Raw genomic sequence first — 144,179 nt, 5'->3', positions numbered from 1 at the left:
TAAGGTTTTATACATGATAAGTAAGCAGTGTTTGGTTTTGTATTGATGCGTACTCTTTCCACAGTATTCCGGTATTATCAGTGGGGAGATCGCATTGTGCATTCTCGACTTATGGACCGCAGAGACTTCAAGCAACAAAATGTATATAATATGAACAACTGTTAGGATGTTGCATGTGGCGGGAATCTAGGGACCCTCAGTTGTTGGAGGCTGGGTTGTGTCTATTTGAATCAGCCTGTTAAATGCTCTGTAACAGATTTCCCCGATCCCAAAAAGGAACTAGCCAAATGTCAAAGATTTTTGAGGAATTTGGGTAGTTCTCATGAGCCAACTAATAAAGATTGGCGTGTGGTGTTAAGGGCCTGTCTACCACGCAATATCGACGTGACAAAATTTATCACGGATTGTGTACTGGATGGTGATGTTCCCTTAACAGACCAAGTAAACCAAGGCAACATTTCCTGCAGTGTAACTCAATTGGGTATATATTTTCCAGTAGTAGTTAACTGGAACCAAATTTTCACCATAAAGCAAAAGCAGAGTGAATCTGCAGAAGATTATTGTGACCGGGCTCTGCAGGCTATCACCCAGTACACTGGGTTAGAGGATATTAAAGATAGAACTCACCACAGGGGAATGATAGTCATCATACTCATGGATGGTCTTAAAGAGAACCTAAAGACCCGGGTTCAGACCTAGCAGCCTGGCTGGAGGGAAGTCACAATAGATACACTCATAGAATCTGCCATAGAACATGATAAAAACATCTCAAAGAAGAGAGAGACCCAGAGCGAAAAACTAATGGCTGTCAGTATCCAAGCTCTGGTAGGAATGACGGTAACATCACAGCCAACATACACACTTGCAACTACACACACACTTACACCTGAACAGTTATATGCCCTCACTAATCCCACACAACAGCAAACACAGCTCTATTCCACTAACCCTACACAACCACAGGTCCCATACTACTCACAAACTTCATTCCCCCCACAATACCCTTATCCTTCATATCCCTACCCATATCCATCACCTGCTCACACCTCACAACAACCCATGTCTTCATCCGATCCACGAACATGTTTTAATTGTAACCAGCCAGGACATTTAAGTAGAAACTGCAGAGCAAAAAGGGTAGGACCCCCAAATCAGGGAAAACCTGCATATCCCCATAAGGGATATGCACAGAGACCAGCAAATGTCCAACAGGCACCAGCTCCAATAGTAGCCGTTAATGCTTTATTGGAGAATGGAAGCCAACGCTAGGGGTCAGGTCATACCTGTAGTCTACAGATAGTCAGGTTAACGGGAAGTACTAGGGCAGAACCGGTCATGATGGTTGATGTAGCTGGTACTAAATATCCTTTTCTTGTAGACACCAGGTTAGTGATAAAATCTCCCGTTAATTTACAGGTGACCAACGAGACAGTACCAACAATGGGTGTAACAGGTAAAGTGCAACATTATCCTTTAACAAAGTCCACAGAGGCTACTATCGGGCCGTTGCATACCAGGCATTCTTTTTTTCTGGCTGCAGCGGCTCCTACTAACCTGCTGGGTAGAGATTTGTTATGTAAGAATGGATGTGTCATATACTGCACCCCGGATGGTGTATTTCTAGATATCCCAGAGAGAGTTGCGAATGAGGTGCGGGATATGTTGGACACTCCCCAAAGGATAATGTATCATTCTACAAGTTTAAATGAAAATCCATCTCAGGTAGATCAAATGTTGTCCCAAATTCCAGATTCCCTTTGGACTAAGGATGGACAGAACCCTGGATTAATGGCAAACGTAAGCCCCGTAATGGTAAATTTAAAAGGCGGTAGGCAAGCTCCAAAAATTCCCCAGTACCCACTAAAACAGGAGGTAGAATTAGGGGTTTTTCCAATAATTGAGTGATTATTGCAACAGGGAATTTTAGTTCGTACAGCTAGTGTAGCCAACAGTCCCATCTTTCCGGTGAAGAAGAGTGGTGGGAGGGGTTATAGGCTGGTACAGACCTTAGAGGTGTTAATAAGGTAGTAGTGCCAAATCCAGCTGTCATTCTTATGCAGATCCCACCAAATGCAACTCATTTCACTGTCATTGACCTCTGTTCTGCTTTCTTCTCTGTGCCTCTCCACCCTGACTGTCATTATTTATTCGCATTCACATACAGAGGTGTATAATATACATGGACACGATTTCCCCAAGGTTTTATAGACCCTAGTATCTTCTCCCAGGCATTGCACAACTGTTTACAATCTTTTCAACCTACCAATGGATCTGTTCTAATTCAATATGTGGACGATTTATTGCTATGTTCTGATTCATTTATGTCATGTTTGAATGATACTAAACTTTTGTTGCTTCATCTCTCGCATACAGGACAGAAGGTTGCTAAGGACAAACTACAGCTGTGCCAATCCAGAGTAAAATATTTGGGACACTGCCTAACTCAGGGGTTACGACATCTCACAAATGACAGAATACAGGCCATACAGAACATGACACTGCCGTAGAATCAACAGCAAATTTGTACCTTCTTGGGAATGTGTGGATACTGTAGAATGTGGATCCCAGGTTTTTCTATTTTGGCCTTGCCTTTACAGGACTTAGAGCCTGATTCAGACCCGCTCGTGAGCGCAGGACGCTCGCAAGCAGGTCGATGGTGCCCTACTGCACATGCGCACGACGGAGGGAGCTCCTTCGTGCGCATGCGCGAGACCCGGCTAGCGACGGGATAGCCATCGCTCCGCGTCTCACAACCAAAGGGGGCGTGCTGTCGATGTTGATTGACAGCATGCCCCCTTTGGTGGGCGTGCCGGGGGCGTGGCTGCCAGATGGAGGCGTTCCCATGGGAATGCCTACCGTCTGAAGCCGGCCCCACTGACATCAGTAGTGATGTCAGTGGGAGTATTTTGGCTCTGATAGAGCCAAAATCACTCCAGGGCTTGCGGCAGCAAGACCCTACTGCAGGGTCTCTGTCGCAAGCCCGATGGTCGTGATGGTCTTGACCATCACGACCATCATCATGGACCGTCGCTATAGCTGTGGGTGGTCACCCACAGCTATGCGAGCGTCCAAGAGACCGCTCCATTTACATGTAGGAGGGCCCCGATTCAGAGCGAGCGCTCTGGTCAGAGCGTCCAGCTCTAAATCAGGCCCTTAGTCTCTTCCTCAAAGCCGGATCGTGTCATATACACAGAGGAATCAGAGCAGGCTTTCCTTAATCTTAAGGATAGTCTGACAAAAGCACCTGCATTAGGAATACCTGATTATGAAAAACCTTTTGATTTGTATTGTACGGAAGCCGATGGTTGTGCTGCAGGTGTCCTCACACAAAAACATGGTGATGCCAGTAGGCCCGTAGCATACTACAGTGCCCAATTGGCCACCTGTTTGAGAAGTGTAGCAGCTACCGCTCTATTGGTGAGTAAAAGTGAGGACGTAGTATTGGGTCATGATATGATTGTCTACACTCCCCACGCTGTATCTGCTCTGCTGAACTCTGCTCAAACCAGACACGTCTCCTCGGCTAGGTTTACCAAATGGGAACTAGCTCTAATTGCACCTGCAAACATCACTGTTAAACATTGTAGTACGCTGAATCCAGCAACGTATTTACCATATGTACAACATGATGTACAAAGGGTGGAAGGGGACGAGTTGCTGGCGGGAGGTGAGTTCAGCGGACATAATGATGCACATGATTGTATGGAATATCTAAATCAGACCTTTACTGCTAGACCTGACATACGTGACACACCTTTAGAGAGTGTAGATGTGACTTTTTATACGGATGGGAGTTGTCATAGACAAACAGACACAGGTGAGTTATGTACAGGTTATGTTGTTGTAAATGACACAGACATCATGGAAGCTGAACCTCTTGGTCCTCCTCACTCAGCCCAGGTGGCAGAGTTAGTAGCACTAACAAGAGCATGTGAATTGGCAGCAGGCAAGTCTGCTAACATTTACACTGACTCTAGGTATGCGTTCGGGGTGGTGCATGATTTCGGGGCTCTATGGCGTCTGAGAAATTTTATGACAGCGTCAGGCACACTAGTTGCACATTCCCAACACTTAAAACATCTTTTAGAAGCAATCCAACTGCCCAAAGCGGTGGCAGTAAGTAAGTGTAAAACCCATACATGTGAGGATGATCCGGTGTCACAGGGCAACAACAGAGCCAATGAAGCTGCAAAATAGGCAGCAGGGTTAAAAATGTTTTCTCCAACTGAACAAATTATGTCTTTTCAAACAATTGACATGCTGAAATTAATTGAGATGCAAAATTTCTGTTCAACTCAGGAAAAGACCATTTGGAAATCCAAGAGATGTGGGCAAGAGTACTCCGGGCTCTGGAGGGACGGACAAGGTAAGCCAGTAGCCCCCAAAGCACATTACCCCAGCCTGGCTGAGGCAGCCCACGGTCTGACTCATCTGGGAAAAGAAGGTATGTGTAAAGTGGTGAGGGCATACTGGTGCGCACCAGGTTTTTCTTCCCAAGCAGAAAAGAGAGCAATTTCCTGTCTGACCTGCTTGAGGAAGAACATAGGGAAAGTGATCCCTCCCGAACCATCCCACACTCCACCGACTGATGGACCTTTCCAGGTAATACAAATTGATTTCATCCAATTACCACCCTGCAGGAACCTTAAGTATGTGTTAGTGTGCACTGATGTATTTTCCAACTGGGTTGAGGCCTACCCAGCGGCCACTAATACTGCTGCGTTTACTGCCAAGAAAATAGTTCAGGAATTTGTATGCAGGTACGGTATCCCTAAAATCATCGAGAGTGACAGGGGTACTAATTTCACAGGTGATGTTTTTCAAAATATGTGTAAGCTGATGGGTATTAATAGCCGACTTCACACCCCCTACCGACCGCAAGCCAGCGCCAAGGTAGAGAGGATGAACGGGACTATTAAAAATAAGTTAAGTAAAATCATGGCAGAGACTGGACTAGGATGGCCAGAAGCGTTACCATTGGTTCTACATAGTATAAGGACCACTCCTAGACCCCCTCTAAATCTGTCCCCCTTTGAAATACTATTCAGTAGACAACCTCATTTGATTATAAGTCCACAGGAAGACTTGAAGGGTAACAACGAGGTAACTGTAAGGTATCTTATATCAATGAGTAAGCAGTTAAAATAACAGCAGCAGAAACTGAAATTGTTGTCCAATGATATGCCTGAAACTAACTGTCATGATGTTGAACCAGGAGAATATGTTATGATCAGAAATTTCTTGCGTTCAGGTTGTTTAACTGATCGGTGGGAAGGTCCGTACCAGGTGCTGCTGACGAGTACTACATCTTTGAAGGTGGCTGAGAGAGATACCTGGGTCCATTCTACTCATTGCCAAAAGATCAATCAACCGGTGGAGAAACAAGTCGGAGACAAGGCTGATAACGTGGACCTGTCTATCGCGAGCTTGTTCCGGGAGGATTGAAAAGGTTGTAGTGAGATACCTGAACTAAAAGAAATTTGCAGGTGTTTGTTGTGACAATGGACTGGCCTGCTGTGTTCATTTTCATATTCTTTTCCAGAGTTTTCACCATTCTGGTTGGTTCGGGGATATCTGGTTTCTGTGACGGGGGACCAATTGAGGAGATGGGAGCTGATGGCAGTCTGATGGAGTGGAGTCAGGAGGAGTGCAATGCCAATCAGGGGAGTGTCTGACCAATCTTAGTACTGTTATTGTTAAGAGAACTATAATTCCGGATACTCGGGGACGGTGTGGAGGTTTATCTCTGAAGATTCCTGTATTTGTGAGCTTTTTGGGACCCTAGTTGATGAGAACTGTATGCAACGGTGCCAGCCTAAGTATAACCCGTATTGGGGTGAGTATCCTTTAGAGGATTATCATAGCATGGTAGGCAAAGTGTTAAACCAAACTGATTGCTGGGTGTGTTCACATGTGCCACAGGGACAGCATAACATAGGGTTGGTGCAATTTCCGCTGAATATCACGGAAATTTTAGAATTACAAAGAGGGAAAAGATTGGATGGAAAATTCCTCTCTTCCAAACCACCTCATTTCAAACTCTATCAATTCCAAGTAGATAGATCACTTTTGTGTTTAAACATAACCAACCCCAATAAACCCAGGAGTTGGGAAGTGACGGGGAATAATCAGACGATGACCTTCTCACAGAGAGCTGATAATGAGTCCATAAACCATGATATGTTGCACTCAATTAAATCTAGTGGGAAACATTTTAGGTACCGGTACATATTGAGTTTCACCAAATAAATTATTGGTAAGGTACCAGATGGTTATTGTGCTAAAATAATACAACCAGAGACTTGCATGTACCAGATAGAAGACCCTGAGATAGGATTGTTTGCAAGGGAAATGTGTTTACTGATAATGATGCATACTATTCCTTATGTTCTCCCCGATAATGTGTATTTTATATGTGGAAGAAAGGCGTATAAGTGGCTCTCCCCGAGTTCCGAAGGTTTGTACTACCTGGGAAGAGTAGTCCCAGAAGTTATGACCCTCACACATGTTGAAATGCTCGGTATCCATAAAAACACACCATCACCATATCTTCACACGCAGTATGAACACAGAGGCAAAAGAAATATGATACCTGGTGACGTGCATAAAGCCACTCAGTTAATTAGTGAGACAACTGGCTTCCAAGTTTTAGTCACACTAGATCCCACCAGAATCGCTCGGGGTACATTAAATTTTAGATATATTCAGGAACTTGCTAAATTGATAGATAATATCACCGAGATGTATGATGACACATTCAGGTATACAGGGAGATAATTGCAAGCGTACAAGAAAGAACTGGTGCAACACAGACTAGTGTTAAATTATTTAACTGCTGTTACTGGAGGGTATTGCGTAACATTGGCCACCCAATTTGGAGTAAAATGTTGCACCTATGTCACCAATGATACCAGCGACCCCCAAAGAGGTGATAGACCGGAAGATGGACGAAATTCTGCAGCTAAAATGGGAGTTTCGTAAGAACCATAATGCTTCAGTGGCTGAAGTAGGGGAGAAGATAGAAGGATGGGTCTCATGGTTGAACCCAGTGAAATGGTTCTCAGGCCTAGGGGAATGGGTCCAGGAAGTGATCACCAGCATAGGCAAATTCTTGTTCCTTATACTGATTGTCATCATAATAATTGGCATATGTGTCCGGTGTGTTCCTATTGTGTTGAAGTGTGGAAAATGTAAAAATAAAGTAAAATGAAGAACGAAATTATGATGATGGTCAGTAATGACAATATGAATACTGAGGTAAATATAGAACTGCATTACAACCCTGAACTAGGAAATACCATCATTTAATGTATTATATTTAGACATGCATAAAATGTATTATTGAAATGTTATTTTTAAAACACCTCAGATAATGTAAAGTCTCAAATTCCCCTTCAAGACTGCCTTTATAGGACTGGTGTATCCCCACACCTTTCACATGATCTTCCAAGATCCGCGGTGTGCGTATAATAGTAATTTTATGTCCCCACTCAGAGACACATTATTGATGGATTAAGAACCACCTTGTGCCATCCCATAATAACACTAAATAATATATAAATGTAAGCCTAAATTAATTTTTAAAATCAGCTTGTGATAGCATGTTGTTCACTATCAAAGGGTGGACTGTCGAAGCTGGATAATTGGCTGAGACAAGATCAGCTTAAAATTAGATCGTAAAGATGCCATCTTGCGACTGGCCGCAAGACGCCATTTTAGAAAATGAATTCGCAAGACGCCATTTTGCGAATGGCCGCCAAGCACCCTTTTAGGTAAACTCACACTTAAGTACATATGGCGATATTACTATTAGCATCATGCGATTGCATCTTTCACCATTTCTCATACACACATTAATACGCACAATTGTGCTGTTAACTAGTCGCATATTAGCGAATGCGTAAGATCCTGTATGAAAACGCTGTTTATTAGCTTCATGCGCATGCATCTGCCCCAAGTTAACTAGCGTCTTTATATCAAAACCCCAAATACTTACACAGTACATATTCACATAAAAGGTTTCATAAGCTTTAAAGTATAAGATTCAAGTTTGTTCATTTATTATAATTGCTGTGAAATGTAGGTTACTTGGTAGCTAAGGTTTAATACATGATAAGTAAGTCATGTTTGATATTAAACTGATCTGCACTCTTTCAACAGCATTCCGGTATCGTTGGTGTGAAGATCACAACATGCATTCTCAACTTATGGACTGCAGAGACTTAAAGCACCGAAATGTACATTATATGACCAACTGTTAGGATGTGCATGAGGCAGGAAACCAGAGACAACCAGTTGTTAGAGGCTGGACTGTGTCTATTTGACTCAACCTGTTAAATGCTCTGCAACAGATGCATCCTCCTTGGGAACCAATAGCATCAGCGACAAGCATCTCTATTGTGTTGTCTGTTTCTATGAGAGTATAAACGTGTGTGTTGTGACCCCAGTCTGAGTCTTCTTGCTTAATGCTGATTGACGGGGGTTTCTTGCTGATGCCTACATCTAGTCCAGAGTGCTGCGTATGTGTAACTGTACTTGGGACTGTATAATTCTTTGCGCTAAATTGTACTTAGATCATAGCGTGTAACTGACTGTACTTTTACTTGAAATATCACTTTGTGCTTTGGAACCACAGGTTCAAGGTCTGGAGTCTCTATTTACTATATGACTGCGTACGCAAAATAGCATCATCCTCAGAGGTTTATAGGCAGGATATTAGAAGGTATAGGTAGGATATTAGAAGGTATAGGCAGGAGTGTATAGAGGTTCTAAGTCAATATCCTTAATATATATATATATATATATATATATATATATAAAATTTTAAAAACCAACGTAGTATTGGACATTGCAAAAGGTTGCTGTGGACATTTAAGTCTGTGCATTAAAGCATCCCAATGCAAGAAAAAAATACATTGGGGCCTATTTGTCATTAAATATTTGCAGGATATTCCCTGAAAACAGCCATTTTTGGGAGTTACCCATTAATATTAATGATCCCCTAGATGTACTATAGAGGTTATCTGCCTTGGTCCCTCCACTTTCATCTAAAAATGCAGCCCTGATACATAACGGCATCTCCAGATGGGATCATCCTATAGTAGCCTATGGGCAACTGTTTACGATGAAGGATCCTGCAGCTCCCTCTCGGCTGACTCCTGGTGATGCACACGCCAGCTGACAGGCACACATGCCCCGAGATCCCGAGCCAGGAAGCAGTGTGATAGCTATCACATTGCTTCCAGCTCTTCGCTAGGACGGGCTCTTATCGGAGCCAATCTCATGGCAAGAGACAAATAGTAAATGTGCGTGTAAATATTAATTTTCATCTTGTGAATTGACATGAACAACATTTATCACATACGCATTTAAAATGTGGATTGTGATAAATATGCCCCATTGTACAATTGTGTATTCTTGTGTGAGGAGTAGTATTAATCAGATCTTTGATAACAAATGTATAAAACGTTCTGTGTAAATTTGAGTCTGCACATTAAAGCACCACTAAAAAAATATCTATATATTTTTTTAATTCTAATGGTTACATTTGGGTAATACTATGTGAGGGGCAGTACCAACCAGATCATTGACAGCAATAGGCAAAAGGGAGCTGTGTATGTCAGTCTCTGAGCATTAAAACACCCCAGGTAAACTGAAGAAATACAAGGCAATTGGTGTATTTCATTCAAATTAGTTTATACAGTAATATGTCAGACATACACCTTAAAGGAATAGCAGCGTAAGAGTGGTTATGGTAAAAGGGACAAGATACACCAACATGTAAAGACAAATCCCAGAAATTAAATAATTTGGGAAAGTGAATTGGTGACTTTCATGAGTCTCCCATATCCAAATATTACGAAATATGGAATATTCCGAAATACAGAATTTTTTTGGCTTGACTGAGATAATGAAACCTTTGATTTTTGATGGTTAAATGTACACAAACTTTGTCTAAGACACAAATTATTAAAAATATTGTATAAAAATACCTTCAGACTGTGTGTATATGAAACATAACTGCATTTTATGTATGTACACAAACATTGTTTGAGCCACACAATTATTGAAAATATTGGATAAAATGACCTGGAGGCTCTGTGTATAAGGTGTATATAACACATAAATGCATTCTGTGTGTATATTTGGGTCCCATTCCCAAGAGATTTCATTATGATATGCTAATATTCCAAAATACTTAATATTAAGTTATCCAAAATACCCCTGGTCCCAAGCATTTTGGATATCGGAGACTCAATAATTCTGACACACAGACGGTATCATTGTCACAGTGATCATCTAAAGAAATAAGATGCACTACCAAGCATGGCTAGCAAACTCAGAAATGAAATCATTTGAGAAAGTAAAATAAAGGGATTTCAGCATCACAGTGATTATATGAAAAAAAAGAAAACCAACAAGCTTGTCTGCCTGGCAGAGCCCAGATTTGAAAAGGTTTGAGTAAGCCCATTGGTGACTTTGATTTAGACTGTTGATTAGGTACTTTAGGAAGTATCATGTCTGACATGGAGAGGCATAGCAATGGAAGTAATAAATTGTAACTTTATAAAGAATATACCCCCCAGCTGGGCCTAAGCCTGCAGTCAAGTGGTTTGGAAAAATCATTGTATTTCAGTGTCAATGTTGTACATGTGTGACATGGGGAGAGATAGCAGCAGTAATACAACACGGTTATTTTATAAAAGAGGAAACAAGTTGGGCAAATCCCTAAATATAAAATGGTGCAAGATGGAATTGTCCTTGTGTTCTCCTACCCACCCATATGGGTATATACACAGTTCAACAAACCAAGCACTTCAATGACAGAGACTGCCACTTTTGAGGCCTATAGCATACAAAGAGGGTGATTCAGCACAGGACGGAATTGCAGAGCTGCAGGCAAGCAGTTACGTCCTTCAAAATATGCAAATACATTTGCGTTCCCCTCACTTCGACCAAGGTCACAGGCTGGGACAACGATTGGTTGCGGATGCTGGACAGTGCTGGCCAGCTGAGTAAGCCTCAGCTTATGCAACTCCTGTCCTTTCCATTACTGGAAAATGTGGCCTACATGCCCCCGTTTTCTAGGAATGCCAGTTGTCCCCGCCCCTTAAATGCTTCTGCCTATCAAACAGAGGCATAACAGGGGGTATGTGCGATCATGGAGGACCCATTCTGCACATTCGCAGAACGGGATCTGCGCTCAGCATTGTACTGAATTAGTCCCAAAGTGAAGAATTCCACATCGTTACTACTTCTGGTGACTTGGCAGCTGCAATGTTCTGCAAGAGGTCACTGCACCCCGACATTGACCATTGACAGCATCTCCTGCACAGACCTTTCATTTTATATGGAACTCTGAACCACAAAGTTTGTGTGTGCAAAGCAAGTACAGCGTTGATATTTGTCCAGTTGTAATGCAAACACAATGATCACTCCATTTATCATCATTGAGGAATCCTAAGGAGGATTAGTAAAGTGATCCATTTTACTATGGTATTTCTGAGTTTTTCCAACAGTTTGACAACTGTTTCTTAGTAAAGCTATCAATAAAGAGAGTAGCCTGCCTGTGAATGACCTGGTGTTGTGTGCTAGTACTATTATGCTGACAGCAGGAGAATAATGATGTTACAGGCACTGCTGCTGATAGCAAAGCACCTACCTACCCAGTGGGTTTTCATGGTCATGTAGTATATTGATTGACCAGTACTATTTGTTCACATATTAACAGTTAAGTACATAGTCAGCCAAATGGCATTTTCTAGTTATTATTACCACTGGAATGTTTTAAGTGTTGGTTACTTTTTTATTTATTTGCAATTACATTCTTGGTTTGAAATATGCTATATTTTAAAAGTTATTTCTACTTCAGGGTCCATAGGGTATCCACAGGATACCTTGGGTATAGGTGTGACGTCAGTCGCAGGGCACCAAAGAGTTAAGCTTTCAGCCTCCCAGGATGCACTAGGTCCCCCTCCTATACCCCGCCCCCGGGCCAAGGCACCTCAGCTTAGTTTGGTGCCCGGCCGGAGTCGGGTGCACCTGTTGGAGTGGGGGCTAGAAGAGCCCCTGAAGCTTATTCTTCATGCAGCTGTGGCTGCACATCTGGATGAACAGCATGGACAGTCAGTCCTGACGTCCATGCTGTCTTCCCTACACCCCGCCGGTACCAGAACGCCGGTACTGATCCGGGGATGCTGGTGGGCATCTGGGGTCACAGCTAGCGGTGACCCCAGATGCTCCGGACCATGGCCGGATTCAAGGGGGACAGAGGTAAGCAGCGGGGTCCCGCGGTGGGTCCCCGCTGATCACATGGTCCTAAGTCCCCAGGCAGGGGGCTCCCTGGGGACTGGCTGCAGCGTGGAGCCAGGCGACCAACCTGCGCTTCCACTACCCCCTGGGACAGCGGACCGCAGCAGAGCGGTAGCGCTGCGGCGTCCCAGGGGTTAAATGCATGCCAGGGGAGCGCGCCTTCCCTGTCTCACAGCCGGCGCCTCCCCCGCTGCACACAGCCCTCTCTGCATGCTGCCGACTGGTCCTGTGGCAGCGCTCCTCCCCCAGGCCAGCCTCCTCTCTGCTCCTCGGCGGCCATCTTCTCCAGAACGCATGGTGAACGCTGCTGGAAGCGCTGGACGGAAGCATCGTGGTCTGGGTCCCCCCGCATACCTCTCCTCCGCTGTGGTCAGGTCTGTGTATGCAGCGCTGTGTCCTACCAGGCCCTGTGTCTGTGTAGTTGAGTGATCAGCGCTGTTAGTGCAGGAATTGTTATTTCTCTGCATTGTATGTGACTGTGCTAGCGCTGCTGCCTGTAACTTTTCTTCTCTAAACTGTCAGCTTTATTACTGTCCCTGTTCTTCTGCTAAAGCCCTTGCGGTGCGGTGCTGCAGGGTGGTCTCTCGCCTATTTAATACTTAATTGGTGAGAGAGGTCACATACGTGGTGCCATCATGTCTGAAAGTGATTTTCCCCTCCGGCTACAGTGTACCACGTGCAAAGTACCGTTAGCGGAGGGGGAGGGTAGCGCGGAGGGCCTTTGCCGGCAGTGTTTGTCCATGGCGCGGCCTATTACGGTTACAGCACCGGTACAGGAGCCGCCCTGGGCTTGTTTCGCTCAGGCGTTAACAGCTTTAGTGGGCCAGTTAGCTCCGCAGCCCGCGTTTACTCCGATGGGTTTGTCCCAGCAGTCTGTGGTGTCGTCACCCATGCAGGGGTTCCCACGACAATTGGTGGTACCCCACAGTCTCCCTATTTCCCCGCTCCCGGGTTCTCAGGAGCCAGCGTGGGTTAACTCCCTGACGAGTTCTGTACAGCACTTGTCGGATGTGTTGCAAGGGGAGTCTGTGATGCGGCCTCATAAAAGGCCGGTGGCGTCTCTGTCCGCTCCTTATGAGGATGACGAAGGGACGTCTGATGATGGGGAGATTCTTGATCCTTACGATCAGGAACCTCTCCATACTAAGGACGCTGATGCTAAGTCCAAAGTATATATTCCTGGACTTATTCGGGCGGTCCGCACAGCCTTGGTGATTGAGGACGAAGTTCCCCCAGCGGCTAAATCTAAGTATGCCTTTTTCAAAGATGTGAAGGGCGATGCCACAGTCTTTCCTCTTTCGGGTCAGTTGGTGGACCATTTAGAGGAGGCGTGGAAACAACCTGGCAAAAGATACCAGCCGCAGAGACGCCTGGCGGTGGCTTATCCGTTCGCGGATAATTATTTTGCTAAGTGGGAATCCCCTCCACAGGTGGATTCTCACGTGACCCGTCTTGTCCGTAGTGCCACATTGCCGATGCCATCCATGTCCTCCCTTAAGGATGCTACGGACCGCAAGGTAGAAATCTGCCTGAAGTCCGCTTATTCCCTTGCAGGGGGGGCAGCACGGCCGGCTATGGCCATTTGCTGGGTTGCCAGAGCGATGGAGCGCTGGGCGGATTCATTAGAGGCTTCTTTTGAATCCGACTGTCCGGCCGATCAGGCGGAGTTGATTGGCAATCTCCGTGATTCGGCCACCTACATCAACGAGGCGGCTCTAGACATTAGTACTCTGGTGTCTAGAATTTCTTCAGCAGCGGTAGCTGCTCGTCGCACCTTGTGGCTGCGATTCTGGAAGGCGGACGCAGATTCCAAGAAAGGTCTGGAAGCGTTGCCGTTTACCGGAGAAGTTCTCTTCGGTCCGGATCTGGATAAGATTGTGGCCACGCTGGCGGCAGCCAAATCTGCTTGTCTCCCGTCGGCCGCTGCTCCTTCTGGTTCGGGACCATCGTCCTTTCGGTCATCTAGGGCCCAGGGCAGGCCCAAACCACAGTCGTTTCCTCGACAGGCTGGCCCTAAGAAATCGGTCAAGCCCCGGAAGCAGGCATGGAGTACCAGACGTCCGGCCCCCAAGCCAGATGACAAGCCTGCGGCCTGACGGTCCGGGCCTCCCTTTGGGGGATCCCAGGGTGGGAGGCCGCCTGCTACAGTTCGCCCAGTGTTGGTCGACCACTACGACAGACACTTGGGTTCTGGAGGTGGTTTCCCACGGATACGCCCTCTCCTTCCGGCACAGACCCCCGGCTCGCTTCTTCACCACGGGTCTCCCATCAGACCGGAACAAGGCTACGGAGCTGCGGAAGGTATTGCACACTATGCTCCAGGCTGGAGTTATAGTGGCGGTTCCATTCTCCCAGAGGGGCCAGGGTTTCTATTCAAATCTATTTTTGGTACAGAAACCCAATGGGTCATATCGTCCGATTCTCAATCTCAAAGCACTCAACAAGTCTTTGCGGGTCCCGAAGTTTCGGATGGAGACCCTACGGTCCATCATTCTGGCGCTGGAACCTGGGGACTACTTGGTGTCATTGGACATACAGGACGCTTACCTGCATGTCCCTATTCTTTGGCGCCATCAACAGTTCCTCAGGTTTGCAATCAGCAGCGACCACTTCCAGTTTCGGGCGTTACCTTTTGGCCTGGCAACAGCACCACGTGTTTTCACCAAGGTGATGGCGGTCATGGCGGCTTCTCTGCGGCTGCAGGGAGTCCGCATGTTGCCGTATTTGGACGACCTGTTATTGGTGGCAGGATCTCCAGAGCTCCTGTTACGCCACTTGGACCTGACCATTGCACTGCTGCAACGGCACGGCTAGCTAATCAACTGGCAGAAGTCCACTCTAATCCCGTCTCGGAGGATTCTGCATCTTGGAGCCTTATTGGACTCGGGACAGCAAAGGATCTTCGTGACGGAGGACAAGATCTCTGCTTTACAGTCAAGGGTGCGCAGTTGCCTGCACAGCCGCCGGGTGTCCTTACACTCGGCGATGAGGTTACTGGGCTCCATGGTGTCGGTGTTCGACATGGTGGAATACGCCCAGTTTCACTCCAGACCTCTGCAGCACCTGATCCTGTCCAAGTGGAACGGGTTGACTCAGTCTTTGAAGTCCCAGACGATTGTGCTCACCCAGGAGGTTCGCCTGTCCCTTGCGTGGTGGTTACAGATGACCCACCTCAACAAGGGACGTCCGTTCTGGGTTCCAAATTGGGTCCTGTTGACAACGGACGCCAGTCTTCGGGGCTGGGGAGCAGTTTCGGGTCCACACTTGTTCCAGGGCAGGTGGACGCCGACAGAAGCGGAACTTCCAATAAATATCTTGGAACTCCGTGCGGTCTTCAATGCTCTCCAGCAGGCACAGCGGTTTCTCCAGGGTCGCCCGGTGCAGGTCCAGTCGGACAACGCTACCACCGTGGCCTACATAAACAGGCAAGGAGGAACTCGCAGTCGGGCGGCTCTCGTAGAGGTCTCTCGGATCCTGGTTTGGGCGGAGCGCAATCTTCCGGCCATATCAGCGGTCTTCATCCCGGGAGTGCTAAATTGGGAGGCGGACTTTCTAAGTCGCCAGGACGTTCATCCGGGGGAATGGTCCCTGCACCCGGACGTTTTTCAACTACTGGTGGACAGGTGGGGTCTTCCAGAAATCGACCTCATGGCGTCCCGGCACAACAACAAGTTGCCGGTGTACGGGTCTCGCACAAGAGACGAAGGGGCGTCTCTGGTGGATGCTCTGTCTGTCCGGTGGACGTTCCGGTTCGCATACCTGTTCCCTCCAGTCTCCCTTCTTCCACGGGTAATCCGGAAATTCAAACAGGAAGGAGGGACGCTCCTGTTGATAGCTCCCGCGTGGCCCGACGGCACTGGTTCTCAGACCTTCAGGGTCTGTCCGTGGACATTCCTCTGCGGTTGCCGCTACGACCGGACCTTCTGTCTCAGGGTCCTTGCCTTCACCCGGACCTGACTCGGCTGTCTTTGACGGCGTGGCTGTTGAGACGGCCATGCTGAGGTCCCGGGGGTTTTCCAGCTCTGTGGTGTGTACCATGTTACGAGCTCGGAAACCGTCTTCCGCAAGGATATACCATCGCGTGTGGCATACGTTCTTCCAGTGGTGTCGACCGAGAGGTTATGCACCGCGGGAGTTTCGTCTGTCTCGGATTCTCGCCTTCCTGCAAGCAGGACTAGATCATGGGCTTCGCCTTGCTTCTTTGAAGGTACAGGTTTCGGCCCTATCTGTCTGGTTTCACCGTAGGATTGCTACAATCCCGGATGTGCGCACCTTTATGCAGGGTGTTCTCCGCATTCAGCCGCCCTTTGTTCCACCTGTGGCGCCTTGGGATTTGGCTGTGGTCCTGAGGGCTCTCCAAGGACCGCCGTTTGAACCACTGGGCTCAGTGGATCTTAAATGGCTAACAGCTAAGACTGTTTTCCTTCTGGCCATTGCTTCGGCCAGACGTGTTTCTGAGTTAGGGGCTCTTTCTTGTAGACCCCCTTTCTTGGTTTTTTATGGGAACAGGGCAGTGCTCCGCACTCGGCCCGAGTTTCTTCCCAAAGTTGTTTCCCAGTTTCATGTTAACGAGGAAATAGTTGTTCCGGCCTTTAACTCACCGGGTCTTTCCGTGGGTGAGGCCTCTTTGGATGTTGTGCGGGCCTTAAGGACTTATGTTGACCGCACTTCTTCGTTTAGGAAGTCGGACGCTTTGTTTGTCCTCTATGGCTTCCGTAAAAAGGGTTGGCCTGCTTCAAAGCAAACTTTGGCAGCCTGGATCCGTATGGCTATTTCTGAAGCTTATCTTCATGAAGGCCTACCGGTCCCTCCTTCTCTGAAGGCTCATTCCACTAGGTCTGTGGGTCCTTCGTGGGCAGCTCGACGTGGTGCCTCGGCAGTTCAGATCTGCAAGGCTGCTACGTGGTCTTCTGTCCATACCTTCGTGAGGTATTACAGGTTTGACACCTTCGCCTCTCAGGATGCTTCCTTCGGGCGGCGGATTCTCCTTTCTGCACAGGAGCGTCCCCACCCTTAAAGGATACTGCTTTGGGACATCCCCAAGGTATCCTGTGGATACCCTATGGACCCTGAAGTAGAAAATATGAGATATGGTAAGAACTTACCCTTGTTATCTCTATTTCTACGAAGTCCATAGGGTTCCACAGGACTCCCGCCCTGTCGCACCTGTGCTGCAGATGGGCTTTGCTCTGGTCACCGGTTTTCCGTCTCCCTCTGGTGAGAATGTGATTCTTGTATGTGTCCAGATCTTTGTTCTCTCTCTTCCTTCTCCTCCTCCGGCCTATGGCTTGGTAACTAACTGAGGTGCCTTGGCCCGGGAGCGGGGTATAGGAGGGGGACCTAGTGCATCCTGGGAGGCTGAAAGCTTAACTCTTTGGTGCCCTGCGACTGACGTCACACCTATACCCAAGGTATCCTGTGGAACCCTATGGACTTCGTAGAAATAGAGATAACAAGGGTAAGTTCTTACCATATCTCATATTTTTCACACAAGAAAACATTAGATCTATTAACCTAACTGCCCATTTTGATTGACAGGAGGGTGGAACAATTCAAGCACCCATGTTTTTGAGTGCCTGGAACAGAACCTGACATTAGAGAAGGGGGTGGGGCAAGGGCTAAGAGCTCTTATGGACCCTGGTACTGGGGGGGCATGGGCAAATCCAGAAGAAGTGATCACGCCCCCTCCCCAAAAACCTGTAACCAAATAGTATGTGCGGTGCCAGCAGAGGGGTGGCTCCAAGGTGGAAGGGTGGTCCATTCTTCTCTCTGCCCACTATCGCTGTGGTTGCGTCTGTATAGCAGCACAGTTGCAGTGGCACATCAAGCAGTGAAAGAGAGGAGACTGCTCCAGCTCAGCGGCAGCAGTCTCCTTTCTCTGTCACTGCCAAATGTGCCACTGCACTGCTATACAGATGTGGCTGCAACTGTAGTGGGCAGAGAAGAGAATTTTTCACATGGGGCAGTTGCTCCAACCATCCCAGGCCCTCCTCTGGTTGGGGCGCTCAGGCAATGACGCCCCCCCCCGGGGACCTCCCCTGTACCCCATGGGACAGTCCGAGTCTGCTGGGAAAAGTGGTTGAGCAGCTATACATGGATACAATATACACAAAAAATGAGCACAGCAGAGGTTTGTCATTTGTCATGGTTATAAATACAAAACTCTACCTGATTACACCGTATGTAACAAAAAATTTGTAGTTGTAGGGTTTGAAGATGGATGAAAATATCTATATATGTGATGATAGATCATAATGGGCTAAATCCCATGAATATACTCCAGAAAAATAATTCTAATCAAAAACAGAACAGCTACTTGATGTTCCCCTATATAATCAAAAGTAATGTCTGCAACTAAGCCCAGAACTGCTAGCATGATGTTTTTGAACCTCTGTTACTAGCTACTTCCCTCTGTGCCAGTGTGCATGTGTGCTCACAGGGGTGTATCTAGGGATCCAAGCGCCCCTGGCAATGTAATGTACTGGAGCCCCCTACCCCCCTTATGCAGTGCCCCCAGTAGTAATCCCCCAGTAGTAATCCCCCCTATGCTGCATTGCCCCCAGTAGTACCCCCCCTATACAGTGCCCCCAGTAATCCGCCCTATGCTGCATTGCCCCCAGTAGTAGCCCCCCTATACACTGCACGCAGTAGTAATCCCCCTATGCTGCATTGCCCCCAGTAGTAGCCCCCCCTATACAGTGCCCCCAGTAGTAATCCCCCCTATGCTGCATTGCCCCAAGTAGTAGTCCCCCCTATACAGAACCAACAGTAGTAGACCCCAGTAGTAGGTCCCTATACAGTGCCCCCAGTAATAGTACCCAGTAGTAGTCCCCCCTATACAATGCCCCCAGTAATAGTACCCAGTAGTAGTCCCCCCTATACAGTGCCCCCAGTAGTAGTCCCCCCTATACCTTGCCCCCAGTAGTAGCCCCCCCTAAACAGTGCCCCCAGTTGTAGACCCCCTATACAGTGCTCCCAGTAGTGGCCACCCCTATACAGTGCTCCCAGTAGTGGCCACCCCAATACAGCAGCGGGCACCCCCCCCATAAAGTGCCCCTGTAGCGGCCACCCCCTATTTCAGTGCCCCCCCCCCCCCCCCGTAGTGCCAGGCTTATCCACACACACAGAACAAAAAAAAAATTCTACTTACCTGGTCCCCGCTCCTGACACGACCGCCGCTGTCCGAGTCTCGGCCCGCTCTTCTCCTGGATGGGAGAGACGTCATGACGTATGACGTCTCTCCCGTCACATGTTGCGGGGGGAGCCGGAACATGGAGCTCATGAGTGAGCTCCAGCCGGCTCCCTCCGCGGACGATGCAGCAGCTAATGAGAGTCTGTCTGACTCTCATTAGCTGGCTGCTATTACAAACACACAGCCGCCGCTGGTGGCTGCATGTTTGTAAACTGTGTAGGGCAGACCGCTATCACTGCAGTCTGCCCTACACTTGTTGGGCCGAGGGACTTGTCCACCCCTTGGCTACTGGTGGCACTGACGGGCGGCGCCCCCCCTTTGGTCGGCGCCCCTGGTGAGTGCCATCCTGGCCAATGGGTAGATACGCCCCTGTGTGCTCAGTTTATATTGGTCTTATGGCTGTAATTTTGTTATAATTGTACTTTATTCCAAATTATACAAGGCTAATTAATTTTTGGCACACATAAAATAAGATCCAGATCAGATAAAAAAAGAGCAGAAAACAAAATGCAGTTACACTTATATAGTAGCCAATACTTTGGCGCACAACCCAAGAATATGGAAAATACTGTAGCTTGTTGCAGACTCATGAAAAGTTGTGACCTCGAACATTAAGCTGTAATTTTAGATAAAGAACTTTAATCCTTAGGTTATACAAACACAGCCCCTGCTATCAGAGTTGCAGAAAGCTGAGCTACACTGACCTTGTCTGTCTGGAATGTCCTTACTGAGAAAGACTAGTTGACGTATAACAGATATTACATGCTGTTTGCTAAGACACTTTATATAAGCATCACAAATCTTTTTAACTTAAGGACTAAGCATGGATAATTCAATAAATCTAGACTCAGATTCCTCGTCATAACTACTAGATCTTATGACACATTCGATTGCACACGTCAAATCAGTTTACTGGGCTGATTTGCATTATAGTTAAAGGGAAAAGGGGGAATTAGGAGGCCTCAGCACAGGTGGATTAAAGATAAATGTAAACAATCAAATTAATACAGAACAGTGATACAGCCTACCATTAGGAAATGACTTATATCATTGGAAAAAAGTCACTCATGTGGGGGTGCTCCCAGGGCCGGTGCAAGGTTTCTCAGCACCCTAGGCAAAACTTATGCCTACTGCCCCCCCCCCGCCCCACCACCAATACCCACTTTTTAGCCCCTCGGGTGAAAATGTGGAGGTGGCATCTTAGAAGTTCTGCAGCCGCTACTGTCAATTAAAGAAATGCCTCTCCAAAAAAATATGTAAGAAACCACTATGCGCCACTTTTGTGGGGACCCTGTAGTGTAGGGGAAACACAGGAAGGATGGATAGATAGATGTATAATATTAGTCGTGGAGGTGGGGTACTGTGCTGCCTAAATATTGACGGCTCTCTCTGGTCGTCAAGTTTGTAGAATAAGCTAAAATGTATTGTATCTGGTGCAAACAAGGACCAGCCTCTTTCTGTATCAGCAGTATGCAAAATATAAAAAAAAAATTGTAAACCGTAATATAATAAATTAGTTATAGCATGCTATATGCATCAATAATATTTTATTTATAAAGGTTCAAGAGTTTTACATAAAACAGCACATTAAACACACACACACACATATATATATATATATATATATATAAAATAAAAATTCATTTAAATTCGCATATACAGTATGCAAAAAATTATCCTCTCATATCATAAGTTGACAACCAACAGAATTGGAGATGGGAGCAAAGAAACATGGGGAGAGGAGCAGAGGCACATATGGGGCAGGAGAGGCGCATACAGTATAGGGCAGGAGAAGCACATAGGGGAGGGAGGCACATGCTGCGAGGGAGGCAGAGGCACAAATTGGGCGGAAGAGACGCATACAGTATGGGGCAGGAGAGGCAGATGATTAAATGGAGCAGGTGCATGAAGGGGCAGAGTGCAGATTATAAAGAGGCAGAGGCACATATGGGGAATGGGCAGAGGCACTGATGTGGGGCGGGGGCAGTAAAGGGGAGGTACAAAGGGCACAGATAGTAAAATGGAGGAAAGAGTAAAAGTGTAAAGGGGTATCTCTGTGTGATATAGTACATCGCAGTTACTGCTCCATGTGCTGCACAGCCACAGTGCCTAGCTAATGTAAGTAGGTAGAAGAAGAGAAGAGAGAGTAGGGGAGTACTAGGTGCGGTACAGCTGTGGTTGCTTAGTTTGTATTAGAAAGGATTATTGCTCTGGAAGGGGCCTGTACAAGAAAGGGGGGCATGGGGCGGGTGAGCGCCATCATGCACCTGTCTGGCCCTAAAAGTGCAGATGATCCTCGTGGGTCAGGCTGCGTACTGTAGGGCGGTCGGTCAGAATCATCAGTATCGCAGCCACGGCCCGGGGCCCCCAGTCTGCCTGTAATGACAGTGTCGGTCACACGCCACTGGCGCTGGTCGGCCATGTAACTGCTGTGTGATGAGTCATCACTCATTCACATCTCTCCGGCCACTGGCCAGTGCTAGCGGCTTGCGCTGACCGGTGTGGTAATTCTTTGCCGGCAGCCGGGCCCCCTCGGTGGTCCGGGAGTACTGGCTGTACCCCCATAATGTGGCCCTGGTAGATAGCAAACAGCTTTCTTAGAAAGCCTACCTTATGCCGCTGTAAAGATGCAGCTCCTGCTGTGTTGGTGTCTTCACAAGTGCAGGGAGGCTGCCGCTGCTGTTGTGGTTGCCCAGTGTGTCATGCCGTGCCGTGCTCCGCGCGGTGCCTCTTTTCTGCTGCAGTTCTCGTTCTGTGTTTATGTCTACTCGGGGGGGCGGGTGTGAATGGACTTCCACCGCTGGGGTAACCAGGGTCTCCTCATTTATGCTGACTGAGCTCAGCTCAATGCTGGCAGGAGAGAGGCTTCTGGGAGAGGCAAGACCATGCCCTCTCTCCAAGGAAGCATCAGCCCCTCAGGTCCCGATGCCCTTAGGCAGCTGCCTAAAGCTGCCTAATGGAAGCGCCAGCCCTGGGTGCTCCCCTGAGAGTACATATAGTTAAATCAAACAGTGGGAAGAAAGAAAGAGAACTCTTTTTTGGGGGGGGGGGCACACTTAGTGCAAATGTACTAAAATGTAACTTTTATTTATCAATTAAAAATAATAATTACTTAGACAAACAACATAGAGCATGAAATATATATGAACAATGGTACAGCAAAAATATCAGTAATCTTAAACATTATAATAATCTGAGTATCAGTATTCATTAAATTGTGGCAGTTAAATAAAATGATATATTTAGTGTCAACACTCAGTAATTACTGGCAGCAATTACAGTCTAATAAACAAGAAATTAAGCTTGTAGCACCAGATAAATACTCAAACAGTAGTAGGGTCAATGTTATGGTAATCCAAAATAATATTCCTGATAATCAATCTCCCAATATCTACTGATACCATTATCACACACTCGGAACCAAAGTTATATCTGGCATGTTCCAACCAACAAAATAGTCATATAGCAGGGTACAACTGCAAGGCAATATCGTTACCCGGCATTTCCTGGTATATTCAAATTTATATTCCAATATACATGGATTGTATATTCAAAATGACAATACGTTCACAGTTTGTTTATACTCATAAGTTTGTAACCCTTCCAAGAATTGTCTTTACAATATATAATGTGATACCGTATGGGTTTCAAGAGAAAGCATATAAAAATAGAAATATATTGTTATGTCTGAAGGATATCAGATATTGAATAGCGTATCAGGAAATATGTAAATATATCTAATTGCTCCCAGGTTGGATAAAAGGTGGGTTACTATATATAATACAGTGTAACTGTATGGATCCTATACTGTGACAGAATCGGTAAGTAAACCTTGGATCAGGTATCGCAGAAATGAAAGCTACTCCCCTGTAAGCATATCAATGGGCAGCTGCTGCTCCTTGTGTGGCATGCATTCATACAAGGAGTGAGCGTACCGCTGGTATGTTCTATGATGTGAATAAGTGTATTGGGCATCTGCTGTTGTCTCGTAGGTTAAGATGAACCCTGTTAGATCAGCGCAGGGATCTCCAGGACCAACGGATCAATGAGAGTACCCAGAGGTATCAGAAATATATATGAATTAGAGTAAATAAAAGAATTTATAGAGGCAAAATTAAAATATGTCACTGCCAATAAGCGGTGTATGCTGCTGCTCTCCACGTGCTAATATGCATAGGTGGAGAGTGAGCGGCACATCGCTGTGGGTGGCATCGCAAAGAAAAGAGTGTAGTGGGGTATAGTACTCCCAGGGTAGTGGGGTGACCCATATATATAAAAATATTGTAGGATCTCAGACTCACACCCCCCGTGGAAAACAACTCACTAGGTGTAAAGCAATACCTGAAATTACACCAGAGTCATTGGTCGGGAGTTCCATACATGAGGGAAAGGTTGGAATGGTGCTATATTGTGCTGCTGCCTTTTCAGGGTCACCCGCTTGTGCACAACCGGTGCCCGTTCCATCAGATGGCCGTTTCACTGAACCACTTCTGCAACACACTGATGAAAAGGCAGCAGCACAATATAGCACCATTGCAACCTTTCCCTCCTCTACCCCTCATGTACGGATGCCACCCACAGCGATGTGCCGCTCACTCCCCACCTATGCATATTAGCACGATTCCATTCAATATTTAAAAAGATAAATTAGAAAGGAATCGGGGAGAAAAACCCAGAGAGGAAGAAAGCAAAGTGGAGTCCACAAACACAACCAGGATTTATAATCGTAGTCAATATGAGCTCAATGAATATGAAACTAAGGTCTTGGAACGAGGGTCTTACGTTTGCACTGTCCAGTCAGACAAATGAATTTGATATTTTTGTGGACTTACAAAGACTAATAAGAAGACTTACTTTAAAGAATTTTTTCAGTGAGATGACAACGGACACTGAGGAAAAACAGGGTACACATATACAGAAGATACCCTCGACCTCGATTTTAAAAAGAAATCCACTTTCTTCCCAGCTCATAAAAAGGGCTGCTTTATTGAATCCTTTGAATGATTAGTCAATGAGGACCTAGAAGGATTAAACTTGAAACCCATCAAATATAGGAATATAACCAAGAATGAGAGGGATGCAATAAAGAGTTTAAGGGATATTAAATTGTAACAAAGCCAGATGATAAGAGGGGTAGTATCATTATTTTGGATGTGGAGGATTAGAATACTGAGATCATTAGACAACTTTCTGATAGATTGACCTATAAAAAATTAAGAGCCGACCCTACACTAAACATCACTAAGAAATTGGAGACTTTTTTTAATTCTATATACCTCCAAGCAAATCATAACAGAATGTACATGATTATATTAAAATAGATCATCCTTCTATACCGGTTATACATATATTGCCGAAGATACACAAGGATAGGATAATAAACCCCGGTCGCCCGATAGTGGCGGGCACAAATTTTATCCTATCAAATCTTTCCCACTATATCGATTATTTGCTACAACCTCTAGTACAGGCAACCCCATCATATCTTAAGGACACCATATCAGTAATTAGGGAATTATTGAATATTGAATGGAAACTCACATATATTTTGGTTACATCTGACGTAACCTCATTATATACTATTATTAATCACGAGGCAGGTCTAGAAGCAGTCAAATTCTTCTTGGAGAGAGAAGGAACTACGGAGGATTATAATAATTTCGTTTTGGAAGACATATTATTGATCTTAAAAAATAATTACTTTTGGCTCAGTGATTTGCAACTAACTGGCACCGCCATGGCCACCAGGCTGGCCCTGAGCTACGCCAATTTATTTATGGTGTGGTGGGAGGCCCACTCCGTATGGAGGTGTCACCAATTCAGGGACAGCCTGGTGACATGGTGTCTGGACATAGATGATGTTCTTTTTGTCTAGAATGGTGATAGGACATCCTTGAATACATTTTGTGAGTACTTGAATTGTAATGAGCTTAATATACAATTAATGTTCAATGTGAGTGAGCATACAATAGACTTTCGAGATCTCACTATATACAGTATGTAGAGAACAATCAGGTCAAAATTAAAAATTTCATTAACAATACAGACTGTAATTCATTTATAGACAATACCAGTAATCACCATTGTAATTGGCTTACCAGCATTCCTAATAGCCAATTTCAATGTATTAGGCATAATTGTACCGATGTGGAAGTCTATGATAAACAAGCACTGACCCACCAGCAACAATTTATGTCTAAAGGGTATAACACTAAGTTGGTTGAGGGGGTGAAAATCAAATGTAGAGACATCGATAGGATGGGGTCTATACTTAAAAAGAAAGATGATAGACCTAAAATGAATGATTTCAGTGTGCCCTTCATTACTCAATATAACAATAACTATAAACAAATAGAAGGGATAATTTACAAACATTGGGGGATCCTAGTGAATGATCCAGTATTGAAACCACACATTGGAGAATGACCAAAATTTGTATATAGGAAGGCCCGTAATGTAAAAGATATGGTGGAAAGGAGTGCCATCTCGGGTCCCTCCAGATTGAGCCGAATTACAGTACATCAAAGGGGTTCTATAGGTGTGGCAATTATGTTATGTGTTTATTGTGTAAGGGTACTAACACTAAAAGATTACCCAATATGTATCCACACAAACGAAAAAAAAAAAAATGAAATTAGGGATTTCATCACATGCAATACTAAGTTTTGTGTTTATTTACTCCAATGTTCTTGCAGTAGTCAATACATGGGTACAACCACGAGAATGCTTAAGGATAGACTTGTTTAACATGCAAGAACCATTAAGAAGGGTTTGGAGACACATAATGTCTCGTTACATTTTAAACAAACCCATAATTGTGATATTAAACATCTAGTATCCTTCTGTGGTATACAAATAGCCCAATCTAACTGGAGAACTAACGATAGAGACGCTGGACTTGCCAAGATGGAGATGAAATCTATATACACACAGCATTAAGTGCTCACGAGCGGGTTGATATTTGGCCACTGCGCATGCCGGAGCCGGCTCCGATGTGCGCATGCGCGAGACACGGCTAGCGACGGGCGCTCCGTCGCTACGGGTCTCGCACCAAAGTGGGACAGCTGTTGATTTTGATTGACAGCTTTCCCCGTTTTGGAGGCGGGCAGGGGGGGTGGCTGGCCAAACGGAGGCGTTCCCGAAGGAACGCCTGCCATTTGGGGGCGGCCCCAATGACATCACGAGTGATGTCAATGGGTGAGCTTCCGGCTCTAGTAGAGCCGAAAGCTCACTGGGGCTTGAGGGAACGAGACCCTAGCACAAGGGTCTCGTCGCAAGCCCCGATGGTTGCGATGGTAGAGACCATCGTGACCATCACCTGGCCACTCGCAATAGCTGTGGGTGACAGGAGGCCGCACAAAAAAAAAAAAAAAACGCCCTGATTCAGAGAGAGCGCTCTTTCAGAGCATCCGGCTCTGAATCAGGCCCTTAGTTCCCTGACCCGTAGGGGTCTGAATGTCAATTTTGAGATTAAATGGTTTCTCCAATGATTTTTAAGGGTTTTTATATTTATTTAATAAATGAATCTTATATCAAGTGGGTTTTACCAGTTTTTTAACTAGTTAATATTTGTGTACTAATCTATATATTTTTTTAATTTTTCAACACATTTGTTTTATGGATACCGGGCTTTACCCTATGAGGGAATATGAATTCTATGAGGTTGAAGTGCCAACCCAAACAAAAGATTCCATAAGAAAAGATTGGGATTGACATCTCCCATACGGACATCAATGACAGCCGAGTCATCTGTTTTGGCTGTGGGTTCCACCGTGGCACCTCTGACTTCCTGCTTGTGTTCCAAAGACAGGAAGTGATCATATGGGTACTTCCAGCAGCTGCGATATTGATGGACTTAGGGGAAAACTATTCACCTTGCTCCCCCTTGTACTTCCGGACTTAGAACCGGCGCCACTACCAGATGGGAACACTGACAGAACTTTGGAAAACACGGACTGCAGATGCAGCACTTATTGTATGTTTTTATAGGATTTTACTTCCCCCACCCATTCCGGAGGAGTTAGGAGTAAGTTTGATCCATATTTAAATACTAAAATATCAAGAAAGATCCTCTCTGGGGACTATCTTTGTAATTTTTTTTTTATATGTTTTTTTGGTTGGATACTTTCCTCCCATTCATTCCTGGACTGTTTTTATGTACATGGAATAAAAACCTTTCAAATCAGTTGAAGTATTGGAGAGCCTTTGTCTTATATGGTGTGGCACTATACCATATCTCTGGAGGATGGATGTCCTGATATAAAGAACCTTTACATAAATGCCTATACCTGGTCCCAGGTGAGTGTTGTCTCTGAGTGGGACTATATTGAGTGACATACGTCTGCTTAGATTCACTAAGAGAATAAAAAAGAGAGTCGAGGATATATATGGTAGCAAAAAGCACTGTTGAATAAGGCATAATCAGTGGGTTTTTTTTTTTTTTTTTTCTGGGAGCATAAAGGTTCCATCCAGGGAAAACAACAGGAATTGAGGAACTATATACTGCTTATCAAGACCACTGCACTTCTATTTGGACCACTCATGGTTTTATTATGTCTATTTAAGGGGTGGTGCTCCTGAGTGTGGACTAAGCTGTAGTGTTGGGATATTAAATTGTAACAAAGCCAGATGATAAGAGGGGTAGTATCATTATTTTGGATGTGGAGGATTAGAATACTGAGATCATTAGACAACTTTCTGATAGATTGACCTATAAAAAATTAAGAGCCGACCCTACACTAAACATCACTAAGAAATTGGAGACTTTTTTTAATTCTATATACCTCCAAGCAAATCATAACAGAATGTACATGATTATATTAAAATAGATCATCCTTCTATACCGGTTATACATATATTGCCGAAGATACACAAGGATAGGATAATAAACCCCGGTCGCCCGATAGTGGCGGGCACAAATTTTATCCTATCAAATCTTTCCCACTATATCGATTATTTGCTACAATCTCTAGTACAGGCAACCCCATCATATCTTAAGGACACCATATCAGTAATTAGGGAATTATTGAATATTGAATGGAAACTCACATATATTTTGGTTACATCTGACGTAACCTCATTATATACTATTATTAATCACGAGGCAGGTCTAGAAGCAGTCAAATTCTTCTTGGAGAGAGAAGGAACTACAGAGGATTATAATAATTTCGTTTTGGAAGACATATTATTGATCTTAAAAAATAATTACTTTTGGCTCAGTGATTTGCAACTAACTGGCACCGCCATGGCCACCAGGCTGGCCCTGAGCTACGCCAATTTATTTATGGTGTGGTGGGAGGCCCACTCCGTATGGAGGTGTCACCAATTCAGGGACAGCCTGGTGACATGGTGTCTGGACATAGATGATGTTCTTTTTGTCTAGAATGGTGATAGGACATCCTTGAATACATTTTGTGAGTACTTGAATTGTAATGAGCTTAATATACAATTAATGTTCAATGTGAGTGAGCATACAATAGACTTTCGAGATCTCACTATATACAGTATGTAGAGAACAATCAGGTCAAAATTAAAAATTTCATTAACAATACAGACTGTAATTCATTTATAGACAATACCAGTAATCACCATTGTAATTGGCTTACCAGCATTCCTAATAGCCAATTTCAATGTATTAGGCATAATTGTACCGATGTGGAAGTCTATGATAAACAAGCACTGACCCACCAGCAACAATTTATGTCTAAAGGGTATAACACTAAGTTGGTTGAGGGGGTGAAAATCAAATGTAGAGACATCGATAGGATGGGGTCTATACTTAAAAAGATGCAGGTTACTGCGATATATTTATTGTTTTTGTCTCTATGACTATTATGTTGGTTGGAAGGAACACGCCAAATTTAACTTCGGTTCCAAGTGTCTGATAATGGTAGCAGTAGATATTAGATTGATTATCAGGAATATTATATTGGTTTACCATAACATTGACCCTACTATTGTTTGAGTATCTATCTGGTGATACAAGCTTAATTTTCTTGTTTATTGGACTGTGACTGCTGCCAGTAATTACTGAGTATTGACGCTAATTATATCATTTTATTTAACTGCTACAATTTAATGAATACTGATGCTCAGATTATTATAATGTTTAAGATTACTGATATTTTTGCTGTACCATTGTTCATATTTATTTCATGCTCTGTGGTGTTTGTCTAAGTAATTATTATTTTTAATGGATAGTGAAAATTTAGTAAAATGTAACTTTTATTTAAGTGTGCCCCCAGAAAAAAAGAGAGTTCTCTTTCTTTCTTCCCACTGTTTGACTGATTTGCATTATGTATGACATCTAAGGCAGAGATAAAAACCACTGCACACAGAGCCAAACACAAGGAGTCAGTCAGGATGACTCCTTGCAATTACTAATATTGTCTCTATTTTCATTTTAAAAGACAATGTGGAAATATGCATATAAAGATAAAGCAATGAAGCAACAAAAAGCCAAGTCCTGCCATTTGTAGGATATTGCATTGAACACTAATGACAACCGAGCCTGTTTTCAGCTCTGTGTCACTCATTTGACAACCCCAGTGGTGTAACTTCCTTCCAGTCATCCGTAGGCAAGATAGATATTGGCTCCCCCCCATGCCGACTCTTCAACTTAATAAAACAAATGAAATGCCCCTGACATCTCTATGAAAATAAGTTGGATGGGAAGTACCGAGTCACATTATACAGTTACAGCCCATTTCCCGCTAACCTGTTACTGCTCATGTTTACAGATTGATGCAGATCCATGTGATTTTGGACTGCTAATCTGTCACATGCGTAGATTAAGATCTCAGAAAATGATACATGTGCAGTAGTGTAAAAATCGCTCATTCCTCCTGCAATTTTTGTGCCTGCCAGATAATACAGAGAGCATTTTAGTGATGCTAGACAATATAGTGACAGTCAGACAATACTCAAAGCATTTTTAATATGAGTACCATACAATACTGATAGCAATTTAGTGACTGCCATACACCACTGAAAGCAATTTTGTGACTGCTAGACAATACAGAGCGCATTTTAGTAACCACCATATAATGCAGAGAACATCACAGCAACCACCATATAATGCAGAGGGCGTAGCAGTGATTGCCATATACTGTAATGCATAGAGCGTCAGTAACCTCCATATAATGCAGAGAGCATCGCAATGCCTGCCATATAATAGAGACCATCAGTGCCCACCATATGCAGAGAGCATTGCAGTGCCCTAAATGTAATTTAGAAAGCGTTGCAGTGCCCACCATACAATGCAGAGTGTCACAGTGCCCACCCTATAATGCCGATTGTCGTGCCATAAAATACAGAGTGTCACAGTGCCTGCCATATAATGTAGAGTTTTACAGTGCCTACCATGTAATGCAGGTAGTTTTGCAGTTACCACCATATAATGTACAGTGTTGCAGTGCCCACCATTTTATGCAGTGTGTTGCAGTGCTTTCCATGTAATGAAGGGAGTGTATAATGCAGAGTGTCGCAGTGCCCCCCATATAATGCAGAGAATGTCGCAGTGCCTAGTATGTAATGCAGAGAGTATCAGAGTGCTTGCCATGTAATGCAGAGTGTGTCGCAGTGACCCCCATATAATGCAGAGTGTTGCAGTACCCATATAATGCAGAGTGTATCACAGTACCCATGTAATGCAGAGAGCGTCGCAGTGTCTGGCATGTAATGCAGATAGTGCCTCAGTGACCCCCATATTTTATCTAGGAGGAGTACAGCTAAGGCTGAAAAAATAATTTTTTATCCTAGTCATCCATGCCACACGCTTTTTACACTGTTGCCCTCCAAGAAACGTTATAGGTGTCTTGGATGCCGAACCAGCAGGATTGCAGAATAGTTTCTTTCATTCTGTATTTGCTAGTCTGAATCTTTAATACTATGTATATTACATTTTATTACGAGAGCCGTAAGTGTATTGTATTGCATTGTAATTTCACTGATACATTTTTTAATGTTGTAGTGACAACAATAGATTATTCCATTCTTCTATAATGTAGAGAACATCACAGCAACCACTATACAATGCAGAGGATGTTGCAGTGACTGCTATATAATGCAGAGGGCATCGCAATGCCTGCCATATAATACAGAGACCATCAGTGCCCACATACACAGTGTTGCAGTGCCCGCCATATGATTCAGAGTGTTGCAGGGCCCGCCATATAATGCAGTGTCGTACCATAAAATACAGAGAGTCACAGTGCCTGCCATATAATGCAGAGTGTTGCAGGGCCTTCCATGTAATGCAGGGAGTGTCCCAGTGACCCCCATATAATGCACAGTGTTGCAGTGCCTTCCTTGTTATGCAGGGAGTGTTGCAGTCCCTGGCATGTAATGCAGAGAGTGTCTCAGTGACCCCCATATAATGCAGAGAGTGTTGCGGTACCCATATAATGCAGAGAGTGTCCAGTGCCTGACATGTAATATAGAGAGTATCACAGTATGCGCCATGTAATGCAGAGTCTGTCTGAGTGACCCCCTTATAATGCAGAGAACATCACAGCAACCACTATACAATGCAGAGGATGTTGCAGTGACTGCAATATAATGTAGAGGACACCAGTGACTGTAATATAATGCAGAGAACATCAGTGCCCACCATATACAGAGAGTGTTGCAGTGCCCGCCATGTCATGCAGAGTGTTGGAGTGCCCACCATAAAATGCAGAGTGTCACAGTGCCTGCCATATAATTCAGAGTGTTGCAGTGCCTTCCATGTAATGCAAGGAGTGTCCCAGTGACCCCCATATAATGCACAGTGTCGCAGTGCCTTCCATGTAATGCAAGGAGTGTCACAGTGCCTGCCATATAATTCAGAGTGTTGCAGTGCCTTCCATGTAATGCAAGGAGTGTCCCAGTGACCCCCATATAATGCACAGTGTCGCAGTGCCTTCCATGTAATGCAAGGAGTGTCACAGTGCCTGCCATATAATTCAGAGTGTTGCAGTGCCTTCCATGTAATGCAAGGAGTGTCCCAGTGACCCCCATATAATGCACAGTGTCGCAGTGCCTTCCATGTAATGCAAGGAGTGTCACAGTGCCTGCCATATAATGCAGAGTGTTGCAGTGCCTTCCATGTAATGCAGGGAGTGTCCCAGTGACTCCCATATAATGCACAGTGTTGCAGTGCCTTCCATGTAATGCAAGGAGTGTCACAGTGCCTGCCATATAATGCGGAGTGTTGCAGTGCCTTCCATGCAATGCAAGGAGTGTCCCAGTGACCCCCATATAATGCACAGTGTCGCAGTGCCTTCCATGTAATGCAAGGAGTGTCGCAGTGCCCGCCATATAATGCAGAGTGTGTATTGCAGTGCCCGCCATGTAATGCAGTGTCGCAGTGCCCGCTATGTAATGTAGAGTGTTGCAGTGATTGCCATATAAATACAGAGGTCATCAGCAGTGACCCACGTCTAACACAGATAATATGAATACTGTATACCACATACACAATATTAATACACCTTCCCCTACACAACATTAATATCTACTCACCACAACAGACAGTATTAAAACACACACTCTCTCTCTCTCTTAGATATATATAACATACCACAATGTAGTTGCTGACGGGTGGGTAGGAAGGAAATGATCCTGCGATTCGTGCGGAAAGTGGCGGCGCTAGCCATATTGGCTCCGTTCCTGCATGCGAGCAGCAAGGGAGGGGGCAGGGTCGCTTGTTAGGGAGCTGTTTGTCTGTGGCTGTGCCTACCTGTTCCTGTAAGGTGCTCTGAGTGCCCTGCAGCAACTTGTCTCCTCCTGGCTCCCCCCGTGAACCAGTGGTGGTGCTGCTGCTGCACACAGCCACACACACACACACACACACACACACACACACACACACACACACAGAGAAGGCCCGCCACCGGCAAGCAGCTGCACTGTGCCTGGCGGGACAGTCCGACCCTGGAGCTGCATGCAAAACTAATAGGGGATGGAGGAAGCTGACTAGGAAAACAAAGGAGAGGTGCCCCATGCAGGGCTGGCGCCAGCGGCGACCGCCTCCACTGTCTTCGGCAGTTCTGCCCTTGGACAGTTCAATGGCCAATCAGTCAGTACTTAAGCTGGGTACACACTAGCAGATAGATTCTGCCAATCCGGTAAGAACTCAGATCCGACAAAGCGATTATTGGATCGGTGTGCACCAGTACACACTGACTAGATCAGTGTGTACTTTCTTAAAATTTTCCTTAAAGGTATTAGGATAAATCACATGTTCTCAAACTCGGTCCTCAGGACCAAAAATAGTGCATGTTTTCCAGATCTCCTCATAGAATCACAAGTGAAATAATTACCTCCACCTGTGGCTCTTTTAAAATGTGATGCGCACAGCGCTTGCGACCGGGTCTGAATCAGGCCCTGAGTTTGATAACCACTGGGATAAATTAGAGATAATAGATAGATAATTATAACCGATAAATTATAGATAGATAAATTCAGCTGATCCTTTAAGCGCTCTTATCTGACAAGTTATTATTAGATCAGTGTGCACGAGTACACACTGACAATTTCAAGCTCAGTGTGTACTTCCTTTATATCTCCTCAAAGGGATTGGGAAGTCAAGAATGAGATAGCGTATTGAGCACATCAGATCTCGACCTCCCGGTCTGACCTGACCACTGTAGGAGCGTTTGAAGACGTTTGTTGATTGTCTCTCATGCAAATGTGGAAGGCTGTGCTGGGATCAAGTGTTTGATCCCAGCATCAGCAGAGTTGCAGGGGCAGGCAGAGGGGCTGTGTCCTCTGCGGGACACATCCGTTGCCGGCGCTGTGACAGTGATGTCCCTAGCGTCGGTGCAGATGCCGCGGGCACCTGGTAAAGGGACCGCCTGGTCCCTTTCATCAGTGCCGGCGGTACTGTGGCGCCGGGAGAAGCTTGGCTCCGGGCACAAGCTCAGCGGAGCTTGGCGTCCGGCAGCCAAGAAGTGGCGGTTTAGCCAGCGCTGGGACAGAGTACCTGTTCCCAGCGCCGGTCAAGCGTTGGGCGCGGCGCTCCGTGTGGCGGGTGTTTGGCTCTGGCCACGAGCCAAACCTGGCTCACAGGCCAGCAGCCAATAGGAGGTGGACGTGACGAGCCAATCGCGGCTCGCCGCGTCATAGCTCTGCCCACTCGCGCCGTCTTGTATTAGACGGCGCCGAGCGGGAGAAGGGAGTTCAGCGGCAGAGAGGGAGGAGAGAAGACCTCCCGTAGAGCGGAAGATCGGCACGTCAACAGGGGAGGCGGCCGCGGAAGAGGCCAGAAGACGCCGCTGTCAAGAGAGAAGACAGGCAGTGCCGACTGGAAGAAGAAAAGAGGCGGCGCCGCTGGCCAGGACGGGCCAGCGGCCAAAGAATGCGGCTGAGGACCGGAGAGGACTGCGGGGGAGGGAAGTAAAAGAGCGTCACGAAGTTCCCCCCCACAGCGTCTTCCAATGTAGCAGCCCCATAAAAAGTGGTCTGGGCATTAGGCCCAGGCCACTACCAGAGCCCACCGTTAGGCAGGCATCTAGGCCTGAGCTACAATATAGAAAAAGGGGACGCTGGGCAGTAGGCCCAAGTCCCTCGCGTACCCTGAAGTAGGCAGGCATAAGCCCTGAGCCGCTGGTAAGACCCTGGGCGTTAGGCCCAGGGCCCTGAGCCCATTAGGTGTGCCACTCATATAGAAAGGTAGCCCGGTATAGATGATTAGAGGTATGAGCAGTGGTGGAGGGCTGTACGGCTCCCACCAATGAGGTAGTGTTTTCCCCAGTCACTGAGAAGAGGAGCTGGCCAGCTCTGGAAAGGTAGGAAGCAGGCATTTAAAGGGACAGCACCGTGTTTTGCTCTTGTATACTTATAGTCTGTGTTTGGTGTTCCGTGCAGGGCAAAAGTTTAGTTATTGTTATATCTGTTGCACTAAACACACTGTAGGTTGAGGGTGAAGCCGTTTTAGTATGTGTAGTTGCGTGACATAGGTTTAGGCCCTGCACGGCTGTGCTGTGTATCTCCTTACAGGGGCCTGTAGGCGAGTGAGCAGACGAAGAGCACGAGTGGACACGGTGAGAAATATCTGTGCGTACTGTCTCTCCCTGTTTGTTTGTCACTACCTATCCTTCCTTCTTTCTGGGTGGACGGTGAACCTTGCAACCCGGTGCAAGGACGGATCTTCACCTGGTGCATGAGTACCGATAGGTGAAAATTCGGGATCTGAGGCCAAAAGTGCCAATGATGATCTTCACTTAAAACCTGAATTTATCCCTCGGTTCGGTAGGGCACGTCGGTCGACGTGAGGAAGGACGGTACTCACCTCGTCTCCTTCCCCCTAGGTCATCGTGCCTGTGTTCTATTTGGAGGTTCCAGGACCGTCTGTTCAACACACGGCCTGAAGGTGAGAGGGTGCGACGCAAGGTAAGGAACAGACGTACACCTGCACGGCCGCAGGCACTGCACCGCACTACCTCTCACACATATACACTATACGATAATCAGGCTGATCGACCCGATAACTGTATAGTGTGTACCCGGCTTTAGTTATACAGCTGGATGCAAGTCTAGTGTAAAAGCATAAAACAACTCATCTGCACTTTTAGATCCCCAGAATAAGCAGAAATATACCAACCTTTTCAAAAATTTTAAGTGGAATTAAATATTCTTCTTGCATGTGCTTTGTATAATTTCACTCCTGAGTTGTGCTACTGTAGTAATCTTATTTTTTTTTTTTTTTTTGGGGGGGGGGGTTTGGAGAGAAATTGTAACATGTAAAATACACTCTAAGAGGTATATTTACTAAAGTGAGAGTTTTTATAAGTTGAGATGTTTCCCATAGCAACCAGAGTCTACTTAACATTTAAAAAGCACTTTCTAGAAGATAATAGCAAGAATCTGATTGGTTGCTATGGGCAACATCTCCAATTCTAAAACACTCACTTTAGTAAATGTACTCCTAAAGGCACACATCTACTAGCAGACCAAAAAATGACTGCATGATTACGACATTGTAATCCTGCAGTCGTTTCACAGTCTGTGCTGTGCCTACACTGAACGATCAGTCATTCAGTGTAGGCACATCAATCATCCCCTAACATGCTCAACCTGACGTTATCGTCAGATTGTACAGTATGTTTGGCCGATGATTGATGTCGGAAATGACCAGAGGGAGCGCGCATCGCTTGTAGTTTCCGACATTAATGTGCCCGATTCATGCGCGATTGAACATTCAATTGCACATAGAAATAGGCAAGTGGATGTGCGCCTTAAGATTGGAATGAACTAGAGATCTTATGGCATCTTGCATAGTAAGTGCACTGCCACATGGACATTTTAAAATGCTTCACTTTTGTTACATTAAAGAAAATGGATTCCCACATCACACCACAGCGATCCACGTGCTGAGACTGTGCGAGATGCAACAGGTTAAAAATTGTGGCTCCTTTCACTTTAAAATAATAATTTGGGAGTACTTTAGTATGCTGCTTTCCTGGATTCTAAAAAGACTCATGTAGCATTGCCCTAAAGGTATACGGTTACTCAAGACACAGATTTAGCAGAATATGAGACCTCAGTCTATCTAACATAGACAATGAAACTAAAGAACACAATTGTAACAATAAGCAAAAATAAAAGCACATAGGTCATTTTGCAATATTTAGGAAAATACCATAATGGGTGAAACAATCATATTATATTGTAGATTTTATTGTTCTGTATCTCTAAGCAGCAAGAGATTAACACTGTTTTTCCCCCTTAACATGTGTCCAAGAATGCTGCTGGGACTGCTTCCACATAGGAGACATAATGCTGTGAATACCCATGACAAGGATAAAATCCAGATGTGTCCCATGCTCCCTCCGCCCCCTTCCCAAATCCTTTTTTCATTTCCTTTTTTGGCTAAAATCACAGAGCTCCCAATCCATTTCAGGAGCACCCTGCAGTCTGTCAGTACTAAGCTCTGCACAGTTACCAACATTTGTTTAACCCATTCCTAGCTGCTTTACAATTATTGTGATAGGAAAAAAATATTTATTTTTTAAGCTATACATCAGATTTATTAATGAGTCCTCTCTATATACATTGGGGTTGATACAAAGTTGAATGCAAGTTAGACGTAATTGCTCCTGTGTGCACGTAAATAAATGCATGTGCATCTATGAGTCTAGATCACCCCATCATTACGTCTAGTATCATTGCCATAATCATAATCAGTGCGCACATGCATCAGCCCTATCCATTGTGCCAAATTTGTCTGGAAACGTAATTATGTGAGCACACACCTACATAACAAGCAATTTCACTGACACACACTCACTCGGGAAGCAATCAGGAAGCCGACTGCCTATATACCGGCAGCCGGCTTCCCGACTGTCTTATCCCGGCATGGGTGAAATGCATTTCCCCGACGCTGGGAGACCGGCGCCCGACATCATGATCGTAGTGATGCTGGGAGCCGCGAGCGGACAGCCGCGGGGTTGAGGGTTAGGTTTAGGGCTCCCGGGGGGGACTTAGGGTTAGGCACCCCCCGGGAGGGTTAGGGTTAGGCTAGGGGGAGGGAGGGTTAGGGTTAGGCACCCCCGGGGGGGACTTAGGGTTAGGCACCCCCCCGGGGGGGACTTAGGGTTAGGCACCCCCCCGGGGGGGACTTAGGGTTAGGCACCCCCCCGGGGGGGACTTAGGGTTAGGCACCCCCCCGGGGGGGACTTAGGGTTAGGCACCCCCCCGGGGGGGACTTAGGGTTAGGCACCCCCCCGGGGGGGACTTAGGGTTAGGCACCCCCCCGGGGGGGACTTAGGGTTAGGCACCCCCCCGGGGGGGACTTAGGGTTAGGTAGCGGGGAAGGGGGTGGTTAGGGTTAAGCACTTAGAGGGGGGATTAAGGTTAGGCACTTGGGGGGGAAGTTAGGGTTAGGCACCCCTAAGGAGGGTTAGGGTTAGGGAGGTTAGTGGATACTTACCTATCCACGATCGGGATTTCCAGCGCTGTCGGGCTTCCGCTGCGTCACACTCTGCTCCTGTCGGGCTGCCGCTGACAGGAATCGAACCGCCAGCCCGGCGGTATATCATACCCATTTCCACTCACTCAACAGGGGTGTAAGCTCATAAGAGGTGCCTCGAGGCAAAATAGTGGTTGATACCCCCACCTACACACACATTCATTACCATGACCCCAGCAGTACCCAGACATATTCACCAACTTCCACCCCCCCTCATTCACCGACAACCCAGCAACACTCAATAACCATCCCACATTCACAACCAACACCCAGCCCCAAAACACTCCTCCTCATTCACTAACACTCCTGCAGCACCCACCCTTATACACTACCAACAGCCTTCAGCTCTCAGACAATCCCCCTTCATTCACTACAACACTCAAGCAGCACCCACCCCCATATACTAGTAATAACTCTGCAGAACCCAGACACCCCCTTTAATTCACCCCTCCTCCAAAAATGTTGGCGCCAGTGGGAGAGTGATCCGTGTGATTACTTCCCCTTCTCCCGACCCTCCTGTATGCAGGGAGAGAGACGAGTTTGCTGCTGCTCAACAGGAAAAAAAAAAAACACACATTGACCCCCACAAGAAAAGTAAAACACATAGGCTCCCAAGGACAAAAAAACACACACATTGGCCCCCACAGAAATTTTTTTAAAAACAAATACAATGGCCCTGACAGGAAAAAAAACCACACACATACAGGGTGGGATCTTTAAACGTGGAAAATGCGGTAAAACCCCCAAAAATGTAGTTTTTTTTGGGGGGGGGTTCCCGCATTTTCCATATGTACACAGTACTAGAAAGTACTGGTGGGTAACGCTCCCCCTTGGGAGGGATCCGATCGGATCCCCCCATTACCCCCTGCATCCCTCGTACTTCTGCGCATGTGTGGAAGGATGCCAGTGGGACTTCTGGGAGAGCTGTCCTTTGCGATATTCTAGGTATATACCGCAGTAATGAATCGCAGTATGTACCCAAGGACAGGCGGGATGTACCACATTGCGGATGCGATTCTTAGTACATCCTGCACATATTGAGTGATGATATGGACATTGTTAAAATGTTGGCAGGCAACATGTCAACATTTTCAGAATGTTGACATCAAGGTTAGGCTGCTGGATAGTACGTTAGTGTTAGGCCTTAGAGGGATTACGGTTTGGATTAGGGAGACTACTTACCAGAACGCTGATGTATCAGATGACTCCACCAGAACTGATGGTCACATGACTACTAGGAAGACTCCGCTGAAGGTGATGCTGGAGCCGCCGCCAGGAACAGGGATATGTCAACATTTCATCAGTGTCTACCTAACCCCTTCCTATAAGTTTTTTTCCTGAATGAAATGTTATTACTCCGTAATTGCACAACTCTAATGTGATTCATTATAAAGAAAGTAACAGAGCGTTGTTGTGAAGTTTAATCCACATTCTTAAATACTATGGAAAGTCTGTATTAAGAATTAAATGCTAGCTAAGCACAATAAAAGTGATATACTAAGCAGAAGTAGATAAAGAATTTCCATTTTAAGAAGCTTTTTATTTTTTATTATACTTTATCAATTGTGTGTTTTTAACAGCTTATCTTAGGCAAATGAGATGTAATGTTCCATGGGATGCTGTGCTAGACAAACAGCACAACTCAGGACTGGTACTGAACCATGCTGTTTAAACTTTCACTATCTCCCATAATACAGTGTTAGGTGTTTTAACTGTGTTTCATAGGGTTTTCCGGCCATGTTTAAGTGGTATTGGAAAATAGAATCACTTGATATATTTCTACTTTGTAATCAATATTTTTGACTGCCTTACTGACTATATCATAACTGTAAATAAGCAATAATTTAGCAAATATCCAGATGTGCTTTCCTTAAGGTATGCTACATGCCACATACAGAGTTGGAGCATACTTGCCTACTCTCACGGGACTGTCGGGAGCCTCCCGAAAATCGGGTGCCGCTCCCGACACCCCGCAAGACTAGACAAGTCCCCCGGCTCCCCGCTAACCCCCGCGCCAGCCGCAAAAGTGGGCGGTGCGAGGGTGTGATGACGCGATTCAGCGCGAATCGCGTCATCGTAGCCCCGCCCCCTGCCTTATAATGCCAGTAATATTGGCATTATAAAGCGGGGGGCGGGGCCACTATGACCCCCATCCTCCCTGCTGGACGGACCTGCCAGCCCCCTCCCGGATTCCCCTGCCGAGATGTCGGCAAGTATGGGTTGGAGCAGTGAACTGTTACTAGACTTGTGAGAAATGTGCAATGCTAATGTTACTGTGATGGGAACAAGAGATGGGAAGGGGGGACATAACAAATGCTGGAGTCAGAAAATACTCACTGGGCATTGTGTTGGCCACACTGTTGAAATTATTTTATTATACATTTAAAAATATTAACAGGAGTTTGTTGAAAACATTATACAAGAGAAACAAAAAGTACCCCACAAACACTTTGAAAATTGATCTCCTCAATACTCTGACATGCCTGCATCAAAGTCTACTACAAATATACAATATGCTAGGAGAAAACAAAATAAACATGCATAGTACTAAGTGTGTGGACGATAATTGCCTGCAGCCCTTGCTGCAAAGAGACCCTAAAAGAATTGCTCTGCAATACTGCTCGTTCTGCTTTTAGAGTGAAAGAGTCAAAACAAGCTATACTGTATATTACTGGAACAGGATGAATAATTTTGTGCAGTATCCGGTCAGCTAGTCGACATGGGCGTTAGGTCAACAACCATTATGTCGACATACAATTAAGTCAACATGGTTAAAATGTCAACACATTCAAAATGACGACATTCAACCTGTCGACGCCAGAATGTCGACATATAATTTTTGGTTGTTAGGGTATAGGCTAAAATAAGTAAAAGCACATGTTGACATTCTGGTTTCGACATTCTGAAAGTGTCGCTATTTTAACCATGTCGACCTAATTGATTGTCAACATATTGGTTGCCAACATAATGTCCATGTTGACATTGAGAACCTGTCTACTAGTCATACCACACCCACAGAAAATGCAGTTATGCAATATATAACTATATTCAATTGTGGACATTCATTTAAGCCAATTAGTGCACAGTATAAAGATTACTGCACATTTCCTGTCCCCCAGTGAATATAGAGATTTGCATACTGGTAAAGAGCATCACTGCCACTGTAATACCATACAGAGTGTAATTGCTGAAGAAATCATCTGCAGTGGTTACATTTTAATACTCGTCCAAACCAAGAACAGTGATGCATTATATGAACAACATTTTTAAATACAGTAAAATGTAAACATGCTGAACTATATAACTTCCATAATATAATGATAGTAAAAACAAAACCAAAAATACACAAATTGAAATAGTATAAAATTTTATATTCTAAACATAATTTTCTCAAAATAAGACGATTGTATTTTGTTTACAAAAAACATTTAATCTTTAACATAGTAACTATATATTTTAGTAGTTGAAACTGCAAAATTATAACAAAAAAGTGCTGCTATTCGAGTGGTTGCCATGCCTTTCTAAACGATTCATCATTGTATGGATGTGTGGGATTCTAAATAATAAACTTAGTGAAGGATATAAATGTATATATAAATTATAAAAGTAGGTAAAGATCAATAAAGTAGAAATATTTATACAGCACTGATTGTTCCTGGAGCAACCCAATCAGGCTAAATGGTGCCTTAGCCTTAAAAAAAAGCCTTTTCATTTATCTTTATAACGGTATAGCAAAAAGCCAGGTGTAAGTACATATTACAGTGTCTCTGCTCCAGTACTAAACTTTACCACCATTTTGTGGCAGTATCTGTGGGTGGCCACTGGCCAGAAGGGAGATGGCTTGGCCAGCACATGGATTAGGTGTAGCCATCATAGACAGGGTGATTTGGAGGGTCGCTAGATGAACTGCCATCATAGTCAGCCTCCGGAAACCCTCCTCTGATGTGTTATATGGCATCAAAATGAAGTACTTCCAACCTGTCAAATTTGGGGGCGTGGAGAATATTGCTAGAAAATCAGGCCACACACTGCACTATACTACACACAGATACTGAAGGGAAGCCGACTCTTGACCACAGTCGCCAGATGTCTTTGCAGTCTAAACTGTTCTTGTATGTTATTTTTCCTTCATACTTGCCTATTGCACTAGACGCTGTGGGGCTGACAGTATTAGGCGCAACTTGGGGTAAATTACTGTAAACAAAATAAAATAAAAAGGAGAGCAATAAATGCATATATCGACTGATATACAGAGCTTAGGATGCCTTATAGCTGGCAAAGGTAGCTTATACATCTGGTTTACACCAGGCACACTTGCGCCCATGTATACTATTTATTTTATGCACAAGAAGCACATTTAATATTAGTAGTGCCAATTCCCTGTCACACATATGCAAAAAATAAATTTGAACACCCTCACAGAAGCAGAGTCTGTGCACGAGTGACAAAGCACAGACCAATCACTCAGTAGAGTGTTTGCAAACAGTCAATCACAATCGATTTGCTGGTGCTGCCGACCATCTGCTATTTCGACCTACCTCTGGCCACTCACAAATAATACATGGTATGCATGTGTTTGCAATTGTGCGAACGCGCCCTTAATTGGCCTATGTCGGAGCAGCCCAATCCCGCCTCACTCTGCTTGTCTTGACAGTGGAAGGTGTAAGTGGTAGAATCTCTGAAATCTGCATGGGTGAATATGCGTGCGCACAGTATTCTGGATATGTGCAGTGTGAATTGACGCAAGATACGCTACGCCATCTGGTGTAGTATTCAATTTGATGCTTACTCAGGAGCTGATGCAGAGTATTACACATTTCCCAAATGTGACAGATTTCACCAATGCATCTAGCTCTAATATCGGCCAAGATAGTTTTTAGGGATCACAATATAAAATTCTTTAAAGTGACACTAGCACTTAAGGTTAAAAAATATATTTAATGAATATAGCATAAGACCAAATTTCCCACATTGCTTAAGGGAAAATGAATAAAAAACAAATAGCAGCAGAGTATACAGTGAATGTACAGTACATGTAGATAAAGCAGCAGATTATGCAATGAATGTTAGGAACGAAGTAGTCCATAAACTTAAGTCCCATATGTGATACAGTCTGCAGGATCACATCCTTTAAGCCTGTGAGTGTCTGGACCAGGGTGCTATCCGGATCCCCTGTTTCCCCACCTAAATAGACACTCACCTACGTCACACGGTATTCATTGTATCACATATGGGACTTAAGTTTATGGACTACTTCGTTCCTAACATTCATTGCATAATCTGCTGCTTTATCTACATGTACTGAACATTCACTGTATACTCTGTTGCTATTTGTTTTTTTTTCATTTTCCCTTAAGCAATGTGGGAAATTTTGTCTTATTCTATATTCATTAAATATATTTTTTAACCTTAAGCACTAGTGTCACTTTAAAGAATTTTATATTGTGTTTTCTATTCCTGGGGAAAGGGATTACCCCATTTTAAAGTGTCTAAGCTGCTGAGGTTTTTTGCGCTAAGAGATCCACCTTTTCATCTATTATAAGTTTTTAGGGATCGTCTATATAAAATCCAAGAAACTAAATTGCTGCTTGTTCACTAGGATGTAGTTCCATAATTAAGGCACTATGTATCTCACTGATGTCAAAAGATACTGGAGAATTGATAGGCTATATTCTCATTAAATAGTGGCTATGCTCCACTTTCTAATTGTAAGCTATCTATGCCAAAGAGGACAGCCTGATTTGAATGTTAAGAGAAAATCTCATCATTTTAACATGACATTGCACAGCATTAATCACAGTCTGTAATTAAGTTTAATGTGCTTAAAGGAATACTAAAAATACAAGTTACTTCAATTTTACTAGACTATTCATAATGCATACAAAAATGTGAGATCTTTTCGATGCATTAAAAATGCTTCCATCACCTACACAAGAGGAGGGAGCCGTTTTGTTAGCTCAACCAGTATCCGTGAGAATGCAGAATATTAACTCACCTAGACTTAATGTTGTCAAAACATAAACATGTATTTGACGGTTATAAAATTATTGTTTGATCTGTATTTAGCTAGTTTTCCATTCATTTAAATTAGCCTCTAATAACATAATAGGCTGAATCATAAAGAATGCATGCTTATTTTTAAACTTTGAATTTAAAGACAATGGACCTGATGCAGAGTTGGCTGCAAATCTATTGCAATATGCGCTTAAAAAGCAACACGTATTTATGCTCATATGGTGAGGTGTATGCATCGCAAGCTACACACAGGTTGGCACTAGTAAGCATATGCACCCAGTTTACGCCAGGCATACCAGTTAGGCGGATGTTATTAAGCATTTGTTTTGCCTGTGATATACAGCATCAATAAAACTTCAAAATACAGTAGAAACAACTTTCTTCCTGTGTATAAAAGAAATCTGCACAGAAAGCATAATGTATGCTGAAGAAGGAAACAAAGTACCTATAAGTGTCAGCTGTGTGCTTGCAAATAGGCCAATCACAAGCGGCTTGCTGGTTCTGGTGACTGTCATCATTACTATCCGATATTTGCGCCTTCCCCTGAATGCCCACTAATAGAACGTCTTTCTTAGGCATAGGTGAGTCTGTGCCCTGGTCTACATCAGTTTACAATTTTGTGAACATATCCTTACTGTACTGTATTTAGAATTCCCCTTCCGACTTCCCTGGCCATGGACAGTCATAAGTGATAGAATTTTGCAAAGTTTCATTGGGTACGGTGGCTATAATGTCCCTTCAATCATGGACACACATGAATTACACAGGTGCCGTGGTTGAGCAAAACCCTAGTTAAACGGAGATTTGAAATAAGTCAGTCTTAGGCCTGTGTAATTCATATGTATTCTTAGACAAAGCGTATAGCAAAACGTTTGTAAAGTAGGGAGACATGAGGACCTCATACTACACTAAGTAGGGAAAACGTTACTTTTTTTGTTGTTATGTAAAATATTATCATTGTGATTTATGCCTTCCATAATAATATGGTGCGTGGATGAGTGACTGCTATATTGCACTGAGCGTATTTACTATGATACAGTGAACTTACCTCCAGGACAGCTTACACTGTTCTTACAGCCACGGCTCAGATTATCGCATAACAGATGGTCTGATCATAATGTTTACTTAGCGGGACATAAGACCGGCACACTACACTATGGGGCAGATGTACTAAGCTCTTGAAAGTGATAAATTGGAGAGTGATAAACTACCAACCAATCAGCTCCCAACTGTCATTTTTCAAACACCTCCTGTAACATGACAGTTAGGAGCTGAGTGGTTGGTAGCACTGGTCAACATGTATTTTTTCCACAAGAAAACTGAATATTTACTTTAGTGCAGTTTTAAACTCTGAATTCAAATATGTGATTCAAGTTTTTCCATCAGGCATAGAGCATTTGTGACCGTTACTTTTCTTTTTTCATATTTTAGTGTTCTTTATGGCTTGTCATACACACATACAATGGCCTAAACTTGAATGTCTTATGCCTGGGCAGAAAAATGTGTTAAATACACTTTTTCTGGATCTACTAAAAGGGTATTTACCTCCACTGCATATTAAACTAGGACTGATGAAACAAGTTGTAAAAGCAATTGATAAAATCTCTGCTATATTTATGCATTTGAAATCTAAATTTCCAAAAAGTAAAGTGATGCAAAACTGATAGAAGGAATTTTTATAGGGCCACCAATGAGATCAGAAATGGAAGAAGAACATTTTCAGGAACAATTAAATCCACTGAAAAAGCAGCCTGATCATCATTCAAAAATATCTGTTCTTGTTTTCTTGGAAATCATAAATCAGAAAACTATCGTGATATAGTGAGTAATCTAGTGAATTCATACAAAGCTATGGGATGCAACATATAAAACTTCACTTCTTGGACTCCCACTTAGATTTCTTCCCATAAAATCTTGGGGCTGTCAGTGAAATCAGCAGATTTCTATGATGAAAAAGAGGTACCAAGGCAAATGGAGTTCCGGTATGCTGGCTTACTATTGCTGGACCATGAAGACCAGTGGCGGGCTGGGCCTGGGGGAAGGGTGCCATGTGCCCTCTGGGCCTCAATATTGCTTAGCCTCGCGGGCCGCCCCCTCAGGCAGCAAAGAGGCCCTTGGTGGTCCAGTGAGTAATGCTGCTGCAGCCGCTGCATGAGACCCTGGCAACAAGCACAAGACCCCTGATAATGAGCATGAGTCCCCTGACAATGAGCATGAGTCCACTGGCAACGAGCATGTAAACCCATAGCATAAAACCCCTGACAATAAGCATGAGAACCCTGGCAACGAGCATGAGAACACTGATAACTAGTATGGAAACCCAGAGCATAAAACCCCTAACAATGAGCAGCTAATTTAAAAGTAATTAGAAGGCTTACTGTGGGGCATAAAATTGTGTCAGGGGCATAACTATCTATGGGGGATGGGGGCGCAATTTTAACTGTTCGCACTGGGAGCCAAATTGCCTAAAAACAGCCCTATATTAGTTTTACCAAAATGCCATGGGGAGGCCAAAAACTTTTTTGGTAGGTAGCAAGCAAAATTTATAGTTATGCCACAGCATGGCTGCGTTCCGACTGACTAGTTACGCCCATCAGTCTGCTGCTCCATTTTCGATATCATCTGACCCGATCGCAACAGCATCATTGTGTGTACACTCAGGGTAACACATTTGCCATGCTGGCTTTCTGAAGTTCTCACACATGCGCAGCTGCTAAAAATCACTCCACTGTGCCTGACATCGGCAATGCGCGCAACTCAGAATCAGGCCCTTATTGTTCAGATACAGCATTTTTATTATTTTATTATTATTTTCATTAATTTTTTGTTAAATTTATCATCCAGTTTTATGTTGTTTTTTTTTTATAAAACCGAAACATACACCCAAGAAATATTTTACCGATACATTTTGGTGGTAAGGGATTTTTAATTTTTTATTTCCACAATACTGTAATTGCCAATATGTTAAAACCACCTTTGTACGGGCTGCTGCCCATGGGCCAGTGCTGTGGGCTTGCCCCCCGGTCTTAAGTTTGCCAGGCAACCCCTCATGAAGACAGACATCCCAAAGGAAAAATATGCCCAAAAATCATCATCTACAAATCTACAAATTTTTAAGTCAGCTGAATGAGATGTATATTTATCACTTACGCAAGTACTAATTTCATAAAACATTACACATATACCACAGATGGGAAGCAATCGGGAAGCCGACTGCCTATATACCGGCAGCCGGCTTCCCGACTGTCTTATCCCGGCAAGGGTGAAATGCCGGGCGTCTACGTCCAGACGCCCGCATTTCCCAGACGCCGGGAGACCGGTGCCCGGCATCACGATCGTAGTGATGCCGGGCGCCGCGAGCGGACAGCCACAGGGGGGGGGGAGGGTTAGGTTTAGGGCTCCCGGGGGTGACTTAGAGTTAGGCACCCGCCCGGGAGGGTTAGGCTAGGGGGAGGGAGGGTTAGGCACCCCCCCAGGGGACTTAGGTTTAGGCAGCGGGGAAGGGGGTGGTTAGGGTTAGGCACTTGGGGGAGAAGTTAGGGTTAGGCACCCCTAAGGAGGGTTAGGGGGGTTAGGTTAGGTTAGTGGATACTTACCTATCCACGATCGGGATTTCCAGCGCTGTCGGGTTTCCGCTGCGTCGCACTCTGCTCCTGTCAGGCTGCCGCTGAAGGGAATCGAACCATACCTATTCCCCACAAAAGACCCTGCCCGATGGAAAAAATCTGAATGCATATTTGAATTCAACACAAAAAATACATTTAGATTCAGTTTATTTAGTTCTTGTGAAAGAAAAGAAGTTTATTTTTATAGACCAGTGTAGTTTATTACTCTCACTGTCATATAGTATCCTTTTTGATATAAACAAACTCACTTGGTCACGCTGTACCTGCAGGGGCAGATGGTGACAGCATTTCACAAGGATGACATTTTACATTCACCCTGCAGCCAAGCACAGAATATCTGCACAGTTGTTAATTCTAGATATAGCCTTAATAGTGTAACCTTGAATGTAGGATTTATGTCAGAATACCAAATAACAGTTGTGCTCATTCACTAACTGCAATATCATTTTTCACCAAATACACGGTCCGGAATTCCCTAAAAAAAAAAAAAAAAGTCTATATTTATATAGTAGCTGTATGTACGTTTTTGAACCAGAGATTTGTAAGAGAAGTCTGTATATATGTTCTGATCATCACACCCTCTAACAATAATTTCCATACTCTACTGAATACTCTGTTTCATATTGTAATGAGATACTATTTGCTACAGGTGTAACAAGTTATCAATGTTCACTAGAAGTGATACTTATTGTAATAGTAAAGACCCCCATACATCAGCAATTGACTGCAGCAATCATGCAATTTGCAATCGATTGTGCATAGAAATCTTTCCCTTTTTCAATCGATTGTGGAAATTCTGCAATTGATTGAAAAAGGGAAAGATTTTTATACACCATCGATTGCAAGTTGCACGATTGCTGGAATCAATTGCTGATGTATGGGGGCCTTTAGTTATCATAGCTACAGCACAAAGTTTCTAAGGAGACAGTCTGATCTAGATAACTATCTTTCTGCTACAGGACTAGCATTTTGATTACATTTAATCTTCAGTTAAATGTTACCTTTCCCTAAATAAAGTGAAATAGGGTAATATACTGGGTACATCCTAACCATATTTGAAATCACTTTTTCTTTTCACTTCCACACTTGTTAATAGTTCTACAGTATATTATGTTTAACAATATTGGTATTGATTTACAACACCAGGGGACAACTACAACAGTTATTTTAATTTTGATATAAATTATGTTTTAATTTTTTTCTTTGAGACTTGAATGCCTCTTTGAATGTATCCCCTTTTCCATTTTTCTTGTTATACTAAACAATTTAGGATATACTAAATATACAGAACCAATATTTACAGGAATTCTCACAATAGCGTTAGCGTTACCACTTATCGCTGTGCGGACAATCTCTCTTTTTGTTTGTTCATAGGTGTCCCTAATTAAAGGGATATTATAGCAACCCTATCATAGGCACATATTCACTCGGCAACTTCCTGTGATTTCACACAAGATACGCTATGCATACACTGCATCAGCCCCAATTGCTCTAAAATGTTAATACAATATTTATGAATATTTAAATTACAAAGCACTTTGGTGACTGCTCAGCAATACAGTATCAATAACTGAAAGATGCAGACTGATTTTACCATGAGCTCCAGTCATTAATAAAATAGATGTTACACAGAAACTTCTGGAGTTTCAAATCCATCAAAAAGTATATGCAAAGTCTAAAAGCATAGTATAGAAAGGATTTTCTGCGGGGCAAATCTAGATCGCATTGCTCCACAGGGTTATGCAGTTTCCTGAAAAATGAAGAGATGCACCCTGGCACAGATTAATGGTGCCTATAGGTCACTGCTACAATCGCGGCACAGAACGTCCTTATCATCTGGAATAAAACCCTTCCCTATCAGGGAACATGAGCAGCGGGAGCAGTTGAAACAGCTTTGATGCCAGTGTCGGTCTTCAAAGGATAAATACTTTCCTCCACCAAAACCTGAAAGGAAATCCGACAGTTAAGGGTTTATAATGTAGAGAAGCATACCATACAATATAGTGTCACTATTCCCTGAACAGTTAAGCAGGGTTATGGATTTACTATTGGTAGATTGTGTCAGAGGAATGACGTGTCAGTTCTTTAACTAGTTGACTAGGTTATTAGTGAATTTTGCTTACTGACATGTTAGCCAAGAAATTCTATACTGTACCACACAATAAAATCACAGAGAAACTACAAGGGATAGTATTTGAATAAACGTTAGTGGAATGGATCAAGGTTTGTCTGAATGAGTGGAGACAATACAGTTAAGCCTAAGAACTGCAAAAGTGTAACACTGTAGCACAAATGTAATTTTGTGATATAACACACATTTGTGCAAATGTACCTTGTTGTATGGGAAAGCACAAAGATTTGGTGGCATCTACAGAAGTAAAAATTATTTTTAATTACCCAGACTATGGGAGAAAATGGGCAGACTGAGAGAATTACATGCTAAGTGTGGCACAGGTGCACAAGTAAAGCCTATTTTTTTGCATGTAAATGCTGATACTAGATGCAAAAGAAATCCCATAAAAAAAGTTATGTGTTAGTTTACCAATGTAAAATTCATACAGTTCTTGCAGACGAGATTCTATGTTAAAGTGCTGCGTATAGCAAATGTAACTGCCATGAACCAAATCAAACTGTGCCAGGCAACTGCACTTAACAGTGGTAGGTTAGTAATAGTCAGGTGGAAAAGTGAACAAAACAAAAGAAAATCAATTTTCTTAAGTTGCTAACTAGGACTAGGACATAGGGCCTGATTCAGACCCGCTCACGAGCGCTGAGTGCTCGCAAGCGGGTCGATGTTGGCCAAATGCGCATGCGTACGAGGGAGCCGGCTCCGTCGTGCGCATGCACGAGACCCGGATAGCAACGGCCAAGCCGCCGCTCCGGGTCTCGCTACAAAGGGGGCGTGCTGTTGAGTGACAGCACGCCCCCTTTGGTGGGCGTGCCGGGTGTGTGGCTGGCCAGACGGAGGCGTTCCCATGGGAACCCCTATCGTCTGGGGCCAGCCCCACTGACATCACAAGTGATGTAAGTGGGAGTGCTCTCGGCTCTTATAGAGCCGAAAGCACTCCAGGGCTTGCGGCAGACAAGACCCTACCGCAAGGGTCTAGTCGCAAGCCCAATGGTCGCGATGGTCTTGACCATCGCGACCATCTTTTTGGCCGCTCGCTATAGTTGTGGGTAGTTACCCACAGCTATGCGAACGGCCAGGAGGCCGCTAAAAAAAAAACCAGAGGGACGGCCCTGATTCAGAGCGAGCGCTCTGTCAGAGCGTCCGGCTCTGAATCAGGGCCATAGTGTGGTTGACACTTAGATAAGCAGTATAAAGTTGGTACTTTGTGGATACCATACATAGGATTTGTTACTGTTGCAATTTAGCAGTGCCAACTAATAGGTGCCTACACACTTAGCGATATTTTACACGATTTGCGCGATTCCGATGCATCGTGATGACAAATCATGTAAAATATGCCCAAATCGTGAGTGCCCACTCACGATCACAATGCTGATGCGCGTCCCCGCAGGTCGTACATCGCATCTTCAGATCTGCCGTGCTGTATGGTAGATCTGACAATCTCAGTCACGATGCACTGGAATAGTTAGGAGGCACGATAGATTGTTTGTCACATTGGACGACTGCTTGGGAGCTTCTGGGGAGAGTTCAAGGGGAAATCGGACACAATGTCAGATCGTGAGCACATCGCCAACTGTATAGGCACCTTAAGAGACAAAATGATTAAACAAAAATTATTGCGCAATAGTTTGTGTTTATTTGTTGTTACAAAGACATTGGTGTGTAATAGATAAGAATAGGATATTACAGTGGGAGGGAGATTTTGATTATAATGACATTACACTATTAAACCAATACAGATTATAAAATAACCATATAGTAAAATACCTGTGATAGGTTTAGTACACCCAAAGCATTTCTTGGCATATAGATTTCCAAAGCATTTTATGCAATATGGCTTTTCATCCTGAGAAGTAAACTGTTGCCCGGCTAGCTGGATCTTACACCCAGTGCATACAAAACATTCCTTGTGCCATGGCTCATCCCGGTAAGTCACCCCTCCTTTGGTCAGCGACTAGAAAGTACATAGAAGACGGAGTTACAGCTGTCTAAAATGTGTATTCCAAAAGTTACAAGCACATTATAATAAACCATTTTTTCGGCCTTATCAATGACCTTGATTCTAGTCTAGGCTATAATGTTCCAAAATAGATGTTCTTTGAAAAGAATTCTATACAGAAATAACATGATTAAAGCATTTATCAAGTTAATGCAAGAACTGTGTAAATTTTATGTAATGTCACATTACCAGATCACAATTCAAGTATGTTTTGACCCAAATGCTCTAAAGTCCACTAGGTGAGGGTCTTGCTACAAGATGTGGGGTGTAATGCTATACATAAATAATGGCTACAGGAAAGGGATATATAATTAAGGGGTACATATTTTATTGCAGGAGAGGATATAGGTATAGGAGTAAAGGGAGGGTTTACATGGGATGAACTGGCGAGGGGAGGTTATTGATACATTGGGAGGTTGAAAGGTTTAAAAGAAGGAATGGAGGGATGAGGGAGGCATACAGATGAGAGAATAGGAAAATACATTGATATAGGGGGAGAGTAGGATGATGCTCAGGGGAAATGATAATTCTAAAGAGGAAGGAGCATGGTGATGGGGGGAAACAGGTTGATGAAGATAGAGAGAGATGCATAATGGTTGATGAAGATGGTGAAAGATTCACACTTTAAGTTCCATTATTAAAAATAACAAAGTATAAGAATTGTCTCAAACAATGTATATATCAGTTACCAAAGCGTCTTTTCGTGCAACGTTTTACAGTCAAATGTGTTTTAATTTGCAGAGCAATGTGAATAAGATGCACAAGCAGCTTCTGCTGATTAAAATGATATGTGGCATGCCTATACTGTGTGTGTGACTGCGGGTGTATCTGCATGCGCAACACTACGTTACAGTGTCAGCGGCTGTGACTAAGACACTTGGCGTGACTAGAAGGGCTGTTTAACACGCAAGGAAGTAAGATGTATGTGGACACATCTGTATAACACATTCAACAGACTTCCACATCAGTCAGGTCTTATTTTATTATCACCTTTAATTCCACTTACTCAACTTGGCTCAGAAAACAAACTGGAGACATGAAGATACCAGCTACAGAGGCTACAGAGGTGACAACATACATCTATCCTCCGTGCGCTACAAGTTGCGCTACACATAACGCGGGAGCTCCATGTGACTTGGTAGCGCCAAATGTCTTCATGTGACTTTTTACCTTCAAATGTGTCTCATTTGCACATTGATGTGAATAAGACACACAAGCAGCTTCTGCTGATTAAAATGAATGATATGTGGTATGTCTGTATTCTGTGTGCAACTGTGGGTATATCTGCATGCGAAATGCTACGTTAGGTCAGTGGCTGTGCGCTGTAACGTAGTGTTTCACATGCAGATACACCCGCAGTGCGCTGTACGAATAAGATGCATATGAAGGTAAAAGGTCACGTGAAGAACCGCTCAGTGCTACAGAGTCACGGCATGGCGAGACTAGAAGGGCTGTTTAACGTGCATGGAGGCTAGATGTACGAGGACACATCTGTACATACCATGCCTGTTATCAATAACATGGTAGTAATACACTACAACAATACAGTATATTATATACAGCACAAAAGAAAGTGAGAAATATTTAAGCTGAAGAAGCAAAAGATGGAACAAATGAAGGTATACCTTTCTTAACCACTTAACTGACGAATTCTTTTTCCAAAAACCGCTCCGAAATTGTCGTTTTTTTTTTATGATTGAATTAGGTCAAGAACAGCTTTTTTAAACTTATCCAACACGATTTTGTAAAAAAAAATAATATTTTTTCTAAATGCTGTATACCATAAAAATGGCAACATCGATTGTGACCACAGCTGCCGATGTTTCCTTAACATCGGTTGGGGCTGCTATCTATATACGTGTGTATATATATATATATATATATATATATATATACACACACACACACACACACATATATATGTGTATATCTATATATATCTGTGTATATATATATATATATCTATGTATGTAGATATATACATATATATATATATATATATGTACGTACGTACGTACGTACGTGTGTGATATATATATATATATATATATATATTCGCTTCATAAGGGGGGTAAGGTGAAATCAGGGTATACTGTGGGGGGTGGAGCTAGCAGGGGGTGTGGGTGCCGCCGGGCTTGCAGGGCAGGGGGCGGTAGCAGGTGACATTGCGACAGCGCTGCGTTACTCTTTATTTTTCCTGTGGCTGCTCTGACCTCTGCAGCCGCTGGGTGTGGATCCCGCCAGACCCCCGCTTGCAGGGTAGTGGGGGTAGAGGTTGACAGGGCTGTGCTGGTCTTTATTTTCCCGGTGGCTGCAGAGGTCAGAGCAGCCGCAAGGAAAATACATACCAGCACAGTGCTGTCGGCGCTTGCAGGGCGAGGAGAGGAGGACGAAGATGACAGCACCAAAGGCGCTCTGCTGGTATGCTTATTCCCGGCGGCTGCTCTGACACTGCAGCCGCCGGGCATGTCCCGCCGGACTGCCGCTTGCAGGGGCGGAAGGGGGGAGATGACAGCGCCAACAGCGTGCTGTAGATTGCTATATTCCTGGTGGCTGTTTTTTGCGCTCTCTGCAACCGCTGGGTGAGGGAAGTGCGGGCGCCGGGCGCACGTAAGAGTGCGGAGGGACCGGGAGGTCCCTCTGAGATTGGCGGCTGCTAGAAGATCATCTCCCAGCAGCCGCCTACTGAGCTTTTATGACTGGTCGTATCAGATACGACCATGTCAGGTAAAGCCCAGTCTGGTATGGTCGTATCTGATACGACTGTGCCAGGCAAGTAGTTAAAGGTATACATCAACATAAATGCTATAGATCTCTGTTTAGCAGTATTGGACCAGACACCACATCAAACTGCATTGCCTTTCTCAGAAATGGGTCTTTAATAGCTCACTATACAACAAATACTTTTAATTTGTTTCCTTTCTAAAAATAGTCATACATTACTAATTTGAGGTCAAGAAAAACTAAAATGATTTCAGAATGTTTTTACTAGCTCTATTTTTTGAGCTACACTACTTGCACTATACTGTATGTACATTAGTAATACAGTCATAGTGAAAAGCTATTTTAAAATAATCGGATATTTTCTTGATTGAAAATAAATAAAAGTTATTTTAATTCAATCACAAATAAGAACACAAAACGAAAGAAACATACAGCATACGAAACAAACATACAGAATACGAAAGTACTATCTTATATAGTGGCCTATTCATGGGGGTGCTTTCTCTTTGCTTGTCGCTTGTACTCCTCTTCTGGGGCATCTCTTGTCACTGTCCAACAGTAGTGATCACCTACCCTGATATCTTTGTTCCGTTGCTGAAATGTCTTGGTGGAATCGCTCACTATGCTTGTCACTCAGTGCACCATAGTTATCTTGTGTGGGTAATCCTGTGAAGTGCATATATTTGAATAGGGGAGGGGACAAATAACTGATTCATTTAATTGGGTCATTAGGCCCCGCCCCCTCTGCGCGGAACGCAGATTGCTGGTAAGATTCTCTCCATTCTGCCCACTTCACTAGGAATACCTCTACATCGTAATAAATGGGCTATTTCTTGGAACTCTGAGCTAATAGAGTTTTAAATGTCATATTCATTCTTTGCATGCTGAAATCAATTAGAAGTAACTATTTTCACATAGGAAACATTTTCATTGTTGTGCAGTGTAGTCAGTCAGCCAATTACCTGCAAATAAATGTATTAAACCAGAAACAGTATCAATTTTGTTTGCCTCCCCTACCTTTTTGCAATGTGTACAGCGTGGAGCTAACTTGCTCTCATAGCATGGGATGCAATAATGGGCCTGGTTATCAGGGATAAATGAACGGGATCCAATGGGTTGCTTGCAGCTATTACAAATGAAGCAATGTTCATGCCAGGTCTGTCCGTTGTATTCCAATTTACGGGAACCTGCAGGAAAAATGCACATCACTCTTAGGAGCAATAAAAACTTGCACCTTACAATTATTTGTTAACTGTATACACACATTAGCCTACTGGACATAACCATTAGACTTTAACGGTTACGTCCAGCAGGATAATGTGCCTTGAGACAAAGCACATCTGCTCATAATGGTCCGATGAATGTGACAAGGAGTTCAGCATAATGGCCTGCAGTCATCACATCTCAATCCAATTGAGTATCAGTGGGAAGTGGTAGAAGAGGATATTTGTTACGATTAGAGGATGGATAAACTGTGGTTCTAAAGGGTTGCACATGGTCACATGCTCAGCAACATAATGGGCCTAAATTGTTCCAAGAAAACAAGCCCCATAACATTACACCGCCACCACCACCACCAGCCTGAATGGGAGTAGTTAATTTGTAGGCATAACCATATGTTTTAAGCATGAACCGCTAACACAACCAAGATGGATCCATCATACAAGGCTTTCCTGCCCATATGTACAGAGCAGTGGCGTAACTAGGGTATTTGGAGCCCAGGTCAAGTTAAAAAACAGTGCCCTCCCAGGTTTGTGTGCGTTGGGAAAGTGGGCGTGGTCACATACCACAAGGGGCATGGCCACTGGAAAATGGGGGAGTGTCAACGTGACACCACCGTTTCTTGTCACTCTGGGAACATTCCTTTCTATTCCATATGCACCTTAATGCCCCAGTAGTAGTGCCCTTCTTGCAATGCCCATTGTAGTAGTGCCCCTTATGCAATGTCCCCAATAGCAGTGCCCCTTATGGAGTAGTAGTGCCCCTTATACAGTGACCCCAGTAGTGTCTTATACAGTGCACCTTATACAGTGCCTCCAGTAGTGCACCCTTATACAGTGCCCACAGTAATGCACCCTTATACAGTGCCCCTTACGGAGTGCCCCCAGTAATGCCACTTATACACTGCCCCTTTATGCAGTTCCCCCAGTAGTGCCCCAGTAATGACCCTTATACAGTGCCGCTAGTAGTGGTCCCCCTATGCAGTGTTCCCCAGTAATGGCCGCCCTATGCAGTGCCCCTTATACAGTGCCCCCCAGTAATGGTCCCCCTGTGCAGTGCCCCTTATACAGTGCCCCCCAGTAATGGTCCCCCTGTGCAGTGCCCCTTATACAGTGCCCCCAGTAGTGGTCCCCCCTATGCTGTGCTCCCAGTAGTGCCCCTTATACAGTGCCCCCAGTAGTGGTCCCCCCTATGCAGTGCCCCTAGTAGTAGTCCACCCTATGCAGTGCCCCCCCCTATATAGTGCCAGAACCCCTTTCATGTATAGGACAAGGACACACACACACACAAAAAACCATGAATCCCCGCTGCTGTCCACTCCTCTGTCCTCCCGGTCTGCTCTGCACCATGGGGGAGACATCATTACGTCTTTCCCATCACCCTCTGCGGGAGCCAGAAGGTGGAGCTCATGAGTGAGCTCCAGCCCGGCTCCGGCCGTGGGTGGGGCAACCAATGAGAGTCTGTCTGACTCTCATTGACTGCCAACAAACACACCGCGGCCATGTAGTACGACTGTACTATCCGGCGCCAGTGGCAGTGTTTGTTACTGTGTAGTGCGGACCACACACTGACTTGAAACCAGTGTCCTGGACAGCGGCCGGTGTCGACCTCCTCCGCGCCACCGGTCCGATGCTTGAACCCCCAAGATATGCCACTGGTAAAAAGCATGCTTATGAAAGAACTTCTGCGCCGAAGACTTTATACTGATTTTCTGTCATTCCTGTGCACAAACAATATGGTTGTGTACTCTGTGCCAAAACTATTTTGACAGTGTGATGGAATTTGACCTTATTTTGTGTCCTAAAGTCCAGCTCATCATTACTATTCAGTAATATTAATCTTGCAGTTATAGAATATGACAGACAAAGGTTTGAATTTTGCTCTTCCAGGAATTCTCTAGTCAGGGAAAAATGTTTGTTTTCTAGGAAAAGCCCTCATGGGCTTAAGTTAATTCAAATATTTATAGCTTGAAGCAGCCTTTAATCCTATTATCTTAGTCCCAAGAAGATTTAGACAATTCTATCATCCCAAGAGCCAAGACAGAAACAGAACAGTGCTATATCTAAAACGACAATAAATAAAGTAACAATTACTCGGAGATATAAAGGAGAGTATAACAACAGAGTGAGACTTAATTATGTCGTGACTTAATTGTAACTGAATCCCCTCTGACATAATTCAAACACTGTCAACGTTTAAATGGCAAAGCCATGACAAAAATGCATTGCCATTGAAACGTTGACCACAGTAGGATATATGTCTCGAGTATTATTGAAGCCTCTGAGTGCCGGGGGCAGGGTCTACTCCATGGGGGGCCCGCACCGCGCACCTTGCACCCATATTATACTTACCTCTCCGAAGTCCCACGTCAGCGCCGGTGTCAGCGCTATAAGACTGCCTGGAAAATCTCCACCACAGACCAGGGAAAATGGCAGAACAGGGAAAATGGCAACACCACGCCCACTTTCCCAGTGTCCTGCGCATGCGTTCTAGACTCTAGTGCCCAGTCTATCAGTGCCACTTTGACACTAGCTCCGTTGTACTGAGCCTCCTGCACAGGAACCACCACTATATACACACACACACACGCGTACACCAATACTCTGTTTCTACATCCCCTTCCAAGCTCTCATTGACTGCCATAACCGATGCCATGACACCCATTCACAAATGAGATATACCTCTCATACTTCTGGACCATTGGACTCTACACCCATTATGTGACACTCACGGACAGCACAGTGACACAGTGGTTAGAATTGCTACTTCATGCCACTTGTGTAATGAGGTTAATTCCCAAACAGGTGGGTTTGCATGTACTCACCATTTTACAAAAACAGGGGGTGGTGGGAGCACAAAAAATAATAATAAAAAAACAAACAGTGGCATATGAGCACACATCTAGGTGGAACAAGGGACATACTGCATACTGCAATGAACATAAAAGGGAATAGGACACCAACTAACTGACATAACCACTGAGCTCCATTATAAAACTATAAACACTGTATTTTAAACAAAATACTTTTAACCATTCAATAAATCTTAGTGCATGCATAACAAGAAATAAGAAAACAGTGGGAACTTCCAGGAAGAAAGTTCTAAACATGACTTTCTGTAGTCACTGTCAGGATTAATGAGGTGATGAATGCCAAGACCAGGGAAATGCTCCTAAATAATGCTCCAAATTCTGCCAAAAAAAACATTGAGCCTGATTAATATTTAAGTAAAACTGTAGACACTAAGGCTGGGTACACATCTAAACGATTGGCAATCATGCCGATGTTCAGAGCGATTTGTCTTCACCCTGGACATCGCATGGTTGCCGGTACACACTTAAAAGATTCAATGAAAGACGGAACAATCACAGTTGCATCCTTCATTAACATGTACAGCCTCACATGCAATATCGTGTGATTGACTGTGCAGAACAGCCAATCGCACGATATCGCATGCGACTGCAGGAACGCGCAAATTGGGCATACACACTGCACGATATATCCGATTTGTCGTTCCGATTTGGATAAATCGTCCAAATTGGGCCGATATCGTTTAGGTGTGTACCCACCCTAACGGGTATATTTACTAAAGTGAGAGTTTTTAAAAGTAGAGATGTTGCACATAGCAACCAATCAGATTCTAGCTATTATCTTCTAGAAGGTGCTAGATAAATGTTGAGCAGAATCTGATGGTTGCTATGGGCAACATCTCCATTTCTAAAAACTCACTTTAGCAAATATACCCAAGTGGGGTATTCAATTAGGTGCGAGAATAGCAAAAAAACTGCACCTTCAGGTTTTTCCCTGCAGGTGCCGGAGTTTTGCTATTCAATTAGGTGCAAGGTTTTAATTTTTTGAGCAGTGGGAGGTTTTCTTTTCTTACAGCCCCAAAGCAAGACCAATTTTTCCCAAAATCCAAATTTTTTGGAAAAATGGTGGGGAATTGCTCTGGGACCCCTTAAAAAATCCATTTTGCTACATTGATTATACACAGTAAATGCTGCCATATTTAAGATTTGAAGTAACTTGCACTTGAAGCCTCTTACACCTCTAGAGCCAGGCTGAAGATGTGCATATAAGTTGCACAACCCAAAAAGATACGGCCTTAAGGTGGGTACACCTTAGATGATGGTCGTGGGTACATCTGTAGATGATGGTCGTTCATATACACTGAACGACCATCATATTTCAGTCAGCCGCGGGTCCCGCTGGCCACACAATCCTGGGCCTTTATCAAGACATCTTATGAATACGAATATATGGTGGACTTAATTATGCATCCCTGGGAAAAGATACCTTTATGTGAAAGAATACATCTAGCAACTTGTGAGTGGGGTACACCTATCCACTAAAGATTGAAGTGATTGTTCCTATAAAGAAACCTTTATATACCTGTCTATATTTTCTTCCATGTGAGTTATATCTATGTATAACAGCTGGGTGATGATACAAGTGCTTCACTAATTGTGGCGGCTAAAAGAAACCTTTACATTCATGTTCATGTATTGTGAGTGAGATACGCCTACACACGCTACATCAGACCAGACCTTATCATATGGAATTTCACTCTATTTACTAAGAAATGACTATACATGGGATCTTCTATTTGTTCCAATTAAGTTAAAATGAAAAAGATAACACAGAGTGGATCATCACTAGCACATGGGAAGGACAACATAAGAACTTTGTTCATTCAATAAGGAATGTATTGATAAACTACAACAACTGTTAGTAGGTCCTTCAACAAGGACAATGTTTCAGAGCTGCAGAAACATGCTTCTAAGAAAGTTTACTTTTAAATGTAATAAAAGTCCTATTTGACTGTTCATATGTAATCTTCAGTTTACCATTAATGGTTATAATCAAATGGGAATTCTATGGAACGCCATAAGAGATTATGCAGTGTCCTGACATTGTCAAATGCTTGCTAGCAATTTGGCTCGCACACTAATACTGTAACAAACGCCAAGGACTTCTGAACACTGATTTATTTACTTTTTTGTGAATTTCCCTAGGGCTATTTAAAGGATTGTGTTTAAGACAGATGTCATGTAGTATTTTTCTCAACAGTAAAGTAATGACGTAGTAAAAGCAATTAAATGGAAAAAAAAATGTCCTGTATACTATTATAAAAGACAATCCATCATACTTAATAAACGTTCTATACAGCGGCGTTATCTATCCTCTTAGATGAGGGGAGCTGCCCCGCTGAAAACGAGAGGGAGCAGGGAGGGTGCAATCACTCACCCTCCTCCAGGCTGGGTCCCGGCACCTGCGCAAACGATCTGTCAGGCGCCGTGAGCGGCGCATGTGCACTAGCGGCGGGGAGCTGCGCATGCCACCGGCGTCCAAAAGGGATGCATCATCTGCAGCCCATAGGAGTCGGTTAGGGCTGGAGAAAAGGCAGAGTAGCGGCTTCCTCGTGGAAGACGCTCTCTGCTAATAGCAGCCCAGACTGGCAGTCCCAGGGGGAGGAGACACCAGTCACATACTGTGACTGGCAGGTAGCGCTTCCAATTGGAATCCACTTCCAGTCACACAGTGAAGCCAGTGCAGTCACAGACTGCACTGACTACACAGAGGTGGTGGATATTACTTGGGGGGGCTGCAGCCTCACAGCTCCTAGGCAAAATCCGCCACTGGATAGTATAAACATAACAACAAACCAATGTACCGTTCAAAGAAACAAGTTGAATTCCAGGAACAGTCAGCTTCAGAATGTATCTAAGTACTTATTTGTTATTATTGCAGCAAGAAGAATTAACTGGGGTTATAATGATGTGAAGGTGCAAAAATGTGCATATATAATTTTTTTTTAATGGATGTACTCGCCAAATTTTATGTGTGTTCCCACATTTGGAGAAAAGGTCCAAAACCGGAAAAAATCTGTTGTGAAAGAGACACGTTCTAAATAATCAAGTTCTCATCAACCATTTTGGAGGTTTTATTGAAGGAGGATTTCACCCAGAGCAGATCAGAAAAGCATACTGTCAAGAAACCTTGATGTACGCATATTTTATTTATCAATTGTAATTGTCTCAATTTACTACACTATAAGCATTCGCTTGGTGTTTGTATTGTATGTGATTAATTTTAGGTCCTAATCTAGCCAGGATAGTTAAAGTTCATAGAAATACCGTATTTATAAATGCTTGGTCTTTGATTGGTTATCATAATAAGCGCATGTGTGTATATGTATGTATAATTTACAGGCTTTCACTGGACGATCCGGGCAGCTCTGCAGTAGCCCTAGTGACTGCAGGGTGCCGTTGCAAGCCACATGCACGTGCAATGGGGGCAGTAGTGGTGCCGTCCACAGTGCCCTGCGCTCTGTGGGACAGCACTGCTCACACACCCCTAGTTCCGGCCGTGGTTGGAACAATACAAAGCAAGTAACCGAGAAACTAGGTAGGAAGCTGATGTGGGTGACTGTTGGGAGTTCTACTATATCCTGACAGCAAAGGACTGAGAGTCACATGGAGTAAAAGGCAGTTCAGCAATCAGTGAGACTGTACAGAATGAAGGGCAAGAACACCGTCAGTGTTTCTGAAGGGGACTAGGAGACGAGCACTGAAAACAAGGATAGTGGGGGTATGAACACAAGGAAGAAGGGCCCTGTCTGTGAGTTTACATGGTAATAGGATGGCTTTATGCAGAGAACAACTTTATTGATCAGTACAAAATAATAACTAAAATATTGAAATATTATCAAGTGTTCTAGAGAGGTCTAGCTGTTCTTATTCTTGAATACCTGGCATGACTGTTTTTTCACAACTGATGCACTTAGAGGAGAATTCACTGCAGTAGCAATCATTACACAGTAGCTCCGCATCTTGGCATGTAAAGGGCTCATCAGCAAGTGACCGCTCACAGCGGAAGCATCGGAAGCAATTCTCATGATAATGACGATCCTCATAATACAGCTCCTATAATGTGCAAATAATACATATGATTAACTTAGGATATATCACATGCAAAAAGAAACATCCTAACAGGTTCCTCACAGAAAACTATGCAAGTGGGACCTTTTTGTTTTTATGAGAGACTATCTTTTGTTTCACTCTACTAAAGCCTTACCTGTTAAGAGGACACCATTCCAATTTTTAAGCATTGAATTAGTAACCTCCTAGGTTGTCCAAACTCACATAACTTAAGACTGGGTTATTTGGTTGTCACCATCTCTATACTGCACTGAATACGAATAATAATAAATGAAGAAAAAGCAGCATGTTGCCCTTCCCCAATTAATCAACCTACAAAGCCTGGGCTGGTTTTATAATAATAGGGAAACAATAGGCATGTTGTTCCCCTGCTAGAACGAAAACCAGCATCAGGTTGGTCAGCACACTGCTTTCCCTCCCCATTCCCAGTGGCTACCAGCCGCTCAGAGCAAAGCACTAGGGCTCATGTTGAGGGCTGGGGTATTTTTTTTTTGCAAGTAAATTTTATTAAAGATATATACAAATATATAGGCACAACAGCATACGATAATATTCAATATCCATGACAGTACACAAAACAAAGTAATCAGAATATTACAATATATATGCCGTATGGACTAAGACAAATAATATAGCCTTATATAAACCAGCACATAATAAAATACAAAATTAAATGACTCATCTAATATAACAAATACAGAATAGTGTAATAGGAAGAAAAAGCAGGTAAGAAAGTAACAGAGAAAGTGTGTGGGGGGAGAGAGGAGGGGTAGGTCAATGGTTTTGCCAATGATGAAGGAGATCCAATGGTTTTCCACCATTGATGGTAGAGAGTGTGGCACCCTTGCCCGATTGACTGCTGCACTAATGGGTGGCCAACATCTATGTAAACCCCTGATGGTAGACCTGTCAAGGACATCCCTAGACAGAAGTATTAGGCAACAGCTCCTGCTCATCAGTGTGGTAGAAAGACTGCTGCATATGCAAGCCAATAGCTGCAGATATCTTCTATTGGTTAAACAGAAGCATATATGCATAATATTGGCAGTATGTGTGAATATAATTAGCCATGTAAGATATGTTGATCTGATTTGTAACTACAGGCTTTCATTTAATTTTTATGGGGCATACACACTAGACCACAGGTTCTCAAACTTGGTCCTCAGGACCCCAAACAGTGCATGCATTTCAGGTCTCCTCACAGAATCACACATGAAATAATTATCTCCACTTGTGAATCTTTTAAAATGTGTCAGTGAGTAATGAATACACCTGTGCACCTGCTGGGGGACCTGGAAAATGTGACCTGTGTGGGGTTCTGATGACCGAGTTTGAGAACCACTGCACTAGACGATAAAAGTGAACGATATGAACTATAACGATATCATTCAATGATATATCGTTCATATCGTCCAGTGAGTATGCACCAAACGACCAACGATGCACGTTCCTGCGGGTCGTTAACGATGTTTGGCGTCGTGCAAACATGCCGGCCAACCTGACAATATCATCATAAAGTGCCTGTTCAGGGATGTGGCAAGATGATGTCACTGAACGATATCGTTAATGATATCGTTCAGTGTACACTCTATATCTTTCACCAATATCGCTCAGCACATCTAGTGTGTATGAGCCTTTAGATACTTCCCATTGACAGCTCCAACATAATCTAAATAGATTGATGTCCCTATTTCAGTAGTTTTGTAATATTTCAGAAAGAAAAGCTTGCTAATAGAATGGGTAGAGAGATAGGCAGCCATACATGTAAAGATAGTTTCAATGTGTCAAGGATACGATGGTGGTTCAATAAGCAAGATAAAAAGACCTCTTATGTGTGTAATGATCTCTATCTCACTCTAATTTCCCACCAGGCCAGAGCAGGTAGACCACTACTTCCCCTCATGGCCATTAGACTGCGCCTCAATATCGGTCATACTGTCCCAACATTAACTGTAAGATGGTGGGGGTTGCGGAAACATTGAGGTGCGTAAGGTGATCATATTTCTGCTTCTAAAGGGCACATCAGCAGCTGAAATTCATCGCCAGGAATGTCTGTGCTGCAATTATCAAAGACAGTGCTCCAAACCCAAACCAGTTTCCATGGCATGACGTTATCACCGTACACCTCGACAAGTTGGTGATGAATTTCAGCTGCTGAGCGGTTAGACATTTTTCTTTAAACTGACATTTATACAGACAGCGCTAGATGGGCTTGGGGTTGAAAAGGTTCAAGGGCCTACACTGAAAGGGGAGGAGCTGTGACTAGTGCTGTGTGGGTATGACCAGAACAGTGTGATGTGCACACTCCCTACACTATCTGCTTCAATGACTTCCAAATATATATATATATATATATATATATATATAAAAAATGTTGTGTGTAAACTAGAAATACAAGTTTAATACTTATGATTTATGTCCCACTGTATGGCCAGCTAGGCAGCTGGTCGTTATCATACTGCCATGATGATGGGCCTACTTTTATGTGGAGGCCTGGAGCTGTCGCTCCATCTGCCCCACTGTTAATCTGGCCCTACATATAGAAAAGCAACAGTTATTGTTGTTTTAAATACTTTTATTTTACATTGGTGTCCTTTTTTACCGTTGAATGTGACCAATTGCAGCAAGTTTGCTGCTAATTAAATTTGTTTATTGACTTTTTTTTATACAGCAATACATAATCTCTGGCCATCTGTAGTTCATAACCAGTTTAAAACTAATGTTCATACTGTCTGCTGCAAATTTAAAACACAATGAAGACCTCAGTTACATGAATAAGATTATCCACCAATATTAATGTCACTTGATCAGTGAGAAACATACCCTTCCTCTTGTTTTTCAACAACCTGATGTTGAATTTCCATTCTTAAAGTACTTTATACAAAAGAGACATATGTCACCTATTTAATCCAGACATGCCTTACCTACCTTACACATCTTTGAACTAAGGCACTGTGATTGGATTATATGAAGACAAACAATTAAACAGCAGTGCAAATACAGCCATGGTGCCGCTGTGTTCCTTGAGTTGCCTAGTTTCCTCCATGGAACATAATTTTGTGGAGTATAATTAAAACATTGCAGAGGAACAGACATTTGCATACTGCAGAATTAAGATTTAATTTTCCGGGTGCAGTTTTTTTCACTCTGTAACTTCTATGTGTTTCTGTAACTTATATACATTCCCATACTTTCATTGAGACAAAAACACAACACAGTGTAGCATGAAACCAAATAATGAAACTAAGAATAATGGACATCTTGCTCCCTCTCTATAAAAAATTGGTAAACCAGCCCCAGGCTCTCTTCCCTACTGCAGAGTCTACCAGCCCACACTGAAAAGCACTTGGGCTCTTCCTGAGTCACCTGGCCTGTGAGAGCAGGTTAGCTAACATGGCTGGGTTACCTGGGGTGCAGCTTTGTCATCCCTGTATAAAGCAAGCTGTATTTTTGGGTACTATCCTCCTCCCCATAAAGACATCAGTCATGCGCTGACCAGACCTAGGCTATAGTTAGGGGTCAGGGACGTGCGGTGAGGTCAATGGCTGAGGAGGCACACATGTATAAAAACGCAGTTTTTATATCAAACTCTAGAGCAGTGATTCCCAACCTCGATCCTCAAGGCACACTAACAGTCCTGGTTTTAGTGATATCCATGCTTAAGCACAGATGGTTAAATCAAAATAACTGAGGTACTAATTAAGTCACCTGTGCTCAAGTATGGCTATCCTTAAAATCTGGACTGTTAGTGTGCCTTGAGGACCGTGGTTGGGAATCCCTGCTCTAGAGCATGACAGGGACTATGATAGGGGAGGGAGTATGACAGGGGAGGCTCTGCCTCCTCAGCCTACCCTGACTGCACATCCCTGTTAGGGGTCCCAAACACATTTTCTCTCTGCTATAGTGTAAATTAACTTGGCTGTCTAGCATGGAGGCTGGTTGCAGACTTGGGGAGAGTGCATGCTGCCATTCATTAACGTGCAGCATCTGATACATCTGAGTGGAGGTGTCAGTCAGTCAATCACTTGCAATTCTCGTGTTTTTAAGAACATGCGTTTTTGCAAATGACTGACTGTTCTCTACTCAGACCGCATATGCTGAGCCACTGATTTTTTTAAACAGGGATGGAAACATAATAATTTAAAGCACAATATACACGCAGTACATGCTTTTCAGTTATCTGCCATTCGTAGTACAATTCTGTATTCCAAGGGACTTCATTTTCACAGTTTGGGAAACAAAATATCTGTACTTAAATATGTCCAAAACTTAATAATGCTACGTTTGGAACAGTTTGGATAGAGAAGGCACTTACCCTTGAATCATGGCTAATCAGTTCTTTGCATTCATTACATGTGTTGGCAAACAGGCTGTCATAGCATGGTATACAGTAAGGGCCCTCTTCCATCTGGATATACTTCCTTCCATAGAGAGATTCCTTACAGCTATCACAGTCAAATGGCTCACTCATTTTATGCAGAGTCTAAGAAAAGAAAAAAATAATAAACAAGTTTAAAACAACCACTGATAAGCTTTGATAATGAAGACTTTATATATACAATGTCATGTTTTAGAACAGCACAAAAATGTGCTGCTTTTTTGTAAGACAAATTCAAGCAGAGGTCATTGTACATTCCTGAGGTTTCACAACTGTAACAAGACAAAAAATAACAGGTGTGATGTACTGTATAGCATTCCTTCAGATCCATTTCACTACATAGGGCATCGTATTAGAATTGATCGGGGGGTTACTAATATTTTGGATGTAGAACATTATTTATTCATTTAAAAGGGAATTAGTTAAGTGAGCATAAAATATTTGGATAAAAGATGACAACATTAGAGAAGATCATAATGCACCACTATATATTTTTATTTTACTTATACCATACTTGCCAACTCTCCCTCATTGTCAGGGAAGGGAGACTCCCTGAAATAGTAGCCATCTCCCTGAAGAGTATAGGAATCTCCCTGATTTCACCTTACCCCCATTAAGAAGCGATTATATATACACATTCAAATGGGATCATTACAAAACAGACTGGGAGCGCTAAATATCACAAAGATGTTTAATTAATAAACACTGTATCATACATATTAAATAACAATATATATAAAAAAAACACACTGTGGCCACAGGAAAATAAATAAAACAAATGAAATATTGAAGCAAGCAAAAATATGTAAAAGGGAGGTGGTCAGTAATAAATAATACTGTATAAAAAAACGCCTGTTTGGTTTATCCAAATGATTAACAGAGCCTTAAAAAGACTTCTTATTCACTCCGTCTGTAAACAGCATAATGCAGGAGCAATGCCTATAATTAAGACAACTTTGAAGCTTTGTAGCAAAATAGAAAACTGTTCAGTATTCTTAAAAATATATACTCAAATCCGCCAGTCCGCATGAGGACATAGACTCCATGCTGAAGGAAATGGTAAATACCGTGATGCTGATATCAGCGTGGACCAGAAATCGGATGGAAACCCCCTGTGTCACCCCACACATACCCTAAACATCGGGGGGTGTCAATTACGCGATTGGCCAGTATTCTCAGCATTGTAATATGCTGGATATCTTGGCATTGTGGGGCCATGATGATGCGATCACTGCTCTGCCCCTAATGCCAGATAATGTCCCCAGCCATGCCCCCCCCTATGCCGACCTGGTTGCCCCCTGTCAGAATGTCGGCAAGTATGATATGTACAGTTTTTGTACCAGTTGCAGCTAGCTGTGGCACTTGAATAATATCTGGTATCTGCAGAGCCAAAGGAGTTAATATCCAGCACTGGGACTATAAAACATTTTTTTAAAATATTTAAAATGTTGGGAAATGTTTTGATGCATTTTGACATGGTATATTTAGTGCGCTCTGTGTAGTTGTGAGTTACCTACACACAACAGAGTGGTAGGAGTTTGTAACAAGCGGTTACTGATGGTGCAAAAAAATCCTTATTCCCTAGGAGTGGCAAAGTAAGCCCACTCAGGATGCTCTAGGAAGAGTAATGCTTGTCACGCACTGGCTGACATATCGCAGTTTAATAGAACGGCTTATATATTGTGTGCACGTCGCTCAGTGTGTACAAATGTCTGAACGACGTCGTTCACAGACATATCACGTTGGCTGTGATGCATAGCCGATGGCATATATATCTGAGTAAAAAGACATTAAATTGAAAAGCAAATTACATCAACCGTATATTATGTCTCTAAGATGTTTAATACAAGGGTGGGAAAAATGGCATAGCTAGCTGGGGCAATGCATGAACTTGCTCAACAGCTTAAAAACTATATGGGTGGGACTTATCAACCTTAAAAATGCAGTCAAACCTCCAAAAACTGCACTTTTCGAAGTTTGCCGCAAACCCCATACAGTGGATCCGGAAAGTATTCACAACGCTTCACTTTTTCCACATTTTGGTATGTTACAGCCTTATTCCAAAATGGAATAAATTCATTTTTGTTCTCAAAATTCTACACACAATACCCCATAATAACAACGCGTAAAAAGGTTTATTTTGAGATTTTTGCAAATTTAATAAAAAAACAAAACAAAACCTAAGAAATCACATGTACATAAGTATTCACATCCTTTGCCATGAAGCTCAAAATTGAGCTCTGGTGCATCCTGTTTCCACTAACCATCCTTGAGATGTTCCTACAGCTTAATTGGAGTCCACCTGTGGTAAATTCAGTTGATTGGACATGATTTAGAAAGACTAAATAAGGTCCCACACTTGACAGTGCATGTCAGAGCACAAACCAAGCATGAAGCCCAAGGAATTGTCTGTAGACCTCCGAGACAGGATTGTCTCGAGGCACAAATCTGGGAAAGGGTACAGAAAAATATCTGCTGCTTTGAAGGTCCCAATGAGCACAGTGGCCTCCATCATCCGTAAATGGAAGAAGTTCAGAACCACAGGACTCTTCCTAGAGTTGGCTGGCCGTCTAAACAGAGCGATCGGGGGAGAAGAGCCCTAGTCAGGGATGTGACCAAGAACCCGATGGTCACTCTGTCAGAGCTACAGCATTCCTCTGTGGAGAGAGGAGAACCTTCTAGAAGGACAAGCATCTCTGCAGCAATCCACCAATCAGGCCTGTATGGTAGAGTGGCTAGACGGAAGCCACTCCTTAGTAAAAAGCACATGGCAGCCTGCCTGGAGTTTGCCAAAATGCACCTGAAGGACTCTCAGACCATGAGAAACAAAAATCTCTGGTCTGATGAGACAAAGATTGAACTCTCTGGCGTGAATGCCAGGCATTATGTTTGGAGGAAATCAGGCACCACTCATCACCAGGCCAATACCATCTCTACAGTGAAGCATGGTGGTGGCAGCAACATGCTGTGGGGATGTTTTTCAGTGGCAGGAGCTGGGAAACTAGTCAGGGTAGAGGGAAAGATGAATGCAGCAATGTACAGAGACATCCTGGATGAAAACCTGCTCCAGAGCGCTCTTGACCTCAGACTGGGGCGACGGTTCATCTTTCAGCAGGACGACCCTAAGCACACAGCCAAGATATCAAAAGGAGTGGCTTCAGGACAACTCTGTGAATGTCCTTGAGTGGCCCAGCCAGAGCCCAGACTTGAATCCAATTGAACATCTCTGGAGAGATCTGAAAATGCCCGTGCAACCACACTTCCAATCCAACCTGATGGAGCTTGAGAGGTGCTGCAAAGAGGAATGGGCAAAACTGCCCAAAGATAGGTGTGCCAAGCTTGTGGCATCATACTCAAAAGACTTATGGCTGTAATTGATGCAAAAGGTGCATCAACAAAGTATTGAGCAAAGGCTGTGAATACTTATGTACATGTGATTTCTTAGTTCTTTTTACACATTGTCATTATGGGGTATTGTGTGTAGAATATTGAGGACAAAAATTAATTTATTCCATTTTGGAACAAGGCTGTAACATAACAAAATGTGGAAAAAGTGAAACGCTGTGAATACTTTCCGGATGCACTGTATGTATAAAAGTGATCAGCATTGCAGTCCCCATAAAATGCATTGGGGTGACATGTGTGGTATGCGTTAAGTTCTGGAAAGCAAAACTTTTCAGAGCTTGTGCCAGATAGGCAATGGCCGCCACAGATGAGACCACGCATGCGCAGAAGAACCCGGCTCCCAATATAGATGGGAAATGATGGCTTTTGCATTCATTTAATTTCTTTACACATCGCAAGGTCAGGTTTCTTTCATAGTCCCTGCCCCTGCATGTGATTTTTAGTACATTTGGGAGAAAGTCAATTTCTTACTGACGTGGATAGCAGCGATAAAAATTTTTAATTATCGGATCTGAAACCCGATAATTAGTAAATATGCCCCTTTATGTGCAAGTCTACACAATCCTTAACTGGTATCTTAGATCAGATATACTAACATATGTTGCACATGGCCACATTGGTGTGTGTTTGTGATTATTCAGCTTCATACTGTGTCACAGGATCACTGTGAGGCAACAGCTGAGGGCAATAGCATACTTAAGCCCGTTGAACAATCAACCGTGCAAATTCTTCTTTGAAACCCTAACCTTCTGGTAGGAATATCTTACATTTATCCTTTATACTACAACCAGGAAATGTTTCCTTGTTAACAGAGAATACACTGTAAATGTGCTATTGCACAACTACTTCCTGCTTCTGAATGCAGTCTGTGCACTTTACTCAAAGAACCTTTGTTCCTCCACTTCAACAGAAATAGACAGGCAACATTCAGCAGCAGATTTGATTCATTGGTACTTTAACAGTGTTGGTTGTTATTTATACAAAAGGCCGGGAAAGCAATCCAGAGAAATGTATCTGCCCTGCATACTGGTGTGCAAACAAAACATAGCCTTATAGCTAGGGCACAAAGCTGGAAGAAATCTCATTGCTTTCCCTTTTAGGTAGAAAAAAAAAAAAAAAAACACACTATCTACAATATCATAGCTGAAAGAAAAATATTAACTAGATGGGATGTCCACTATGTGCTGCGGAAAAAAGCAGTGTCAATACTGGTTCTTTAGGCTAGACAATGTATTTCTTTATGAGTCATAACACTAATGCAGCGTCACAGCAACAAACCAAGGGGCATATGTATCAAAGCTTGATGTGAGATGAAATTGTGAAATATATATCATCAACCAAACAGCTCCAAACTATCATTTCTTAAACACAGCCAAAATGTAAGTTAGAATTTGATTGTTTGGTGATATATAGCTCACAATGTTATCTCACATCAAGCTTTGATACATATGCCTCAAATAAAGCAACAGTTACATGTTACCTGCTATACTTGTTGCAGTGGTAACAAGATGAAATCCACCTATTCTGATATGTCCTAAATTTGTCTCCTATAATACAAAGTGCAGTATTCCCTTGACAAGGCTACTTTTGCAGTCAGTTCTATAACAGCAGATATCCATGAAAAAATGAACAGTGTATCGGCAAGATTTCACAATCACAAATCCTAGGATGCAAATATTGATACATATGAACAAAACTGGAAAAGGTCCCTAAAGTGCAAAAACACCCAAAATATTGTCCACTGCCCTGACCACTTCAGGTTACTTGTCAGGATTATCATTGTCATTTCTAATTTATTTCTGATTTGTAGAAACACCCCAATCCTATCCCCGGTGAGGATAGGTGAAGGTTTGCTTCTTGCTGGCCCATCAGTTTCTTTTTACTATATAGAACACTGTTGAATGAATTTCTAAATAGTTTTAGTAATTTCCACGATGAAAGCCCATTTCCTAAATATAAATATAACTGTGATAATAATGACTCCAACAATAAGACTGAGAAGGAATGTCCCACCTTTACTTATTCCATGATGGAGGCGCTTTATCTGGGCTTCTTGCCAAAGAAGGACCTTCCTCAAAGTACATACCCAATGGTGGTTATAATTTGCTGTGTTTACCAGAAGGTAAACTCAGGCTAAGTGCTTGGCAACAAATGATCAATTGATCAGCATTACATAGGTTTGTATGCCCACTGCGGTTCAACCAAATGCAGAATGGACTTAGACATAATGATTTAAAATAAATATAATAAATGTACAGACCGCACCATGATATCACCACCTGGTAATTTAAATTCAAATAAGTGTTCTAGACAGGTAAAAACAGATTGTCTAATGAGCCAATTGTTGTAAGATTAATGGTAATTTTTGTAGGAACAAAAATATAAATTCCTTTTTACTTCTGGAACAAACAATGAGATCATACACACAACATGATCAGTCAGGTCCAATAATGTGTTGGAAGACGCCTGCTGAAAAAAATCTATATATTGTATTTATTCTGTCAGACTACTAACATTGCACTACTGCTCCCTGGACTCAGACACAAATGTGAAGATGAGGCTCATATTGGACTATAACAAGTGAGACAAAGGGCAGTTTGGGGACTGTTTTGCCATCTACAGATTTACTAAGACCAAAACCACTGCAAAACCGCCATCAAAACAAATTTTAGAATAGGATAGAACAGGGCTGTCATTTAGAACCCGCCGTCAAACTGCCACCAAACCGCCGAGGTTTAGAACCCACCGCTTAGTAAATTTTGCCCTCACTGTGTATTACAGAGAGGTTACACAGTGTAAATGTGTACAACACTGGAGGTCCCAGACACACCAAAGGTGCTAGGTGCACAGTGCACAATGTTACCTTATGCCATAGAGGTCGGGAGGATACTCCATGGTGAAACTTTGTGTTTGCAGCCCTGTTGGACTTAAACAAAGTCATCTATAAACTCTGCTCACCGTCTCATTACATGGCCTTTAACCTGAATAAAATTTGACAGTTTCAACATTAAACACCTCACAAATACATCTAAACCAATGAGAAATAAATATCCTGCTTGTTAGGTCACTCCTCTTTTCAATATACTACTGTACATGCAGGGATTTAACTAGATATTTGAAGGCCCCATATCAAACGTTTGTAAGGGCCCCTATGTACCAACCAATGGGGGTACATAACACAAGTAACTTTGACAAGGAAGATGGGCCCCTCAGCTCTGGGCCCCATAGCAGCTGCACCCCTTGCACCTATGGTAGTTACATCCATGACTACATGTGTCATTTTGCTTTGGAAGTCTGTGTAGCGCCAGTACCAGAGCAGAACATTGCAATATTCCAATTTTCTTTTAACAATAAACTTTAGAAGTTTATTTTAAGAAAGCATTCTTTATAGTAATAAACTTTATATCTGTCTGTTGTAAGTACTGGCCAAGCACCTTACATCTAAACTGACCTAACCTACCCAACCTTTCTATCCTTCCCTTCAGCAGAAAGCAATGTATATGTTGGAGAGGTGATGTGTAGAGGTACAAGTTTGGCACTGATATAGTAAATTCCACATTTTGCAGAATCTATAGTCCATAAATTAAGTTAGAACAATGAACGGTGTAAATTCATTCCGCCCTTTGGCGTGGTTAGGATTAATAAGGGAGAAGTCTAAGCGTAACAAAAATGATCAGGGAATTCCATACGGAACATTAAAAGCTAAATTCCACTGGAGAAACATAAAAAATTCCACACCCAAATGTGAAGAGAGGCAAATATCATACTTAATACATTTTTAAAATGTAACGCCTCTCTATTCCAGAGATTTTATTAGCAACAAAAGTCTGCATGTTATGCCACGTATCCACTAGCAGATATTAATGAGCGATTGCACGATTACGACATCGTAATCGTGCAATCGCTTATTAATTGTACACAAATCGTGCACTATAATGTCGGAAACTACCAGCAATGCGTGCTCCCACTGGCCGTTTCTGAAATCAATCATCGGCTGAACATGCCAGTCAATCTACCGAAAACGACAGATTGGCCATGTTCAGGGATGATGGAGGGTGCCTAAACTGAATGACTAATTGTTCAGTGTAGGCACTGCAGGGGATGGCGAACAACGGTAATCGTTCTGTCTTTACCTCATCTGCTAGTGGATGTGCGCCTTTAGTATCTTCAATAGGCAGATCAACATGCTCCATAGTGCTAGCACCATTAATCATACATGCCTACTCTCCCGGGACGGCCGGGAGTCTCCCGAATATCGGGTTGCGCTCCCGGCCCCCCGGAAAAGTAGGCAAATCTCCTGCCCTCCGTCACCACCCCTCAATTACCCTGTACACCCGCCCCCCACGCTGCAGTGCTGGCCGGTGGCGCGGCCCCGCCCCCTGCTTCGCAATGCCATTAAGCTCGGCATTGTGAAGAGGGGGCGGGGCCGTAATGACGCGATCATGTGTTGACTCGTCATCATCGCCTGGTCACACCCCCCGCTGTATACAGACATTCAGCTCCCTGCCGGAAGGAGGGAGCGGAATGTCGACAAGTATGCTATAAATATAATTTGCCCATATCTGCAACTCCACCAACTCGGGATATGGTCATTATCCCAGCACAGGGCATCAGGACCGCCAGGTATCCCGAAGGTAAGTAGCGGGGTTGAGGGTTAGGTACTAGGGGGAGGGTTAGGGTTAGGCACTAAGGGGGGAGGGTTAGGTTTAGGGTGCAGGGAGGGGGAGGGTTAGGGTTAGGTACTAGGGGGGCGGTTAGGTTCCGGAACTTGGGAGAGAGGGTTAGGGTCGGTAGGTATCCTAACCCCGTCAAGATGCCGGCTTCAGGATTTTGACCACTGGGATCCCGAGGGCCGGAATCCCATACCCATCCCCGCAAACTCACAACACCATTGTTTTAAAATGAGATCTACTGCTAAAAACATGTCTTCTAAAAAGCTTCACTACAAGATCCTGTGAATGATGTTTAACCATGATTTGTAAAACCTGCTCATTGTTGTTTTGCATTTACATGATCTAATTATCTTACCAAACAGATATACATTACTGACCATCAATATTGGAAAGCTATTATATTTTCCACTTTGCAAAAGAATATTTTGTGTGAGTGTTAACTCGTTCCGTAAGAAGACAGAGATTAAGTAGATGAATTCTGGAGTTGACAATGGTCCTGAATGTTAGAAGAACATCTGCTCTTAGATGTGGCATGGAGCAATAACAGATGAACACAGCATATGTTACTATACAAGCCTTAATATATATCCTGCAGCCGAGTACCAGACATTGGTTGAGAAATCTGTTTAGGATTATCACAAAAGTATGATCGGACAAACATTTAGGCATTTATAGACAGGCTGCAAGCAGGACCTCTATTTGGGAAAGCATTATATGCCACTTGTAGGGGTATATTTACTAAAGTGAGAGTTTTTAGAAGTGGGGATGTTGCCCATTGCAACCAGATTTTAGCTATTATCTTCTAGAAGGTGCTAGATAAATGATAAATAGAAACTGGTTGCTATGGGCAACATCTCCACTTCTAAAAACTCTCACTTTAGTAAATATACATCGTGTTCTCTTATCACTACATTGGTCAGCTGACACTGCACACAACTGACATTGGGGGAGATGTATGAAGAGTCGAAGTTATGTTATGTGCGCTGATACCGCTTCTCACTAATATATGATCAGGGGGTTTGACGGTAAATGCACCCCTGTCATTATCGGTGCTGCTATCTACAAGATAGCAGCGCCAATAGCCTGGGCAATGTATGAACGGTCAGTTCGCCTGACCATTCAGCCCGCTGCAGCTGTTGCTTTCGACAGCTACAGCCTGGCGATGCCCTATCCCCATAGCCGGCTCCAAGGCTGCACGCTTTAGAGAGGCAATGCAGGAAGCGTCATAGCGGCATGTTAAGTGCCGCTATAATACATCCCCCCCATTGGGAGTAAACTCCACAGTGGAATAATATGGTTATAAATGTTATGTGCTGTACACAATTTTTATTTTTCAGAAGTCATTAAAGGCTCACTAAACCTAGCAGTTACTATTTCTTCATCATTAGAGTTAGTAGATTTCTAGGTGTGTGGGCAGCACGGATAGCGTATGTATGTACATATAGATTGTAAAGTCCACTGGGGCAGGGACTGATGTGAATGGCCAAATATTATCTGTAAATTGCTGCGGAATGTGTGTGCGCCACCAGTGTCCTGTCCTATTCACTGGTGGTGTCTTGAAAAAGACCACGTTCCTGCAGTCGAAACGTCGACCTTCTTGATTATTGCCCCAATGTTGAGACAAATAAAGTAGGTGTTTTTACACTATAATGAGAAGACCTGGTGAGTGAACTCTGCTTTTTTGTAACTATTTGGATGTATATGTATAATATATATATATATATACATATATACACACACACACACACACATATATATATATATATATATATATATATATATACACACACACACACACACGCACACATACATACATACACACATATTTATATCTATCTATTAAATGTCCTGACTGACTCATCAATTCCCAGCCCAAACCCCTGGACCTAGAAACATGAAAATCGGGGAGTATATTCTTTCCATGACGAAGGTGCCCACTATGAAGGGATTTTTCAAAATTAGACGCCTAAGGGGATGAAAAGGTCTAAAATGTTTTGTCCCCCTGTGAAATGTCCTGTCTGACTGTCTCATTGTGGCTGCAGCACAGTTCAATTCAAACACCAACTGGCAACCCAAGTGCTGCCAAACATCACTGGCAGTTGGTGTGCCTCCTCTATTTGAATAGTGAGGGAGGGGAATATGTTACTACAGAGGTATGGGAGGGGTAGCATTGCTGCTAGGCTGTTTTAGCCGGGCCCGATTTCAAAAGGGGAAAATGCGCCCTGCCCTGCTAAACCATGGCGGGTGTCGTCCACACCTGCGGGCCGCAGTATCCCACCAGTGGAAAAAACAGCGGTGCAGCGGTCACCGCCATGATAAATCTATTCACAGAGGCAGGAGTGCTTGGGGGCAGCCCGGCTTGTCTTTAAGTGCCGGGCACACCAGCAAGAGTGATGAAGAGGGGACGCGTCTTAAAGACACGTCCCCTTTTCCCATGACCACGCCCCTTTTCGGCGCAGGAATGCCCCTTTCTTGGTCCGGCAAGGGGAATGTATTACTACACAGGTATGGTAGGGAAATGTGTTACTACACCGGTGAGGGAGGGGAATGTGTTACAACATGGGTGAGTGTGGGTAATGTTTTACTACAGAGGTGATGGAGGGAGATGTGTTACTCCAGAGGTGAGGGAGGGGAATAAGTTACTACAGGTGTGAGTATAATGTGTTACTGCAGAGGTGAGGGAGTTGAGTGCGTTAGTACACAGGTAAGGGAGGGTAATGTCTTACTATACCAGTAAGGGAAGGAATGCATTACAATAGAGGTGAAGGATTATTGTGATACTGGAGTGGTGAGATTGAAATGGAAACTGTAAATATCTAAGGTCTACCAGGGTTAAACCGGGTACATCAGCTAGTTAAATAAATAATGACATGCCAAGGCAATTACCTACCATTTCAACTGGTGTATTTTTTTTACAATGCACTGACTAGCCCTCTATTTTCCCAACTTAGGGTGGGATGTACTGAAATGCAGTCAATACTACGAAAACCCCCGTTTTCTGCATTTTGGCCACATTACCATATGTACCAAGCTCCGGAATGTGATACATTTCCAAGCTTGAACCCAGTATGCAAGACCAACTGCAGATGCCATTGCCCAATAGAAGCCTATGGGCTTCTTATAGCAGTGTGCATGCAATAGTGCCCGGTTTCATGCCAGACGTCCTGCCCCCCCACCAGCCCTGGCGTGAACATTATTAAGCAGTGAAATCTTTAATACAATTTCCAATTGCAAAAAAGCATGCCAATTGTAGCAATCAAATCATGATGGTAGAAGTAGAAGTTTTATTGTGCAGTTTTGCTTTGTGTGCTGCCTAGCTAGATTATACATGACAAATTTAAATGTGCCAGTCCACTAGGCACACCTATAAATATTAATAAAAAAAAAAGAAACAAACAAAACCAATGAGTGTGGTAATCTTAAAAACCAGCACAACCGATATACAGATTTGGCTAGTTTCCACCACTGCCAGAAGGTTCCCAAACTCCACCATTACAGTCCATGTTTTAAGGATATCCATTCTTGAACACCAGGGACTAATTTGTACCAAGCATAGATATCCTTAAATCCTGTAATGGCAGAGTTTGGGAACCTCTGCTATATGGTTTTCAGCATGCTATGGTCCACCATTTATCTCATTATCATTTAAGAGTTCTAGTTAGACAACAGCAGGAGAGTAATCCAAGGTTAGAAGTTGAACAGTGTACACCTACTTGTAGCCGGACCAAAGTGTAGAATGTTTCATCTACAAATGACACACCAAGATGTGCATTAGGTACAGCATGAAAATTAAATCCAGCTGATTTTAGGGGTGGGAAGCATCAAGGGGAAAAACGTGGTCAAACCCTGAAAATGCGGGTTTGACCGCCTTTCTCATATGCTCCAAGCCCTGGAGTGCGATGCACCATGGGACTTGGTTACGGTGGGATCTCGGCAATCAAAATCCTGACTTCCTGATGGAGTTACCCATAGAAGCCTATGGGCTTCTCTCCGCATGCACAGAAAGACGCTGGAGGGACTTCTGGGTTATACACCCAGAAGTCCCTCCATCGCAAGGACCAATCTTACTGCCAGAGCAGCCCTTTGCATTGATCGTCATGCATACCGGTGTTACCAACGCCTGTATGCATGCGAAGAGCAGCGGAATGCATCGCATCGCGAGTGCAATGCGTCATGCATCCCTTCCTAAATCTGAAAATGTAAACTGAAAATAAAAACAATTGGATGGTTTCTGCTGGTAATGTTTTTATAGGTTTTTGTTCTACTTGCACCATTTAAAACACAAATATAAGATATTAGTGGGAACCATTTTGCTGAACCCTCTTTGGTAGCAAAGGAGCAGTTAGTCAGCAGTGTATACTATAATCTGTGAGGTATGTTGGGTTTTGTTAAACTGTCTTTATGTCAAGTATGAGTGGCAGATGCATCTGTAACACACAAGCACAAAGTTCATATCAGTCATCTGCTTACTGAAACAAAAGGTGAGAAAATAGGATAAACAGCTATGTAACAACACAGTCTGTATCTGATCAGTCATGTATTTCTAAAGCCACTCAAGATTCCTTACAAGTGCCAGTATCTCTTAAACTGGTCTGCAGTAAGCTCAGCTCCTCTTCACAGATAGTTTCCACAAAGCAATAGCTAATGCATCTATAGCCAGAGGGGCTATCAAGACACTATGTAAAAGCCTTTGACAACTTGAACTAAAACTTAAATGGCCACTAATCCTAGAACACCCATTGCTTTATACAAGAAAGCTATTAATATCAATTGCAAATATATCTAACAGACTCCTCACGTTGCCAAAACAAAGTTGTTTTATATTATTTTAACAACACCCCCATTTGTTCAGTTTTTATTTACAAAGTTTAATGTCTCAATGTACACTGAAATGAAAGCATATAACAAATACTGTACATATTTGGTAAAAAAATAAAGAAATAAAATTATTTTGTTTAACAAAAGCATTGCTCCTTTGTTTTGTGCTTAAACATGACACTCTTAGTAAATAAACCCCACACACTAAACCATCATTTTGCCTACTGGCTGATGTACGAAAACCCTTTGTGATGAACTAAAGATTTCACATTTTGAATACTCGTACCATAAGACCTTCTTCCAGGTAGTCCCCTGTCAGTGCTTCGTGGCCCAAGCAAACCTCTTTATCATTGCTGCAGAACAGCTGCAAGTTTATATAAAAGTGTTTTTAACTCAGAAATAGTATTATTTTTCAGTTTTTGCTTACCTAAACTTTTTTTTTAACCTCTGCCTGTTACCTTTGTACAATTTCAGGTTATTCACTGACATTATTTTCCCTTATAGGAGTTTCTTATTCCTCTGGGAGGTCCAGCAGATTTAGAAATTAGGGGAAAAGCTACCAGGCAAAAAAAGGCAAATCTGCTGGTCTCTTACCTGAGACTAGGTTTGCAGGAACATGACGCAAAGTCAGTAAGTACTTTAAAACAGAGTTGCACAGTTTACATAGGTGGGACTTCATGTTGTGACTCTCCCAAAATCTTAATTCACAATAATAATGATCACAGAAATCAAGTGAACCAGAAGCAAGACGGCATGCATGGGTTATATACTTGTTCTTGTTGGCAGTATCATAGCACACCATTTTTTGCAACTATTAAGACCAAAAATGCAGAAAGCAGAAGTCATGGACCCCTCTGACATGGTGACATAAATAGAGGCCAAAGGTCCTAAAACTAATTTTGGTCTGGGGAGCTTAGTGCATTACTAATGCTGTCTTCACTGAACAGATAGCAATACTGGAACTGTAATCTATGTGGTTAGTGGAAGAAGCAGATAATCCATGTGGCTGATGTACAAAGCATTGCCCAACACTAATGGCTAGCTGGAGTATAGAACTTTCCCATTACTTGGTGGGTAGTGGACATGCCTTAATAACAGTCTCTGGCGGCTACTGTACAAAGTATACAAAGGTCAGTATTTAAATGCTCATGGATATGGATTATAGTGGCAAACGTCCAAAGTAGACCTTCCATTACTAGTGACTGGAGTACAAAGCTGCAGCCCCTCCCTGATGGCTAGTATATAAAGTAGTCCCTAATCCTGGTGACGGGTGTACATTTTGAATGTGTAACCCTGCGCTACTTCTTCTGGTGCTTAGTGTAAAAATAGGCTCCACCTTCCTAATAGCATTGTAAGTCCTGATGGCTAGTGTTTTTAGTTTTGCTTTGCTTCTAACTCTAAATGAGGCCCATTAGCTTTTATTCTAGTAAATATCCGACCTGTAAATCCACCACAATGGCAAGCCGCAAAAATGACTGCTTGTGCTGTGCTTTTCAGGTGATGTAGTATTATTAAAATAAATAAGAATACCCATACATTTCAACCTATATGTGTTTTTGTGCTGCCATGCATGTGTGTCTAACACATAGGACCAGAATGACAAATGACGATAGACAATGCACTTAGCCAAAATTAAAACCCAATTTATTCAGTAAACTAAAATTCAGTACACAGCAATCCTGATTGTCCTACTATCCTGCTATATACGGCTCTTACTGTGGTCTCAGAATTATTGCGAATAATAATATTGCTTTAGGCCCCAACGGGTTTCGGCTTACTACAGCCTTTTTCAACACGTTGGGACCTAAAGTTACCCTGCTCCAGGATTGCAAACACTTAATCAAAGATTACTCCCAAAACCCTGGGCTGCCCCCCGTGACTCAATCACACAGAGCAGTGCATTGGTAAATAGCCGGGACAAGCCGCATACATAACACAAGTCGGAAGCCGCCGCGGACCTCGGTACATGAATCACAATTGCCCGCCCGGCAAGGAAAGTAAGTACTGACGGGTACTAGCGGCCCCTTCTTGTCAGCATTGCGGACTTGCTTCAGCATACCACCGTTTGATCACTGGTCCTCGGTCTGCATTAAGTGTCCACAACACCACTATATACAGTGACGGCCAGTTACTATACCCCACTGATAGGAGGACTTAAACAGGGAAAGCCGGATTACCAGACTGCAGTAGTGCAACATTGCGCTCCTCAAGCACCTTATATGATTTAATTTGGGCTCTTTCCCGCATCCCCTCGTCCCTTCCCCCTCTTCACCTAACACTACTGTCCGAGTCTTTACACTAGTACCCAACACACCCCCCCTCTCTCTATTGTACAGTCCAACGTATTCAATTTGTCATTTATCTGCAGTCCAGTCTGTCTCAGTCTGTCATCCGTCTGTGGTGGTACATTTAAATATATTTACAGAAGGCGGTTTCATGAAGATTTCAAATTACAGAATAATTTAATTAATTTCAACATATTGCTAATAATAATATTGCAAGTATCCTATAAGTCTGAGACCACAGTAAGAGCCGTTTATGGCAGCATAGTAAAACAATCAGGATTGCTATCTACTGAATTTTAATTTACTGAATAAATTGTGTTTTAATTTCTACTAAGTGCATTGTCTATCATCATTTGTCATTCTGGTCCTATGTGTTAGACACACATGCATGGCAGCACAAAAACACATATAGGTTGAGCGCTGGGTATTCTTATTTACATTCTTCAGGGGAGGGTGGTTACATCTCTTTCCCTAAGAGCTCCCGTCCCAAAAGTGACCAATCTTGAGCGCATATGCGTGTACACAATCAATCAGCCTAGATTATGTAGTATGCCACAAATGTTTATGGTACCTTAGTTTTCCATCTTAAAGACCACACCTAATCAGATTCCTGTTAGCAACAAGATTTAATGATGTGCAATCATCACACAGTTAGCCAAAAACAGAGCACATAATATTGTAAATTCATTTGTCTGGCATGAAAGCCTTAAAAAAAACAAAAAACACTGGACTGGGAAAAGTGAAGAGGGAACAGGAAATAAAAACACTTCTTAAGAAAGGGTTTGCATGCTAGCTCTGGAAGAATCACTTGTCAAGATTATTTATGGCAGGTGAAGCTAGTTCCATCTTCCCACCCCCACTGTAATGCCACATTGACAGCACAGCTGTGCAGCAGGAGGAGGTCAGCCTAGAGGAGAGACATAGTAATACACTCAATGGTCAGAAGTTGACCATTTACAAACAGACCTCCAGATAGAAATGTGGCAAGACAGAAGGTGGCCATACACGGCACAATATACGTGCCGATCCGATGGATCAGCACGATATAGGTTCTATATCGTGCAGTGTATGGGCAGGATATCGTACCTGATATCGTGCTGGGCGCTCCCACGGGATTGTAAATCGCATCCCCAGATCAGGGCCGCAACTGTGGGGGGCGGGAGGTGCACGTGCACCGGGTGCGCAGCTGTACCCGGTGCCAGTGACCTCCAGCCCGGCGCTGCACAGAGGCTCCGAGCCGGACGTCCGCTGGTAATATTTATTATCAGCGGGCACACGGCTCCTTCTCTGCAGCGACGCGGTGTAGCCAGAGGCTGGAGTTCTCTCCCGAACTCCAGCTTCCAGCGCTCCCCACGGGCACTATGGGGGAGACGTCATGACGTCTCCCCCATAGTAACGAGGAGCAGCCGGCGGACCGGACGCGACGCTGGATGCAGGAGCAGGGTTCAAGGTAAGTATTTTTTTTTAATAAGCTGCATTACAAGGGCATTATTATGGGGGCATGGGCATTATCACAGGGGCATTACTATGGGGGCATGGGCATTACCACAGGGGCATTATTATGGGGGCATGGGCAATAAGGGGCATTACTAATGGGGCATGAGCACTACAGGGGCATTATTATGGGGGCATGGGCACTACAGGGGCATGAGCACTACAGGAGAATTACTATTGGGGCATGAGCACTACAGGGGCATGAGCACTACAGGGGCATTACTATTGGGGCATGGGCACTACAGAGGCATTACCACAGGGGCATTATTATGGGGGCATGGGCATTACCACAGGAACATTATTATGGGGGCATGGGCATTACCACAAGGGCATTAATATGTGAGCATGGGCTATACAGGGGCATTACTATGGGGGTATTAACATATGGGCATTACCTTGGGGGCACTACTATATGGGCACTACTACAGGGACATTACCTCAGGTGACATTACTATAGAGGCACTGCTGCAGGAGGAATTACCAGGGGGGGGCGCCAAATTACTGTCTTGCCCCTGGTGACAAAAATCTTAGTTTCGGCCCTGCCCAGATCTTCCTGCAGGTTCATATGATCTGGGATGCGATGTACGATCCCATTCAGATGGTGGAGGGGGGAGCCGGCATAGCGTGCGTTCAGCGGTGACCACACGATCGTCTGCCAACAGATCGGCAGTCGCCCTACACGGTCCAAGAGAAAGAAGAAAAGATGAGACAGAGGGGACACCAGTCTGACTGCTGTGGGTTTCTGGTTGAGATTATTATTATTTCATAGATTAATAATCCCCCAACATTTCCTGCAGAGTACATACATCATGGGCATTGAAACAATGACGGAGCTTTATCATTTGTACAGCAAGGCGCTACTAATAAAATAATTGAAAGCAATGAATGATCCATTTAATCCATTTAGTGTATAGTACTAAAATAACAATTTCAATCTCCCATGTTATCAAGAGTTTAATTTCCCAAAAACCTCTTTTAGTTAGTTTTTAGTCCATAACATAATAAATAAATTTAATTAGCAAGATAAAGTACTTTTTTGTTTTCCTGGGTTGCTTATCTGAAAGCTCCTTGCTCTCTTGCCTTACAACAAGCCCGAAACTTTTTCTGACAGGATCTAGCAGCCTATTTTACACAGCTAAATCTATTGGCCTATTAAAAGGTTCCATTAGAAATTCCATGGAGCATGTGATACTGTAGGTATTACTGTTGTTGGAAAATAAGCAAAGTTTGATGCAGAATACCCACAAAATTAAAGTTATAGAAGGAACATTTAGAAAAGTGCAAAACTCTCAAACCATTTAACCAGCAGCAGCAAATGAGTTAATATTCTTGAGGAAAAAAAAAAAAAGTAGGTTTGGTCTGTTTCAGCTGTGTCAGGATGAACCATATGACATCACTGACCACAAAATGAAGCCAGACTAAATACCCACCTCTATAAGTTACCAGTTTAAGTTCCACAATTCTATCATCAAGAGTCCAGACACCATCTCACAGCCAAGGGATTTGCCTAATTACAGATCTCATCAATCCTAATGATAAACATTTTTTTTTTTTTTTTTTTAGAGAATACTAGTCATAATGCCACAGCATGCTCCAACTGTACTTCAATAAACATCTTAAGCTACACATGGGGCATATTTAGTAATTCAGACTATTTGCTGAACTTATAATAACGGCACAGCACTATGTTGAAACGGCCAACCTGATTAAAATATGATCAGTCCATATTGCATTTTGATTGGGTCAGGTAAGTATGGCCCAGTGCATCACCCCCTTATCAAAGCAATTCCAGTAAAAATGACTAACTTACTGTATGTTCTTACTCTTTTTCAAGAAGCTGTATTAACAAATGATTAGGAAAAGGCCCTGTAAAGCCCTGCATACAGCAAAATGTTGGGGCTATATAAATTATACTTACCTACTCTCCACACTCCTGGAGAAGTAGGTGGATCTTCTGTATCTTGCCTACTTCCCACACTTGCCAACTCTCACTCATTGCCAGGGAGAATCCCTGAAAAAGTAGCAATCTCCCTGATTGCACTTTACTCCCATTATGAAGTGGTTAGTAAAAGTAAAACAGATATATACATTCAAATGGGATCATTAGTATAATTTCCCTGCATTGGTTATAAGTAGGGGTGAGCGGGTACGGATTTCTGAAATCCGAACCCCCCTGATCCGAGTCAGGCTCGACTTTTCCCGCCTGACTCGTATCTGAAAACGAGGCAAAACGTCATCATCCCGCCTTCCGGGTCTCTCGGGTTTTGGATTCTATATAAAGGTGGTAGGGAGAGTGGGAGTTAGGGCTGGCTGGGCTGTGTAGCGTAGTGTTGTGCTGTGCTACTGTTGTCCATAGGGGCTGTGTACACTCCTCCAAAGTCCATAGCGGCTGGCTGTGTTGTGCTGTGCTGCTGTTGTCCATAGGGGCTGTGTCCACTCCTCCAAAGTCCATAGGGGCTGGCTGTGTTGTGCTGCTGTTGTCCATAAGGGCTGTGTCCACTCCTCCAAAGTCCATAGGGGCTGGCTGGGCTGTGTTGTGCAGTCAGTTGTCCATAGGGTCTGTGTCCACTCCAAAGTGCTGTGCAGTGTCCCAGTCCTAAAGGGGTGCTGTAGTGTTGTCCAGGGGGTGCTCTGTCCATCAGGGGTGCTCCCCCCAAGTGCAAAAAAAAATTCATATTTTTTCTGTGTTTGTGAATTGTGTGCGCAGTAGCCGCACGTGCATCAACAAAGTAGTGCCAAGCGTGCGCCTGTGTCATACGTAAAGGGCCGGCTGGCTTGACCGTTAAAGGGTGCTGTAACCCCCAAAGTGCACTCCAACAAAAATAAAACATTTTCTTCTGTGTTTGTGAATTGTCTGCACTGTACGTGCATCCTCAAAGCAGCAGCGCCAAGCGTGAGTCTGTCTGTTAAAGGGTGGTGTAACCCTCAAAGTGCGTTCCACAAAAAATAAAAAAATTCTTCCTTTTTTTCTGTCTTTGTGAATTGTGTGCACTGTAGGTGCACGTGCATCAACAAAGGAGCAGCACCAAGCGTGCGCCTGTGTCCCATAAGTAAAGAGCCGGCTGGCTCATTTCTTAAAGGGTGGTGTAACCCACAAAGTGCACTAGTCTCCAACAAAAATAAAAAATTATTTTCTGTGTTTGTGTGTGCCTTAGCCGCACGTATATATCAATATAACATAAATGGAGGACCAAACTTTCTCCGATAAAGATAAAATAGGGAAAGATCAAGAACCACTTCCTCCTAGTGCTGAAGCTGCTGCCACTAGTCATGACATAGACGATAACATGCTATCAACGTCGTCTGCCAAGGCTGATGCCCAATGTCATAGTAGAGGGCACATACAATCCCAAATGATAAAGTTCAGGAAAATGACCTTAAAAAAAACATTTAAATCATCTGAGGAGAAACGTAAACTTGCCAATATGCCATTTTTACGACATGGAGTGGCAAGGAATGGCTAAGGTCTTTCCCTATGTTCATGACTAGTGGTTCAGCTTCACATGACGATGGAAGCAATCCTCCCGCTAAAAAAAATCAAACGAGTTAAGCTGGAAAAAGCACAGCGAAGAACTGTGCGTTCTAAGAAGATATCACAAATCCCCAAGGAGAGTCCAAGTGTGGTGGTGGTTGCGATGCCTGACCTTCCAAACACTGGACGGGAAGAGGTGGCTCTTTCCACCATTTGCACGCCCCCTGCAAGTGCTGAAAGGAGCACCCACACTCCACTTGCTGATATGCAAATTGAAGATGTCACTGTTGAAGTACAACAGGATGAGGATACTGGTGTAGCTGGCCCTGAGGAGAAAGTTGGCGAGGAGGATTCTGATGGTGATGTGGCTTGTTTAAATCAGGCTCCGGGGGAGACAGTTGTTGTCCGTGGGATGAAAAAACCCATCACGGTCATGCCTGGGCAGAAGACCAAACATTCCACCTCTTTGGTCTGGCAATATTTCTATCCAAATCCGGACAACAACTGTCTTGCCATGTGTACCATATGTAAAGGTGAAATAAGTAGTGGTAGGTACGTTAACCACCTAAGAACATCCTCCCTTATACGTCACCTGCAGCGCGTTCATAAAAAGTTACTGTCAAGTTCAGAAACTTTGGCTAAGACCGTAAGCAGTCGAGGAACACCTAAATCCCTTTGTCCTGTTGTAAGCAAGCGCCTGCAAACCACACAGTCAACTCCCTCCTCATCAATTTCCTTCTTAGTCAGGATCGGAAGTAGTCCTGCAGGCCATGTCACTGGCATGACTGACTCTCCTATCCGGGATTCCTCCGGAGGATCCTGCATTGCTACGCCTACTGCTGCCACTGCTGCTGTTGCTGCTGGGAGTCGTTCATCATCCCAGAGAGGAAGTAGGAACACCACTACTTTTACTAAACAATTGACCCTCCAACAGTCTTTAGCGAGGAGGATGAAGTACGACAGCAGTCATCCTGAAGCAAAACGTGTAACTGAGGCCTTGACTGCTATGTTGGTGTTAGACGTGCGTCCGGTATCCGCCATTAGTGCAGTGGGATTTAGACAATTGATGGACGTAGTGTGTCCCCGGTTCCAAATTCCGTCTAGATTCCACTTCACTAGGCAGGCGATACCGAGACTGTACAGAAACGTCAGAAAAAGTGTCCTCAGTGTCCTGAAAAATGCGGTTGTACCCAATGTCCAATTAACCACGGACATGTGGAACAGGGCAGACTAAGGACTATATGACTGTGACAGCCCACTGGGTAGATGTATCACCTTACGCAGCAACAACAGCAGCGTCACCAGTAGCAGCATCTCAGAAACGCCAGCTCGTTCCAAGGCAAGCTACGCTGTGTATCACCGGTGTCAGTAAGAGGCACACCGCCGACAACCTCTTCGAGAAACTGAGGGAAATCATCGCCCAGTGGCTTACCCCACTTAGACTCTCCTGGGGATTTGTGATATCTGATGCCACCAATATTGTATGGGCATTACATCTGGGCAAATTCCAGCACATCCCATGTTTTGCTCACACAAACTTGGTGGTGCAGAATTTTCTGAAAAGCGACAGGGGCGTGCAGGAGACACTTTGGGTGGCCCGAAAAATTTCTGGCCACTGTCGCCATTCAGCGACTGCGTGCCAAAGACTGGAGCACCAGCAAACACTCTTGAACCTGCCCTGCCATCACCTGAAGCAAGAGGTTGTGACGTGGTGGAACTCAACCCTCTATATGCTTCAGAGGATGGAGGAGCAGCAAAAGGCCATTCAAGCCTATACATCCACCTATGACATAGGCAAAGGAGGGGGTATGCACCTGACTCAAGCGCAGTGGAGAATGATTTCCGTGTTGTGCAAGGTTCTCCAGCCCTTCGAACTTGCCACACGTGAAGTCAGTTCAGACACTGCCAGCTTGAGTCAGGTCATTCCCCTCATCAGGCTTTTGCAGAAGCAGCTGGAGAAAGTGAAGGAGGAGCTAAGACTGAGCGATTCCGCTCGGCATGTGGGACTTAGGTATCCTAAGCAACCAGCTGGCGGTGATGCAGGGCAGGCAGGACCAAGTTTGGACATCTGGTCCGGACTGAAGGACCTGGCTACAATTTCTGACATGTCTACTGTCACTACATATGATACTGTCACCATTGACAGAATGGTGGAGGTTACATCGGTGACAACATCCAAGTAGGCATGTCAGACAGTCCGTACCTGTACTGGCAGGAAAAAGACGCAATTTGGAGGCCCCTGTACAAACTGGCTCTATTTTACCTGAGTTGCCCCCCCTCCAGTGTGTACTCCGAAAGAGTGTTTAGTGCACCCGGGAACCTTGTCTGCGAAAGGCGTAAGAGGTTGCTTCCACAAAATGTGGAGAAGATGATGTTCATCAAAATGAATCATCAACTCTTCCAGGGAGACCAGCCTCCAGAACGTACAGAGGGACCTGTGGTGGTGGATTCCAGTGGGGAAGAATTAATACTCTGTGAGGGTGAGGATGTACACAACACTGAAGAGGGTGAGGAATCGGTGGATGAGGATGACATCTTGCCTCCGTAGAGCCAGTTTGTGCAGGGACAGATTAATTGCCAGCTTGTTTTGTGGGGGCCCAAAAACTAACCAATCATTTCAGCCACAATCGTGTGGCAGACCCTGGCGCTGAAATGATTGGTTTGTTAAAGTGTGCATGTCCTGTTTATACAATATAAGGGTGGGTGGGAGAGCCCAAGGACAATTCCATCTTGCACCTCTTTCTTTTCTTGCATTATGTACCGTTTGGAGCCTAGTTTTTCAAACTGCCATCCTGTCTGCCACTGCAGTGTCACTCCTAGATGGGCCACGTGTTTGTGCCACCCACTCGTATCGCTTAGCATAGTCATCCAGCTACCTCGGTGCAACCTTTTGGACATAAAAACACTATTGTGAGGTGTGAGGTGTTCAGAATAGACTGGAAATGAGTGGAAATTAAGGTTATTGAGGTTAATAATAGCATAGGAGCAGAAAAACCCTCAAATTCTGTGATTTTAGCTGTTTTTATGCTTTAAAAAAAAAAAAAAAAATACAGATCCAAAACACAAAACCCAGAACCCAAAACACGGAAGGGTGGTTTTGGCAAAACCAATCCAGATCCAAAACACGAAGATCCAGATCCAAAACACGAAAAGTGGCCGGTGCACACCCCGTTATAAGGCACAGTGATCCTTATGGCTACATTTTCTGAAAAGTATCAGTGTGTTTTCATCAAATAGATCTTTTGGGCTCGTTTACATTTGCCTCTCAGATGTAGCAGTACAGGCCCACTATACCGCCGTGCTCATAGGTGGTGCTTTCACAATCTCCCTTAAATGCTTTTTCAAAAGTAGGCAAGTATGCTATTTCCTAGTGAAGTGGGCAGGATGGGGAGTTTGTACAGGTAATTTGTGGGTATGTATGGAGGAGTGGGGCTAAAATGATGCAATTGTCTAATGATGTAGAGATCCTGGCCCCACCCTCTAAGCAGTCAGCTGCATCTCCTCTCCGGGCTTCTCCTATTTAAAGTAGGCAAGTATAATATAATAATGTATGTATATAATATGTGTCTTGTAAGTATAATATAAATACATTTTAACATATAAACTCATGCTGAACCTTTGCAGTGGTTCCTTAAACAACAAAAATATTCAGTAAAGGGTGCCGTTACACAGACAGATTGAAATCTGCACTGTTCCACCTGAATGTATACAGCATTTTCTCTCTGGTTACATACATGTATCTGCACAGAGCTATTTAAAGGCTATGGGCCTGATACAGAAGTGGACGCAGTGTTGATTTAGGTTGCAAGTGGGCAATGTTTTCAGTCTGCACATGCATCAGAGCCGCACTGCGCAAATGCCACGATGGTCTTGCGACAGGAGTTGTAGTGTGGATTAGGACGCAGGGCGATAGACCGTGACCGTTTGAGGGAGGTACCCGGGGAGTGCAGAATAAAACGCCACTCCCCAGTGGGTGTGTGGCAGCCAGCGACTGCATCCTCATACACAGTGGCACTGGCCCTAGTGATTTTAGTTGCAAGGGACATTCTGAGCAACCATAGAGTTGCTCGGAGGTCCTACAGCACGACAGATGTGCTTTCAATGCTGCGTCTTTGTACACAAATGGCAGATCTGAGAAGCCGGCGGTGGGCATCTCTATATAAAAGACGGCGACTGAGACATTGCATATCTTCTCAGATCTGCTGTGTATGAAGACGCAGTAGTGATGTGATTAGCGTCTACCTCTGAATCAGGCCCTGTAAATACTACTGCCTTTTCTCAATTTAGAAAGTGCAAGCGTTCAAAGTACCTGTGCGACATCATTTGTAACTAAGAGTTTTTTTAAAGTAAACATAACTTTATTACCTTCTTTTTGCTTACTAGAATTTCAAATAAGTTTGTTATGTTTTTTTTCCACTTTCCAAGCAAAAGTGTCCACAATTGTTGTATACAGAGCAACAAACTACTTCTAGATTAAGCAGTAAGGAATTAGAGACATTGGACCTGAAGCTGAGTTGAATGGCAATCAGGTTCATATATTCGGCTGGGATTGTGGGAGGGATCCGGCGGGGGCCAGGTCAGCTACTGTGGGGGACAAATATCCCCATTTGCAACATGCGTAGTAATTTTTCATTTTGTTTTTTGTTTTGTTTTTGTGTGGAGGGGGCGTGGCTACATCTCCTGGATGTGGCCACACCTCACCAAGTACCTGAGCCCCATTCAGCTCTTGACAGTCCTGCACCCGCCCGCTTTTGTTCCACTTGGTTTAATACTAATCATCCTCATCAGTGCACACTTGTCCTATACTAGTTGCAAAAGATATGCCTGGAAACATGTGTATTGTCACTTACGTCCAATTGTCTATAGCCCACAGCAATGTCCACACACCCTCACTGCAATCCGTCTAGGTGAAAACGCCTCTTTAGTCGTAAGTGGAGATGTGATGAATTGCACACACTGGCAGGGGTGGAACCAGGTATTTGAAGGCCCCATAGCATAAGTTTGTATGGAATGGGTATGATATACAATTCCCGTCAGCGTCGCCCGACAGGAGCAGAGTGCGACGCAGCGGAAGCCCGACAGCGCTGGAAATCCCGATCGTGGATAGGTAAGTATCCACTAACCTAACCCCCCTAACCCTAACCCTCCTTAGGGGTGCCTAACCCTAACTTCCCCCCCAAGTGCCTAACCCTAATCCCCCCTCTAAGTGCCTAACCCTAATCCCCCCTCTAAGTGCCTAACCCTAACCACCCCCTTCCCCGCTACCTAAACCTAAGTCCCCCGGGGGGGTGCCTAACCCTAACCCTCCCTCCCCCTAGCCTAACCCTAACCCTCCAGGGGGGTGCCTAACCCTAAGTCCCCCCCGGGAGCCCTAAACCTAACCCTCCCCCCCCCCCGCGGCTGTCCGCTCGCGGCGCCCGGCGTCGGGGAAATGCGGGCGTCTACATCTAGACACCCGGCATTTCACCCATGCCGGGATAAGACAGTCGGGAAGCCGGCTGCAGTTATATAGGCAGTCGGCTTCCCGATTGCTTCCCGTTTGTAAGGGCCCCTATGTACCACTCAATGGTGAAAACTGTATATAACACAAGTAACTTTGACTAGGAAGATAGGCCCCCCTTATCTCTGGGTCCCATAGCATCTGCACCCCTTGCACATATGGTAGTTACACCCATGCACTTTGGATTGCTGTACTATGGGGCACAGTGCGAAAACATGCAAAGTATGCTATGCAAACAGGCGTGTATTTATCTCAGCATCAAGCTCTTTGAAATTAAGCAGCATATTTACTAATTTGTTAATGGTCAACAATGAATGACGTGTCAGATAAAACAGAAGTGGTATCTACAAATACAGTTTAGAGCCAGTGGATTGGTTTACTAGAGATGGAATATGAGACTATATTGTAAAATGTTACTGCCATAGCTCTGGCCTCATGAAGCACATATGCCACGCCAGCCACTCTACCACAAACCTCAGACTGTTTCCACTTTCTCTGGAACAAAGCATTTTTGCAGAGTGAGGTAACATATCAGCGTTGCATTCCTCCACCACACTCATGAAACGTGATGCAGTTCTATGGAGGTTCCTGTGGTTAACATGCAACTAAATCTAGATGTAAAATTATAGGTGTAGTATAAAGTCTCTACTTTGGGGCTGATGCAGAGTGAGTCACAATAAGGGCATGTTTGCACAATTTGGACACATACAGACCAACACATATGCGCCTAAGAAAGCCTTATTATTTGCACAGATGCAAATGCTCTGATGAGGACAATATTCTCCACCACTAGCAACCTGTTTGTGATGGCTAACTGCAAATAGCTTGCTTATAGGCACTTTCTTCTTTGCTTAGGCACATAGCAGGCCCTATTCAGAGTCTCTCATGATTCTGCTGCACTGCGTACTCAGGAATAAATGTGGATCTGAACCTGTACTCAGCATTTATGCCTGTACAACTGATTGTGAAAGTAGCCATCATCATTATCAGTCTGAAATCTGCCAAATCTCATACATTAACCTCTAAATAGCCTGCAATTTCATCTACACACCCACAAAACCCAAAAGGATGTACCCTATGTGCGAACCTTTGCCCGGCAGCTACACTCACTCAGCTGATAGCAGAAATGATGCTGGGATGCTTATGACTGTAGAAGCTCAAAGGGGATGTAGTCCGGAAGCAGACAGTCTAAATGCCGACCGCCGGCTTCCAGACACTGTAATCCCGACTAGGGACGAATGACAGGCATCTAAATCTAGACGCCTGTCATTTGACAGACGTCGGGAGACCGGCGCCCGGCATCCCGATCAAGCGGATGCCGGGCGCCACAGCGGACAGCCGCGGGGGAGGGAAGGGTTAGGTCTAGGGCTCCCGGGGACTTAGGGTTAGGCACCCCCCCGGGAGGTTAGGGTTAGGCAGCCAGGTTAATACATATCACACCCACTCAAAGTTGTAATGTCGGCTCTGATACATGTGCAGTTGCTACAAATTGTGAGACCTGTCTATATGTAGACTCGCATGCAACTCTGAATTGAGCCCATTATGATTGTGTGGTGTGTTTTACCAATTTATTTTTTTCATACACAATAGGGAGAATTATTTTTGGTGTATCAGATGCTATTTCTTTTACGGTTTATTGATGCCTGACAGCAAATGAAAATTTAGTTAGCAAAACAAATGGTTAAAGACATGAGCGTTAGTATATGTGATGTATGCGTGGTGTACACCACGTGCATAATCTACTGGTGCAGATCTGTATTCAGCTTCACATATGTTTGCAATTGTGGTTATTTCTAATGAAAACTATTTACACCTGCGATATGTGCCACATCAGCCCTTATTCTCTTTTGGCATTGCATGTTACAACACAGGGAAGCAGAGTTGGTTTCACTGAGCTAATTTTATAACCCTTCTGTCTGGAAATATTAATGTTTGCTTAATTCAGAAATCCCTGAATGTATGTTTGCAATATGCAAACAATTGTTAGTTTAGTCAGCTGTATTGAAAAAACTTTGACTCAGTTGGCTGAGTAGTCTAAATTTAGCACTTTCTGTACATTAGGTTTCAATTAAAGTAAAGCATATTCACCATTGTAGTAAAAGAATTCCCCTCCATGTGGAGGAAGGTGGGGAAACGCTAAAGGAATGGGAAATCCCTGCAGAGTTAGAGACACATATATATGCAAGGACATGCATACACATTTATAAGAAAGGATACAGAATATAGTCTTCTTTTATTGCTAATAATTATTCTTCACTTTAGCAACTTTAAAATATGCTAGTACCCATTTTCATGTACCCCAAATTTGCTGGAACCTCTTATTTTCCCCCAAAAAACCTGCAAAATACTATTCTTCACCACTTGTGCAAAGACGCTAGTTAGCAGCTAATCGAGAGCATTTAAGTACTACGAATACCTTCAGCAGGCCTATTCAGGGGTATCTTTAGTGATCCCCTATGTCAGTGCATCTATTGGGGGGGGGGGGGGGGTTTAGATGGATTTCCCCAAATCTGACAGCACTTTTCGCCAGGTCCAAATTCGCCAGGTCCCGTTTTAGCCGATCTCTAATTTAAGCGGGGACGAGCGCAATACTTATTCACGTGGAAAACCAGCATGGAATAGTACGGGACTTTTTGCACCTAATTGAATATGGCCCCTAGTGTCTAATAAATTACAATGTCGGCAATGCCTGTGATACCAGCGATGCAGTGTGAACATCAGCCATTCATGGAGCTGCCAACTAAAATATGTGATCTAAGTTGCAACATTGGAGTGATGAAGGCTACCATTGCTGGCATTTCAAAATGGCTACAATGGCACATTGAGAGCAGCACCTGCAAATCGCGCCTAATTGAATCAACCCCTAACACAGGAAAATCTGCAATTTTCAGATGCAAGAGGTGGAGTTTTTTTTAACCAAAGTCTGAAAACTGTAAATCAACATCACTATTATACTAATTAAAATATTAAAGCCTTATCCAAGAGTTAAAACATACTTAAATTGCTTTTAAATTAATAGTCTTTCTACTAAGCAATTCTAACAGTCAGAAATAATAAACTTGAATTTAGTGTTCCCAAGAATAATTATACTTTCACATTATATATAAAAAAGTCAGAAACATTAGCTAGTATTAACCTGCTACCTAAAAATTATTTAATAAATCATGAAATATACTTCCTTTATCCACCCTTCTAAAGCTGTCCAGCTAATGAGCGTTAGTTGCTGTAAAATATGATTAACTGTTAAATTACCTAGTAAATAATGGCTATGGGATAATGGTGTGTAATATCTGTTCACAATATAATACCCTATTTGCTAAATTATTTGTATACTAGGATATCTTTTGGACAAGACGTTTGAAATATATTCATAGACTTTTTTTTTTCTTTTAGCAATAATAGCAAAAAAGTTTTCTTCTTATAGCAAAAAAAGTGGATTTACTTATTATTATGGCTTAATTTTGTTCAAAAAGGAGAAAACCGCACCAGTGTATGACCCTCTCCTTAAGATAACATCCAACTCGATGTCAATTTCCCCCCAAGGAGGTACTACCAACAGTATAGTACAAGTATTATTAAACAACATACACATATTTATTCTTGAGGCTAGTTGCAACATTTATTACAATAATAGCAAGTCACTGGTGACAGAAGGATACAGAGTCATTTTGAGACCAATTTATTTGTAATAGGACTATTTATCCCAGTGAATATAATTCATTATCAGTGTATTGTTGTTATAATCCTGCCATACATTTTAGGAATATTGTCTTACCCTACCTGCTTGAACATTGTACAATATATGTAGGGTTATATTGGTGTTATGATTTTATAAATTATATTCATTTTTAAACAAGATAATAAAAGTTATATTTTAATTTGTTGCGACCTAGTGCACCATCAAACTATATATATTGTTGTTGCTAGATCATATGGCTTCGTTGTCAGATTATTCTGTTATATTTATTTTTGTATTTGTAACTTGGTCCCAGAAATAGATTATTTGAATCACATGAATGGTATTGAAACAATTGCTGCCTGGTGCCGATCCATATATAAGAAAATACTATTATGATGGAGACACGTAGGATAGGAGCCAGGGATTTCCTGAGGTCATTGTGCTTATAGCAATAATAGCCCCTTGCACCTGCTGTCTCATGTTATTTTAGGAAGTCCTTGTCTACAGACATGCTGATATTATTCCTTTGGCTGCTGCAAACAGGATACACCTGTACTCTTCACTCAAATCATGGGCCCAGGTGTGTTGCACAAGCAGCAACTTTAAATCCACTGGGATTCCTGAGTATCGTTTGATACTACAGTTTTGTTTAAATTCCTGGTGCTTGGTAAAACAATACCTGGTAGAATCCTATGTCCAGGAAACATTATTATGTCTCTGACATTGACAAGAAGCTACTGAAGTTCTCCAATTTATCATAAAATTTTAATAACACCTAAATTCTAATTTCTTTCACTGGTTTGTAAAGTCAGTTGCCAATAGGAAAATAAAAAACAATGAAGCAGGACAATCACCAGGACGGGAGAGTTCCCTAACGTAAATACCACTCAGGGGAACATTTGTATAATGCTTTTCAATAAAATGAAAGGGTGTGCGTTATATATTAATAAAACATACAAAAATCAAACCATCAGGCTGATTTTATTTTTTATTGTATTGATGGTTTAATTCGTCGACATTGAATTTAAAAAACATTAATTGTATTGTTTGTGTACCATTAGTATCAACTAAAAACACATCTTTACAGGTCTAATTGTGCATACACACGGTCAGATTTTTCTTCAGATCTGAACGATAACGATTTAAAAAATCGTTCAATCATTCATATCTGAAGGAAAATCTGACATGTCTGAACGATGAATGATGCGCGTTCCCGATGGTCAGATAACAATATCTGACATCTGATGTGTTTGCAGTCAGATTTGGACAATTCCATTCATTTTAATGCAGTCAAAAATTGTTCGTAGTTCAAATCGTTGGTCAAATCATTCATCAAATCATTCAGTTGTTCAATCGTTCATCGGACACATCTGACAAATCTGACAGTGTGTATGCACCTTTACAATCAATGAATAATTTGTACATATACACAGTTGATACAAAAGAAATAGTTGTTATTTTATACAATGTAAAAACAGTCTATTGTGATAACAACACTCACCATATATCGTTTTCTAGAGAAACTATAGAAGTTTTAACTACGGAAGGCCATGGTGACTTAAGCAACCGGAAGAGCCATGTGACATGACATGCATGGAAAGTTTATTGGCTGTATGCTCATGCCTTTGTACCACAGAAATGACATGTTTGGTCTAGAGAGTTTCACTTACAAATGGAAAATCTTGTGCATGTCCTCCAGGCCTATCACACTGTCCAGTAAAGGAAAATGACTGCATAAATAGCACAATTGAGCTCCTGAAGATTCACGCCTCCAGTTGGTGCCACAAACTGCTTTACATTTTGTTTGTTTTTCTACATAAAACTTGATTTATTGGCAGCTAATCTGAGGCACTTTTGAGGCACAGTAATTTCTGACTTATGACCTATTCCAATATTTAGACTATGAATTAAATGTGAAACACACACTAACACAAAAAAGGTTTGCGGCTATAAAAATACCACAATAGATAGGTTGCATAAGACATATGAAGGTATAGAAGTAAGCTGTGCAGACAGGAGTTTTCATAATTGAATAATAGGTGTAACCTGATGCACTGTCTTATTCAGACACATCGAAAGAAACACACCTTTGTTGTATATAAACAGCTTGTATAGTTTATTGGCAACAAGTATAATCCTGTATGTTTATGGTGAACAGGAGTCTAAATGGTCTAGAACCCGAAAATGTCTATTTAATGTCTACTTATGGATGTTTGACATGTTGCAGCAATTTATATAGCATTAATATGCAGCAAATTTTGAACATTGTTGATGGTTAATGTGTGGCCAGTTCTGGTTTGGAATAAAGGCTGGAATAAAATCTCCAGCAATAGCCAACAGCGCATAAAGACAGCCAGCCCTGTGTCACTCATTCAATGCAATATTAGTCAACGCTCACCAAAATGTTATATAGCTTTGGAGCACAAAATGAGGTGTATGCCTAGATAGCTGGAGAATAAATTTCAGTTCCTCCACAATATTAAGGTTTGAATGGACGTTGAAGTCCAAAAGCAGGGAGTACCCTTGAAAAAAATGTCCACTATAAAGCTGGAAATATACTGCATAATTATAGTTCCAACTTGCCTTCCAGCAATAAGCAGCTGTTATCGTGAAAATGCTAAAAAAACTGCTAAAAATTTATAATTCAAACTTGTTGGTTAAAATAAATATGTTTGATTTGCTCAATCCAACCAGATGATTCTCGATTCAGTTGAATTGAATGTGGGCCCTCCAAGGTTTACCCAGTGAGTATAGGCCCCCATACATCAGAGATTGATTGCAGCAATCGTGCAATCTGCAATCGATTGAAAAAGGGAAAGAATTTTATACACAATCGATTGCAGAATTGCCACAATCGATTGAAAAAGGGAAAGATTTTTGTACACAATCGATTGATTGCAGCAATCGTGCAATTTGCAATCTCTGATGTATGGGGGCCTTATGAGGGTAATAGTGAAAAGATTGATTTTAAGACACTTTGGGTCTCATTCAGACCCGGTCACAAGCGCTGAGCGCTCGCAACCGGGTCAATGGTTAGGCCCTTCGCACGCGCAGCGGCCGCACTGCGTGTGCGCAAGCCTCGGAGTGAGAGAAACTCTCTCGCTCCAGAGCTCACTACAAAAGGGCCGACTGTCGATGTTGATCGACAGCTCGGCCCGTTTTGTAAGCAGGGCGGGGGGGTGTCTACACAAACGGAGGCGTTCCCAAGCAGACGCCTGCAATTTTGTAGGCGGCCGCACTGACATCAGCAGTGATGTCAGTGGGGAGCTTCCTGCTCAATCAGAGCAGGAAGCTCCCTGGGGCTTGCGGCTGCCGAGACCCAACCTTAGGGTCTCGTTGCAAGCCCTGATGGTCCTGGTCGGTCGCTAAAGCTGTGGGTTGTAACCCACAGCTTAGCTAGCGACCAGGAGGCCGCACTTAAAAATAGAAGCGGCCGCCCTTACTCAGAATGAGCGCCTCTGAATGAGAGCCTTTGTCCTTGGCAAACTACAAGTCCCAGCCAAACATGGTTGCTGAGCAAGCTGACACTTGGAGAACCACAACTGCTATATTTTCCTGTTTGTTTGTTTATCAAAGTGTTTTTTCTTGATTCATCCTTTAAATATGGATCATCAGTTATGGGAGGCCACACCCCTGATGGAATTGCAGCAAAGAAATGACTGGCGGCCTCCCATAATGTTGCAACAGTTCCTGTGGAGCAGGTGTGGCGGTGGAGCAGGTACTACCTTAACCCTGCATAGTCTGAGGGACCCAGCGAGCTGTGGGGAAGAAATGTCCGCTTCTGCAGCACGAACAAACATGCATAGTATTTTTATTTTCTTGTTCTGAAAAGGCATGGTCATGCCTCCCAAATGTTGACAATACTCCTTGTCTATCCTGGGCCTGCAGTTTGCCTCAGGTGACCTGCTGTGATTCCAGTTGCACCGCACTCGCAACGTCACCTGGATCGGACAAGACATTGAGGCGCTGAAAGTGTTTGCAGCTAGGCAGCTGTCAGATAAGCGTGTATATCTGTATTTCTATTTCTTTATTTCTAGTTTCAATTGCATTTTGCCAAAAGGCTTTAGATAAAGAGATTTTACACATGTAGAGGTGGTCTCTCAGTTTGAGGACATTATTCCAATATGATTGACATCTGTGGCTAGGGTTGGGTACAGGCAGGCCTGGCGACAGGGGGTAGAAAGGGTGCCCCTGTCCCGGGCCCCGAGAATCAAAGGGGCCTGAGGGGCCGCAGATGTAAAGTTTCATTAACAGTAAATACAGGCTGTGCCGTCCGTCTGGGCCGGCGCAGCGCAACTGGTTAAAAATAAACAATGAGAAGCTGCCAGGGTAATCTCCTAGGTGACCCGACCCCCTTCCCGGCTGGAGTGCGCTGTGCAGTGCATTGGTAAGTATCCTAACCGTAACCCTCCCCGCACCCTAAATCTAACCTCCCCCTAGTGCCTAACCCTAACCCCTCCCCCCCCAGTGCCTAACCCTAATCCTAACCCCACTACTTACCGTAGGGATGCTGGTGTGGGGATTCTGACTGGTGTTGGGATTCCGGCATCCCAACAGCCAGGATTTCAACTACCTCTCCTGTGGCTAATGTAAGGGGGAGCTATGAGATAAGCTATATAAAATTAAACCAAAAGTATGATTTACTACACCATGAGCGCTTTTCTTTTTATATTATTATTAACGTTTATAAAGCACTAGCATATTCCGTTGCACTTTACAATGGGAACAAAACTGATACTGGGTAATAGCAAGCACACAAAGAGGTAAGAGGGCCCTGCCTGCAAGTTTTCAATCTGTAGGGAAATTAGAAACTGATACATGAGGATAAGTGCTACATATTGCTTTTGGGTCAGCCAGATTGCAAACATAAAAGCATATTGGAGTGCTATATGATCCATTCGCAATGCAATGACGGTTGTGTCAGAGTAGAAAGGAAACATATGTAAGTTTTGTGTGAACTGTGGAGATTCCAAGGGACGAAACGTGTTGATTTTGAGAAGAATTCTCTCCCCCCTTCAGCTCCTTACACTGTGAAAGCCTGCTGCTTCAGAGAGAGAAGGAACAACTCATAGTGGCAGCTGAATTCCACTGTGAGCACTGTCAGTGCCTCCACCCGCTGCTCTCTGAAGCAATCCAAGTACCCAACATACGGCTTCCCGCAGTGTGGCCTCACTACTGTAGTGGACTCGCTACCAACTAAGGTACAAGGAACTATTGGGTTGTATAAATAAGAGGTTTAAGTCAGACTGCTCTACACCTCTCTGACTAGCTGAATATACTGGGACGCCAGTATTATATGGACTTTGGGCCTGATTCAGACCCACTCGCGAGCGGCTGTCCGCTCGCAAGTGGGTCGATGTTCTGGACTGAGCATGCGCACGACGGAGGGAGCTCCGTCGTGCGCATGCGCCAGACGCGACGAGCGAAGGAAAGTCCTTCGCTCGTTGTGTCTGATCAAAGGGGGCGTGCTGTCGATGTTGATTGACAGCACGCCCCCTTTGGTAGGCGTGCCTCCCTGACGGGGGCGTTCCCACGGGAACGCCTCCCGTCAGAAGCCGGCCCACTGACATCACTAGTGATGTCAGTGGGAGTGATTTTGGCTCTGATAGAGCCAAAATCACTCCGGAGCTTGCGGTTGAAAACCTCAACCGCAGGCTCCGGCTCGCAGTTTCGATGGTCGCGATGGTCAAGACCATCGCGGCCATCAAAATGCACGCTCGTATAGCCTGTGGGTGGTGACCCACAGCTATACGAGCGTCCAGGAGGACGCTCCATTTTCATGGAGGCCGGCCCTCATTCAGAGCGTGCGCTCTGCTCAGAGCGTACGGCTCTGAATGAGGGCCTTTGTTCAAAGCAGCTACTAGATGCTTAATTGACCTGCCGAAGTTATTTTGAAATTAGCAACATATTGCTACATGGGGTCTACTGAGACATAATTATAAGTACACCGCAGACTTGCTAACCTAGCAATTGGATGTAATATATGACTCTTGCAAGTACAGCTTTTTTCAAGCTTTTTCCTATAATATGCATGGATATATATTTAGATGGTTTTTATGTTATTTTGATTTTATTTGAGATGATTGTCTCTCTCTCTCTCTCTATTAGGATTGGATACATAATAAAAACTTATATTTAGCAAAATTAATTAAGCCTCCTGTTCAATTAATAGAGAACAAAGCTTTCTCAGTAAAACAGATTTAAATACTATTTATTAGTACCAGCGCAGTAATAATTGTTTGAACTGTGGAGATGGGTAGAATAGCTTATGGAGGTTATGTGGGTTGCCCAAGATTTTCATTACCTCCTAGCTCTAGTGCTAATAGACTAAATAAGAAAAAAAAAATAAGAAGAAAACAGTTCATTATATAATGATATAATATAATTCAGTATTGTCTTATCACTCATTCACATGAGAAATGTTTTTCTGGAACTGAATCATGCAAAAGCCATTAGTTTTATTGCAAGAAACTGTAAGCCTGCAGAAATGTGGAACATACAATTACACCAGTAACTACAGATTTTTGCCATATTAAGTAAGACGTAACATAGTTACATTGCCGTGTAATTGCATAGTCTACAAGCAAAGACCATCTGCCCTTGTGTAACCCCTGCCATGACTTCATTACTCATTTACTTTTGTGGACACTAGACAGGAGACAACCATCTGTCTGAAGCCATCAACTTTAGGCATCTGTAACTTGTGACTCCACTATTTTTGTCAGTAATCAAACCTCTGTTTGTTTTAGTAAATCTGTATACTTGTTTTATTCAATCTGTATAATATGGTCAGTTGTAGTGTGATTTCTAAAAAGGTATAAATATTTTGTTTTATAAAAAAATTATATTTTTTGGGGTCATAAATTGATGTTAGCCTGCTGTAAATATTGTTTGGCAAAAAAATTATTTATATATTTAATATTTTTGAATATTGAAATAATCTGCAGACTATGCTGCACTAGTTAGTACATTGCACAGGGTAGCTATGTTGGCACACCCACAACTAAATGTTGCTGGGTTTCATTCAGTTAAAATGTCAGCATCCCAAACTGCAAATGATGCTGTACATGAAGCTGTGCTGACATATTCACAGTCTGTATACCACTGCTGTTCCAAGGTGGAAGATTCAGACAATTAATAAATATGTAGACACCTTCTGTATTAATTACTTAGTATATTATAATCGGAATGGGTATGAAGCCACGGCAGCCTGAAAGGAGAAGATCCCGACAGTGCAGGAAAGTACCCTATCCCTACCCCTCTAACCCCCCCCTTAGTGTTGCCTAAGCTCCACCCCTAGTGCCTAACCCTAACCTGCCCCCTGGGGGGGGTGCCTAACTCCCCCCCTTACTGCACCCTAAACCTAACCTTCCCAGGGTGGTGCCTAACCCAACCCTTCCCCCCTAGGGGTGCCTAACCCTAACTCTGCTACTCTCCCTAAACCTAACCCTACCATGGCTAGCACTAAGGGCACCCCGGACTTACCTCGTTCGGGTTGGCGTCCTTCAACGTTCCGACGTGGGGATTAAGATAGGCATCAGTATTTCGACACATCTTAAGTCCCTAGTCGGGATTCTGATGTTGGTATTGAGACCGGTGGGCTGCACATTTTTTTTACTTTTTATTATTTGACTCTGACAAATATACAAATGTATTTAATATAAATTATGTTACATATCTGATACAATGAATTTCTCAGTCTAAAATTTACAGGAATGCTTCTTTTGGCCGTAACAGAATGTCTGATGGGAAGCTATGTTTTAGGCACTGCAGGCACAGATTAAATTTGTGGTGTATCAGTGTGAAAAATATACTTTTCTTTAACTTGTTTAAGGATGTTACAGAAACAGGGTGCAGCCAAAAAAATTGTTGAAATCAAGTCTTAAGGGGCACATCCACTAGCAGACTGTGAAACGGTTGACCGATTACGACATTGTAATCGTGCAGTCGTTTCACATTCTGTGCTGTACCTACACTGAATGATCAGTCGTTCAGTGTAGGCACCCTCCCTCATCCCCGAACATGGCCAATCTGTTGATATCGGCAGAATGACCAGTATGTTCGGGCGATGATAGATGTAAACAACGGCCAGCGGGAGCGCACATCGCTGGTCTTTTCGACATTAAACTGCCTGATTTCGTTATCGTTCAATCGCTCTGTTTAATCGGGTAGTGGATACCCGCCTTTAGATTAAATGTATACTTGTCAATTTATAAATTAAAGTGGCTACTTTAGACCAGCCTGTCTCAAAATTCCCAGCAAATCAAAATGGAACTGGATCAGAGTGAATTTTGAGAAAGCTGGACAGTAAATCTTGGTCGCACAGAGGGCCTGATTCAGCAAGGATCGCAGTTGCTTATACGCACGCAATCGGCTGACATAATAGCTATCCTTGCTGAATCAGGCCCAGGGTATGGCCAGCATGATTAAGGGGTCTATGTACTAGGCCTTGGAGAAAGATAAAGTGAATGGAGATAAAGTACCAACCAATCAGCTCCTGTCACTTTACAGACTCTGGGGTCTATTTACTAAGCATTGGATGGAGATAAAGTCAACAGAGATAAGGTACCAACCAACCAACTCCTAACTCATTTTTGAAACACAGCCTGTGACATGGCAGTTAGGAGCTGATTGGTTGGTACTTTATCTCCGCCCACTTTATCTCTCTCCAAGGCTTTGTGCATAGTCCCCTTAATGTGCAGTGCTCTTAAATGTCACCAGCAGTGCAACATACACTTATAAGCACACATGAATCGGAACAATGAGTAGTGGAGATGACATTATATGATCTTTCTATTATTTTCTGTGGAAATTAAGTGCTGAATTTTCTTTCTTTTATAGGTTAGAAAAGGCAACTCTAATGTTGACAGTGAGGAATGTGTTTCCCTGACATTAATGCTAAAAATAGTCCTTGATTTGGGAGACCTTGCACTTAGTTTGGCTTTGTGGGGGACTTCAATGCAGTCTGCCAAGTCAGCTGTCTCCAGATAATTCTCTCTGGACATCCAGGGTCCTAAGAGCCTATTAGTCAAACCAAAGTGTAGTGTAAAATAAATTGTGTAAAGGATTCATGACTGGGCATGAAACAAAGTCCTAAACAATTTACAGACACTGTGAACCTCTGGAATTTAAACAGTAAAGTTATAAATCTATAGTAATATAGTAAAAATTCCACGTTGTGCTTAATGCAAATAACCAAAACTGGTATGTTAATGCCCAAATAAGACATATTGTACACATTACATAGCGGGCCAGAAAGGGAAAAAGGGTGACAGCGCATGTGGGGAATTTAGGCAGCAGTGTCATAAATAACTAAAAGCATAACACATGACAGTAAAGAAACAAGCTAAAACAGGAGAGAGATGCTAACTTTGATCATGGTTGTAGTATACTTTTATTGTAATTCTGTTGAATTCTAAATATTAATTTCAAGTTCAGACTAAGAGCAAGTGCTGAACTGCATTTAATAACCAGAAGAAAAACAGTTGTTCTAAACAACAATTAAGTATACATTAAAAAAAAAAAAATAGAAACTGGGGCATTTCAGGAAAAGTTAAAGCATATTTTCAATAACAAATCTTCAAAACACCCATGGTATTCAGTTTACCATTTATCTCACTGTATGTTCTTTAACAGGATAGAGACAGAGTAGATCTACTTTTCAAACAGTATGGCTTTTTGAGGCTTTCAGCGATCCCAAGAACAGCATTTTTCATTTTGCTTTCAATCTATTTTATTTAGCATAGGGAATACTGTAGCTTGCAGGAATCTGTGAACTGCAAAATGTATTTGTTCTAGGGAATAGGATTGCCACCTAGCAACAACAGGTGGGTATAGACAGCAAACTCCCCGACAGGGAAAGTGAAGCTTTTGAATCACTTCCCTGCTGACCAGAGAGCAAAGCTTTGCTGGACAGATTCCCAGAAACTTACTGGTAACAATCATAATACACATGCCCTATAACAGGCCTGGCCAGTCTGTAGCTCTCCAGCTGTTGTGAAACTCAGTGGCGTAACTAGGGCAGGGCGAGCAGGGTGCGTGCCCTGGGCGCCGTTGGACCGGTGGCGCGCCGCCGGACACGGTACCGGCCCGCCCGCCCTAGTTAGCCAGTGTAGCGCCGACCGCAATGAGTACGGTCAGCGCTACACATTTACACAGGACCGGCGCTAGGCTTCCAGCGCCGGTCCTGTGCTTCACACCTGAGCCCGTTCCCTCCCCCTGAGCGTTTGCCCAATAGCGCTAGGAGGCGGGCTCAGGCTGTGCATAACACACGCATCGCCGCCAGCGCTGGCGGCGATGCGTGTGTTAAACAGCAGCCAATGAGAGTTAGATAAGACTCTCATTGACTGCTGCAGCACCCACTGCAAGAGCCGGACTTCCGTCCGGCTCCAGCAGTGGGTAATGGGACTGACGTCATGACGTCTGTCCCATTATGCTGAGCGCGCCAGCCCGGGCAGGAGCGGCGTCGCGACCAGGACCAGGAGCAGAGATTCAGGTAAGTATATTTTTATGTATATATATATATATATATTTTTTTTTTTTTAACCTATCTGCACAACGGGGGAGGGGGGTGGCTACTACTTGGGGGACCTCTACTGGGGGAGGGGTGGCTACTACTGGGGGCGCCATTGGGAGGACCTCTACTGGGGGGGGCTACTCTACTGGGGACTACTACTTGGGGGGGGGGGGGAACTACCACTGGGGGCATTATAAAAGGGGCCTACTACTAGAGGCACTGCACTCGGGGGACCACTACTGGGGGCAATAATAGGAAGGGCCACTACAGGGGGCACTGGATAGGGGGGACCACTACTGGGAAAACTGCATGGGGGGGGGGGGGGGGACTACTGCTGAGGGCACTATATAAAGGGCACTGCATGGGGGGGGGGACTACTACTGGGGGCACCATATAAAGGGCACTGCATACCGCTACTGGGCGCACTGCATTGTGGGGACTGCTACTGGGGGAACTGCATAAGGGGGAACACTATGTGGGGCACTGCATTTGGGGGGGCCACTACTGGGGGTACTGAGTAAGGGGAACTAATTGGGGGCTGTATAAGGGGGACCACTAATGGGGATACTGTATAAGGGGCACTACTATGGGCCTGCATAAGAGGTACCACAACTGCATACTGGGGGTACTGTATAAGGGGTACTACTGGGGTTAAGGTGCATATGGATAGGAATGTTCAGCGTGAAAATAAAGGGGTGTGTCATGTTGACACGCCCCATTTTTAAGTGACCACGCCCATTTTTTTGGGCAGACTACCACATACCTGGTGGATGCACAGAGGCACTTGATTTTAGCTAAATCATAAGGCCTCCAATAGAACCTGGCAAAGGTTCTGGCAGGCGAACAACAAGCTGCGTGAATAATGGTCTGGAGAGAAGCATAATGGTCTGGAGAGACATACCCTTTGAGGCAGTCTTAGTAGCTGTAGCTCCCCTAAGGGAAGTACCTTCAAAAAGAGGGGTGTCAATTCCAGCACCTCTCCTGGCTGAGACAGTCCAGCCTCGGATAGTGGAGGGCCAATCTGATCCAAATGGTTTTTGCAGGTGATGAATAACTGTCTAATATCTTGTCTATAAGGAGCCATGAGAGACAGGTACATCGAAAGACAGGAGATTATACAAAGATTATGATGTATACAATATCTGACTATTCCACAATTGAATTATCCACTATAGAAGTTTTTGTGTGGCCATTTAGATTTATGTGAAAATCTTTTGGTGTCTGAGTAAGCCATGGGTCGACTATATCCATTAAAATGAATTCCACTCCCCAAGCTGTGAAAGCTAGAGCCAATAAGGCTGTGAGCTTCTGAGAGCTGGAAAATAAGCTCCCTGAAGCATCTAAGGCAGCTAGGTATAACATGAGTGGATCAATATCTCACATTTTGGAATATCTAGGATGAATTGGTCTAAATAGAAGAATACTGGTTAGCAAGCATAGGTAAATGCCATTATCTGTGAAGCCTAGAATCAAAAGATTGAGTGGTGAGCCATATGATCTGATGGTAGCAGAAGCCATCTATAATTCGAATTTGTGGGGAAAACAATCTAGGCTTAATTGGAGAACAGAAGCCCTGTTAGAACCAGAGATCTGGGAATTCCAAGAAATAAACATTTTAACCATTGAAGTGTACCTAGCCTTCGTCCTTGGTCTCAACAAAGCATTAAATAAAGCGGTTGTGGATGCAACTAGGAACAAGTCTGTCAATAGCCTGACAATGTTGCCATCCGCATGAGTCAAGGAAGGGTCTGTAGAACGTCTGGCGTGCCTATGAAGCAATATGTGGGCAGGGGCGTATCTAGGGGTCTGAGAGACCCTGGCAAGCTAAGGGACAGCACCCCCCCCCTCTCTCTTGCATTTTCCCCTACCACACAGTAGGGGAATAATTATATATATATATATATATATATATATATATATATATGCAGCAGAAGATCACAGCGCCAGTTGGGTGCAAATCCCTCAATGTGGTATTTTATCAGTTGTGTGTCTATTGTCTCACACTAAAATTTGTAATAATGTGACACTATTATAATGCACCCCCAAAAATGTGTGAGTGTCAGCTCAACCAGCAAAATAATGTAACAGTGGTGATCTATTACATATACAAACAAATAGAAAATACAAGGAGCTGGTATAGAGCGCCTACTGTGCTTATATAGCTTATTATAAAGTGCTAACAATATAAAGTGATATCGTGCAATAAAAGTGCTAATGCAAGGATAGTAATATCAAATTATCATTATCCTCAAATATTTATGCAATTTGTTATATATAGAGTATAACTTATAAAATAACAACGGTCTATATGACTAAAGTGCTATTGCAGAGATCCTTCAAGGATCATAAACTGAATTAAGTAAGTAAGAATTTCCAGAATGCAACAATATCGATTACATGTTTCAAGACTCACATAAGAACCAACTGACCCTACAGAGTGAAAAGGCTATATATATATATATATATATATATATATATATATATATATGCATATATATATATGCATATGAACTATAAAATCCCTAAAGAAGATTTCCATCCATTTTTTAAGAAGAATTTTTAATATCATCATTACTTATTTAGTCCCCAATAGTATGATTTTAGGATTTTTTACTAGTGTCCACATATAAGTCTACATTATACATCAATATATGTGATATTTATTTATTTATGGAGTTGTTTGAATTCTATTTATGATTCTGAATAGGTGTGGAGAATAATTAGAAACTGTCACAATTTCTCATAATTTTTTAGAGTCCAAGCATATGGCTGGTTATATATATTTAAACTAATATTGTCATCCATTATTCCATATAGGAAATAATAACTAAACTACTATCCCCAGGATTATAAATAACATGATGCAGATGGGAGCATAAATATGGCAACGAAAATGGAACTTATGAGAGTAGCAAGATGGCCGCGGGCAAAGGAGACATTTAGAGTACAAAGATGGAGGCCGCCAGAAACTGGAGATGCTTTGACGCTGGACGTGACACACGTGACTGGCGGACGAGTGGAAAAACGGTCCTATCCTGCACAAGGAAGGAGGAGGCATAGCGCGCAATGGGGACGTTGACAACGGAGGAGGAAGTGATGTAGTGAACTGCTCAAGTAAGGGCGGAAGGACCGCGATGCACGAATAACAAGGGCGGAAGTGACGCGACGCGATACACAGCAAGGAATGGAGTAATATATTAGCAAATAATTTATATTTAGGAAACAGACTTCCAATTTAACAATGTTTTAATAAAGGAAATGGCCTAATGTGATTCTAAGTGGTTACTCCACTTTAATAGAGAGGAACTGTTTAGAAAACCGGAAGTGATGTCACTAAGGAGCTCTGTCAATTCTTGTTTGTCACTATTAGAGGGGGTATAAATACTGGATACCCCACAGGAGCTAAAATATCCCTTGAAGAAGTCCAGGATACGGACGAAACGCGTTGGAGGCTGCTATTATCTTTCCATTCATGAACTTGCCATTTTTATCAGATAAGCTACGATTTTTATTCCTATTTATTCTGATAAATTTATAGTCCTTTTTTATATATACACATTTTTGTCCATGGTTTTATGTGTTTTTATGTCATTTATCCTTCATGTAGGAGGATATCTATTGTTGTGTCTGATTAAAATTAATTTATGTTATTTTAAATGAATTTTTTGCACTTTTATTGATTCACATTTTAAATTATTTATGCATTTTTTGCACACGTTTATGGAATGTTATGATTGTTAATTCAGTTTATGATCCTTGAAGGATCTCTGCAATAGCACTTTAGTCATATAGACCGTTGTTATTTTATAAGTTATACTCTATATATAACAAATTGCATAAATATTTGAGGATAATGATAATTTGATATTACTATCCTTGCATTAGCACTTTTATTGCACGATATCACTTTATATTGTTAGCACTTTATAATAAGCTATATAAGCACAGTAGGCGCTCTATACCAGCTCCTTGTATTTTATATATATATATATATATATATATATATATATATATATATATATATATATATTATATATAGACATACACACAACATGCTTACAAACACACACAGCATACATACACACATAACATACACGCATAACATGCTTGCAAACACACATAGCATACATACACACGACATACTTCCAAGCGTACATACACACATAAAATACAGACATGACATACTTACAAACACATACACAGCATACATACGCACATGACATATACACAACATACTTACAAACACACACAGCATACATGCACACACACACATAACATACACACAACATACTTACAAACACACACACACACAAGAGACTGACCTGTTAACACAAACACACACCCCCACCCAACCAACACTAACAAGAGACTGTCACTGACCTGTTAGTAACACACACACACTACCACCCCCTACCCTGCCAACACTAACAAGAAGAGACTGACCTGTAACCTCACAGTGCTGTGCCGCGCCGAACAGCTCCTCGATCCCTTGCACTGGGAGATGTCACTGCACCATGCGGGAGCCGAGGGAGGCAGAGCAGAGCTCACAGCAGGGTTGTGGACAGATCCCCTTCCATAGATGTACCTACTGAAGGGGATCTATATACACAACCCTCACAGCAGCAAGCGAGGACAGCCGGGTGCGCCGCTGATATACACCACAGCGGGCACCCGGCAAACAAAACTTGCAGCAGCGGCTGGGTCAGCATTCTGTGCTCAGTGTGGCTGTGGCCACCCGCACCCTACCTACCTACCCTTTCCAGCTGGTGCCCAGTACACCATAACCTATCTGTCCACAGCACTGCAGAGCGCATCTATTGCTATGGTGGCACTGCCAGGTGGCGCCCCCTAGCGGCCGGTGCCCCTGGCAAGTGCCATCCTGGCCAAAGTATAGATACGCCCCTGTCTGTGGGATACCCCAGCAGAACTTTGGGACCTATTCTGAGGTGTGCAATGAGGGGAAACCAAAGTTTGCACAGCCAAACTGGGTAAATCAGGATAAGCCGATGAACCTGGTCTATCCTGATTTTGTTCAAAACTCTTAATAGAAGACCCAGTGGGGGAAATGCATAAGGAAAATAAATGTTCATCCATGGGAAAGAGAGTCCATCCTTCTTCTAAGCACCTTTCGTCCAGAAACTGGAAATAGAGGAGTCTAGGTAAAGGTATCTACCACTGGGGTGCCAAGAGAAATTTGGAAAATCAATAACTTTAGGAGCAAGGCCTAAGAGATCGGCCCTAGTAAGCCAACAAGCCCTGTGAAAATTAGTAATGTAGTTAAAGGTTTTCCTTATAATGAAGGTTGCTCTACTAACTGAATTGAGCAAGAGCAGCAGTCAGCTGTGCGGGAACCTGGGGAAAAGGCAGCAGTAAGCTGTGCGGGGTGCCTGGGGAAGAGGAGGCCAGCGTTAGGCAGTGCTGGGGGCCCAGGGCTGCAGGAGGCAAGTATCTCTTTTCTGAAAAACTGTTTCTGCAGACAGAACAGTTTTTCGGTAGAGATGCTTTTGTACAGGAACAATGATGAATTGCTCCGTTAATTAGGTAGAACTCAATGTGAGTTCTAAACCTAATTAACACTGCATAATTTTTAGTTTTGATGAATAGACCCCTGAGTTATCTGAGTAATGTTCCACCTCATAATCTGAGGTAAAAATCTGCCTTTGAGCCCTAGAACTTTGAGGATTTTTTTCCTTTTAAAAATCAACTCTTCTGTGGAAATAGAAGAGGAGGATACTTTCCACTGTACTTTTCAGGAAGTTTTTAAAGGCCTTTGTCACCTTAACAGGAGAGAAGCGCAGGGAGTCAGTCACAGCAATTGGCACAGTATCCTTCATCTTCTGCGCTGAAGAAAAATCTGCTCAGCACAAGCACACACGTATCCGCCGTGCGTAGCTTTGCAGTCTGGTCGGCAGGGAAGTGATTCAAAAGTTTCACTTTCCCTGGAGGCAGCGGATGGCTAGGAAGCTTGCTACCTATACCCACCTGTTGTTGCTAGATGCCAACGAACAAACACCAGTTCTAAATCTTCTTTCTATCTCCTGTTAATGGCAGTGCAATTGGATCTGGAATAGTCTCATTTCTCTTAAGGTGAGTACACACCTGAAAGATATATCTGCAAATCAAGTGATCTGCAGATATATCTTTAGATGATTGTCATTCATACACACTGAACAGCCATCATCTATCCGGCAGCCACGGGTACCTCTGGCAGGGAGACGGGACCACCCCCCTCCCCGTGGCTGCCGCTGTGTGTGTGCTGGCGGTCTACACACACACACACACACTTGCCGTTGGACAGATATGTCTGCAGACATATCTGTACATCGGCAATGCAGCACAGCCAATAAGATATATGTCTGTGAACTACGTGGTTCACAGACATATCATCTGTACACACTGGGCGATGGCCAGCAGATATATTGGCCGATCAATTGATCAGCCAATATATCGGGCAGTGTGTACCCAGCATTAGAAGGTGTAAAAGGCAGTTTAAAAAACTGAAACTGAAAATGCTAAAGTTCAACTCATTAAGCAAAATATTTACATAGTAGAGATAAATAATAATAAAGCCCCAACAATTAAAGGTGCGTACACTTGCAGCGATTTTTTGGATGACTGAACAATAATGATATCGTTCAGTCTTCCAAAAAATCGTTCAGTTTTAGCCCCAAAATGATGAATGATATCTACCAATGCGCGCTCCCATTTGCAGTTGGTCGTAATCGTTTATCGCCCGAACCTCCTGTCCATATTGTCAGGTTGAACATGTTCGAGGATGAGGGAGGGAGCCCGGCACTGAATAAAATCGTTCTTGATTTCGTTCAGTGTTTGTGCCCTTTCGGGGACACATGGGGTGATGTCGCACATGAAGCGAATCGTCCCGTGTGTATGCACCTTAAAAGTGTCAGGTGAACAAGATTTTACACATTAATTGATAGAGCTTTAGAACACAATGTAATACAAACACTGAAGCAGTAAAAGGTATTTTGACAACTCAGTAAATGTCATCCCCTTTCCTAACCCTTCTGGGAAGATGCTGTGTGCAGGACTGACCCCCTGCCTTGCAGGTACGAAACACCCTTGCTGCATTCTCAAAAGTCTCTGGGGTTATAATTACAGAGAAGATAATTACACAGGAAGAGTTTCATAGTATCAACATGCACACTTATTTGTTTTTAGCAAAGTGATGGGCAATATGCTAGAACTCAAAGGCTTTCTGGATTACTAGTGTTATCTCCACTCAATTGCAAAGAAGCAACCATGTCATAGATGCCATGTAGCAATTGTAGGAATGGTCTCCTACACCACGCCTGCAAGAAGTGTTATTGGTTTATCATATTGATAACCTGATGCATAAACATGCCAACCACCCACTGATTAAACATTTCCTGATATGTGAACCTTGTACACTGAATGTAACTTTCAATAGGAAGATAACTGAAGCCTAAACACATTTTTCCAGTAACTACCGAATACATTACACCTCATGTATGGTGCGACATTCTGACTGTGTTGAGAAATTGTGGTTATAAAGGCTACACAGCAAAAATTCTAAGCAGCAAAAGGTTTGATAACATATTACATGAGCACTGTGCATTGTGTTATGTAACTTAAAGAAGAGCAAAATGTGAACAATTGACAGATGAAAAAAGCTATTCACATAAACATGTATCTGTGTTTCTTAAACTCAGTTTTTACACCTCCTAACAGTACAGGTTTTAAGACTATCCATGCATCCTTGAGCACATATGGTTAAATCAAAAAGACTGACGTACAAATTAAGTCACTCATATTCTTAAAACCAAGTTTGGGAATTCCTGTTGCAAATGGTAAACTGAACTAGCCATGGCTTCCCAATGTTTGTTCTAAGGAATCCACATTCTGTCTGATCATGTGACTTTTACATGTCAAAAGATAAATTAAGGTAGAATTCTACTCAGCTTCACTGTTTACTGAAACAACCCCTCCCCATACCTGTAAACACAGTGGTCACTCCCTTAGAACAAAAGCAGAGACAAATGTCAGTTTTATCATATACTGGTACTCCAGCCATAGCAACAGTACAGTCACAACATGCTGACAACAGTGAAGTTTCTGTTGAATACAGAAGCTATCTACAGTAACATTATAGAATGTTGTAAATTCTGTAATTTAGAATGGTGTTATCTAACAGACACTTCTAAGGACAAATACAGCTGGCTTCCGATGCAGTTTACTTTTACTTCAAGTAATAGAGGCTGGCTGCATTTACATAGAAATGTAATGCCTTAGCAAAATTGTATAGGATGGTAACAACATGCCATATGCATATAATGGACAATTAACTGCTATTGTTTGCATCTGGGGAAGCCATGACTGATTTTGTAATATGTAAATGAGATGGCTAAAGACACATGTGGGCTATGTATAGAAGTGCTGAGTATAGCACAGGACATTACTGCACAAACATAGGTCTTGATTGAGAAGGAAATTGGACAATGCAAATAATGGAAGTCATGAAGACTTCCTACATGCAAGTCTCTTGTCAGCTATAATCCACTTCCTCACTGTATGGTTATCTTCACCAACTATCGAGAACAACAAGTCCACATAATAGGGGTTGTATGTACGCGCTCAAGGTCATGACTGACAGCACAGCTGTTCACCAACCATTGCTTATATAATTAGAATTGGTAAGGAAAATTATCATTTTATGCGCACAGGAAATATAAAAGGTACAAATAGTAAAAAATAGAAAAGTTACAACAGGCACTGCCTTTTTACAAATTTATATATTATATATATACACACACACACACACACACACACATATATATATATATATATAAGCAGTCCAAAAGAACACAGCACTCGGTGGGCTCTATCAAAATGTCACATAGAGCCCACCGAGTGCTGTGTTCTTTTGGACTGCTTGGATTATTAATCTACACTAGCACCTGGGCCAGTTGCGCAGTGAAGAGCGCTGAGTGCCGGCAGTTTTGGGACTAATATATATATATATATATATATATATATATATATATATATATGAAAAGATATGCAAGCTATAAAATAGAATGTTCGCTTGTGCCTCATACACACATGATAAAACCAATTGTATTTTAAATCCAGTGCAGTTAGCTGCTTCTGCTGACCTATACTGTACTATAATGAATGTATAGTGCAATTCCGTAAATACAGAATATATAGCATCCTCTATAGTGATCAATGTTCTAGCCGTAGTAGTATTCAAAATATATTAACTGTTTGGTATTCTGAGTATACTTCTTTTATGTGACACTAGGAGGATTTGGATTTTGAGTGTGTGTGGTTAATTAAATCGGCTTCTGTCTACACAGGTCAACAGTCTACAAGTGATGTCCCACTTGCAGCCCACATCATTGAACAGGACACTGACTAATGCACACTGACACACTGGCCGATATATTGTGTGTGCGTCGGCCAGTGTATTCCAGTGATGTCTGTGAAGGATGTTATTCATAGACATATCGCGTCGACTGTGCAGCACAGCCAATGGCAGATATATCTGCACAACGTGCTGTGTGTACAGGTGGTCAGCCAACCACCTGTACACTTGCTGTAGAGGCCGCTGGGAGGGGGCGCTGTGCGATCCCCAGCCAACAGGACCCACGGCCAAATGGCAAATGATGATTGTTCAGTGTGTATGAACCCAGGGCCGTAGCTAGGATAGTGCGGCCGTTGCCATCGCACAGGGCACCACAGTTCAGGGGGCACTGTTTGGGACTGTCAAATTTCTGTTTATTATCATTCTCACTTGTAGCTTCCTCTTATTTCATCCCCAGCAGCTCCTGGCCTCCCCTATATCTTCCCTAGCCCTTCCCCATGAGGCCATTCCCCTTTTTTGGGTGCATTATATCTCTTTGAAAAATGAGGGGGCGCCAATGCTCTTTCTGGCACAGGGCAATAAAAGTCTAGTTACGGCTCTGTGAACAACCATCATCTGCAGATATATCTGCAGATCAGTTGATCTTCAGATATATCTTTTAGGTGTGTACCTTAAGCCACAGTCTCACTGCTCACTTCAGCTTCATTTTGTTGTGACACGAAGAGCAACAGCTTCAGTAATTTAAACATAGGTGCTGCACTACAGGTGGAAACCACAAACATTTCAACAGGGCTGCCATCAGAAATTGTGGGGCCCGGGACTGACATAATAGGCAGGCCCCTGGGCACCCTTCTCCCTATCTCCTTCAAGAAGGATTCTTCTCCTGGTCTGGCTTGATGGTGCTGCTCTTCACGTACCGCAGCTCCTCTGGTCTCTCCTTTCCAGCAGCGCAGCCTGGCATGTCACGCGTGCTGACTCCAAACAAGGAGAAAACTGTATTGAACAAGGGGGTGGGCGGGAGCGGACAGCCCTTTCATTCAATCAGCCTCAGGTAGTCAGCATGACATACCGGTTGGAGCAAGCCTTCCTCCTTTCACTCAAGGGGGTAGTGCGGGCTGGTGGGCTATAGCAGTGGGTACCCTTTCACTCAAGGGGGTAGTACGGTGGGCGGTAGGAGCGGGCGGTAGCAGAGCCGGATTAAGATCCCACAGGGATCTAGGCAAGATACAGGTACAGGGCCCACTATTAATGTAAAGAGAGAGAATACATAAGGCAATGTGACAATCATTATGTTGACACTGCATATTTGGAATCCAGATTCCGACACCTTCAACACATGCTCCCCGTCCAAGCACAGCAGCTTGGTCAGGAAGGCGGTTACTGCAGGGTCTTACATGGCCCTGGGTCTCCACTAACACTTATAGCCAGGGCCTTAAGATCACCTCACCCTGCCAGGGATAACGTTCCTGCTGGGCCCGGTGATGGTCTCTGTGGAGAGACTGTGGCTGCCCCTGCTCCATCAGCTTCGTCAGTCGCACCTTCAGCGGCCGTCTCCCATGTGAGCACAGCAACTTGGTCAGGAATGCAGTGACCGTGGGATCTGACATGGCCGTGGGTCACTGACACCACTTACAGCTGGAACCCTAGGATCACCTCATACTCAACCCCAGTCTCTCCAGGCATACAGAGACCATTGCCTTGCAGTAATCCGGCTCTGGGCTGTAGGTGCAGGCGGGCCCCCTCTTTCTGCCGAGCGCCCAGGCCTCCAGTCTCGGCAGTCCCCCCCCTGATGGCGGCCCTGCATTTTATTATAAAACCATTGGTTATGGCATCACTTCATAGTAAAGATGCTTTGACAGAAGAAGGAAGGTAAAATCACTGGCGGAAAAAGCAGAGGGTGAACATCTCTGCTAGTATTGAGACAATGAGAAAACAGAAGGGACTTGTGTATGGAGCTGATATATTTGAACCTGTTTACTGCAGGCACAAGGCTGTACACAGGACTCTGCATGGCAGGGTCCATTATATGGTAAGTTTGGAAGCTTAGGGCCGTAACTAGGGTGGTGCGACCTGCGCCATGGCACAGGGCAGGGGGCGCTGTTTGGGCCTGTCAATTTTCTGTTTATTATCATTCTCACTTGTATCTTCCTCTTCTTTTATCCCCTGCATCTCCTGGCCTCCCCTATCTCTTCCCTGGCCCTTCCCATGAGGCCATGGCCCTTTTTTGGGTGCGCATCTTATGTCCCTATTTGAAAAATATGAGGTGTGGGGGCGCCAATGCTCTTTCTGGCACAGGGCACCAAAAAGTCTAGTTATGGCTCTGTGGTAACTTATATGTTTACTGTTGTTCTGAAGTCGACCTATGGCCATCATACTCAGGGGCATAGAAAGCCAAACAGGGCCCGAGAGAAGGGGACGTGGTCTAATCGCGGGAGGCGTGGCCACGTACCCTTAGTGGAAAAAAAAACAAAAACTTTTGCAGTGCTGTGAAGCTCGGGGGTATGATGGGCACAAAACTTTGGGGGGGGGGGGAATTTATGTAAATGATAAAGCTCATGCACTGTAATGACTTATACAATAATGTCCTTTGTACCAAATGCATGTATAATTTCTGTCTAGGCAGATTCCAGTAACCACTCTGCAACTGTACAGGCAGTACCACATACACTTCCTGAGGCATCTACTTCTCTGTCTATTCCAGTTCTGTAGCACACGGGCTATACACAGGAGAGGAAACAGCAGGCAAAAACATACTGTTCATCTTCTTAGTACGTGAAATTAGGTATTTATTTTTTATTAGCTGATATTTTGTACAGTGCATACATCTTCCACAGCGCTTTACGGTGAATACTTGGCCAATCACATCAGTCTTTGCCTCAGTGGAGTTTACAACTATATTCCTTACCACATGTACGTACACACGCACGAACACCAGGCTTGCATACCCTCCCGATTTGGTGGGGAGCCTCATGAATATTGGGTGCAGCTCCTGCTCCCCTGCTACTCATAGAAACCCTCGCAGCGGGGGGGAGGGGGGCAGTGACGCAATTCGTGGTGATTCGCATCATCGTGGCCCTGCCCCCTGTTTTACAATGCCCATTTTTTCGGCATTGTGAAGAGGGGGCAAAGCCACGATGATGCAAGCATGGCCCCGCCCCCAATGCCGTTTCATTACCCGGTCACGCCCCCCGCTGTGCGCAGACATTCAGCTTCCTCCCATAAGGAGGGAGCTGAATGTCGGCAAGTATGACGTACACACACACACACACACACACACACACACACACACACACACACACACACTAGCTAATCAACCTACCAATATGAAGACTTGGAGGAACCGGAGTACCCAGAGGAAACCCACATAAGCATAGGGAGATTATACAAACTCCATACAGTTAGGACCATGGTAGGAATCAAATCCAAGACTTCAGTGCTGTGATGTATTTGGAGATGTAGGGGGAAATGTAATAACCTTTGACTTGTAGGTATTGGTGAGATTGCGGCAAGTCTTACAGATGCTTTAAAGTGGCAATCATTTTAAATCATTGCACTTTAAAACATCAGGCAGACTCGCTGTAAGCTCGCAGATGCTTACCCGTCGCAGGATATTACATTTCCCTCTAAGTGCAATATATACATAATGAGTTATTTGTAGATATATACTTTAAAAGAATTAGATTATGTATTCTGGCAATAGAAACCAGAGATGTCATAATAATAACTAAATTCTGTTCTACAATTATCCAGATGTTAATGTTGGCTGCCACCAGACATTGGGCTTGCTTTGGGCTGACACATGGTAACTGTAGTTTCTTTTGTAATACCATCAAACTATTTATCTTTTTAAATTGCTTTATAAATAAAGTTAAGTTTTCTTGAAGTATGAAATAAAGCACTCTGTGGTCTTATTTTATTGGCTAATACATATAAAAAGGCTGAAACTGGGCACCTCATAGTGACAGGTGAGTAGCATAAAATAATATTTAAAATAGTATGTTAAGGAAATTTGGATTGACCTCTTTGTGTAAATTTAAGTTCATATTTACCATGAACACATAAAGACATCCACATATCAACATACAGTAGAAAATAACTAATAAGGTTTTTCAAGGCAAAAGCCCTAAATTATAGCAGTAATGGACAAGAGGTTATATTAGGCACTGACACCTAAAGTGTGTTTAAGATGATTATTTTGTGAAATTAAGTCATAATTCGGATATATTAATACTTGCAAATAGCGACAGGGAAGCAAAAATAAATCGATCATTAAAGTGAGTGTATTGTCATTTAAGAATGGTGAATTTACCATTGTTCATTTCATCCACATAAGGATGAGTGGAGCGCCCTCTGTTGGCATCCCCTATGTATAACTGCAACAACATGAACACATTATTTCCAATGAAAGTAAAGTGGAATCTGATACAATGGGATTGCCTAACTTTGAGACTCGGGACCAGTGCCCCCTGGTCTAACTTGGGGACTTCCCCACAGCTATTAGCACATAAAGTGCATTTGTTCTTTTACTTTATTAAAGACAGAATTAGATCTAGCCAAATAAGTTTTGTTTAATGCATTAGCTCCTCGTCTATTAGCCACTGCAACTAAAATAGGGCAGATGCAAGTGAAGTCGCATTATGTGCACAGAAATAAATATGGATATTTCCCCATACACCAAGTTATATACATCTACATGACAGCATTGTCCCTGTCTGTAGGCTTGATTTCATACACACAACTCAGCATAGACCACAGCTGCCTTAAAATATCCTCAACCTGCCCTCACTAAACTTAGCTTACATGTGAACTCCCAGTTATGCCGTTTAAGCTGCAAGTAGAGATGTAAATGAATTGTGTTAGCAATAGGCATTGAAGGTGTCAATAGCGATGCCTTCTGTGTTTTGCATGGAAGGCATGAAACCATCAATGGAAAACAATCGATGGTTTCAGCCATCAATGTGCTTTCTAACTGTGGGCCTGATTGGCTGATCGTAGATTCCTGATTATCGAGAATCTGCGCATGCAGGATCTGCGTCCCTGGACGCAGGCTTTCTGGCCTCACAGGCTGACAGTACCCAGTCAGGCTGTGGTAAGCTTGAGCTACCGTAGCCTGACCAAAGAGGCAACCATCACGACTGATGGTCGCGATGGTGATCCCAGGCTGTGACAGTATCAACAAAAGGTTGGTCTTTTCAATCGCATATTTAATAAAAAGCTGCCAATGAAAAGTTGCTGAAAATATTTTTGCTAAATGGTGGATTTGTCAGAGAGACGCATCTAAAGTTGCTATTTTCATTCAACCATTGTTTCTAGTGGAGGTCATGTGATATTTTGCCCCAATACCAATTGCAACAGAGACTATTATCGGAGGTGTGGGGCTGATCTGAACTATTTTAAGCCTTTGTCAATTTCAGCATGTAGGGGCCTATTTAGCAAGTTGGTTTTTCATCAAATTATGCAGAAACTGCGGTTTCTGCATAATTGTATGTATTACCACTATGTGCCAACAGCCTAATGCAGGAGATTTCACCAAAATCTCACTTGCAAGGCTAACTACCGCTCCAGACCGCAGTCTCCATTAATATCAAATGAGACTGCAATCTGATCCCTATGTACCAAACTAGGAATTGCAAGCTTTTCAGAGTTTGGTCCCGTTGGTTTATGCCATACTTAGATGGCGTAAAGGACTTTATGCCTATGGAGGGGTTGGGTACGGAATGCTGGCGCTCAGGATCCCGGTGGTCAGAATCCGGACGCTGGCATCCTGACAGGGTTAGGATACCGACACCTGTCATTAAGTATTCTAACCCTACCCCTAACCCTCCCTCTCCACAGCTAAAACCTAACCACCACCCCCTGCAGCCTAACCCTAACCCCAATATTTACCATCGGGGTGCCGGCGGTTGGGATACTAGTGCCGGGGTTCTGACTGGTGTCAGGATTCTGAGTGCCAGCATCCCGACCACAGGGATCTCAACTGTATCTCATATGGAGGCATATTCTCCCGCTGCCTTCGTACACTGATTCTGTTTGCATGCACAGTGTCAAGGTGCCTACACACATAGCGATCTGCACACAATCCCACGATGTGTGCGATTTCCCCTGAACTCTCCCCCAGCAGCTCCCCGGCAGTCCTACACATGGTTTGGAGTAAAAAGCATCCAATCTGACTTAAGATCTATCTTGCATCTTAACTTTTTTTTTTTTCAGTGCATCGGGTTCCAGATTGTCAGATCTGCCCTACTGCACGGCAGATCTGATGATGCGATGTGCGACCACTGGGGACGCACATCGCATCGTAATCGTGAGTGGAGACTCACGATTTACTCTCAATTTGGCCATATTTTACACAATCTGTGGTTCCAATGTGTCGGAATCGGCCGGATCGGGTAAAATATCGCTATGTGTGTGGCCAGCATTAGCTTCCCAAAAGGAGTCTTTCAAATATGTGAAAGATTCCTCTAACACCTTTAGGATGTAACCATTACATTTAGTACTTAGTACATAACGGGGATATAAATAGATTATCCTTGCTGTAATGTACACTGAAAAAAAATAATTCAACTTCCGCGATTTTTAATACTTATGCTACTTAGTGATGAAAATCGCATTCACCGCAATACCCTTATAATAAAATATTTTATTATTGATTGGAAAGTGCCGTGAAACAAAGTGAACTTGCTCTAAGCATGTCCCTTTTCGTTTCACCTGCCCAACCTGCACTATTTACACACACACACACACACACACACACACACACACACACACACTAAAATCCAAATGTTACAACAAATTAAACAAACTGTTCAAATATCTTATATTACAATGGAAACATGTATTTAAGCACTAATTGAATGTAAGTTCTTCTACCACTGAACACTGACAAGTGAACCAACCTCACAACATATCTACTTATGTTTCTTTAGGAATTGGAACTGCCCCCCTTCAATGCTCCATTCACAAAAACCTACACAATTGTACGTTAGAATATAATTTACATTTTGTGTAATACAACCATTAAAATTGTAGCACTTGGCGACATATAAGGAAAATGAGTGCATTAACTACAAGCTGATTGGAAGCTACGTGTATTCTTTGTGTGCTCGGACTGAAAGCTAGCAGTGAAATAAGAAACCTTTCTGCAACAAAGAGAACAATGCACATTTCTCTGCCTCTACACAGCGATCAGTACAATAGACTTACTTTGTGGCCGCCTGGCTCTGATCCTCAGGTGGGCTGGGAACACACAGTAGCCTCTGCAATCTAATAAGTGCAAGTGAGAGTCCCGTGGAGACACGCGTGTGTCTGCCTACTACTACTGCTGCTGCTGGGGAATCTGATCAGTTACTCACTCAGAGGAAATGACTAAAGCCCTAATTCCTAAGGTGCGGCTATCAGCACACACCAGCCAGGCCACATCCCATCCAATGCCTGTCTACTGCTGCTGTGTGTGATAGGGCCAGGGCGGGACGCGGGGAGTGACAATGACCAGACTGCTACCTGGCGGCAGCAGTAACCACCAGCGCCCCGGCAGCGGCAGCAGGAGGAAGACGCTATTATTACACATACTACATCAGAAAGATGAGATGGGAAGGACGGATAGCAGTAACATGGCCGCAGCTGGGATTCAGCAGAACAAAGTTCAGCGATTTATTTCAAGAAATACTGTGCAGTGTGTGACTAATGGACCATATGTCTGTCTGTCTCTGTCTCTCTGCTCTAGCTGCCCTTTACACATAATATAACATCACATGATTAGCAAGCTTTCCAAGTGCCATACATTAATATGTATTCTTAATTTCATTACATAGTTTATTTTACTATTATGTCCAGCACAGGGCTGTCCAATATAGCTACAGTAGCTACAGTATTGTGAGAAGTAAGTTTTGAGCCTTGTTGAGGAAAACCGGCTAGATTAGCAGCACACTTTGGGCCTGATTCAGATATGGACGCAGGTGAGAAGGCAGCAGTGGGCGTCCCTATGATCGGGTGATCTTTGCAGCCATTAGCATATTTTCGCAGCTGCGTTGCATACAAAATCGCTGCTGCGAAAATATGCTAATGGTTGCACAGCTCACTCGAGCATAGGGACGCCCACTGCTGCTTTCTCATCTGCATACGATGTCACCTGCGTGAATATCGGTAGTATCGAGCAACCATTTTGCCCTTGCGGAAGGTCTGACCAGCAGCAAACAATGCAGCTCTCCTCACTATATTGCACCATTTGTGCACGATTAATGAGCGATTGCATGATTACGATGTAATCGTGCAATCGCACATTAATATCGCCTAGAGGATGTGCGCCTTAACTGTCACTCACTTTGTGAGTGGATCCTCTGTGCATACATAATCACATTTCGGCGTGTGCACATTTTGTGAAATATACGCATGCACACTGGCAAACAATCGCTTGATCTGTGTAAATATCGCCATTGTGTCCATTGTACTATGTAAGGCGCTGTGGAACACTTGTGGCGCCATATAAATAAAGGATAATAATCTCTGATTGAGGCCCTTTGTCGACTGATGTACAGTTTAATGTAGGAGTGTTTTTTTGACACAAGTTGTGCTTTCTGTAATGTGCATACACACAAAAAAAATATTTATGCATCCATCTTTGTGCATATTCACATTTGCACTTACACCTCTTAAGCTTAGAGAGTTGGGGGGTGTATGCTGGAGCATTAGCCGATAAATGGCTTAAAACGCTCCTGCAAATGGTTGCATCCATTGAAGAATGTATACACTGAGCTATAAATAGCTACAGTAAGTGTGTACCGGGTATACACTGATCAGATTATCGCTACGAGGATCAGAGCGTTTATCAGATCTGCTGAGTGATCGGCATAGTGTGTATTCGGCTTAAAGCATATGGTGTTTACTGAGGCAGGTGCAGCTTGAAGACTTACATAATCATGACCCATCCTTGCCCACTTTTTGCAGACAGGTAAGCCCCAGAGCTGGACACAGGGAGTTGGTAGGCTACCCCTGGGCTCCCCTCTCTCAGGCAACCCCACAGACCGGAGCTGTTCCGACCCAGCTCTGGTGCTGCTGTCCAGGGAATGTTCCTGCTCGTCTTGTGGTGTCGCGCTGCTGCTGGAAGAGCTGCTGCTGGTGGCAGAGGCTGCAGATGAGGAGAATTGGTCCCCGTGCTGAGTGAGAGAAGGCTCCAGAGACTGCCCCCGCTGCAGGAGTGCAGGTAGGACCTGTGCTGCTGTTTCTTCCTCATGGAGGGAGGAGGCTCACACAGCGGACATAGCCAGGGGGACAGTGCTGATAAGATGAGGAGGGTCCTCTGTCTTAAGTTTCTTGGCCCCCCGACAAGGCTTAACCTGGCCCTAGTAAGCGTCCTTGTGATATAATTGCCAGCTCCTCTGGGTGTTCCGTGATTTAAGATTCTCCCGGATATTAAGGAAATATGGGCCACCAAATGATGGAGGTATACAGCATGGCATAGTAACATGACTATGTTTTATAGTCTGCATTACAGTAAAAATGTAAATATTTAATGCATCATAAAATTGCATCGGTGTCAAACAATGAATGCCATAAAACTGCAATACATACATTAGCATTGAGCTCAACAGCCAAATTTAACACATGTGTTTTTCAGCCAGTGCGATGCGCTATAGAAAGACATAAATGCATCCTAGTGCCATCCAGGTTTTGCTTCAATCACAAGAATTGATTCCAGAAAATCCCCTTAATAGTTTTTATCCTTAATGTTTAGTTCAGCACAGCCATAGTTTAAGCTGGTGCTGTGAGAGAATCACGACTCCCCAGAAAAAATGGCTGCACTCAGCAGTGGGACTGCAGTGAATCCTGCCCCGAGTAGGGAAATCTTACCTACCAGTGCTGTTTCAAAGTTGTCTCATTAACCCCAAAGATATTATTTTTAAACTAGTTGTCAACTTTTGGACAACAGTTCTTTTGTGGAAGGTTTAAGATGCTACTAGAATCTCTATGTTCTCTCTTTAGAGTAACTTTAGTGGCTCACATGCATAGCAGAATCCAAAAGTAAAAAAAAAAGAATATATAGTTTACACTATGCGAATGAGAAAGGATGTTAATACACTTCAGAGGTATACTCACCCTTGGGTAGAGGATAATCAGCATTGAGCAAACTTGCACCATTGACCTGTGGTGGTTGCTTAGCAACGTATGTGGTTGCTTCTGTTTGTGCTTAGACACTCAGAAAGGATTACATGAAAGCCAACATCATGTATACCCACGTGGTAAACAGTCACACTTCTATTAGACAGGTACTCACCTCAAGGTGGGTGTTATCACACCTTGGACATTTTTTTTTTATATATCCAGATGTCTGTCAGTTTTCTATATTATATCCCAGAAATTAATGAGGTTGATATGTGAATGGGTAGGCGTGAAAGTTATTCTTACTATAAGGTGCACATGCATCTGGTTCCAGAGCTTCGTCATGGAGCTCATGAATTTAATGATCATGTGACAAAAGTGTAAATTGAAAACACTTTATCATACCTCCCAACTGTCCGTCATGCATACCTCCCAACTCAGTCCCATTTTTCTGGGACTGTCCCACTGTCCCACCCGCAGGCCGCAGTGTCCCGCGGAAGAGGGGAAGTTGGGGAGAGCACAAACCGCTGCTCTGCATAGCAGAACAGCGGGTGTGTAGGAAGAGAACAGATGCCGTGCGCATGCGCACGGCATCTCTTGTGTACGGACTGCCCGGGGGCTACCCAGCATCTCAGAAAGTGATGAAAGTGGGGGAAGCTGCGAGGCTCTGCCCCATTTTCCATAGACTCCACCCCTTTTTACTCAAGCCACGCACCCTTTGCGGGCGTATGCACATTTAGCGGGACAGTCCCGTCTTTCTGGGATTGTCCCGCTGTCTCACCTGCGGGCCGCAATGTCCCGCAGTGGGGGGGAAGTTGGGGAGAGCACATTCCGCTGCTCTGCTATGCAGCGGGTGTCCAGAAGGTGAACATTTGCCATGCGCATGCGTGCATGAGAGCCTGGAGGCTGCCCAGCATCTTGGAGAGTGCTAGGCATGCCCCCTATAGTGACACAAACAGGGGTTGCCACGAGGCTCCGTCCCATTTCTGGGAAGCCACACCCCTTCTAGCAATGCACTGCCCACTTTTTGCGCACGCCGGAGGCACACGAAGTGTCCCACTTCGAGGAGTAGAAAAGTTGGGAGGTATGCTTTATTAATAATACATGGTATACAGGTAGCCAATTCAAATCAGAACAAAAATAAAATACTAAAATAAAGATAAAATAATTTTCATGGTGATAAACGTCATAGGTAAATACAATGTTTGAACCACCTGACCATAAAATATATGGTAAATATAAAAAGAGGGAAAGAGATATCAAAAAATGCATAGCAGGGTATATTATAGAAAAATGAAGGGTTACCATCCAAATTCATCAGTCTTCTCAGCCTGTCCAACAGAGGAAGTGGTCAGCAAACCATGAAACGCGTTGATTGGCAGACTGAGGAGTCTGAAACTATTTTATGGTATCCCTTCACTCATATAGACTATACCCTGCTACCCACTTTTTTATACCATTACTCTTTCCTTTTTTCTATTTTTTGTTTTTACCATATATTTTATGGTCAGGTTATGTGCCTTGTTTGTTCCTGGTGTCAGGAGAAAGGGGTGTTGTACTGGGAGACAGCTTTAAATAACCTCAGTAATAGATTAAACTATTTGTCTCTCTTTGTTTTAGATTTACATCTTATAGTCACACAAATGCTATTGCACCTTATGTTGTTTACAACTTCTAAATAGGATCAAAATGTTTGTTTTCCTGTAGTTTTTATTCTGACTAAATAAGCTCTTCTAAAGGCGATGGTGAATGTGGGTGCTTGTGTAGTTCTAAACACTCCTGGGGCTCTTATAGAATGAGATGTGTTTTACATAAAAAGTGCGTTCTTACAAAAGACACAATTGCATATGTCTGCTGAGTCACATATGGCAGGAGAAAACTTAAGCATATACTGTACACTTGGTGTATTTACATTTATTAGTAGTGTGATTAGATGGGCTTTCTCTACCAGCTGGAACAGAAGGGGTAGTCACTCGCTGGTCCAAGGCAACCTGAATGGGCTTACTTTGCCTCTCCTGAGTTATAGGGATTCCCGCTATATATCAGTAACCGACTGCTACTGATATCTAATGCCTTGTAAGAGGTTAAGTCTGAGGTCTAAGTACTGCTTAGGTTAGGTTAGGTCTAAGTACTGCTACCACCAGGCTCTAACACTGGCAACTGGAACTGCTTATTTATGAGTATGTGTGGTTAATTAACCATAACCAATCTAGTTGGTGATGACTAATTCCACACTGACCGCTTACTATGGACCAATTTTGCACTTTCTAGTGGGCAGAGGACAAGCTCGGAGAGACTGGACTCAGGAAAGCCAGAGAATGGATAAATATTTGGCACTTACAGTGGTTCTTGTAAGTTTGTGAACCCTTCAGAATTTTCTATATTTCTGCTGAAATTTGGCCTAAAACTACCTTAGATTTTCACAAATCTTAAAAGTAGATAAAGAGAACCAAATCAAACAAAAGAAACAAAAAAATTAGACATGCTAATTTTTTTGAGGAAAATGATCCAATATCACATATCTGTGAGTGGCAAAAGTATGTAAACTTTTAGGCTAAGCAGATATTTTGAAGGTACAATTAGAGTCAGGTATATTCAATCTATGGCATGACAATCATGTGTGAGTGGACAACCTGTCTTTTTAAAAGAACAGGGATCTATCAAAGTCTGATGTTCAAAACACGTTTGTGGAAGTGTCTCATGCCACGAACAAAGGAGATTTCTGAGGGCCTTAGAAGAAGAGTTGTTGACTCTCATCAGGCTGGAAAAGGTTACAAAACCATCTCTAAAGATTTTGGACTCCACCAATCAACAGTCAGACATATTGTGTACAAATGGAGGACATTCTAGACCATTATCACCCTCCCCAGGAGTGGTCGGCCAACAAAGATCACGCCAAGAGCAAGGCATCTAATAGTTTGCAAGGTCTCAAAGGAACTCAAGGTAACCTCTAAGCAACTGAAGGCTCACAGATATGAAACTTGCCTCCTAGCCTGCAGTTTGGCTGCCACAACGTCTCAAAAGTCTCACACAGGCTCACACAGTCTTGTGGTCCTCCATGCCTCTTGCAGATATGGACACTGGCCACCTGGCCTGCTTGACTGTCTCAGCCCCACCTGGACTCTGTAGCAGGACAGCCCTAAGCAGAAGGAGGCATAGCATGGACAGAGGTCTGTATACTCCCAGTTTCCTAAAGATGAACAATATTCTGGATGGCAGATGAGCACTCGGCGCTGTTCTTGGCCGAGAGCCAGTGGGCGATAGGACCTGTCATGGCTCCGGGAGGTCTGACCTTCGACTTGCACTACTGTGCATGTACATGTTTACCGTGCATCTTTCTCCTGTACAGATGTGCCCCTGAGACTCTCCACTCCAGAGACCTATAGAAGGCACTACAGTGTGCCCCAATATTCTGTGTAAATACTAACCAGCGCACTACAATTTCCAACATACCCTATACTCTCCAAGCTGTATCTGGCACCTTATATGCATCCTGTTCCTGTGATAAACCCTGGGTCTAACACAACATGTTTTTACTTGGTTAATAAACCTTCCACCTGGTTAAATTACTTGTATTGTGGACTAACCACCACTCACACATCCACTGCGTATCTATCCCAAACCCCAGCATCCTGCTAATAGGTTCTGAGCCCCAGGTCACTGATGCTATCATTCTGCTAATAATGGAAATTTAACTGTTGGACAGTGTACTGTATCTAGCAAACAATTAGATATAGAAAGAAGGATGATATAGGATCTAGTTTGCACATTTTATATTCTTTTGAAAAAAAAAGTCAACTTTTAAATGAAAAACCCTCATCTAAACCAAATTTTTTTGATCTTTTTGTTGAGTTAAATCGGTTTATCCGTAATCTTTGCCGTAAAAGGTATTTTGCAATGCAAAAATTAAAGAAATCTAAGCAAACAGCCTCTCCCATTAAACTGGATAGTGGGGATGAATTAGCCTTATCCATTTTGGAGTCTCTGTGTGATGAGGAATTTCCTACAGATATTCCGGGTAAAATGTATGATGTAAAGCAGTCAGGTTCCCTCTCTAAATTCACCAAAAAATCTCAATTCTATCCAGTGCAATACAAAAATTCATGCATTCACACATTTTACAAACAAACTCTTGAAGAATTTAGAGTAATGTGTGAAAGAGAGCAATGTACTTTCCGTTACAAAAATAATCTTTCTGTGAATGAAAGGAGGTCCTTGAAGGAACTTACTGCGGATTCTGAAGTCATCATTAAGATGGCGGATAAAGGTGGTGCAGTGGTAGTTCAAAATACAGATGATTATGTGAGAGAAGCTATGCGGCAACTCTCTGATACATCTTTCTACATCATTTTGGAATCTGATCCGACTAATCTCTTTCAGGAGGAATTAAGAGTGCTTTTGGATGATGCCCTGTCCAATGGGATTATTTCTAAGAGAGAATTTGAGTTTTTGTTTTCTGCACACCCCGTCACTCCCACGTATTATCATTTACCCAAAATTCACAAAACTTTACACAATCCACCGGGTCATCCTATTATTTCTGGTGTGGGCTCTTTAACTGCTAATCTTTCTTTTTATGTTGATCACTTTTTACAGCCACAAGCTGTTCTTCTTAAATCATATTTGAAAGACACCACGGATTTTTTTAATTCTGTTTCCAATATTAAGTGGTTGCCACACTACAAATTTTTGACGTGTGACGTCAGTGCATTATATACCAACATCCCCCATGTGAGAGGTATTGAAGTTGTGGAATCATTCTTACTTTTGGATGACAAGATTGAAGGGTCACATTGTCAATTTATTTTAGATTGTATTCACTTTATACTCACTCACAATAATTTTGTTCTTGATCAGGTACACTATTTACAGCGCACGGGCACAGCAATGGGGACCCGGTTCGCACCGAGTTTCGTGAACCTCTATATGGACCACTTGGAGGAGCGGTTCATCTGGGGTGGCGGATTCGGCGCGAACCTGGTCCTCTATAAGCGTTTTATTGACGATTTATTCTTTATATGGGATTGTGATGAACACTCTATTGTAAGTTTTTTGGATTATTTAAATCAGAATGATTATAATTTGACTTTCACGAGCACTTTTCATTCTTCTACGATCACATTTTTGGATATTAGACTCAATGTCATTGAGGATATCATCCAAACTAGCACCTTTCAGTAAGGGGTTGATACTAACAACTATATAGATTACACTAGTAACCACCGCCGGAATTGGCTTGAGAATATGCCATCCGGCCAATTCAGGAGATTACGTCGTAATTGTTCATCTAAGGATGTTTTCACCACACAGGCTACTCAACTGATGGAGGTTTTCAAAAATAAAAATTATCCCGAACTTCTATTAAAGGAAGCTTGGAGATCTATGGAATAAATTGATCGAGATATATTGTTGAAACCCTCCGTTAGAAAGAAATCTGCCTTTCCTGTAGATAAATCCAGTCTCTTTATTTCAAAATATAATAGCTGCTCGTCTCAGATACGTAAGATCTTTACTAAAAATTACAATATGTTACTTTTGGATCCACTGCTAAGGAATGAATTGAAAACTAAACCCACAGTAGTGTTTAAGAAGGCCGATAACTTAAAGAGAATTTTGGCCCCTAGTTATTTTCATAATAAGAGTAAGGCTTCCAGTTCATGACCGGAATCTTTGAGGTGGTTATCCAAAATTAATGGGTGTTTCAAGTGTGGGAGCACACGTTGTCTCACATGTGGACACATTAAACATAGAAGCACTTCATTTTTTTCATCTTCATCTACTATTGAATATCCCATTAGGTCTTTCATCAATTGTAAAAGTTCATATGTCATATACATGTTAAAATGTCCATGTCATCTGAGCTATGTAGGGAGAACAACTAGATCTCTTCAAACCAGGTTTTTAGAGCATCGTAGAAATGTTTTGAATGGTTCCAGTAATCATAGTGTCTCCAGACACTTTGCATCACAACATTCCAGGGACCCTAAATCCTTAACGGTAGTAGGTATTGAATATATTCTCCCCACAGTTAGTGGAGGAGATAGGTTTCGCAGGTTGTGTGTACATGAGGCTTTTTGGATACACACTCTGCGGACTTTAGTCCCGGATGGATTGAATGAAACAGTTGATCTAGATTTTTAGGTATTTTTTATGGGTTATTTTTATTTTTACTTTATTCCCTTTTTTTATTTTTTTTTAATGAAATATTGTTTTGTGACTGGATCATCCAGTGCGGTATTTAATGGTATGTAGATTGGTTAACTTTTCCCTTATGGGTAAAGGGGTATTTTTCCCATATTAGGGAGTACTATTGCTCCTGATAGTAGTGTACTGGAAGTATTCATGTCCAATTAGGTTAATATGTGTCAGTTTAGCTATCTGTTTATTTGTTTAATAATTTATATCATGGGGATTTATTTAATTTTGGTCTCCTTATATTAATTTATTTATTATATATTTATATGTTTTTCTATTATATTTGGAATATTGGTTATTAGAAGTATATATATATTTATTTATTTAATTTATTCTTTATATATTGTATTTTTTCATATATATTCATTAATGCTTTTTCTTTCTGAGTACCCTTACTGTGAAAATTAAATTTTTGAACAAACAAACCAGAAAGTATGTTTTACATGTTCTATGTTTAGAACATGTAAAAAGTTGTTAATTGATTAATTGTGTCCAGCTTGTTCTGAAAGCTTGCCATTGGTAATTGTGTATTTATAATCTCCTCCCAAGAAGGAGAGATTTATCTTGCCTTTTGAGAAAACCTCATTTAATGAGGAGAAACGCGTCAAGGTGTTGACCTTTCATTCTGAACTGCTGCTCCGTATTCAGATGGACCATTGCCACTATAGGAGACTGAACACACTGGAGTGTATATCCCGGTCACAGACCATTGTGGACCTTGCGGCTCTCATCCTCCACTTTGCTGCACCTCCCCGCTGTCACCACCGTTTACTCAGCTGATCCCGGGTGTCGGAGCTCACATCACCGCTCCTTGCCCCCTGTTGTCCGCAGGTGGCAGGCATCATCTTGTCCGTGGGATCCACTCTCTGATACTGTGCTTACAAGCCCTGAGTCTGGAGACTCTCGTCACGGGTAGGCTGAATTTCTATTGCCGACTGTTGCCCCTGTGGAAATTTTTTTGCTGGCCGGGCTCCTATTAACTATCATATGTCCACTCGCTTAGCTGGCTCACTTGGGACTTCAATACATCAGCAGCGAGTAGCCTCTTTTGGTCTAAGGAGATGCGGATAACTTATACCACTGGGAAAATTGTTTGCCATTTATATTGAATCATTATACCCAGTTATCAGCATTTAGAGGAACTTTTGTCATCCACCCAGGAACTTGTTCGTTTTATTTGTTTTTTCATTTCCATTTTTATTCAGTTTCAAGAGTGGTCTATTATATCACTGCATTGTTTTAAATTTATGTCCTGGGGAGCTGCAGTTCTAACAGGTCTATTGTCATTGCAATAAATTTAATTTCTATTACATTTCTGGTTTGTTTATATGGTCAGGTGATTATAGGCGCAGACACTAGTGTTTTTTACATTTTGGTCCTTTTTTAGGGGAATTTTAGGCAGACATCCCCTTGTGTCAGCTGCCAATAATTCACTGTTGAATTCCTGTCGTTTTATATGAGCGCTCCACCTTTTTTTAAACTTTTAAATGAACTTTAGGGTGGAGATGATACATTTTGCCCAGTGCTCCCAAGTTAGTGGTTGGCTGCGGCGCCTCTGTTTTCCCACAAGGTGACCTGATTTTTGTACATCCTCAGAGGTGTTTAGAACTCATTGTTGGCCTTTACTTTCAATGAGGAAACTTTCTGTATATTTTATGCAATTAAATATATCTTGTTACATAGTTCTATCCATGCATAAAAACATTAAAAACTTCAAATGTGACAAGCAAAAAGCAAAGTCAGGGAAAGAAAACACAGCATTTAATGTATACATTCTACAAAACTAGAATTTATTGATTTTAGTAAATGAGAGAAATTATTCAAGTTGTAGCAAAATACCAAAATTGAGCGTACCCAAGAATGGGTGATACAAAGCTGTACGCATTTTGATAGCATCTACTGTACATTTACGGTTGAAAAGGTGTAACTGGTCTGTACGTAATTGTATGGTATAAGATAAGTAAAGATCAGTGAGGGTGCTTTGCAGAGTTGTGTGTAAACATAAAAATTCTTGTTTACAGGTATATCTTTTACACATATTATAGGATAGCTATAGGATAGATGCAAGTAGGCACAGATGATGTTGACTAGCAGTAAACCAAGCATATATATAGTGGGCCACCACAACACAAGATGCATACAACTCTGAAGATGAGAAATATACACATATTTTCTATTCACGGAGTATGTGCCCTATTTCCATTCAAATCTGCATCAGGCCTATTAACTTTCTTTCCAAACCACACCAGAAATGCAAGAATGCTAAGAAGCTAAACTACAACCAAGTTACTGTGCATACTTTAGTGTAATGTGCAATCGCTACAAGGTACTGTATATTTGCATTTTTCCCAATTATCTGTCACTTTAGGGATTCCCATCTTATGAGCATTACCAAACATTCTGTATTATGTATCTGAGAGCCATAAAAACCAGGGCACAGAAAATGAGGTCAGCAGCCAATGTTATATTTTATTTGGACCTTTACCACATTTCCAATAAGTGAGTCAGACAATATAATTTCCTCTTTGCTTTAACTCTTTCTCCATGAGTGAAATACATTCTATATCTTTATTAGTACTTAGGTCTTTGTAAGATTTGTACATATTCTCTTATCTTTTAGAAAAAAAAATTGTTCTTTCAATCCATTAGTTGTATTTCTCAACTTTATCAAATACAATACAAACTTTTTTTATATATATTTACAGGAAATCCTGACAACGTCAGGTGATTTCCAGTCAACAACGTGATGCACAGAAGTAGTGATGCTTTTAATATTAGTAGCAGTAGGACAAAGAGCTATTACTATTGGTGTGTGACCAGTGCCTCTGCCCAGGCTGCAGGGCTAAAAGAGCTGTACGGTTGCTTCCCCAATAGCATCCTTTTTGAGCCACGTAGAACCTTTCAGTGTATGTCTGAAGCACTTGTGCTGTGATGTCATGATATCAAGTGCACTGGTAATGGCAGACTCATACCCCTTTTACGCCAAACAAATAACCCGGGTTATTGCCAGGTCGATCCGGGTTGAGGCTCTGTGTGAACGGCTCCCAAAAAAATAACCCAGGTCGATTTACCAGGCAATCTTACTCGGGTTGAGAGCAGGGTTGAAAACGGGTTGTTCCCGGGTCATGAGGCAGTGTAAACGGGTGCTACCCTGCTTATTTGACCCGGCTAGCTCTGAATGATGCTGATTGGAGCTTCTGGGGCACTGGCAGATGATGTAATTTGTCAGAGCCCTGCATAGAGAGACTCACATGAAGCCATCGCTTGCCTGCCTATCCTTCTACACCACAGCAGCCTGACCAGCAGCCACAAAAGCAGGCAGGCACACAGCCTGCCACAGCCAGAACTGCAGCCTGCACCACAGCCTGACCAGCAGCCACAAAAGCAGGCAGGCACACAGCCTGCCACAGCCAGAACTGCAGCCTGACCAGCAGCCACAAATGCAGGCTGATACACAGCCTGCCACAGCCAGAACAGCAGTCTGTAGCAATGCTGGAAACAGTCCCCACCCCTCTCCTTTGCTGCCTTTTGTGACCATCTTTGTCAGACCTTAAAGCAGACCATTTTAATGACTTCTATAGAGAAAAGCAGGGATTACCAGGGTTCAGTGTAAACGGGGCAAACCCGGGAATAACCCGGGTCGAGTTGCAGTGTAAACGGGGTCTGAAGCCGAGTTCAACCCGGGATTGATCAGTGTTCAAATTCCAGGGTCGGACCCGGGATTTTGGTGTAAAAGGGGTATAAGTGTGCATATGCTGGTAAAACATTGCATCACAATACAGACTTTCATGATAGTTCAAATCAATTCCCCACATGAACTTGGAGAAGTTCACAAAACCCAACCTAAAGGACAAAACCTTATATCATTCACTTTGACAGGAGATCTGATTCCATCCTAGAGAAGTCACATATGTCCTTTACTTTAGCAGAAGGCAGATACATCAATGCCTTAAAATATATGTAGCCTAGGTAGCATTATTTTATGTTAGAAGGAGGCCAGGACTAATAATACCCTTTCCTCACCACTATCCTTCCTTCTAGTAAAAGACCTGCAATGTGCACCTCCCTAAAACAGAGGATTACCATTATCCACATTTATATAGTAATTGCATATTCTATACACAATTAGGGGCCTATTCATCTTGTGCACATTTTCACCTGTAATTGTAAAAATTAAGTTATCGGGCCATTCATCATCTAGGTAAAGCAGGAGATATCACAGATATCTCCTGCTTACCTTCCTCTGGTGGAATGGTCCACTGTCCTCATACACTAGTATCACAGATATCTCCTACTTACCTTCCTCTGGTGGAATGGTCCACTGTCCTCATACACTAGTATCACAGATATCTCCTACTTACCTTCCTCTGGTGGAATGGCCCGCTGTCCCCATACACTAGTATCACAGATATCTCCTACTTACCTTCCTCTTGCGGAATTGCCCGCTGTCCCCATACACTAGTATCACAGATATCTCCTGCTTACCTTCCTCTGGTGGAATGGCCCGCTGTCCCCATACACTAGTATCACAAATATCTCCTGCTTACCTTCCTCTGGTGGAATGGTCCACTGTCCTCATACACTAGTATTACAGATATCTCCTGCTTACCTTCCTCTTGCGGAATTGCCTGCTGTCCCCATACACTAGTATCACAGATATCTCCTGCTTACCTTCTTCTTGCGGAATTGCCCACTGTCCCCATACACTAGTATCACAGATACCTCCTGCTTACCTTCCTCTTGCGGAGTTGCCCGCTGTCCCCATATACTAGTATGGGGACAGAATTCATCAAGCTCCTAAAATATAATATTTTCGGAGCTGGACTGCGGGAGCCATCTTCAGTCCCGTGTCGCGAAGAGGGATCCTTTCGGATCCCTCCTCCCTTGTCCGGCTCCTTCCGCCGTCGGGGCTCTTGAGCGCATGCGTGACCTGTAGGTTGCGCATGCGCACTCCCGTCCCTGCTCTGAAAAGGAACAGTGAAGCCGCTCGCGAGACAGCTGATTTTCGGATCACCTGTCACCGCGCCAGAGTAATGATGAATTGTTCCGGAACCCCGATAATTAACATCATGAATAGGCTCCTTAGAGTCAAATTGTTTATAAAACAAGAAATTATCAGATAGACAAAGCTGGATAAGGACCCTGTTAGACATTTGAGTTCTAACTGCATAATGGTACCACAAGATTGGTGCTGCTAGATAGCAATGGGAAGAAGTAGATCTAGTCAGGGATCAAAGAACTTTCGAAGGTAGAAGTAGAATAAATGTACATTGTCAACCCTATAGAATATTGGTAATCGCGTAGAATATAGTAAAATAAGTGAATGCAGCACCTGTCAGCGCTCTCCCAATAAACTGGTTTACATAGATAAATAGGTGTACTTAAAGTAGCAATAAAAAATAATCACCATATAAATAACAAGTAATGTCCACATTGATATATGAGTCTCCTTGTTGCTCCTTGTAGTGAGATCTCATTATTATACGTGTTGATTCTGAAAAGAGTGTCCCACCTCCACATGTACTTGTTAAAACAGCATCGGCATGGGAGGACACATAAAAAAATTGAAAAAAATATAGTGCAGATCAACCTTTTAAAATACACTTTAATAATGTGTTGCAATTACAATATGTAGACAACATTCAAGCATTGAGAATAAGTCCACAGCGGCAAGTCAGCAGAGTAGGTCCATTTAATCCTGAAAGGAACAACTAGTATAGTAACAGCCCAGCTCCGGATATCTGGATGTCCCACGAGAACCCACTAACTGCACAAGCATCTGGTCACTTAGGAAATATTGTGTAGTCCAAAGAGCCTTAATCGTGTAGAATAGCCTAGGGAGGTTATAAAGATTGATAAGGATTTTTGTAAGATTGCTTACAGTGATACATTTTCATGGAACACTTGAAGAGTAGGATGTGAGAGTCTTGCTGTACATGGGAGGGCATTCCGCAGAGTAGGTGTATCCTGTAAAAATCCTGAAAAGGTACTGTAAGCAGGAACAGGAGCAGGCAATGAATGATGCAGATCCTGTCCAGTGATATGGAGCATACACATGGTGAGACTTTCCTTCAGATCTGTACAATAACAATTTTAAAAATCGTTCAATCGTTCATATCTGAAGGAAAATCTGACATATCTGACATGTTTGTCAGATGAACGATGAACGATGCGCGTTCCCGTTTGTCAGATAACGATATCTGACATCTGATGTGTTTGCAGTCAGATTTGGACGATTACATTCATTTTAATACTGGCAAAAATCGTTCAATCGTTCAATTGTTCATCTGACATATCTGACCGTGTGTATGCACCAATAGGTGTGTTTTCTGGAAATGCATCTTTGCTCTTCAGGAGATTGTCACCTAGCAACAGCAGGGTGGGCTTGGGTAGCAAGCATTCTGATTCTCTGCTGAAAGGCAGGGGGTGACATTTTTCCATCACCAATCTGCCGACACTAAAGCCGCATACACACTAGTCGATATTTGGAACGACTGAACGATATCGTTCAATCGTTCACACTATCGGCCAGTGTGTTTGCGAAAAACGATCAGCGTTGTGCGCTCCCACTGGTCGTTTACGATATCCCCAGTCGGCTGTACAAGTATTCCAATCTGGGGATATCGTGAGCGAGGCCATGCTGCTCAATGCAGTATGGACCCGCTCCCCCCTCACCTGATATTGGCGCAAAATTTGAACCACCTTGATTTATAAACACCCTTTTTTTGGTGTGTAGTGGTTACATACACTTGATTAAGTACATCAGGCTATACCTGATAAACACAGATCCACACCGCATTCGGTATGAAATACCGGCTGACGTATGGCCGGCAGTTAGATTCCCGGCAGCGTCAGCCCGACAGCGCTGGAAACCCCGATCGTCCCTAGGTAAGTACAAACTAACCTAACCTAACCGCCCTAACCCTCCTTAGGGGTGCCTAACCCTAACCTCCCCCCTGTGCCTAACCCTAATCCCCCCTCTAAGTGCCTAAAACTAACCCCCCCTCCCCGCTGCCTAAACCTAAGTCCCCCGGGGGGGTGCCTAACTCTAATCTCCCCCCGGGGGTGCCTAACCCTAATCCCCCCTTCCCCTAGCCTAACCCTCCCGGGGGGGTGCCTAACCCTAAGTATCCCCCCGGGTGCCCTAAACCTAACTCTCCCCCCCACGGCTCTCCGCTCGCGGCGCCCTACATCCCTTTGATCGGGATGCCGGGCGCCGGTCTCCCGGCGTCGGAAAAATGACAGGCGTCTAGACTTAGACACCTGTCATTTAACCCTCGCCGGGATAAAGCAATCGGGAAGCCGGCTGTCGGGCTTACGTCAGCCGGTTTCCCGATTAAATCCCATCCACACCATCTGGTTGCAGTAGGGACAAATATTACAGGAGAGTGGTGGACCTAGCTTTTTAATTTTCTTTGCACATTTTCTTACTTTTTGCACTAGAGTGTGTTGATATGTATATTTGTTTCAAGTTTGTACCTCTATATTTCACTGTATGTACCCCACAAAATGGGATCATTTTATATTAACAAGAATAAAAGTTACATTTTAACTTAAAATATAGAAAACATTTTTTCTGTGTGCGCCCATTGAATACAACCCCTAGTTCTCTGTTCTTCTTTAGATTTCAACCTGGTTGGGTTGCACCCCCATTATCGAACATCATTAGATTATTATTCATATATGATGGTTCATTGCGTGAGTGATACACGCGGAGTGTGCAGATATATATATTTTTCCTTTTTTAAGAGTAGGTTGTGCTGAGGTCACATGCACACTGGCAGCTGGGCAAGGCTCCTGCTTACTGAATCAGATTTTTCTTCAGCACTGAAGGATGTAGGATGCAGTCTCAGGGCTCAAAATTGTGCGAATTTGGGCTCAGAGCGGGCCGCGAGGGGGCGAGATGCCATGCGATTGTCAACGTTTTAACGCCGTGGTAACGGCAACTCACACCCTTTGCAATCAATTGGATTGACCCCTCAGTCTCTCTGAAAACACCTTGTCCACTTTTCCCTTATCAGAGAAAAGTATTTTTTAGAGGGAATGGGAAATCCTTCAGCCATAATACCTGATGACCAATTTAACTTAGATTCGGGGCCAATATACTGTGAGATATCTCACAGTGTATGCCCTCGATATCTGCAGGGTGACAGGTTGCCAGTTAAAATGTCTGTCGGCCTGACAGGCATTTTATCTGGCAGGGTATGCCCAGAATTAGTGATAAAAAATGTCACCTTCCCTGCCTTTCATGGGAGAATCTGGATGCTTGCTGCCCATGCCTACCAGCTGTTGCTAGGTGTCAATCCTTTTCCCTAGAACAAATAAAGTTTGTAGATCATAGATTACTGATTGCAAACTACAGTTAGATGAATGTATCAGGTCTGAATGTTGTGACTCAGGTTGGCGGGTATATTAGCTCAGTTTTTGAAAGATTAAGTTTGAGGTGGCGACATCCAAATAGCAGAGAGACATTCAGTAATGCAGACCTAAACAGATAGTGACAAAAAGGATAGATTATGGAATCTTCACATACAGTAGATAGGATATGCAAGAGCGTATTACTATTGTAAGAGAAGTGGTATAAATAGAGAAATCCAACCAGCGCCTATCTGTGCGGAGTCTGCATGTTATCCCTGTGTTAGCATCTGTTTCTTCTAGGCACTTAATTTTGCTCCCACACTCCAAAGGCATACTCAGGGGCGTATCTATGATGGGTACAGGGTGTGCGGTGCACATGGGCCCCCAGGTCCACACCCTGCACCCATATTATGTAAAACTTACCTCTCCAAGGTCCCGCATCGGGTCTCCCAGCGCTGCTCAAACAGCGGAAAATGGTCGCCGCGGCCATTTTTCTGGCGTTTTGCGCATGCGCTGTGAGGAGATTGCAGGTAAAATGATGGCTGTGCCATTTTCCCGGCGATCTGCGCATGCGCAATAGACTCCGGGCACACTCTAGTGCCCAGAGTCTATTGATTCTGCGGTGGCCAGCCAGCCGCGTCAGGCGGCTGCCGGCCGCCAAGGTGAGAGGAGGTGGTCCGTGACGGGGGATGCACACGGACCCCCTTCTCTCTAAAGACGCCCTGCACATACTGATAGGTTAATTGCTTCTTATTAAATTAACTCATATATGGTGCGAAATATAGATTGTGAGTTCCAGTGGGACAGGGACTGATTTAAATGATTAAATATTCTCTGCAAAGTGCTGCATAATATCTATGTGTTCTATAAATAGATGTCAATAAATACCTATTCATTTCTGGGATCAAATAAAGAGAGGCTGCAGAAAAGGAATTGAGAATCAAGATATTGGGCAATGATTGATGTCAGAGGTTTGAGAACAGATATAAATGTATTAAAGATGTGTTTGGTGTTAGAAGCCTAAGCAGAGATGTTTCTCTGGCAGTGTCCAGTTTTTTTTTTTACAATAAAATTGATAAATAGATGGATATTTCAGAGTCATGAGAAGTACAATATTTATGCCATCTACTAGGTGAGAGAGGACATGGGTCTGGAAGGTTAAACACCAGTGGCAGTGCAAAAGCAGAAGGAATGGGTCCCCTGTTGACCGGCCTTCCCCCTGCGGGAGACCCAAAAAATAGACCCTCATTCTGGGGAGATGGTGGCCATTGGGAAGATACCAACCAGCAGTGGCAAATCCACCCCACATTTCATTGTGGGACCACTAGGGGGCCATGCACAACTTGCCCCCATAAATCAAGCCAGAGGACATAGCATGCCCCACTGTAGAAAATGAAGATGAGAGCAGGATACCTTGCTCCCGGACATGGCAGAGCCTTGAGGGAGAAAGCTGAACTTACCATCTTCAGAATTGCCAGAGCCAGCATTGGCTGGAGAGCACCATCACCCTGATATGCAATGATGAGGGGGAACCTGCATTGGGAGCTCCAGGACCATGGAGCCTGCTACCATGACCTCAATGGGAGTAGTATTAAGAAGCAAATTGGGAGTGCCCACTAATGCTCCTTAAGGAAAGAGAAGATGCCTGAAATCCTGGTGCTGGGAACGGCGCAGTCCAAGACCAGTGGTAGTAAGGTGGGCTTTGCCTAACCCTACAAAGCAACCACAGAGGGACAAAGGAACAGGGAGTCTTACGGCCAGTACTTCCAAGGGAACTTCCAGGAACTCCAGAAGCTGTAATCTCCAGGGAAATAGGACAAAGCCACAATATTCCCGGTTGGACAATTGACTGTGGAGTGTGTGGTAGCTGGGCAAGGGTTCTAGTCATTAGATCTACATTAAAAAGGTTGACAATGTCTAGATAGACACCACATGGTAGACAGTCAGTAGGTAAACAGGGACAGAATGTCAACATGGACAAAGATAGATGCAAAAGGTCGACATGGTCAAAAGGTCGACACTTAAATGATCAACACAAAAATGGTTGACACATTTGTTTTTGTTTTTTTTAGGGTTAGGGTTAGTCACTTACCAGAGAGTTAGGCTCTAGGAGGGATGGTTAAGGTTTGACACTTACCCCGATGGTTAGGGTCAGGCACCAAGAGGGATGGTTAGGGTTAGGCACTTACTGGAGGGTTAGAGTTAAGCACTAAGAGGGACAGTTAGGGTTAGGCACTTACCCTTATGGTTAGGTTTAGGCACCAGGTGGGAGGGTTAGAGTTAGGCACCAAGGGGTGGGTTAGGGTGTCTATCTTCATCCATGTCGACATTTTGTGTGTCAACCTTTTGTCCCTGTTGACCTTTTGTCCCTGTCAACCTATTGACTGTCTACCATGTGGGGTCTATCTAGACATCGTCTATCTTTTTCATGTAGATTTATTATACTAAACCCGCTGGGCGATAGTATGGTGGCCACAGACGTGGCTCCCGAAGCACAATGCAGAGTTGGTTAAGCACTTTGTGATGGCTGTCACGCATGCACACTAGTCAGCAATTTGTCCCCTGTAGAGGTAGCCTTCTGGCAACTCATCAGAGGATGGTGTGGTGGAGAAAGACTATATTCATAAGTTGCACAGTGATACGAAATAAAATATACCACGGGCAGTTAGAACCATTATTGGGTAGAGCCCATAGCGAGCTGGCAGATGCAATATGGGGTGAGCCATAGCAAAGGAGAGAAAAGGTAAGAAAGTCAGACAGGAAGAATAGGAATATAGAGGAGAGATAGAGAGGAAATAAAAGTGGTGAAAATGCAGAAAAGATTAGCCCAACACAGACAGGAGAAGAGACAAA

The 144,179-nt window shown here is 43.3% G+C and overlaps 1 protein-coding gene across 1 annotated transcript; it reads right to left on the bottom strand.

Annotated features, from left to right (window-relative positions):
* Positions 1 to 48,959: 48,959 nt before the first annotated feature.
* Positions 48,960 to 124,135, bottom strand: FHL3 (four and a half LIM domains 3). Its single transcript, XM_088460559.1, has 6 exons — positions 123,882 to 124,135; positions 67,428 to 67,595; positions 62,923 to 63,097; positions 55,969 to 56,138; positions 51,996 to 52,182; positions 48,960 to 50,041 (listed from the first exon to the last, which is right to left on the bottom strand). Exons 2-6 carry the CDS (start codon positions 67,581 to 67,583, stop codon positions 49,890 to 49,892), a joined length of 840 nt encoding a protein of 279 aa, XP_088316685.1. The 5' UTR covers positions 67,584 to 67,595; positions 123,882 to 124,135; the 3' UTR covers positions 48,960 to 49,889.
* Positions 124,136 to 144,179: the final 20,044 nt, after the last annotated feature.

The sequence above is a fragment of the Taudactylus pleione genome, unplaced genomic scaffold, assembly GCF_031769625.1.
Source record: "Taudactylus pleione unplaced genomic scaffold, aTauple2 ptg000007l, whole genome shotgun sequence".
Classification (NCBI taxonomy): domain Eukaryota; kingdom Metazoa; phylum Chordata; class Amphibia; order Anura; family Myobatrachidae; genus Taudactylus; species Taudactylus pleione.
The sequence above is the reverse complement of the archived record's forward strand: the minus strand, read 5'-3'. Positions and strand labels throughout refer to the sequence as shown.

What these genes read in the sequence shown, in the direction of transcription:
- FHL3 (XM_088460559.1), bottom strand. Translation starts at nt 67,583, where the DNA reads ATGAGTGAGCCATTTGACTGTGATAGCTGTAAGGAATCTCTCTATGGA. An exon ending in TGATTAGCCATGATTCAAGG is followed by an intron (nt 63,098 to 67,427) that starts GTAAGTGCCTTC and finishes TGCACATTATAG; the next exon opens with GAGCTGTATTATGAGGATCG. An exon ending in GCTGTACACATTGCAAAAAG is followed by an intron (nt 52,183 to 55,968) that starts GTAGGGGAGGCA and finishes TGTACTTTCTAG; the next exon opens with TCGCTGACCAAAGGAGGGGT.